Raw genomic sequence first — 138,449 nt, 5'->3', positions numbered from 1 at the left:
GGTCCTTCATTTCCATTTCAGCAAGATCATTAGCAGAGTTTGTTCAGCCAATGTCATCCTATAATGTGCCAGGCCTGCTGTATCAGAAGTGTGGCTTTCTGCACACAGCACAGAGAACACTAAAAGGACAATTACTGGTCTTTGGTCACCCAGCATGCTTTCCCACTTCACATGGTATAGGCAACTTAGTAATTTGAACTTCCTTTGGCGAACCAGCCTTTTCTCTGTCTCAGTTCATGTGGTTTGGGTGAAACTGACCCCAGCCTATCCAAAGTAGGAGTGACCTAGGCTTAAATCATCCCTGGATTCAATTTCTAGGGTCAGAGTGATTCATGAATTTAGGCCAATAAATGCCAAGTGCAGAACGTTTGTTTCTAAACATTAACAAGAGAGATGGACTCTATCACTCTGAGCATTTGTAATTCAAAAAAAAAAGATGTTAAAAGTCCCCTAGAAAGGAAGCTAAGGTGATGAATGGGTGCCTATATAGATTTAGTACATGGTGACCATGCTCTGTTATTGTCCTGTGCATCCCTCAACCACAGCCCTTCCAGAGTTGCACTCTGGTCACAGATGTTTCTTTCTCTTCCACCAGACAGTCAAGCTCTCTAAGGGAAGGAGACATGTGCAGTATGTTTGGTCATAGCATAGAGAAGAGCCTAAACTCACACCTGCTAAAGAAATCATCCTGTGGACTTAGCAGCATGGAAATGAGGCCTTGGTGGTTCAACCAATGAGGACTCAGGTTTCTGGGCTCCAGGACCTCTACTGGTCAATACCACATCCTACAGTCCCCGCCCTGTATTCTTGGGTTCCTGCTCTAGGCTGGAACAAGTGGTCTGCTCTGAGTCATCATCTGTGGGTACCCGTGTGGTCACTGCATGTTTCTCACACAACCACCCAGAGAACGTCATCAGGTAGACGGAGTGGGGGTGAGGCAGCTTTCATAGAAAGCCTTCTAGGATGAAGCGTCACAAAACCAGAGGGGAACAAGAGGTCACTGAGCCCACTTGCACCTCCTTCCTCTCCTGGGGGGGCTAAAAAGAGAACAAGGAGGAAGCGCTAGCAGCTCCGACCTGGGCAGCCTTCCTGGAAAGATGCAGCCACTCCTGCTCCTGCTCCTGTTGGCCTTTTTACTGCCTCCCAGGGCAAAGGCAGGTGAGTGACCATCCCCACCCTCAGAGGCCCAACCTCTTACCCCAGTTGGCACCGCTCACCTGCCCCTTCTGCACATCCCTGATCCATCTATCCACCGGGAACATTCTGAACACCAGCTCCCATCCCACCTCATACCCCCAAGTATGATGCTGGATATGCCACCAGCAGGAGTGACAGAGCAAAGGCTGTTCTCAAGAAAAGCCAGTGGGTACTATCCCCTCCTCCAGCCCTACCTTTGCTGTGTGGAAAGTCGAACTTTCCTAGAAGTGATGGCAGAGGGTCGGAAACTGGAAAAGAGAAAATAATCAATTCCCCTGAAGAGAGCAGAGTGGGCCTGGCTTCTGCATCTAGGATGAGACAGGTGTTCCCTTAGCAACTGCTCAGCAGACCTCGGAGTTGGTGCTGTTGCCTTTGCTCAATCCCCAGGCTCCTCAGTCCCTTTCCCCAACTCTGCTTTTGTTCCTAAGCCATTCGTGGCTCCCCTCTCTCAAGAATGAAGCCACTGTTGGGCAGATCAGAACTTCTCTCCTTTCCAGAATCCCACCAGCATTGGCCCTACCAACAACCCCCTTCCAGAGGCCCATTTTGTGCGTGTGTCGGTGGGGGGTGGACAGGGGGTGGTCATTCCTTCATGCAGCCAACAAATACTTATTGGGCACTTACTACATGTCCTGGGAAACAGGCTATGACGACATCTAGATCCCTACTCTAAAGTCCTGAGCACTGGAAAGCAAGACTATCCTAGACATCATGGGATGACAGGGCCCTTAGAAACTCATTGAAACAAAGCAGTCAGGAGAGGAATGTTCAGAAGCCTCTAGGACTTTGCTGTACCTAAGACAGGTAGGCTCACCTCCAACTATGTGTGGAAGACAGTTTCACAGACCCAGACTGCTGCTCTTCCCTTTTCTAGAAGAGGACGTTGAGGCCCCTCACACCCCCAACCTCAGGCCAGGCTGGACCTGCAGTGCCCAGCAGTTCTGAGCAACAAGCCGATGCCTGCCAGGTGCAGTCAATGGTTGCACACAGCAGAACAGTCTTTTCCTTCAGGGGAGATCATCGGGGGCCATGAGGCCAAGCGCCACTCCCGCCCCTACATGGCGTATCTTCAGATCTGGGACCAGGATGACCGCAAAAGGTGCGGTGGGTTCCTGATTCGAGAGGACTTTGTGCTGACAGCCGCTCACTGCTGGGGAAGGTGAGGAGCCGAAAGTAGCCCGCACCCTCCTGAGAACCCCTGGCAGGGAGCCCTGCCTTTCTCTCCGGAAGCAACCAGGCTCCTAGGAACACTTGAGCTGGGAGGGCTGGGTGAGAAAGAGGGCAGGGGGGAGGGGCAGGTCAGTGCCAGAGGCACTGCTGAAGTAAGAGGGACTAGAGATAGGGCATGCCTTGGTATCAGAATGCAAACTAATGCAATTTCACATGTTTTCCTGGGGCTAACTGACCCTTGGGAGCCACTGTGCCCTTACCGATGGCTCCAGAATCCGACCTTGGCTGCCAGGAAACAGAGGGCACAGGCAGCTCAGCCCCTGGGGCCCTCCTGTTGCCTGCATTTCCCCTCAGCTGCAGCCCTGCCCTGGCGTCACCTGCCCTTCATGGCTCCTGGGCTGTATCTCCTGTAACTCCACCTCCTGCTCTGCTCTCTGTGCAGCTCAGTCAACGTCACCCTGGGGGCCCACAACATCAAGGTTCGGGAGAGGACCCAGCAGGTCATCCCGGTGAGAAAAGCCATCCCCCACCCAGACTATAATAAAAAGAACTACTCCAATGACATCATGTTACTAAAGGTAAACCTCCTTGCTTCTCCTGCCCTCCTGGAAACAGATCGTTTCCCCTCCCACCGCCAGGCATCCCTTTCCTCCCTCCCACCTGGCTGCCTGACCAGTCCCTGCGGCTCAGGTGAGAGGGAAGACACTGCAGCATCATTGCCATGTCCAGGCCTGGGGACCACTGGCTGAGCTGGACTCTCTTGCCTCTTCCCATCAGCTGGAGAGAAAGGCCAAGCAGACTGCAGCTGTGAGACCCCTCAGCCTGCCCAGGGGCAAGGCCCGGGTGAAGCCAGGACAGGTGTGCAGTGTAGCCGGCTGGGGGCAGGTCGCTATGGGCACGTACTCAGACACACTGCAGGAGGTAAAGCTGACCATACAGGAGGATCAAAAGTGTGAATCCCACTTACGCAATTATTACAACAACGCCATTCAGCTGTGTGTGGGGGACCCAAAGGAAAACAAAGCTTCCTTTAGGGTGAGTATGACCACCTACCTTGCTTGGCTCTGGGGAGACGCGTGTTTGCAGAAGATCTGGGACCAGGGGACCCAAGCAGTGTGGGAACTGCCCCACCCTCTAAGCTGGGACCTTTCTCTCCAGGAAGAGAAGGGGGAACAGCCGGAGCTGGGAGTGCCTAGGGCCCCTGTACGCCTACAAAAGACCTGTGGTGAATCTAAACCTGGTGCTCCTTCAGAGAGGGAATTTGCAACACACTGAGGCACAGGTGTTAGAAAACTGGGCTTCCTGAGTGTGTGTAGTTAAAACCAGGTGCCTCCTCAGAACTGGAACCCACCTGGCTTAATGAGCTCATCCTCCCTGATGAGTGTCAGCCCACCAACCTGCTTCCATGTCCTTTAACAGCAGCTTGGAGCCAACAGTCCCACAGCGTCTTGACAGAGAAAGGATCTGAGACCTGGGGGAGGAGGGGGAGCTGCCACCTGGTGAAGTGAAGCGGTGACAATGTCCAGGGTCAGGGCTTGGCAGCCGAGGGGACCAGGGGGGCCTGCCCTGCCCTCTGATCTCCTACATGGAGGCCATGCAAGGTGGCCTCCCCCGAGCGGGGGCTTGGGACGGCAGGGGGGGCAGGACCAGGAGGAGACCTGGCTCATTCCTTCCCCTTCTCTGTCCTCAGGGGGACTCCGGGGGCCCTCTGGTGTGTAACAATGTGGCCCAGGGCATTGTCTCCTATGGACAAAAAAATGGGTCACCTCCACGGGCCTGCACCAAAGTCTCAAGTTTCCTGCCCTGGATAAAGAAAACCATGAAAACCCTCTGACTGTGGAACCAGACCTTCTTCCCTGGAGCTGATCCAGAATCACACTGGGGGGTTGGGGGTATCAGCAGCTGAATAAATGTCTCTCAGCTGAGCAGGAAGGGCTGGTTTCTTGTTTACTCATTGACCCTTCTTCATAGGCACCCACTCTATATTTCGAAAGCCAACGACAAAATTTTGCTGTTTTCTGCTTCCACCTCTTCCCCCTCCCGCCATCTCTTCCCATAAACCCCATGCAAAGCTGTTACCCAGGTCCTGCATACCCACACCTGTCTTTCAGGGCCTGCCCTCCTGCCAGGGCTGAAGCTGAGCGCCATCAGGAGAAAACATGAACCTCTCTGGTCCTGGGGCTCAGGGTGAGCTTCTTGGGTCCTTGCCCTGTGTTACATGGCGGAGAGGAGGGGATCACACCATGGGTCCTGGACACCAAGCAGGCACAGCCTGGGGCTGCAGCTCCAGGACAGAGCCCCACCACTGGGGAGGGGAGGCGCCTTCCTGAGCAGACGTTTCTGTCCCACAGCCAGGGAAACCGGCGCAGAGCAGGGGTGGGTCTCTGGAGAAGCTCCTCATTCTCACCTAGGCTGGGCGTCCTCCCAGCCCTCCTCGGAGCTCACGGACCAGCTCTGCCTCCAGGCCCCAGGCTGCCGCTTGTCCCTCCCTGCTCACCACCACGAGTTCTCAGAGCCCACCGACTCCTGTGCCCTCCAGACCACACTGATCTGAGCTGACCCCTTCCTCATCTCCTTCCCACCCAGGACACCCTGAGCACCCTGGGGTTCCAGCAGGGCATCACCATGGAGATGCCAACCCAGCTCATGACCTGGCAGAGAAGGGTATCAGAGGGACCAGGCCTGTGCTGGCACCAGGCAGGGCCCATGAGGGATGTCTCTCCAGAACCCTTGGCCCCATCTCTCTCCTGGGTAGGGCCAGCTCAATCCCCACATCCAGCCCAGTGCCCCCCATGTGTTCAGGGTCCACTGGCCACCTGGTCACTCAGTACCCTGAGTCCCTTTCAGCCTGTCCCTTTAGTCACTGCTGGCCTCCAGGCTAAGATTCCCTGCTGGTTACCTGGGACCTTTTGAGTTAGAAAGGGCTCCTGTCTTTAGTAGGACTGAAAAGCACAATGTTTTTCATCAATCAACACACGCACTGATTGAGCACCTACTAAGTGCCAGACACTGGGGTTGTACAGTGGACATAAGATAGGTGTAACAGAGAAGAGCCAAATCTGACTACATATTGGATCTGTTTCTTTTACTTTAACCTTTGCTTTCCGTTGCTTTTGTTCACTAAAAGGATACTGTCTATACACAATGGCCTGCCTCAGGGAACCCTGCCTCTCTGCCTGAATGTTAAACGAAAGTGCCTTTGTTCAGGGAAACATCCTGACCCTGTCCACCTTTGGATGGTTGCAAGAAAAAAGAAATTGGACTTCCCTGGTGGCACAGTGGTTAAGAATCCACCTGCCAATGCAGGAGACACGGGTTCGAGCCCTGGTCCAGGAAGATCCCACATGCCACGGAGCAACTAAGCCCGTGCACCACAACTACTGAGCCTGCGCTCTAGAGCCTGCAAGCCACAACTACTGAGCCCACGTGCCACAACTACTGAAGCCCGTGCACCTAGAGCCCATGCTCCACAACAAGAGAAGCCACCACAATGAGAAGCCCGTGCACCACAACGAAGAGTAGCCCCCGCTCGCCGCAACTAGAGAAAGCCTGTGTGCAGCAACGAAGACCCAACGCAGCCAAAAATGAATGAATGAATGAAAATAAATAAATAAATAAATTTATTTATTAAGAAAGAAGAAACTATCACAGCGCCTCCCCGAGGGAAGAAATTAGCACATCCCCTCCCGAAGGCTGGCCATTCCAGGGGACGTTTACCAATCTTATGGCCTTTTTACCTTACTTCCTCATCTCCTCTCCCATCTCTATTCTATAAAAGAAACTGGCATCCAAACCAAGATAAGATGGTTAGTTTTGAGACTTTAGTCAGCCATCTTCTCGGTCTGCCAGCTTTGCGAATAAAGTCCTATACCTTGCCTCAATACCTCGTCTCTGATTTATTGGCCCATCATGCAGCAAGCAGAGTGAGTTTGGACTCTGTAACACAGGTTCTATCATCTGAGCGCAGGTGGAACTGACAGTGTTGACTTTCATCTGAATCTGTTATCTCCCTTCCCACCTTCACATGATTCCACCTGAGGGGCCTAGATCTCTTTATCCCTGTGGGAAGCCCACAGGGATAAAGCATTTGTGTTTATTTTTATTGCTGGTTACACTCTGTAGAGGTGTTATTACATGTGACTCTAGAACAAGTCATTTGTTTTCTAGATGTGAAGATCCTGCTCTGCTCACCGGAGCATCCTTGTCCCCTAGGGGAGAGGGTAGCAGGGAGGGAGAAAGAAGGAACGAGGGCAACCTTATTTCTTTTACTCTAAAAGTAGCAGGTAGGAATGTCATTGCACACATTCAGATGGTAGGGAAACCCATAGGAAGTATTTGTTTGAAGGCAATCAGAATCTGAGTCTACACGCTCATCCTGTTGGATGGACCAAAAACATGATCCCTGTCATGACTGCAAGCTCCTGCCTGTGCAGATGAAACTGGAATCAGGGAGGCCCATGTGGTCTGGACAAATGGAGAAGCGTCTCTGCTCTTTAGGCCATCACGGTTACTGCTGCATCCACACAGTCCAAGACGACCTAGACTTTTCAGACTTAGGAAGGAAAGCCTTGGAGGCCACCATGTAGAGTATGTGATTTTTTACTGAGCAAGGATCTCCCTGTGCTGGGCTCACCTCGCCAGACACTCCCAGCAGCCATCCATCCAAGGTCTTGCACCGCTATGCAGCACTGCCTGGGAGGTGAGCGTCAGTTCTAGCTCTGTGATGGTGCCATCCTGCCCCCAAAACACACCATGCTCCTCTGCGGCATGGGGTCAATACTCTGGGATCACGTAACCCTCAAAAGCATGCCATTTCCCATCTTTTTGTGCACAAAACATGCAGCAACGTAATCTCCTAATGACCTGGGCACTTTTACAAAGGAAGGGCAGTGATGTCACACAGCTTCTGATTTAGAGCTGAAAAAACCCCTAAAGCATACTAAGGACCTGGCTCCTTGATTGAAAAAGACAAAAAGGAAAATGTAGAAACAAAACAAAAATAGCACTTTAAAAAGTTGCCCAGCCACATACATGTTCAGCTCAAGTATTATATTTATTTTGAGGAAATGGTTTTATGATTTAAAACAGGTTTAAGAATCTTTGTTGCTGGGGCTTCCCTGGTGGTACAGTGGTTGAGAATCTGCCTGCCAATGCAGGGGACACGGGTTCGAGCCCTGGTCTGGGAAGATCCCACATGCCGCGGAGCAACTGGGCCCATGAGCCACAACTACTGAACCTGCGCGTCTGGAGCCTGTGCTCCGCAACAAGAGAGGACGCGATAGTGAGAGACCCGTGCACCGCGATGAAGAGTGGCCCCCACTCGCCGCAACTGGAGGAAGCCCTCACACAGAAACGAAGACCCAACACAGCCAAAAATAAAAATAATAAATAAATAATAAATAAAAAAATTTAAAAAAAAAAGAATCTTTGTTGCAGACCCTCATTCTCCTTTGAGAGATGAGGGAGACAAAGTCCCAGGAGGGGGTAGTGACCGACTGGAGGCACCACAGAGTTAGGACAGAGCCTGGACTGAGCCAGGTTCCCTGACAGCCAAACCAGCAAGAGGCCTTCCATGTTTTCTAACCTCTGCCCTTGTGATGACTTCCTGGCATCCCTGGACAAGACATGAGCCTCTGCTCAGACACCTACCTCCCCGGAGAGCAAGCCTCTGGGCTCCTGTGGCAGCCATTCTCTGACAAGTATTCAAAACACCTTCCTGGTGAGCTGGTCTGTCTGCTCATGGGCACACGTGGATGGAGGCAGGTAAGTACCTGAAACATGCTGATTCCTTCAAATCTACTTGTCCTTAGAAGTATCCTCTGTCCCCCACCTTCAAGGAAACAATTCTTGCCTTGCTTAAAGATCTCTGTAATGGAAATAAAAAATGAAATGCAGTAAAACATCTCCGCAATGACCTCTAATGAAATGCCTCTACTCACCAAGACCCTGTCCCATCACGCCTCTTGCCCTCCAGACCCACAAGAAGACTCAGGTCCCAGTGTGGTTGGAGAGAGAACTGCCAAGCCAGCTCTGGGGCGAGAGACCTAAAGGGATGCAAGTTCTTGCTAATTCCTCTTGGGAATGTGCATTGGAACAGGGATGGCTCTGCCTTCCCTGCCCATGACCATACTTCTGCCAATAGCACTCACTGTAGACTTGCAGAACTTCCAGGGTTTATTTCCTGTCTTGGTATCCCACACAATACCCTTTTGGCCAACAAACACATTTCACTATGAAAGAAGTTCAGCAAAAGTTTCCTTTCTTTCCAGAGGCATATTGCTAGACTACATTTCTTATTCAGAGTCAAGAGGCTCAATGAACCTGTGTTAATCAGATAAGACAAAGAAAATCACATCTAAGCAGGTAATAGTCAAATTAATGAAAATCAAAGATAAAGAGAAACAGTTGACCGTAGGCAGAGGGGAAAAGAAGATACATTACTTGAGGGGAAACAAGAATCACAACGAGCTTCTTGTCAGAAATAATGGAAGTCAGAAGGCAGGGAAATAACATTTTTAAATGATTGAAAGAAAAAAATAGGCAATCTATTTCTGGAATTCAACCTAGAATTCTATGTCTAGAGAAAATATTGTTCAAAAATGAAGACAAAATAAAGACATTTTCAGAAAAACAAAGGTAAGAGAATTTGTTGCCATCAGACCTGCACTGCAAGAAATACTAAAAGAAGTCTTCAGGCTGAAGGGAGATGATTCCCCCATTTGCAAGCAGGAAGGGAAAAACAAAAATAAAAGTGTAAAATGTGGACTCAAGATGGTGAAGTAGGAAGACCCCGAGCTCACCTGCCCCCAAGAACACATCAAAACTACAACTAAATATAGAGCAACTCTTGCTGAGAATAACCTGAAGACTAGAAGAATAGCTCTTCTACAAGCAAGGCTATTAAAGCACACATACACACACACAGGGAGTCTGGGAAGAGGAGGAGGTGATATCTAGGCAAGACCTTTATCCCTAGTGATGACCCATAAAACGAGGGGATGTCATAGACTCAGGGATCCTCACTGTGAAGAGAGGGGGTTTGAGCTTCATATTAGGCACCCCAGCCCTGGGGTCTGACACTGAAAAGGTGAGACCCATTAGCTGGTTTAAAAATCATTGGACTTCCTGGAGGGCTCTCCCTAGACTCCACTCTTGAAGAGTGCACAGACTTGCTCCCAGTCCCTGCACCAAGGCAGCATACTGAAAACTGCCCGTGTTTTGTTTTTTTCTTTTTAAGAAAAAAAGGGAGAGAACCCAAATAAATAAAATAAGAAATGAAATAGGTGAAGCTACAACTGATACCACAGAAATACAAACAATCATAAGAGAATACTGCAAAAAAGTTATATGCCAACAAATTGGACAACCTAGAAGAAATGGATGAATTCCTAGAGACATACAATCTTCCAAGACTGAATCAGGAAGAAATAGATCATCTGAACAGGCTGATAACTAGAATTGAAATTGATTCAGAAATCAAGAATCTCCCAATAAACAGAAGTCTGGGACCAGACAGCTTGACAAGGGAATTCTACCAAACATTTAAAGAGTTAATACCTATCCTCCTCAACTATTCCAAAATAATGAAGAGGGAACACTCACAAACATTCCATGAGGATAACATTACTCTGATACTGAAACCAGACAAATACAAAAGAAGAAAGAAAGAAAGAAAGGAAGAAAGAAAGGAAGGAAGGAAGGAAGGAAGGAAGGAAGGAAGGAAGAAAGAAAGAAAGAAAGAAAGAAAGAAAGAAAGAAAGAAAGAAAGAGAAAGAAAGAGAGAGAGAGACAGAGAGAGAGGGAAGGAAGGAAGGGAGAGAGGGAGGGAGGAAGAAAGGAAGAAAAGAAGGAAGGAAGGAAGGAAGGAAGGAAATACAAAAAAAGAAAATCCCTGACCTACATAGATGCAAAAATCCTCAAAATATTAACAAACCAACTTCAACAATACATTAAAAGGATCATACACCAAGGTCAAGTGGGATTTATTCAAGGGACAGATGGATGGTTCCTTATCTGCAAATCAATCAATCCTACACCACATTAACAAAACAAAGAATAAAAATCACATGATCATCTCAATAGATGCAGATAAAGCATTTGACAAAATTCAACATCGATTCATGATAAAAACTCTCAACAAAGTTGGTATAGAGCAAACATGTCTCAACATAATAAAGGCTATTTATGACAAACCCACAGCTAACATCATATTCAACAATGAAAAGCTGAAAGCCTTTCCTCTAAGATTAGGAACAAGACAAAAAGGCCCACACTCACAATTTCTATTTAACATAGTACTGGAAGTCCTAGCCACAACAATCAGACAATAAAAAGAAATAAAAGCATCCAAATAGGAATGAAAGAAGTAAAACTGTCACTATTTGCAGATGACATAATATTATATATAGAAAACTCAAATGACTCCACCAAAAAAAAAACCAAAAAAGTGTTACAAGTAATAAATGAATTCAGCAAAGTTGCAGGATACAAGATGAATATATGGAAATCTGTTGGTTTTTTTATACACTAGTAATGAACTCTCAGAAATAGAAAGAAAAAAATCCCAATTACAACCCATCAAAATAAATAAAATACCTATGAATAAATTTACTCAAAAAGGTGAAAGATCTATACTCTAAAAACTATAAAACATTGATTGAAGGAAGTTGAATGAATAAATGGAAAGATATCACATGTTCAGGGATTGAAATAATTAATATTATTAAAATGAGATACGACCCAAAGCAATCTACAGATTTAATGCAATCCCTATAAAAATACCCATGACATTTTTCAGAACTAGAACAAATAATCCTAAAATTCATATGCAAAAACAAAGGACCCCAAATAGCCAAAGAAATGCTGAGGAAAAAGAACAAAGCTGGAGGTATCATCCTCCCTGACTTCAGACTATACCATAAAGCTACCATAATTAAAACAGTATGAAATTGGCACAAAAACAGACACAAAGATTAATGGAACAGAATAGAGAGCCCAGAAGTGAACACATGTACATAAGGTCAATAAATATACCACAAAGAAGGCAAGATAATACAATGGAGAAAAGACAGTCTCTTCAATAAGTGGTGTCAGGAAAACTGGACAGCTACATGTGAAAGAGTAAAATTGGAACATTTTCTCACACCATATACAAAAATAAACTCAAAATTTATTAAAGACCTTAAACCATTAAATTCTCAGAAGAAAACATAGGCAGTGCACTCTTTCGCATAGGTCTCAGCAATGTATTGGGGTTTTTTGGATATTTCTCCTCAGGCAAGGGAAACAAAAGCAAAAAGAAACAAATGGGACCTAATTAAACTTAAAAGCCTTTGCACAGCAAAGCAAACCATCAACAAAACCAAAAGGCAACCTACTGAATAAGAGAAAGTATTTGCAAGTGATATGTCTGATAAGCAATTAATATCTAAAATATATAAAGAACTCACACAACTCATTATCAAAAAAAAAAAACCCAATTGAAAAATAGGCAGAGCACAGGGAACTATACTCAATATCCTGTGACAAATCATAATGGAAAAGAATATGAAAAAGAATATATATAACTGAATCATTTTGATGTGCAGCAGAAATTAACACAACATTGTAAATCAACTATACTTCAATAAAAAAAAAGTTTTTTAATGGGCAGTCATCTGAATAGACATTTTTCCAAGGAAGACATGCAAATGGCCAACAGATACATGAAAAGACATTCAACATCACTAATCATCAGGTAAATGCAAATCAAAATCACAGTGAGATATCACCTCACACTTCTCAGAATGGATATTGTCAAAAAGATAAGAAATAACAAATGTTAGCAAGGATGTGTTGAAAAGAAAAAACTGGTATCCTGTTGGTGGGAATAAAAATTGGTTAAGCCAGTATAGAAAACAGTACTGAGGTTCCTCAAATACTTAGAAATAGAACTACCATGTGATTCAGCAATTCCACTCCTGGGTATATATCTGAAGAAAACAAAAAAAACTAGTTCAAAAAGTTATACCAATGGTCACAGAAGCCAAGCTATGGAATCAATCTCAGTGTCCATCAACAGATGCATGCATAGAGAAGATGTGGCATATATATATGCACAATAGAATATACTCAGCCATAAAATAAACAATGAAATTTACCATTTCCAACAACATGGATGGACCTGGAGGGTATTATGTTTAGTGAAATAAATCAGATAAAGACAAATACTGTACATTTTCACTTACACATGGAATCTAAAATATAAAACAAATGAATGAATGTAATAAAACACAAACAGACTCATAGATACAGAGAAAAAAGCTAGTGGTTACCAGAGGGGAGAGGGTAATGGGAGAAAGAAGATAGAGAAAGGAGACTAAGAGGTAAAAACCACTAGGTATAAAAATAAATAAGATACAAGGATGTAATGTACAACACAGGGAATATAGCCAATATTTTATAATAACTTTATAGTGAATATAAAAATGTAAAAATACGGACACCTGAAACTAATATAATATTGTAAATCAACTATAATCTAATTTTTAAAAAGTGACTAAGTGGAAAAGTATTTATATCAATTTCTTACATGGATTATTGACTTTAAGGCAAAAAATGCTTTAGTATTTATGGCATATAGTGGTGAAATGTATGACAAAAAGAACTCAAAGGGTCAGAAGGAAGACAAATGAAAATATATCATTACAATGTTCATATATGAAGTGGTATAGCATGAATTCAAGGTTGCCTGTAATATGTGAAGGAGGCATATTGTAATCCTAGAGTAATAGCTAAAATAATATAGAGAGATATAACTAAAAGCCAATAAAGAAGACAAAATGAGATACAACAAAATATAGCAGGAAAAGTAGGGCAAAAGAACAAAGAATAAATCACATTAATAGAAATCAAATAGCAATACGATATTCTTTAATCCAACCCTATCAGTAGCTGCATTAAATGTAACTAGATTAAATACTCCAAAGGACAGAGATTGTTAGTCTGGATAAAAATGCAAGACTCAACTTTGTGCTGTTTAATGAGAAACATCTTAAATATAAAGACATGGATAGGAGGAAAGTAAACTTATGTGGGAAAAAAAGATGTATCCTGCAACACCAATTAAAAAAAAGCCTTACCCATGGTATATGCTGTTTAACTTTAGAACTTTTGGCCATCCAAGAGATGAGATAGAGTAGAATAATTATTTTCTTTTTTTCCTTTTGTTTTTTCTATTTATCTGAATAAGAGTGAAGTTGAGACTCTTTATTATTTTTTACATATATTTTACTGTGAATGCTCAGGTCTTTTGCCCATTCTATCAGGTTTTTGGTCTGTTTCTTCTGGATTTAGAGATCTTTGAATATTAGATTAGCTCCTTAATTGTGACATAGGTTGCAATAATTCTTTACAAGTTTGCTGCATGTAATTTGAATTTTCTTACACTCTTCTTTGATATACAAACTTTAAAATTTATTTTTTCAAATCATAATTTATTTATCAGTCTTTCTTTTAAAGTGTATGAATTTAGAGTCATTGCTAGAAAGGCTTTCTCCACTCTCACTTTCTAAAGGACTTTACCCATGTTTATTTCTAGGTAATATATGGTTTTATTTTGTGTATTTCAGTATACAAATATCTTACCTATTTGGACTTTATTCTGGTGGTTTCTGTGAGATACTGCTCCAACTTAATCTCTTAACAAATGACTATCCAGTTGTTCCTAAATCATTTATTAAAAGTCCATCTTTTCCCTTATGATTTGAATTTCTACCTTATTATAAACTTCATTTCCATATATACTTGTGAATGTTTCTGAATTTTTCCATTGTGTTTCACTAGTCTCTCTCTCTGTTCATGATACAACACCACACTGTTTTTCGGAAAGAATTTTTATAGGCGTTCTTAAGATCTGATAGGCTAACCCTCTGCCATACTATTCCTTTTTCTTTTTGACAATTTCCCTAGTGATTCTTTCATGCTTATTTTCCACACAAATTTTAGAAACAATCTAGACCTTGTGTAACACCAGGTGAAAAAACTGGGTGGGTTTTTTAAAATCACATCATATATATTATTTTTATAATCCCATTTATATATTAGCTTTGGGAGAATCAGTACCTTTTTGGTGTAGATCTGTCATATGTGAGAACTAAGAATATCTTGCTGTTTCTAAAGTCTGTTTTTGTGTTTTTCAGAAGTTCTTTAACATTTTGCACAAATAGGTTTTTCACAATTCTGGTTAAGGTTTTCCTAAGCCCCTCATCTTTTTTTGCTGCTACTATAACAGATTTTCTTCCCAGTTATATCTTCAAAGTGGTTATTATTTGTATATATGAAAGGTACAGATTTCCTTTTAATTTTGAAAAAATCTCCAGCTTATAGAAAAGTTGCCACTGCAATACAAAAACTTTTGTCTTCCAGACCCATTTGCTAGTAAAGTTAGTGACGTGATGTTCCATCAACTTCCCAAATACTTTAGAGTGTAATCCCTACAAACAAGGACACTCTTACATAACCACAGTCCTACGATCAAACCCAGGGAATTAACACGGATGCCACCAATACCATCTAATCCTCACACAGTGAGAAACCTGGCTCATTAGCTTAATATGTTGACTTATTTGATTAATCCCCACAGAGATTTATATAACAGATCTCTCACTCATCTTCTCCAAGTGCCTCCCCTGCTTCCCCCAACCCAGGCTCTGGTGATCCACATCAGGCAGCCCCTTCATACCAATGCCCACCTCACCCTATTTATCCTGCTCTGACACATCCTGCCAGACTCCCCTCCCACCCCGCCCCGACTCCATGAAGGCCTTTAAATCTCCCTTGAACTCCGATACCACCTAATAGCCAGTCCCTGTTTGAACACCCTCTTCAACCCACTTGGGCATCCACTCCCTGCCTCACATGTATTCTAATTACTCATCCAGGCTGCCCAGTGCAGGGTGTCCGAGCCCATGTAGGGAGTGTGTCCACACAGGAGAGAGGCCTGGAGTGGGCACGTTCCCACCCCACGCAGGCTTGGCTTGGACACCACGCTCTCATTTACTGTGGCTCCCCTGCCAGAATCCCTACTGAGAGCGTGCTTTGTTTCTTTAAGGTTTTGTTGCTTTTTAAGAGACTTGGGATCAAGATATTTAGAACCAACAATATTTTCAATTCCATGACTCTCTCCTTCTTTTCCGTTATGGGGACATGATCAGGATAATTTGTTTAGCAAATGGTACAGGGACATCAGAATGCAATTCTCTGGTTAGTGGTGTGGGAATCCTGCTTTGGCACCCTGGCATCCATTCTCACTTCACGTGGTATCAGTAATTCATTAAAAAGAGTAACTCTGGGGCTTCCCTGGTGGCGCAGTGGTTGAGAATCTGCCTGCTAATGCAGGGGACACGGGTTCGAGGCCTGGTCTGGGAAGATCCCACATGCCGTGGAGCAACTAGGCCCGTGAGCCACAACTACTGAGCCTGCGCGTCTGGAGCCTGTGCTCCGCAACAAGAGAGGCCGCGATGGTGAGAGGTCCGCGCACCGCGATGAAGAGTGGCCCCCGCTTGCCGCAACTAGAGAAAGCCCTCGCACAGAAACGAAGACCCAACACAGCCAAAAATAAATAAATTAATTAATTAATTAATTTAAAAAAAAAAAAAAAAAAAGAGTAACTCTGGGGACAGGCAAACTTCTTCCATTCTCAGTGCACGTGGGTTGGACAGAGCAGACGCCAACCTATCCAAAGGCACTGACCGAGGCTTAGACGTATCAGTGGTTTCAGTGGCTCTGACTAACCCTCCAGACCCCTAAAGCAGTGTGGCAGATTCTGCTTTGCTGTGACTGCCGTTGTGTATCTCCCATCCCACACGCTCTCCTTACATGACTGCAACATTCCTCCTGCTGGGAGGTGGGGTCTATGACCCTTCCTTTTTAATCTGGTGGGGGCTCTTGATTGCTTCAATTAGAGGAATATGGTAGAATAGATGCTTCTGCCTGGCTCATTCTTTTTTTAGCAGATGCTCATTCTGAGGAAGCCAACCACTGTATTGTGAGGGAGCCAAACAATCCCATGAACTGAGACTACTTGAGGGGACCTGGTGAAGAGAAACCAATGAACAGCAAGCACTAACCACTGGGTAGGTGTGAGTGAGCCTTCGGTTGATTCAGCCTCCAGGATTCAAGCCTCCCTGACACCAAGGGGAACAGAGGGGTGCCATCCACACTGTATCCTGACCAAAATGCAGATTCGTGCGTAAAAGCACTGTTGCTGCTGTTCTTAAACCACTCAGTTCTTTATAACTGGAATAAGCCCTCTTCAGCATCACTCTCACACCATTCTGTCCATCCCATACCAAGGATCTCACCATCTTTGTCTGATCATGATGGCTTGTCTCCTCCACCAGAAGCAAGAGATCTTATCTCCAATGTTTCCCACAGTCTCACACAAAAAAGAGGCCTCAATACACAATCACCCTGGTGATCTAAAGAGAACCAAGAAAATTTATATATTCTTGAATCTATCATCATGAGACCCAGGTTGCTAGGGCTCAGGGACCTGCTATTGGCTGATACAACATCTCCAACTACCCTTACTTGGAGCTGCCTTTCTTGTTTTCTGCTGCTGTGGTGGTGCTGAGCCGAGAGCTACGGGTCCTTCTGTGGTGACTGATAGTTCATGCTCCACTCAGACCCCAGGACTTGATCAGACAGAGCTGTGAGACTTTCAGAGAAACCTCATTTGATAAAGGTCACAACGCCAGAGGGGACACTCAGGGTTAAAAGACCAGAAGGAAGCAGCGGCAGCTCAGATGTGGGCAGCCTTACTGGAGAGATGCTCTCGCTCCTGCTGGCCCTTCTTCTGTCCCCCACTGGGGAGGCAGGTAAGTGACCGTCCTCACCATCAGAGGCCCAGTCCCATCCTGCACTGGAGCAACCCTGGTCAGGTGCTCCACTCATACATGTCCTGGTCCATCTCCAGGAACTTTCTGAACTCTGGTCAAAATCCCTCAAAGACCAGCAAATCTGCTCCCATCTCCCCTCTCCAGCCTTTGGCTCCATGAGCACAGCGGGCAGGCTGCAATCTTTCTTCCAGGGAAAATCACTGGGGGCCATGAGGCCAAGCCTCACTCTCATCCCTACATGGTGTTTCTTGAGTACCATGTTTCAGAGAAAAGTTTCATGTGTGGGGGTCTCCTTGTGCGTGAGGACTTCATGCTGACAGCAGCTCACTGCTGGGGAAGGTGAGGAGCAGCACCTGGGCCCCCACCCCACTGTAGACCCCTCACAGGGAACCCCCTTCTCAGGGGCTGCAGACGTGGGCCGCTAAGTAACATAGGAGAGCTCTTCAGAGGACAGGTGAGCTTTGGGGAGAGAGGAACAGGTCAATGTGAGTGGCCCATGGAGAGAAGGGACTGATCAAAGGTGGGATGGAAGGAAGCTGAGGTTGCACCCTGGAGTCCAGAGTGCAGATGTGAGAAATTCCTGGTTTTCCTTAGAGACAGTCAAGCTCTGTGCAGGACTGAACACCCTAAGTGGACTCCAGGAACTTGCACCCAGCCCGGGCTGCCAGGAATCAGACAGCACAGAGATGCTCAGCCCCAGGTCCCATACCTAGAATTCTCGCCCCTCCAGTCCCGCCCTGTCCCAAGCTGTGCTCTTTCCTTACGGCTCCTGGCCTGTATTTCCTGTGACTCCACCTCCCTCTCTGCTCTCGGTGCAGCTCAATCAACGTCCCCTGAGGGACCACAACATCTACCAGCAGGAGAGGACCCAGCAGGTCATCCCAGTGAGAAGAGCCATCCCCCCCCGAGGCTATGATCATAATAAGTGGGTCAACGCTATCATGTTACTGCAGGTAGGGCACGTGGCCGCACTGGTTCTTGCACACTTTCATCCTGGGGTTTTGAATCCCCCATGACCTCATTCCTGTCCCTCCTTCCAGTACGACCCCTTCAGTTGTCCCAGGGAAGTGAGGAAGGCAACCCCACAACTGTCCCTGAGGGCTTTGTGGGCCAAAAGTAGGTTAGAATGCCTTTCCTCTGCCTTCAGCTGAGGAGGAAGGCCTACCTGACCGCTGCTGTGAGCCCCATCAGGCTGCCCTGGAGGAGGGAGCTGGTGAAGCCAGGGATGGTGTGCAGTGTGGCCGGCTGGGGGCACCTGGGCGTGAACAATCCCGTGGCGGAGAAACTGCAGGAGGTAGAGCTTGAAGTCCAAAGGGATGAGGAATGCATCTCTCACTACAAAGATTACAACACTACCACCCAGATATGTGCAGGGAACCCAAGAAAGAGGAAGGGTTCTTTTCTGGTGAGATCCCCAGTGTTATCCATGCAAAGCCCTGGGCACAGCCAAGCTGTGAGGGTCCGGGGCAGTGGGAACTAATCATATCCCTGTGTCCCCAGCCTTTTCTCCTATCCAGTCTCTGTCCTTTTTCCCTGGGGGCATGGAGACTGTCCCACCATCACATATGGGCAGAGGCTTCCTTGGGGAGGAGAAGGGGAGATTGTCAAGGCCAGGCTGAATCCTCAGGACCAACAGCCCCTGATATCAGTCAGGGCCCCCAACAGAGACCATCCACCCTGGGGCGGCACGGAGGACCACACCTGAAGAAGGTTCGGCTCAGCCCTTCCTCTCTCTGCCCACAAGGCGCCTCTGGGGGCCCCCTTGTGTGTAACGGCATGGGCCAGGGCATTGTCTCCTTTGGAGAAGAGAATGGGACGCCTCCAAATGTCTACACCAGAGTCTCGAGCTTTCTGTACTGGATCCAAAAAACAATGAGCTACTGCAAACTGCAGGGAGCAGATTGAGGTGCCCCTGGGATGGATCCCTCCATCTTCTCTGGGGTGAAGGTCAGAATGGCACTGGGCCAAAAGGGGGCAAAGGGGGGACTGCCTGGAACTTAATAAACTTTCATCTCTTGAGCAGAAATCATTGATTCCTATTTTATTTATTCAAACACATTCATTAGGCACCTACTGTGTCTGGCAACCATCCGTTCACATTTCTGATCTGTTACGGGCTTCCCCCTCCAACACACCACCCACCCTTCCAACTCTAGAATAAAAATTCCTGCTGCACTGACAGCCAGCTCCCTCCAGCCACTCGTCCCCAGTGCCAGCCTCCCCTGCCAGGCTGACCATGGGCTCCATCAGAAAAGGGAGACACCTCCTCAGGAGAACACGACCCTCTTCTCGAGGACCCTCTTATCGCATCCATATGTCCTCCTCCTAATCCACACCTACTCCCCTGCCCCACCCTATCCCAGTGCCAATGTGGCAACATAAGAGAATCCAGATTTGGAAGGAGGACCACCTGAGAAGCTCTGGGGTTGAGGGGGGCACTTCTCAACCCCAGAAACAGAAATGTGGGGAGGCTTTAGAAATGTGTAGTGCTCCCATGCAGAGTTCCCTCTCCACATCAGAGCAGCCAGAGCTCCGAAGGCTGAGAGAGTTTCAGGGGGGCCTTCAGTATTCCCAGGCTCAGCTCAAGTGCCCGTCCCAGCTCTGTCCTGGAGTCCTGAGCCCAGGACCCTGTGCAACCTCTGGTGTCCTGACGGCACATCCTCCTTCGGCCCCAAGTGGCCTTGAAGGCGCTCTTCCATCTTGGTCTGAGCCAGCGTCTCCTCAACTCCCACTCTTTTCACCTATGTGTGTTTAAATATATTTATTTCCAAAGGAAACTCACTGTAATGAAAATTATTGGTTTCAAGGGTATCCTAATGTTTCAAAGGTGTCTATAGCCCATATTTTATTGAGTAAATTTTTTCTTCTATTTTTCAATAATCTCTGAATTTTTAATATAAGAACGTATTCAGAAAAGCAACCTCATTTTTAAAACATGCAGCTTCGAGATGGCTGGGCTGAAGAGAAGAACTGGTTTGCTGAATGTTTGCATGGTGAGTGAGCTTCATCTCTGGCAAAATGTGTTTTGGGTATAAAAGTAACATATATTCATCATAACATATTCATCATAGAAAGACAATTAAATACAGAACATATAAGTAAGAAAATTAAAATTACCAAGAATTCCACCATCCCAAGATCATCATCATTCATACTTAAGCATGTTTCCTTCCCCTCTTTTTCTATAAGTCCATAGAATGCTGTTTCTTCAACTGACTTGGGGTTGGGTTGTTTAGAACTCCTCATGCCTTCTCTGCCATCACTCTTCCTTCTGTCCTCATACTGGTGAGAGTGGTGGATCATCTGCAAATGTTTAGGATTACTATGCCCAGGGCCATCAGAGACGTGGTTCTCTGGACAGAGAATACTTAGTGGGTAGTAATTATTAGGATGACCGGCATCAGTTTCACCTTCAGTGCACACCAGTAAGCAGCACTTCTATAGAGGAAGCCCCTCCCCACTCACAGGCACCCTGATTTGAGTGGGACAGCCCCCATCTCAGCTCGAGGGGTGCTAAATACCTCAGCACAACCCAATCAGTCACTCACTTCCAACGGACCCAGTGATGGTTTGTTTTGGTCAAGTGAATACCAAGTCCAGGAATTTTGTTCAAGATTGTGGGATAAGAAAAGCTCTCTTGGACTTCCCCGGTGGCACAGTGGTTAAGAATCCACCTGCCAATGTAGGGGACATGGGTTCGAGCCCTGGTCCGGGAAGATACCACATGCCACAGAGCAACTAAGCCTGTGCACCACAACTATTGAGCCTGCACTCTAGAGCCCGTGAGCCACAACTACTGAGCCCACGTGCCGCAACTACTGAAGCCCGCATGCCTAGAGCCCGTGCTCTGCAACAAGGGAAGCCACTGCAATGAGAAGCCCGCACACCCCAACGAAGAGTAGCCCCTGCTCGCCACAACTAGAGAAAGCCCGCGTGCAGCAACAAAGACCCAACGCAGCCCAAAATAAATAATTAATTAATTAATTTGAAAAAACAAACCACAAAAACAAAAAACCACCACCAAAAAAAAAAAAGCTCTCTTTGTTGCAGAATGTTTACATTTAAAGAGGCGATTCTAAACACTTCAAAAATATGAGGCTGGGATGGTGGCAACATAAGAAATGGGGTTGCTGCGTGGGGTACTTGGGTATGTCTAGGTCTATCTGCTCCTAAAGCAAGTCCAGCCTCTACCTCACAATGGCACCAAGCAGACCCCCCTCACCATAGTGCTTGCCATCTTGTTCTCTACCCACAGATTCTAGGTCTACTCCAGCTGACAGCCAGCCTCTCAAGGGCAGGAGCTGTGTCTCTCATATTACACAATAGGACCTAGCCTATTGTGTAATTATTCAGGATTTCACCAGAATCGAAAAAGAACCAAGAGTCGAAAAATGAAGATATTCTTGATTCAGTCACTGAGGGGCTTCTGGGACCCAGCCCCTGTGCTGGCTGAACCACAGCCTTCACTTTCTTGTTCTTTCTTCTTGCTTTGTGACTCAGCGGTGGGAGTACAAGTGTGGTGACAGTGTCGTTCTCACTTAACCCACGGCAGAGAACGTGGACGACCACATTGCATGCTGACACCCGGCTCGGGGGGAGCACAGGTCTGGGAGGTCTGTGTGTGCATTGAGCCTGCCCTTCTTCCTTCCACTGTGTTTTGTGTCTGGAAGAAAGAAACACCAGCAGCTCCAACCTAGGCAGAACTTTGGGGAAGATGCAGCCTCTCCTGCTCCTAATGGCCTTTCTTCTGCCCCCCGGGCTGGGACTGGTGAGTGACAATCCCCATTCTTGAGGCCAGAGCCCATCTCACTAAACCTACTGTAGTCCTGACCCTTCTGCCCAGCTCAACTTTCTCAACCCCAGCTCCCGTCCCAAACCCAGACTAACAATTTCGATGCTGCATAGACACTCAGCGAGGATGGATGGCAGAAAGGAAGGGTGGGTCTTAGCCTAAAAGCTCTCGTGGGTCTTAGCCTCTCTCTCACCAGCAGGGAAAGTGGGTTGTGTATTTGGCAGAGGATGTGAAGCTACAAAACACAGGTAATTAAAATCCCTCACTTCAACCCAGGAATAGGCAGCTCAAGTGAACCCACTATAGTATAGGAATTGTCAGTGGACCCAGCTTAAGAACCAATGAAATTTCTCAGTGCCCTCCACCCCTCACTCCTGCCCAGGAGAGGAACCCAGGGGGTGATTGATCAGAAGTGGCTAGATGACAGCACCCAAAGCTCTCCGGGTGACTTGACTCTGCCCCAGGACCCAAGCAGCTCATTTTCTGCCCCATCTCCCCCACCTCCCAGGTCCTTGGCTGTCCCACTGCCTTTGGCAGTGCTCTCCCCCAATCCCTATGGCCTTGAATCCCACCAGCACTATCCCCACCAAACCTCAGCCTAAAGCTAATTGGAGGCTATTCACTCTTGCAGCCAAAAAACATTTACTGAGATCCTAGGTTGTGTTAGGCCCAAGGACATGAGGATTTTAGAAAATCCAATTCCGTAAGCTCATAGGTAATTATTAGAAAATGGCACAAATCAAGATGTTAGCAGAGGCTTAGAGGGGTCCCGGAGACTCAGCGGGAGTGAGGGCTCATCAGGGAGTCCCGTCCACGATTCTCTGGGCCTCCACCATCCGGAAGGCAGACCCCCCCTCCTCCACACATGTGTCTGATGCAGGACCTGGAGAACAAGCACTGACCCCTTTCTCAGAGGGAAATTCTGAGGCTTGAGGTTCAGAAAAGGTTATCCTGCTGCAGTGAGAACCTGGGGGACTCTCCCCCGGTGTCTGCAAGGCGCTGTCAACCCACCTCGACTGCCACCTCCCTGAACCTCCATCCTGACCACAGCTCTCCCATCACCCCATCTTCCAGCCTTTTCTTTCAGAGGAGATCATCGGGGGCCACGAGGCCAAGCCCCACTCCCGCCCCTACATGGTGTTTGTTCAGTCTCTGGATAAGGAGAGTTGGAAGAGGTGCAGCGGTGTCCTCGTGCAAAAGGACTTTGTTCTGACGGCTGCTCACTGCAGAGGAAGGTGAGGGGCAGCGGCCAGCCTACCCCTCCTGAGACCCCGACAGGGACCCCGTCCTCTCCACAGGGGCTGAGCCCAGGGGAACCCCTCCCTCACCCTGAGATCGTGGTAAGTCAGGACCACAAGACCTCATCAAACAAGCCATCTTAAGAGCCGCACTAGGGTGACGAAAAGCTGAGAAATGGGGCAGGTAAGTTTTGAGGTCAGAGGGTCAGAGGTGAGAGCAAGAGGCAAGGTTGAGAAGCGAGGGCCCACACGGGTCAAATAAAGCATCAACGGAGGATGGAAGGGGGCACAGAGAGTGAAAATCCAAACTCAGAGTAATTTCATCATATTGCCTGAGAAAGCTCCCAGGATCCCTGCCCTCAGGTCATTGAGAAGCACAGGGCACAGAGTCCCCCCAACTCCTGCTCTGCTCTCTGTGCAGTTTAATCAACGTCACCCTGGGGGCCCACAACATCAAGAAACAGGAGAGGACCCAGCAGATGATCCCAGTGAGACGAGCCATCCCCCACCCAGACTACAGTCCTAAGAACTACTCCAATGACATCATGTTACTGCAGGCAAGGAAACCTCCCCACTCCTCCTGCCCTCCTGGGGACAGATCGTTTCCCCTCCACTACCGCCTGTCCCTTCCCTCCCTCCCATCTGGCTGCCTGACCAGTCCCAGTGGCTCAGGTGAGGGGGGTGGTCAGTGCGGCCTCATCGTGGCACCCAAGCCCAGAGACCATTGGCTGAGCTGGACTCTTGCCTCTTCCCATCAGCTGGAGAGAAAGGCCAAGAGGACTGCAGCCGTGAGACCCCTCAGCCTGCCCAGGGGCAAGGCCCGGGTGAAGCCAGGAAAGGCGTGCAGTGTGGCCGGCTGGGGGCAGGTGGCTGTGGGCACTCCAACCACCACCCTGCAGGAGGCAGAGCTGACGGTGCAGGAGGATCCAGTGTGCAAATCCCTCTTCCCCGGCTATTACAGCCAGGCCACCCAGATTTGCGTGGGGGACCCGAAGAAGGTGAAGGCTGCCTTCAAGGTCAGGTTCCTCGCATCTAAGCACACAGGCCCCGGGGAGAGGATCTTGGGGAGGTCTGGGAAGGGGACAGGCCACATCCTCATCCTCAGCTTGAGAGCTTGGGCAGCCAGGTCCACTAATCCAAAATTTAATTCTCTCCCCTGAGTGGATCAGGGTTGGGGGTGAGGAAGGATCAGTCATCCCGTAGCTGCGTTATCACCAGAGTTTCCATGAGGACTGACAGAAAGGTAGACCTGAGTCGAGCTGCAAAGAACAGTCAGAGCCAGGCTGGACCCCAGGAGCGAGGGAGGTGACCAGGCCTCCTCTGGCCCAGATCTTCCTCACAGCCCCTGACAGAGACCACCCAGGCTGGGGTGGCAGGGAAGACAGGACCGTGAGGAGGCCCACTCAGCCCTTCCTTTCTCTACCCACAGGGTGACTCCGGCGGGCCCCTCGTGTGCAAAAAAGTGGTCCAGGGTATTTTCTCCTATGGAAAAGTGAACGGGAAATCTCCAGGAGTCTTCACCAAGGTCTCACACTTCCTGTCCTGGATAAAGAGAACAATGAAGCGCCTCTAACAGCAGCTTGAGACTGACCTTTTTCTCTGCTGACCATCATTCTGCGGCAGCGGCAAGAATTCCATAAGGCTTAGCAGTGGGATCACAGGGCCACAATAAATGGATCTCTAGAGTGATTACGACTGAATTCCTATTTATTCATTGAACCACCTCAATATGCAACCACACTGCTCCAGGATGCCCTCTGCTGTCAGTTCTGGGTTTTGCTTCCCCCTTCCTCCCCAGCCCTCACTCCTCCCTAAATCCCATGCTGTCTGTATAGAGTCTCATTGATTTCTCAATCATGCCTCTTTGGTGCTTAGCCTTCTGTCAGGTCTGAGTCTAAAGTGAGGTCCATTAAAAAGGACAATCTTCTCTCCCCCAAAATGGTCCTCTCTGGGCCTTAGAAATTTCTTACCTTCTCTAAGCCAACCACTGTCACCAACCCCTCTTCAATTTGGCAGAACAAAGAACAGGTCAGAGGAAGGAAAATAACTCCAGGGACCTAGAATGTGAGGGGGTCATGCCATGGACACTCAGTTTCCTGTTTCCAGGGCCTCTCTCTCCAGTGAGGGCAGGCTTCTCCCGTAACCAGGACCGTCTAGAGCTTAGGAGGCTGAGATGTTCCCATGATGGCCCTCAGCCTCACTGGGGTCCCATCTCCCTACTCTGCCCTGGGCCCAACATGGGACTCAGTCAACCTTGCTCCCTGTCTACCGTCCCACACCAGCCCCTGTTTTCTATCTGAGTGCCCTGGCCACCAGCTCCTTTCCATTCCAGCTCACGCTGTTTTGAGCCAGCCTCCCTCTCATCTCCCTAACAGAGCTCCCAGGGCCCCATGTGAATTCTCCTCCTTTGCCTGTCCCCTCCAAACCTGACTTGCCAGCCAGTACCTGTTGCTTATCAGAGGAGCCAGTACCCATCTCCCACCTGGGTGGGGCCATCTCAGGCCCTGGATCCAACCCAGCATCCTCCAGGGGCTCAGCCACCTCCAAGGCCTGTGTAGTCACTCAGCAGCCTAAGCCCTTTTCCGCCTGGCCTGGCCTTGGACCCCTGACTCTCCCTGCTGACAACCAGGTTATGGCAGCCTCGTGAGCCAGAGGGACCCGGGGCTGCTGGGTGGGAAAGTACCACTTTGCCATCCATCAGTAGATCAAATGTTGACCTCTCTCTGTACCAGCACATAACAGGGTCTGTATCTGCCATTGGGAAACTTACAGTGATGAGAAATTTCCTCTAAATTCCGTTGGTTCCTCTCCTTCTACTAGGAAGTTCAATTTGACACAGATGGACCTGTATTTGTAATCTGGAAGAAATCTTGTCTTGAAAATAATTAAATTCTCTGTATTTTAGCTGGATTGCACATTAGAGTTTTACATGCGTGATCTTGTTTGATTCCAGAAGGGCAATGTGAAATTGGAAGAGGCTTGGTGACCCACAGGTCCTGGGGTTTCCAATCTGTGCTCTGTGGAGTCCATGTCCGGAGGAGAGGGAGGGAAGAAGGAAAGAGGCAACCAGAACAGCCTGATCTTTAGTTATATTACATGTGGAGGCATGAACCTCAGTCCACAAATCCATGAAAAGCCACATTTAAAGGGTAACACAGTTCACTGTGACCCAGATGTCCTGTATCCTTCAAACAGCACCACCAGTGCATTGGAGGTGACAGAAAACAACAAATTCACGATAACTGGACAAACACTGAATAAAGTGAGATCAACATCGTGAATGGAAGGAATTTCACTAAAAAGAAAAACAAATCGCATGAATATGAAAAGCAAAATTCAGCACATTGAAAACTAAGGTGAAAAGCAAATAAAAACTTATTTTTTACACAAGACAGTCCCTACATCCATCTGCCAAGTCTTCCCTGGAGCCGGCAGAGCACAGGTGACAAAAGAGCTGACTACATGCCTGGAGGTGAGCAAGCGAACAGTAAGATGTGCATGAGCCAAGGGACAACTTCAGGTCACAGCAGTAAACGACGACACTCTTAGGAGAAGCTGTCATACAAAAGGAATGTAGAGAGCCCAGAAAGTCAGCCATGAAGAGCTTCATGGAACCCCAAGGTGTAAGCCGGAGCCAGCAGCAGATCCACCACCACAGGCAAGGGTGTGTGGCCTTGAGGGACAGTGCCTGATGGGTCACTCTTCCCCCTTACACCTGATAGAAACACTTGACATAGTGTGTGTTTAGGGGGGTTATTCATATCGATGTTCATCACACAATTATTTAATCATAGATCTCAAATTAGAATCAGTATTAATGTCCAAAATAGGGAGATGGTAAAATATGGCACATTCACATTATATATTATGTAGCCATTAGCATCTACATTATCCACCGCTCTAGAAAACTAGGCTAAGAAAACAGAAGAACAAAAACTAAGCTGAGAAAACAAAAGAAAGTAAACTAGGCTAAGAACATTAATAGGCAAATCATAAATAAACTGAATAAACACTTGGGAAAAAGTGAAAGCTCACTAATTAATCAATGCAAATTAAAATATTAATAATTTTTGCTTATATAATTGAGAAGGATTGACAAAAATGATAATGATATGCAGAATGGACATCGAGAAAATGCACTATCATACCTTGTACACAAATATCTTTAAGAAAAAAAAAAAGGAAAAAAGGTGTCTGATGTAACCATCAACCACACGGAGAAAAGTGGAGAAGGTAATGCCTAAAAAAGTTACACAAGTCAAATCTTAGAAATACTAATTAATCCAACACTAACTGGGGTTTTGCTTTTTAGAAGTTTCATAGCTTTGAACACTATGGAAACTTTAAAGTCATGATATAGAATTACAATTGCCACATGAAAGAATGTTCATTAGATTTAAGTCAAAAGCAGGTTAAGAGCAGCATATACTGCAGTCAATTTTTGTTTATACATACATTTTCCTTTTAGGCCTTTCTTCCTGCACATCCACTTATCTAATTTTTCTACAACATTTATGTATGATTTAGATAACTTAAGTGCCTGTTTATTAAATATGAAGAGATTCTAAAATGATCTTCACTAATAGATTTTTTTTTTTTTAAATAAATTTATTTATTTTTGGCTGTGTTGGGTCTTCGTTTCTGTGCGAGGGCTTTCCCCAGCTGCGGCAAGCGGGGGCCACTCTTCATCGCAGTGCGCAGGCCTCTCACTATCGCGGCCTCTCTTGTTGCGGAGCACAGGCTCCAGACGCGCAGGCTCAGCAATTGTGGCTCACGGGCCCAGTTGCTCCGCGGCATGTGGGATCCTCCCAGACCAGGGCTCGAACCCGTGTCCCCTGCATTGGCAGGCAGACTCTCAACCACTGCGCCACCAGGGAAGCCCAGATTTTTTAATAAAATGAGGAAAATGTTTGTTGAATGAACTATAGGATCCAAAACTGAATGTACTGTAATCACATCTATAAAAAATACACATGTAAAAAATCTGGATGGAAATACATCCGTTAACAGTGGTCAGTTGGATGGTGAGATTAGGGCTGACATTTTTCTTCTTTCTGTTTTTATTCACTATTTAAAATTTATCATTAGTAAAACAATTCTATTTTTAAAAACATTCCATGTTAGAAAAAGGCTGGCTTAAGTAAGTTGGCACTTGTTAGTTAAGATAACCCTGACAATTCTAACAGATAAACTTTAGCATTTCGTGGCTAGCACAATAGAAGTATATTTCTTGCTCAGGCACAGTCTATTTCTTGCTCAGGCACAGTCCAAAGTGAGTATTCCTGCTGAGCAGTGCCCCCTTCCACTCTCAAGTGTCCCAGTTGGGTAATAAATTACATGGTCAGCCTAAGATTATGAGACACAGTCTCAGTTCCCTAAAGATGCTTCCAAGTTCCCTGTGTTCATCTGTGTCAAATCCTGGAACGGGAAGAAACTAGATGGTCAGGCATGGGAGTTTACAGCCCAGCTCTGGAAGGGGCTCACAGCGTTTCATTCACATCCCATTTCCTGCGACAGTGACAGAGTCACACCTACCCTCAAGGTAGACTGGGCAGTGCAGTTCACCTATGTCCCCTGGAAGAAGAGAAAACTGGTTTTGCTAAGCTGCCAGATCTTCTCTACCACGGCGCTTAATACTGTGTGCTGTTTAAAAGGATCATGGGCCCTAAATTTTTTTTCTGCTTATTTTTTTATAGAAAAATCAGATTTAATTAGATAAATTTTCACTTATTTGTTTTTGCTTTTAGATTTTTTTATTTATGTCTTTTTATTGAAGTATAGTTGATTTACATTATTATATTTGTTTTAGGTATACAGCATAGTGATTCAGTATTTTACAGATTATACTCCATTAAAAGTTATTACAAGGGCTTCCCTGGTGGTGCAGTGGTTGAGAATCCGCCTGCCAATGCAGGGGACACAGGTTCAAGCCCTGGTCTGGGAAGATCCCACATGCCGCGGAGCAACTGCGCTCGTGAGCCACAACTACTGAGCCTGCGCGTCTGGAGCCTATGCTCCGCAACAAGAGAGGCCGCGATAGTGAGAGGCCCTTGGACCGCGATGAAGAGTGGCCCCTGCTTGTCGCAACTAGAGAAAGCCCTCGCACAGAAACAAAGACCCAACACAGCCATAAATAAATAAATAAATAAATAAATTTTAAAAAGAAAAGATGACTACTATCTTAAAAAAAAAAAAAGTTATTACAAGATAACGGCTATAATTCCCTGTGCTGTACAGTATATCCTTGTTGCTTATCTATTTTATACACAATAGTTTGTACCTCTAAATCACATACCCCTAAATGCCACTCCCAGCTTCCCTCTCTCCTTTGGTAACCACTAGTTTGTTCTCTATATCTGTGAGTGTGTTTCCACTTTCCATATACATACATTTGTACTATTTTTTAGATTCCACATATAAATATCATATAGTATTTATCTTCTAACTTATTTCACTAATCATAATATTCTCTAGGTCCATCCACACTGCTGCAAATGGCAGAATTTCATTCTTTTTAATGGCCAAGTAATATTCCACCGTATATGTATACCATATCTTCTTTATTCATTTGTTTAATTGGCACTTGGGTTGCTTCTGTATCTTGGCACTTGTAAATAGTGCTATTATGAACACTGGCGTGCATGTATTTTTTCAATTAGTGTTTTTGTTTATTTTTCTGGATATATACCCAGGAATGGAATCACTGGATCATATGGAAGTTTTATTTTTAGCTTTTTGAGGAACCTCCATACTGTTTTCCATAGTGGCTGCACCAGCTTACATTCCCACCAGCAGTGTAGGAGAGTTCCCTTTTCTCCACATCCTTTCCAACATTTGTTATTTGTGTTCTTTTCGTTGATAGCCATTCCAACAGGTATGAGGTGATATCTCATTGTTGTTTTGATTTGCATGTTGAGCATCTTTTCATGTGCCAGTTAGCCATTTGTGTGTCTTCTTTGGAAAAAAATGTCTATTCAGGTCTTCTGCCCATTTATTGATTGGGTTGTTTGCTTTTTGATATTGAGTTGTATGAGCTGCTTATATATTTTAGATATTAACCCCATGTCAGTCATATCATTTGCAAATATTTTCTTCCATTCCATAGGTTGCCTTTTCTTTGGTTTCTTTTGTTTCCTTTGCTGTGCAAAAGCTTTTACATTTAATTAGGTACCATTTGTTTATTTTTGCTTCTATTTCCTTTGCCTTAGGAGATAAATCCAAAAAAATATTTTTACAATAGGCAGTGTTCTGGCTATGTTCTCTCCTAGGAGTTTTACGGTTTCAGGTCTTACATTTAGGTCTTTAAACCATTTTGAGTTTATTTTTGTTTATGGTGTGAGGAAGTGTCTAATCTAGTTGTTTTACATGTAGCTGTCCAGTTTTCCCAGCACCACTTGTTGAAGAGATTGTTTTTCTCCATTGTAGACTCTTGTCTCTTTTGTTGTAGATTAATGGACCATAGGTGCATGAGTTTATTTCCTAGGTTAAATGGACTGTAGGTGCATGGGTTGTATATTCTATTCCACTGTTCTATGTGCCTGTTTGTATGCCAGTACCATGCTGTTTGGATTACTGTAGCTTTGTAGTACAGCCTGAAGTCAGAGAGAGTGATAACTCCAGCTTTGTTCTTTTTTCTCAAGATTGCTTTGGCAATTTGGGGTCTCTTGTTGTTCCATATGAATTTTAGGACGGTTTTTTCTAGTTATTTGAAAAATGTCATGGGTATTTTTTTTAATGTCAATTTCTTATTAATTTATTTATTTTTATATTAATTTTTGGCTGTGTTGGGTCTTCGTTTCTGTGCGAGGGCCTCCTCTAGTTGTGGCAAGTGGGGGCCACTCTTCATCGCAGTGCGTGGGCCTCTCACTATCATGGCCTCTTTTTGTTGCAGAGCACAGGCTCCAGATGCGCAGGCTCAGTAGTTGTGGCTCACAGGCCTAGTTGCTCCGCGGCATGTGGGATCTTCCCAGACCAGGGCTCGAACCCATGTCCCCTGCATTGGCAGGCAGATTCTCAACCACTGTGCCACCAGGGAAGCCCCTGTCATGGGTATTTTGATAGGGATTGCATTAGCCTGTAGATTGCTTTGGGTAGTAAGGTCATTTTAACAATATTAATTCTTCCAGTCTAAGAGTGCCAGATATCTTTCCATTTCTTTGTATCATCTCCAATTTCCTCATCAGTGTTTTATAGTTTTCTATAGGTCTTTTACCTCCTTGGTTAAGTTTATTCCTTAATTTTATTCTTTCTGATACAACTTTATTTTTTTAATACCTTTATTGGAGTATAATTGTTTTACAATGTTGTGTTAGTTTCTGCTGTACAACAAAGTGAATCAGCTATAAGTATACATATATCCCCATATATGGGCATCCTTGACTGTGAGTTTGTCATAAATGGCCTTTATTATGCTGAGATGTGTTCTCTGTATACCCACTTTGCTAGGAGTTTTTATCATGAGTGGATGTTGAATTTTGTCAAGTGCTTTTTTTGTGTCTATTGAAATGATCATTTGATTTTTATCTGTGCTTTTTTAATGTGGTATATCACATGGATTGGTTTGTGAATGTTGAATGATCCTTGTGTCCTGGAATAAATCCAACTTGATCACATTGTATGATCCTTCTTATATATTGTTGGATTTGGTTTGCTAATATTTTGTTGAGGATTTTTACATCTATATTCTTCAAAGATATTGGCCTATAATTTTTTTGGTAGTGCCTTTGTATGGTTTTGGTATCAGGGTAATGGTGCCATCATACAATGAATTTGGGAGTGTATCTTCCTCTTTAATTTTTTGGAATAGTTTGAGAGGGATAGGTATAAGCTCTTACTTATATGTTTGGTAGAATTCCCCTGTGAAGTCATCTGGTCCTGGACTTTTGTTTGCTGGGAGTTTTGTTAATTAGACATTCAATTTCACTACTAGTGATCAGTCTGTTCAAATTATCTGTTTCTTCTTGACTCTGTCTTGGCAGGTTGTGACTTTCTAGAAATTTGTCCATTTCTTCTAGGTTGACCAGTGTGTTGGCACGTATATGTTTGTAGTATTCTCTTATGATTTTTTGTATCTCTGTGATGTCAGTTGTTATTTCTCCTCTTTCATTTCTTTTTTTTTTTTAATTAATTAATTTATTTATTTTTAGCTGTGTTGGGTCTTCGTTTCTGTGCGAGGGCTTTCTCTAGTTGTGGCAAGCGGGGGCCACTCTTCATCACGGTGCGCAGGCCTCTCACTATCGCGGCCTCTCTTTTTGCAGAGCACAGGCTCCAGACACGCAGGCTCAGTAGTTGTGGCTCACGGGCCCAGTTGCTCCGTGGCATGTGGGATCTTCCCAGACCAGGGCTCGAACCCGTGTCACCTGCATTGGCAGGCAGATTCTCAACCACTGCGTCACCAGGGAAGCCCTCATTTCTTATTTTGTTTACTTGGGGCCTCTCTCTTTTCTTCTTGGTGAACATGGCTAAAGGTTTATTAATTTTGTTTATCCCTTCAAAAAAATCAGCTCTTGGTTTCATTGATTTTTTTCCCATTATTTGTTGTCTCCATTTTATTTATTTCCTCTCTGATCTTTATTATTTCCTTCCTTCTGCTGACTTTGGGCTTTTTTTTTTTTTTTTTGAATGCCTTTAGATGATAGGTTACCTTGCTTATTTGAGATGTTTCTTGTTTCTTGAGGAATGCTTGTATTGCATTAAATTCCCTCTTAGAACTGCTTTTGCTGCATCTCATAGATTTTGGAGTGTTGTGTTTCCATTTCATTTGTCTTTCTTTACACATGCAGTGAAAAGACAATGGTGGTGGCAACACAAGCTCATCAGTAGAAGTTCCCCAAGGAGCTTCCAAAATGTCCTTCTAAGAGTGATGTTAAAACAGCCCTGATGATGTCCAGAATGCCTCAAGAGTACACTGGTCTCCTACAAAGCCAAGACCAACCATGTTGATTTTGACCAAAGAAGCAGCAAAAGAGGGAAGGGGAAGTGATCCAGCACCATCTGGCAACTGCCTGCCCAGAATATTTGGATTGTTGGTGGTGTTTGGAGCCCAGGGAAGATATGGGAAACACCCTATCTAATGTCCCAACATCCCAGAGAAGAAAAAAATTGTAACTTATGGAAATGTAATAAAACAGTCCGAAGTAGATGTAAGTAGCTATGGATATTGTGAAATGTATCACAGTCTTATTTGTTCAAATATCACACTTTCTTTCATTAAAACAGAAAATAAAAGCATATATACCTCTCTCTACTGTCATATATCCCCTCTCCACCCAAATGTTCTCTCTAATCCCTGACCTCTGGCTTTTGTTTCTCTCTATTTTAATGTCAAAGCCATCAATACTTTTATTGATGATTAATACTTTTATGTAACATATTTTAAATATTTACCTATCATGAAGATATTGTTGCATTATATTTTCAAATACTTATTCACACTTGGATCTATAATCCACCTAAAATGGATTATTGGGCATGGTGTGAAATAAGGGTCAGGTTTTTTTTCCATGTATAAATTTGTGTTCTTATAGGACACCATAGAGACATTTATTGTCCTAGCACCACTTATTGATGAGAAAAAAAGAAAATAGTCTTTCCCCCAGTCTCTGCCATAAAACCTCCATCATAAACCAAGTGTTCAATATGTGTGTATCAGTGTCCATATCTGTGTGGGATCTCTATTTCTTGTCCCTTAGTCTATGTCTCTATGCCCTCATCAATACCACACTATTGTCATTACTATGACTTCATTTGCTAAAGCAAGACCTCCCATCTTATTCTCATTCTTCAAGACTGTCCTGGCTAATGTGGGCCATTGATTTTTCCACATCTATTTAGAATCAATTAAGTTCTATGAAATACATCTTGGGTGCAATGAATCTATAGATCACTTTTTGGAGAACTGACATTTTAAAAATATTTTCTCTTCCAAACATGAACATAGAATATCTCTAAGCTTAGGTCTTCTTAATATAATTCTATCATTATCACCAAAGAGGTCTTGCACATCTTTTTTTAGATTTATATTTAGTTATTTGATAATTTTCATGATTTAAACATTAACATTTTCAAATTTCATTTTCCAACAATATTACAGTATATATCAAAATATGATTAAAGTTTAAGTTGATTTTGTATCCAGCAAATTTGTCAAACTGTCTAATTAATTGTAATAATTGATCTGCAGGTTCTTGAGCATTCTCTAGGTACACTATAATATCTCAAATATTCAAAGTTTTATTTCCTCTTTTCCTGACCTTATGCCTTTCACTTCTATTTCCTGCTTAACTGCACTGGGTAAAATCTATAGTATAATACTGAAGACAAATGGTGATTATGGCTATCCACGTGTCCTTGTATTTTTTTGCTCTCAAACAAAAACATTGTGTGTTTCAGCATATAATGATTGCTTGGGGATTTTTATGGAGACATTTAATCAAATTAAAGACATTCTTTTTTTATTTCTAGTTTGCTAGAATTTTAATTAATGAGGGTGAACTTCAGAAATTGCTTATTCTGTTTTGCTTTAATTGAATAATCATTTTATCAATCAATGTATTGTGTTATAGCAATTGGGTTTTGAATGAAATGCCACCTACTCCTAAACCCAAATTAGTCCTGAGATAATATTTTTCCTTATTGAATGATTTGACTTACCTCAATATTCAAGTGATATTAGCCTGAAATATTCCTTTCCCATACTGTCTTCACTGGGTTTGGCATCGAGGTTTTGCTAGTCCCATAAAGGAGATCAGTAGTGTCTACTCTCCAGAAGACATTATATAGTGTTCTTTGACTATTTTGTAGAGATGTTCAGTGAAGCTTTATGAGCGTGAGGGCTCTCCTTGATGGAATGTTTTTGAAAACTGAATCAATTTATTTGTTTATAGGAAAATTCAAACTTCTTGGGTACATTTCATTAACTTATATTTTTAGGGATTTGTCAATTTAATGTATATTTTCAAAATTATTGCCTTCCCAATGACATATAAGATAACATAGATATGATTTATACATATACACACATATCTCCTAGATAGAAACCCTTTCTCAGTTATTGCAAATATTTTCTCCCACCCTGTGGCTTTCCTTTTCACTATCTTAATAGTATCTTTGATAATCAGAATTTCACCTCTATTCATATTTACCCAACAAATTTTTTCTTTCTTTTTTTTTTTTTAATTTTTATTTACTTATTTATTTATTTATGGCTGTGTTGGGTCTTCGTTTCTGTGCGAGGGCTTTCTCTAGTTGTGGCAAGCAGGGGCCACTCTTCATCGCAGTGCGCGGGCCTCTCACTATCACGGCCTCTCTTGTTGCGGAGCACAGGCTCCAGATGCGCAAGCTCAGTAATTGTGGCTCATGGGCCCAGCCGCTCTGCGGCATGTGGGATCTTCCCAGACCAGGGCTCGAACCCGCATCCCCTGCATTGGCAGGCAGATTCTCAACCACTGCGCCACCAGGGAAGCCCCCAACAAATTTTTTAAATAGATCAATTTATCCATTTTTACTTTGTAATTACTGAAGTTTAGTACTTTTTATATCTTAAATTTTTTCCCAATGTCAAGTTTATAAAGAAATTCTCCTATCTTCTAAAAGTTTTTTCTTTAAATTAATTAATTTGAGGTATAAAGTTAAATGGTCATTTTATTTTTATTCATACATACTCAACAAATTTTACTACAAATTATTTTTAACATTATTAATCATTTTGAACTCGTTTTTTTCCCATTATGTTTTATATTTTGACTCATTATTGACACTTGACCATTGAGCAGTATAGGAGTTAAGAGGATCAACCCTCCACCCAGTGGAAAATTCAAGTAAAACTTAGAGTCAGCCCTCCGTTTTGCGGTTTTGCATTCACTTATACAATCAACCATGGATAGTGTAGTATGGTATTATTTACTGTTGAAAAAAACTCGTGTAGGACAAGAGACAAGACGGTGGAGTAAAAGGACTTGATCTTACCTCCTCTAAAGAAAACACCAAAATCACAACTAACTGCTGAACAATGATTGACAAAAAAGACTCGAACCTACCAAAAAAAATATTCAACACAGAAAGACAAATAAGAAGCTGCAATGAGATGGCAGGAGGGGCACTTACACAATATAATCAAATCCCATACCCACCAGGTGGGCAACCCACAAACTGGAAAATAATTATATTTCAGAGATTCTCCCACAGGAGTGAGACTTCTGAGCCCCATATCAGGATCCCCAGCCTGGGGGTCTGGCATCAGGAGGAGGAGCCCCAAGAGCAATAGACTTTGAAGGATGGGGGGCTTGAATGAAGGAATTCCACAGGACTAGGGGAAACAGAGACTTCACTCTTGGAGTATGCATGCAAGGTTGCACATGCACTAGGACCCAGGACAAAACAGTGACTCCATAAGAGCCTGGGTCAGACCTACCTGTGGGTCCCGGAAGGTCTCCTGGGGAGGCAGGGATCAACTGTGGCTCACTGTGGGGGCAAGGACACTGGTGACAGATACCCAAGGGACTCATCAGTGTGAGATCTCCCAGAGGTTGCCATTTTGGCACAGAGACCTGGCCCTACCCAACAGCCTGCAGAATCCAGTCCTGGGACACCTCAGGCCAAACAACCAAAGGGTGGAAACACAGTCCAACCCATCAGCAGACAGGTTGCCTAAAGTCGTCCTGAGCCAAGATCTGTCTATAAACACACCCCTTGACATGGCCCTGCCCACCAGAGGGAAAAAACCCAGCTCCACCCTCCAGTGGGCAGGCAACAGTCCTGCCTACCAGAAAACCTGCACAATCCTCTAGACCAACCTCACCCACCAGGCAGCAGACACCAGAACCAAAAGGAATTACCATCCTGCAGCCTGAGGAACAGAGACCACAAACACAGAAAGTTAGACAAAAAGAGATGGCGGAGAAATACGATCCAGACAAAGGAACAAGATAAAACCCAAGAAGAACAACCAAGTGAAGTGAAGATAGGTTATCTAACTTAAAAAAATTTCAGAGTAATGAGAGTAAAGATGATCCAAGATATAGGAAAAAGAATGGAGGCACAGACAGAGAGGATACAAGAAATGTTTAGTAAAGGTCTAGAAGCTTTAAAGAACAGAGATGAACAATACAATACAATACAATAACTGAAAACTACAATACAGTAACTGAAATAAAAAATACACTAGAAGGAATCAATAACAGAATAAATAAGGCAGAAGAATGAATAAGTGAGTTGGAAGACAGACTGGTGGAAATCACTGTTGCAGAACAGAATAAAGAAAGAAGAATGAAAAGAGATGAAGACAGTCTAAGAAACCAACATTCACATTATACGGGTCCCAGAAGAAGAGAGAGAAAGGAACTAAGAAAATATTTAAAGACATAATAGCCAAAAACTTCCCTAACATGGGAAAGGAAATACTCAAGCTCAGGAAGCACAGACAGTCCCATACAAGATAAGCCTAAGGCGGAATACACAAAAACACATATTAATCAAATTAACAAAAATTAAATACAAAGAGAAAATATTAAAAGCAACAAGGGAAAAGCAGCAAATAACATACAAGGGAATCCCCATAAGGTTATCTTTTGATTTTTCTGCAGAAATTCTGCAGACCAGAAGGGAGTGGCATGACATATTTAAACTGATGAAAGGGAAAAACCTACAACCAAGAATACTCTAGCCAGCAACGCTCTCATTCAGATTTAATGGAGAAATCAAAACTTTACAGACAAGCAAAAGCTAAGAGAATTCAGCACCACCAAAAACAGCTTTCCAACAAATGCTAAAGGAACTTCTCTAGATGGAAAAGAAAAGGCCACAACTAGAAACAAGAAAATTACAAATGGGAAAGCTCACCAGTAAAGGCAAACATACAGCAAAGGTAGGAAATTATCCACACACAATTATGATATCAAAACCAACAATCATGAGAAGAGGAGAGTATAAATGCAGTATATTGGAAATGCATTTGAAATTAAGAGACCAGTATATATATATACATATATACATGGCTGGCTGTATCAAAACCTCACTGGAACAACAAACCAAAAATCTACAATAGATACACACACAGAAAAGGAAAAGTAATCCAAACACAACACTAAACATAGTCATCAAAACACAAGAGAAGAGAACAAAAGAGGAAGGGAAGAAAAAAGGCCTACCAAAACAAATCCAAAACAATTAACAAGATAGCAATAAGAACATATGTATCAATACCTACCTTAAATGTAAATGGATTAAATGCTCCAACCAAAAGATATAGACTGGCTGAATGGATACAAAAACAAGATCCGTATATATGTTGTCCACAAGAGACCCACCTCAGATCTAGGAACACATACAGACTGAAAGTGAGGGGATGGAAAAAGGTATTCCACACAGATGGAAATCAAAAGAAAGATGGAGTAGCAATACTCATATCAGATAAACTAGACTTTAAAATAAAGACTGTTATAAGAGACAAAGCAGGACACTACATAAAGATCCAGGGATCAATCCAAGAAGAAGATAAAATAATTGTAAATATATATGCACCCAACATAGAAGCAACTCAATATACAAGACCAATGCTAACAGCCATAAATGGAGACATCAACAGTAACACAATAATAGTGGGGGACTTTAACACCCCACTTACATCAATGGACAGATCAACCAGACAGAAAATCAATAAGGAAATATGGACCTTAAATGACACATTAGACCAGATGGATTTGATTGATATTTATAGAACATTCCATCCAAAAGCATCAGAATACACATTCTTCTCAAGGGCACATGGAACATTCTCCAGGAGAGATCACATGCTGGGTCACAAAGCAAGCCTTGGTAACTTTAAGAAAACTGAAATCATATCAATCTTCTTCTCTGACCACAACACTATGAGATCATAAATCAACTATAAGAAAATAACTGTAAAAAACCACAAACACTTGGAGGCTAAACAATATGTTATTAAACAACCAATGGATCACTGACGAAATCAAAGAGGAACTCAAAAAATACCTAGAGACAAATGAAAACTAAAACACAATGATCCAAAACCTATGGGATGCAGCAAAAGCAGTTCTAAGAGGGAAGTTTATAGCAATACAATCTTACCTGAGGAAAAAACAAAAATCTCAAATAAACAACCTAAAGCAATTAGAGAAAGAAGAAGAACAACAACAAAAAAAACCCAAAGTTGGCAGAAGGAAAGAAATCATAGAGATCAGAGCAGAAATAAATAAAATAGAGACACAGAAAACAACAAAAAGATCAATGAAACTAAAAGCTGGTTCTTTGAAAAGATAAACTCTAGCCAGACTCATCAAGAAAAAAAGGGAGAGAACTCAAATCAATAAAATTTAAAATGAAAAAGAAGTTACAACAGACACCACAGAAACACAAAGGATCTTAAGAAACTACTACAAGCAACTATATGCTAATAAAATGGACAACCTAGAAGAAACGGACAAATTCTTAGAAAGGTACAATCTTCCAAGACTGAACCAGGAAGAAATAGAAAATATGAATAGACCAATCACAAGTACTGAAATTGAAACTATGATTTTAAAATTTCCAACAAACAAAAGTCCAGGACCATATGATTTCACAGGTGACTTCTATCAAGCATTTAGAAAAGAGTTAACACCTATCCTTTTGAAAGTATTCCAGAAAAAATTGCAAAGGAAAAAATACTCCCAAACTCATTCTATGAGGCCACCATCACCTTGATACCAAAACCAGACAAAGATACTACAAAAAAAGAAAATCAATATCACTGATGAACATAGACGCAAAAATCCTCAACAAGATGCTAGCAAACCAAATCCAACAATACTTTAAGAGACTCATACACCATGATCAAGTGGGATTTATGTCAGGGATGCAAAGATTTTTCAATATCCGCAAATAAATCTGTGTGATACACCACATCAACAAATTGAAGAATAAAAACCGTATGATCACCTCAAAAGATGCAGAAAAAGCTTTTGACAAAACTCAGCATCCATTTATGATAAAAACTCTCCAGAAAGTGGGCATAGAGGGAAACGACCGCAACATAATAAAGCCCATATATGACAAACCCACAGCAAACATCATTCTCAATGGTGGAAAATCTGAAAGCATTTCCTCTAAGATTAAGAACAGGACAAGGATGTCCACTCTCGCCACAATTATTCAACATAGTTTTGGAATTCTTAACCATGGCAATCAGAGAAGAAAAAGAAATAAAAGACATCCAAATTGGGTAAGAAGAAGTAAAACTATCACTGTTTGCAGATGACATGATCCTATACATAGACAATCCTAAAGATGCCATCAGAAAACTACTAGAGCTAATCAATGAATTTGGTAAAGTTTCAGGATACAAAATTAATACACAGAAAACTCTTGCATTTCTATACACTAACAATGAAAGATCAGAAAGAGAAATCAAGGAAACAATCCCATTTACCATCACATCCAAAAGAATAAAATACCTAGGAATAAACCTACCTAAGAAGGCAAAAGACATGCACTTGGAAAACTATAAGACACTGATGAAAGAAATCAAAGACTACTCAAACAGATCAAAAGATATACCATGTTCTTGGATTGGAAGAATCAATATTGTCAAAATGACTATACTACCCAAGCCAATCTACAGTCAATGCAATCCCTATCAAATAACCAATGGCATTTTTCACAGAACTAGAACAAAAAATACTAAAATTTATATGGAAACACAAAAGACCCCAAATAACCAAAGAAATCCTGAGAAAGAAAAAGGGAGCTGGAGGAATCAGACTCCCTGACTTCCGACTATACTACAAAGCTACAGTAATCAAGACAGTATGGTACTGGCACAAAAACAGAAATATAGATCAATGGAACAAAATAGACAGCCCAGAAATAAACTTACACACCTGTGGTCAATTAATCTATGACAAAGGAGACAAGAACAGTCTCTTCAATAAGAAGAGGTGCTGGAAAAACTGGACAGCTACATGTAAAAGAATGAAACTAGAACATTATCTAACACCATACACAAAAATAAACTCATATGGAGTAAAGAACTAAATGTAAGACTGGATACTATAAAACTCTTAGAGGAAAACATAGGAAGAACAAACTTTGACATAAATTTCAGCAATATCTTTTTGATCCACCTCCTAGAATAGTGAAAATCAAACCAAAAATAAACAAATGGGACCTAATTAAACTTAAAAGCTTTTAGACAGCAAAGGAAACCATAAACAAAATGCAACCCACGGAATGAGAGAAAATATTTGCAAACAAAGCAACCAACAAGGGATTAATCTCCAAAATATACAAACAGCTCATGCAGCTAAATATCAAAAAAACAAAAAAAAATCAAAAAATGAGCAGAAGACCTAAATAGACATTTCGCCAAAGAAGACATACAGATGGCCAAAAAGCACATGAAAAGATGTGCAACATCACTAATTATTAGAGAAATGCAAATCAAAACTACAATGAGGTATCACCTCACACCGGTCAGAATGGCCATCATCAAAAAGGCTACAAACAATAAATGCTGGAGAGGGTGTGGAGAAAAGGGAACCCTCCTACACTGTTGGTGGGAGTGTAAATTGGTACAACCACTAGGGAGAACAGTATGGGGGTTCCTTCAAGAACTAAAAATAGAATGACCATATGATCCAGCAATCCCAGCCCTGGGCGTATATCCAGAGAAAACCACAATTCAAAAAGATACATGTAACCCAATGTTCATTGCAGCACTAGTTACAACAGCCAAGACATGGAATCAACCTAAATGTCCATCAACAAAGGAATGGATAAAGAAGATGTGGTACATATATACAATGGAGTATTAGTCAGCCATAAAATAGAATGAAATAATGCCATTCGCAGCAACATGGATGGACCTAGAGATTATCATACTAAGTGAAGTAAGTCAGACAGAGAAAGACAAATATCATATGATGTCACTTATATGTGGAACCTAAAAAAAAATGATACAAATGAACTTCTTTACAAAACAGAAAAACACTCATAGGCATATAAAACAAACTTACAGTTACCAAAAGGAAAAGGAGGGGGGAGGGATAAATTAGGAGTTTGTGATTAACATATACACACTATTATACATAAGATAGATAATCAACAAGGACCTACTGTAAAGCACAGGGAACACTACTCAATAATCTGTAATAACCTATATGGGAAAGCATCTGATAAAGAATGGGTATATGTATATGTATAACTGAATCACTTTGCTATACACCTGAAACTAACAAAACATTGTAAATCAACTGTACTCTAATATAAAATAAAAATTAAATTTAAAGAAAAAGAAAAAGAAAAAACCTCGCGTATAAGTGGAGCCAAGCGGTTGAAACCTGCATCATTCAATTGTCAGTTGTATTTAGCAGTCTATTTCTCTAGTTTTAAAAATATAAGGATTTTCTTCTCATACTCTTTTTAAGGATTTCTAGCTTAAACTCATTGTGGCCTATAACAAATGATGTATCATTTTAATCCTTTAAACGTTTTTAGACCTAATCTATGGCCTAATCTATGGTCAACATCCATCTCTGCTTGTAAAATGTGTAGTCTGCCTTTGTTGGTTAAGATGTTCTATATGTGTTCATTTTTTTCATCAGCCATTTTAAATTCTATATCATTACTAATCAATTTATAAGATGTGTTTTTAAATCTTCCCAAATGACTATGAAAATGTCACTTTCTGGGTAGCATCCACTCACTGTGGCTGTTGAAAACTCAGCCTTGATCTGCCAGTCACTTGAACATAATCTGCCTTTCTTTCTCTAGATGCTCTTAACATTTCTGCAATATGATTTCTTGATATGGATTTCTTTTTATTATTTTGCTTGAGATTTATCTTTTTAACCTCTAATTAGATGTTTTTCTCCAGTTATTTTAAAAATCTCGGCCAATATCTGATTATATATTGCCTCTTCTCATTGTCTCTCATTCTTCTAGAACTTTAATTCAACATATGTTTAACCTTCTAATTCTACTATTTTCTATTTTTTTATCTTTATACCTGTCTGGGATCCATCCTTTACACTTCTTTCAGAACGATTTTATTTTATTTATTTATTTTTTTAACATCTTTATTGGAGTATAATTGCTTTACAATGTTGTGTTAGCTTCCACTGTACAACAAAGTGAATCAGCTGTATGTATACATACATCCCTATATCCCCTCCCTCTTGGGTCTCCCTCCCACCCTCCCTATCCCACCCCTCTAGGTGGTCACAAAGCACCAAACTGATCTCCCTGTGCTATGCAGCTTCTTCCCACTAGCTAGCTATTTTACATTTCATAGTGTATATACGTCAATTCTACTCTCACTCCGTCCCAGCTTACCCTTCCCCCTCCCCGTGTCCTCAAGTCCATTCTCTACGTCTGTGTCTTTAGTCCTGTCCTGCCCCTAAGTTCATCACAACGTTTCTTTTTTTTAAGACTCCATGTATATGTGTTAGCATACAGTATTTGTTTTTCTCTTTCTGACTCACTTCACTCTGTATGACAGACTGTCTGTAGGTCCATCCACCTTACTACAAATAGTTCAATTTCATTTATTTTTATGGCTGAGTAATATTCCACTGTGGATATGTGTCACACCTTCTGTATCCATTCATCTGTCGATGGACACTGAGGTTGCATCCATGTCCTGGCTATTATAAATAGTGCTGCAATAAATATTGTGGTACATGTCTATTTTTGAATTGCGGTTTCCTCAGGGTATAGGCCCAGGAGTGGGATGCTGGGTCGTATGGTAGTTCTATTTTTAGTTTTTTAAGGAACCTCCATACTGTTCTCCATAGTGACTGTATCAATTTACATTCCCACCAACAGTGCAAGAGGGTTCCCTTTTCTCCACACCCTCTCCAGCATTTACTGTTTGTAGATTTTTGATGATGGCCATTCTGACCGGTGTGAGGTGATACCTCATTGTAGTTTTGATTTGCATTTCTCTAATGATTAGTGATGTTGAGCATCCTTTCATGTGTTTGTTGACAATCTGTATGTCTTCTTTGGAGAAATGTCTATTTAGGTCTTCTGCCCATTTTTGGATTGGGTTGTTTGTTTTATTGATATTGAGCTGCATGAGCTGCTTGTAAATTTTGGAGATTAATCCTTTGTCTGTTGCTTCATTTGCAAATATTTTTTCCCATTCTGAGGGTTGTCTTTTCACCTTGTTTACGGTTTCCTTTGCTACGCAAAAGCTTTTAAGTTTCATTAGGTCCCATTTGTTTATTTTTGCTTTTATTTCCATTTCTCTAGGAGGTGGGTCAAAAAGGATCTTGCAGTGATTTATGTCATGGAGTGTTCTGCCTATGTTTCCCTCCAAGAGTTTTATAGTGTCCAGGCTTACATTTAGGTCTCTAATCCATTTTGACTTTATTTTGTGTATGGTATTAGGGAGTGTTCTAATTTCATTCTTTTACATGTAGCTGTTCAGTTTTGCAACACCACTTACTGAAGAGGCTGTCTTTCTCCATTGTATGTTCTTGCTTCCTTTATCAAAAATAAGGTGACCATATGTGTGTGGATTTATCTCTGGGCTTTCTATCCTGTTCCATTGATCTATATTTCTGTTTTTGTGCCACTACCATACTGTCTTGATTACTGTAGCTTTGTAGTACAGTCTGAAGTCAGGGAGCCTGAGTCCTCCAGCTCTGTTTTTCTTTCTCAAGATTGCTTTGGCTATTTGGAGTCTTCTGTGTTTCCATACAAATTGTGATATTTTTTGTTCTAGTTCTGTGAAAACTGCCATTGGTAGTTTGATAGGGATTGCTCTGAATCTGTAGATTTTTCTGGGTAGTATAGTCGTTTTCACAATGTTGATTCTTCCAATCCAAGAACATGGTATACCTCTCCATCTGTTTCTATCATCTTTAATTTCTTTTATCAGTGTCATATAGTTTTCTGTATACAGGTCTTTTGTCTACCTAGGTAGATTTATTCCTAGGTATTTTATTCTTTTTGTTGCAATGGTAAATGGGAATGTTTCCTTAATATCTCTTTCAGATTTTTCATCATTAGTGTATAGGAATGCAAGAGATTTCTGTGCATTAATTTTGTATCCTGTTACGTTACCAACTTCATTCATTAGCTCTAGTAGTTTTCTGGTAGCATCTTTAGGATTCTCTATGTATAGCATCCTGTCATCTGCAAACAGTGACATCTTTACTTCTTTTCTGATTTGGATTCATTTATTTCTTTTTCTTCTCTGATTGCTGTGGCTAAAACTTCCAAAACTATATTGAATAATAGAGGTGAGAATGGGCAACCTTGTCTTGTTCCTGATCTAAGAGGAAATGGTTTCAGTTTTTCACCATTGAGAATGAGGTTGGCTGTGGGTTTGTCATGTATGGCCTTTATTATGTTGAGGTAAGTTCATTCTATGCCTAGTTTCTGGAGAGTTTTTATCATAAATATGTGTTGAATTTTGTCAAAAGCTTTTTCTGCACCTATTGAGATGATCATATGGTTTTTATCCTTCAATTGGCTAATATGGTGTATCACCTTGATTGATTTGCATATATTGAAGAATCCTTGCATTTCTGGGATAAACCCCACTTGATCATGGTGTATGATCCTTTTAACGTGCTGTTGGATTCTGTTTGCTAGTATTTTGTTGAGGATTTTTGCATCTATGTTCATCAGTGATGTTGGTCTGTAGTTTTCTTTTTTTGTGACATTTTTGTCTGGTTTTGGTATCAGGGTGATGCTGGCCTCGTAGAATGAGTTTGAGAGTGTTCCTCCCTCTGCTATATTTTGGAAGAGTTTGAGAAGGATAGGTGTTAGCTCTTCTCTAAATATTTGATAGAATTCGCCTGTGAAGCCATCTGGTCCTGGGTTTTCTTTGTTGGAAGATTTTTAATCACAGTTTCAATTTCAGTGCTTGTGATTGGTCTGTTTATATTTTCTATTTCTTCCTGGTTCAGTCTTGGAAAGTTGTACTTTTCTAAGAATTTGTCCATTTCTTCCAAGTTGTCCATTTTATTGGCGTAGAGTTGCTTGTAGTAATCTCTCATGATCCTTTGTATTCCTGCAGTGTAAGTTGTTACTTCTCCTTTTTCATTTCTAATTCTGTTGATTTGAGTCTTCTCCCTTGTATTTTTGATGAGTCTGGCTAATGGTTTATCAATTTTGTTTATCTTCTCAAAGAACCAGCTTTTAGTTTTATTGATCTTTGCTATCATTTTCTTCATTTCCTTTTCATTTATATCTGATCTGGTCTTTATGATTTCTTTCCTTCTGCTAACTTTGGGGGTTTTGTTCTTCTTTCTCTGATTGCTTTAGGTGTAAGTTTAGGTTGTTTATTTGAGATTTTTCTTGTTTCTTGAGGTAGGATTGTATTGCTATAAACTTCCCTCTTAGAACTGGTTTTGCTGCATCCCATAGGTTTTGGGTCATCATGTTTTCATTGTCATTTGTTTCTAGGTCTTTTTTTATTTCCTCTTTGACTTCTTCAGTGACTTCTTGGTTATTTTGTAGTGTATTATTTAGCCTCCATGTGTTTGCATTTTTTACAGTTTTTTTTCGTCTAATTCATATCTAGTCTCATAGTGTTGTGGTCAGAAAAGATACTTGATATGTTTTCAATTTTCTTAAATTTACCAAGACTTTATTTGTGACCCAAGATATGATCTATCCTGGAGAATGTTCCATGAGCACTTGAGAAGAAAGTGTATTCTGTTATTTTTGGATGGAATGTCCTACAAATATCAATTAAATCCATCTTGCTTAATGTGTCTTTTAAAGCTTGTGTTTCCTTATTTTTTTCATTTTGGGTGATCTGTCCATTGGTGAAAGTGGGTACTATTATTGTGTTACTGTTGATTTCCCCTTTTATGGCTGTTGGCATTTGCCTTATGCATTGAGGTGCTCCTATGTTGGGTGCATAAATATTTATAATTGTTATATCTTCTTCTTGGATTGATCCCTTGATCATTATATAGTGTCCTTCTTTGTCTCTTGTAGTAGTCTTTATTTAGTCTATTTTCTCTTATATGAGAATTGCTACTCCAACTTTCTTTTGATTTCCATTTGCATGGAATATCCTTTTCCATCCCCTCACTTTCATTCTGTATGTGTCCCTAGGTCTGAAGTGGGTCTCTTGAAGACAGCATATATATGGGTCTTGTTTTTGTATCCATTCAGCCAGTCTATGTCTTTTGGTTGGAACATTTAATCCATTTACATTTAAGGTAACTATCAATATGTTTGTTCCTATTACCATTTTCTAAATTGTTTTGGGTTTGTTTTTGTAGGTGTTTTCCATCTCTTGTGTTTCCTGCCTAGAGAATTCCTTTAGCATTTGTTGTAAAGCTGGTTTGGTTCTGAATTCTCTTAACTTTTGCTTGTCTGTATAGGTTTTAATTTCTCCATTGAATCTGAATGAGATCCTTGCTGGGTAGAGTAATCTTGGCTGTAGGTTTTCCCTTTCATACTTTAAATATGTCCTGCCACTCCCTTCTGGCTTGCAGAGTTTCTGCTGAAAGGTCAGCTGTTAACTTTATGGGGATTCCCTTCTATGTTATTTGTTGCTTTTCCCTTGCTGCTTTTAATATTTTTTCTTTGTATTTAATTTTTCATAGTTTGATTAATATGTGTCATGGCATGTTTCTCTTTGGATTTATCCTGTATGGGACTCTCTGCACTTCCTGGACTTGACTGACTATTTCCTTTCCCATGTGAGGGAAGTTTTCAACTATAATCTCTTCAGATATTTTCTCAGACCCTTTCTTTTTCTCTTCTTCTTCTGGGACCCTTATAATTCGAATGTTGGTGCATTTAATGTTGTCGCAGAGGTCTCTTAAACTGTCCTCAATTCTTTTCATTCTTTTTTCTTTATTCTGCTCTGTGGTAGTTATTTCCACTATTTTATCTTCCAGGTCACTTATCTGTTCTTCTGCCTCAGTTATTCTGCTCTTGATTCCTTCTAGAGAATTTTTAATTTCATTTATTGTGTTGTTCATCATTGTTTGTTTGCTCTTTAGTTCTTCTAGGTCCTTGTTAAACATTTCTTGTATTTTCTCCATTCTATTTCCAAGATTTTGGATCATCTTTATTATCATTACTCTGAATTCTTTTTCAGACAGACTGCCTATTTCCTCTTCATTAGTTTGGTCTGGTGAGTTTTTACCTTGCTCTTTCATCTGCTGCATGTTTCTCTGTCTTCTCATTTTAACTTACTGTTTTTGGGGTCTCCTTTTCAAAGGCTGCAGGTTTGCAGTTCCCGTTGTTTTTGGTGTCTGCCCCCAGTGGGTGAGATTGGTTCAGTGGCTTGTGTAGGCTTCCTTGTGGAGGGGACTGGTGCCTGTGTTCTGGTGTGTGGGGCTCGATCTTGTCTTTCTGGTGGGCAGGGCCATGTCCTGGGGTGTGTTTTGGGGTGTCTGTGAACTTAGTATGATTTTAGGCAGCCTCTCTGCTAGTGGGTGGGGTTTTGTTCCTTTCTTGCTAGTTGATTGGCATGGGGCGTCCAGCACTGGAGCTTGCTGGCCGTTGGGTGGAGCTGGGTCTTAACGTTGAGACGGAAATCTCTGGGAGAGCTCTCACCGATTGATACTGTGTGGGGCCAGGAGATCTCTGGTGGTCCAATGTCCTGAACTTGGCTCTCCCACCTCAGAGGCTCAGGCCTGACACCAGGCCGGAGCACCAAGTCCCTGTTAGCCACGTGTCTTAGGCTTCTAAATATGTATCCAGCATCCACTACATAGAAGTCTGATTTTCTCCTGTTGTAATTCACTTTCCAGTCCTTGCAGATTGGCTCTATTAGATCACTCTTCTGATGCTCAATAAGGCTGCTCACCGCTCCAGTCGGCAGCTCATTTCCTTCCTTAAGCGGGAAGATCTCTGAACTACTTTAGGTTAGTAATTCTCTTTTCATCTTTGTCTAAACTGTTATTAACTCTATTCACTGAGATTTTAATTTTAGTTTTTCTTTTTTTCACTTTTGAAAGTCTTATTTAGTTCTCTTTCAAATGTTATGTCACTTTTTTTAAGGATCATGTTCCCTGGAATTCTTTTAGGGTTTGTTTTTATTTCAGCATAATTGCTTTTCAATCTGTATTTTATTATACTAACAATATTATCCCAATAATTAATGGGGTTTTTTCCCCCTCTTTTCTTATCTATTATTTCTTAGTCATGGTGTCTTATATCTTTGTTTGCTTGTTGATCTGTTTACATTTGACTATATGTTTGTCATTAAACTTGAAAAATAAATTTTTAGGTGTCAAATTCTGGAATTAAGTGAATTTCCTCTCGATTTACATTTGACTCTGCCAGGTACTTTGGGACACAAGATATAACCATATTAATGGCAGTTCAAGGTTTGATGAGGGATTTTTTTTTTTTTTTTTTTAAATAAATTTATTTATTTATTTATTTTTGGCTGTGTTGAGTCTTCGTTTCTGTGCGAGGGCTTCCTTTAATTGCGGCGAGCGGGGGCCACTCTTCATCCCCGTGCGCGGGCCTCTCACTATCGCGGCCTCTCTTGTTGCGGAGCACAGGCTCCAGACGTGCAGGCTCAGTAGTTGTGGCTCACGGGCCCAGTTGCTCCGTGGCATGTGGGATCTTCCCAGACCAGGGCTCGAACCCGTGTCCCCTGCATTGGCAGGCAGATTCTCAACCACTGCACCACCAGGGAAGCCCAGTTCAAGGTTTGAGAGACCATAAAAAGTCCAGGTAATTATAATCTTTCACGAAATTATTTGCAAGAGCTAGCCCAATACCTCTTTTTTGTTACTTTAAGCGTGTAGACTTTTAAGTTCCCAGCTTATTGTGGGGAGGGTTTGACCAGACCTACTTGTGTGGGTCTTGGTCTTTCATTTCTACACCCCTCACCTTATATGGTCATCAAAACAAAAGTGCAACTTTTGTGGGTTCAGCAAATTACCCCAGAATAATAGTAGCTACCGCTGGATTCCCATTATTCCTTCTGTTTTAACTGAATAATCTCTCTTGCTTTGGGAGTTCTTCAAGACTTCTAAGGTTTTTATACATTTTAAACAGGTTTGTTTTGGGTTGTTTTTGGTGGGAAAATTGGCATGGAATCCTAGTCACTGTTAATGAAATCCCCTATCCACATCTCTATGCAGATCATTGGAAGCATATATTTTACTCCTCTTTTTTCACATGGGCAGTCTGGTTTATACTTTCCCCTTTGTTTAAGTTAGAGTAATAATTTTAAAACAAAATTAAGAGTTAAAAATTAAAGTAACAATAAATTAAACTTACCCAAATACTAAGGCACTAATAAAGCTCTTATACTATATTTGGTTTTTTTCCATTTTCTGCATATTAGTTTTCAGATTCATGAAGAAATTTCATGAGGTTGCAATCATTGAGAGTGTAATAGAGAAGGAATTAAGATCTTTACAGCTTTAAAATTGGTGATAATCTGTGTATATTTATATATAGGGAGGAGATCCTTAACTTTCATAAGATTTTCAAGTGGGTTATCACGATCCATAAAAGACTGAGAATTGTATTAGTTTTCAATTCTGATACTTTTGCAAAAATTTTACCATACTATGTTTTTCTGTGCCAACACAGACTTCTAAGTATTTTTAAGAGTGTCTCACAGCCCCCTGTGTTGCTCTGCAGGACTCTGCCGTGCCTTTCTCTCAATGATGAATGCCTGGTCTACTTCTTCATGTGTTACAGGAAGCACAGCAGTGACATAACTCCTTCTTAGGAGCTATCACCCCTGGGGCAGAGACGGGATTAGGTTGATGGGTCTCTTATACCATGGATGAATAGGATCTGAGATATTTTTCCACCAGGGTCTGATGGTTTGCAACAAAATCAAGTCACTAGGCCTTTACTGAGTGCAGAGGAACTTCTGGGACATAAAGGCCTTTGCCTTGAGTAGAAAGCAGGAAAACAGAAGTCGTCCACACTGTCAGGATTTCACTGAGAGTTTCTTGGGGCTCAAGTGACCTGAGCGCGTAATGGTCAGTGGCAGAGCCTCATTCTTCCCTTTTCTTTCCCTGACAGTGTCCTCCACACACTCAGGAGAGAGAGCTACTCAATCTGCATGACAACTTCTAGAAAGAAGTGGGAGCAGCAAGGGTCTCAACAGGGGGCTAAGACCAAAGGGTGAAGACATGCAGGCTCCAGTCCCTGAGGGAGAGGAAGGAGGAAATAGACAGCTCCCAGCTTTGATGCTTGTAGGGATTATTGAATTAGGTGGGTTTGAGGTTCTGGGACACAGTGACCCAGTCCCCATCCCTGTTGCCCTGGGTTCCCATTTCCACGGCCAGCACTGACTCAGCAGCTGTGCGGGATATTGTGCTGAAGGCTTTCGTTACTATCTTTCCCCAGATCACTGGCAGTTGGTGGGCAAGCCTCTTGGGCAGCCTTGGGTGATGAAACCTATCACAGCAGCAGGAGAATGGGAATGCGAATTCTCAAGCCCCCACCCGCACCCTTCCTTCCTCTTTCAGGGGCTCAAAAGTCTGGCAGGAGGAAGCACCAGCAGCAACTGACTGGGCAGACTTCCCAGGAAGATGCAGCCACTCCTGCTCCTGGTGGTCCTTCTCCTGCCGCCCAGGGCTAGGGCAGGTGAGTGACCGTCCCCATCCTCAGAGGCCGACCCCAGCCCATAGACTCTGGAGCCAGACCACTCAGGCACTTCCTAACCCTGTATCATTGGGCAGCTTGTATGAGTTCAAAGTTCCTCAGCTTCATCATCTATAAAACAGGCATTATGTCAGGCCTACCTCAGAGAGTTGATATGAGAGTTAAATGACTTAGTGTACATAAAACTCTTGGAGTCGTCCTGGCACGTACTACTTGCTATATAAACATGCTCTCTGAACTCAGTCTGCAGCTCCTGTGGCAGAGCCTTGGAGATAAAGATACAGCAATAGCAGGCCCGCCAGCTCATCTTTAGAGCCCTAAATTCATGAGCTGACCGTGAGCTGGACTCACAGGGATCTGGGAGGCTCCCTGAGGAAGAAAGTACCACGGAACTGCAGGGAGAGGCTGCGCAGAGGGCTCCGGATTTGCCGTCCCCACAGCAGAGGAACCTTCCTCATTATGGGAGGCTGCAGCTGGCCTTGCCTTGTGCGGAGGTGGGAGGGAGCTGAGGCCGGGATGGGGAGCCAGCAGCATTTCCTGCAGAATCCTGGAGCCTCCCCCCAAGGCTGGTGCCCTGCAGACCCAATTCTCATGAACCACCAGCTTCTCCGGCCCCTGCAGCACCTCTCCTGCCTCGCCATCTTCTAACCTTCCTGGAGCCACCAAGCTGAAGCCCACACACCTGTCAGTGCAGAGATAAGTGCCTAATGCTTCCTTCCAGGGCAGATCATCGGAGGCCAAGAGGCCAGGCCCCATTCCCACCCTTACATGGCATATGTTCAGATCCCAACTCCACGTCCGAAAACTTGTGGGGGGTTCCTGGTGCGAGAAGACTTTGTGATGACAGCAGCTCACTGCTTGGGAAGGTGAGGCACTAAGGGGCTTCTGGGCACCAGCAAAGCAGTTCCAGAAGACTTCCTGAGAGGAGCGATTGAAAGCAGGGTTCTAGCAATAAAGGGGTGAAAAAAGAGCAGGTAGGGCTTGGGGGGCAGGGAGCAGGCCAGTGTAAATGGGGAGAAAGCAGGACCTGATCAAAAAGAGCAAGATGGGGAGATGGAAGGCACGCATTGGGGCTCAAAATATGAATTCAAGCTCCTTTTTTATTGTAGGGGAGGCCAAATATAAGGTCCCTGGGTTTCCCACCACCCCCAGCTCAAGGCTGTAGAGGCCAAGGGCATAGAGCCCAGTCCCAGAGCCCTCCTGTCCCCACGTTCCCTTGGCTGAGGTCTCACCACCCTGGGCTGTCACGTGACCTGCATCGGGGACTGCAGTTCCTGCAGCTCAGACCTGCCTCTGGGCTCCCTTTCCTTTGCAGCCAAATAAGTGTCATCCTGGGGGCCCACAACGTCCGTAGGTTGGAAAGGACTCAGCAGCGCATACCGGTGCTCAGAGCCATCCCCCACCCCAGGTACAATCCGCAGAACAACCAGAATGACATCATGTTACTGCAGGTACCGACCCTCTGGTCCTTCACCCGGGCTGCTCCCTCCCAGCTTGGGGGACCAGGGAGGGGGAAGCCGAGCAGACTCCCAGGGTGGTGGTGGGCGTGGGGTGAGCACGGCATAGACAGTCCCTGAGTGCCTGCGTGCTTCCTGCCAGCTGAGGAGCAGAGTCAGACGTAATCGAGCTGTGAGGCCGGTGGCTCTGCCTCAGACCCAGAACAGGCTGAGTCCTGGGACCCTGTGCACCGTGGCCGGCTGGGGCCTTGTCGGCCTGGACAGGAGAACAGACACTCTCCAGGATGTACGGATCAGAGTGCAGAGGGGTGAGGAGTGCAGTAGACTCTTCATGTTCTACACTGACCGAACACAGATTTGTGTGGGCGACCCAAGAGAGCGGAAATCCGCCTTCCTGGTAAGACCACGGGCATCTGCCGACACTGTCCGAGACAAAGGGACGTGGGCAGACTGGGCAGTGGGGACAGACTACATCCCCATGGCCTCAGTCTGGGGCCCAGACCAGAGTGAGGTGGGGGACTTTTCCCCATCAATCCGGTCTCTGGGGGAATAGCAGGTGCACCAGACACAGGACATACACGTGCAGCGTTTTCCTGGGGCCGGTGAAGGTACCTTGACCTGGGTTGTTCTGGAGAATAACCATAGCCAGGGCTGAAGCCCAGTGATGGAAAAATCCAGAAGCTCGACTTCTGCTCCCCCTCCCCCTCCCATCTCACACACAGCCAGCAGTGGAAGGAGCCCACCCACCCCTGTCTTCTCTGAGGGCGGGCCTTAGGGCCGCAGGAGCGGGGAGGCCTGGAGAATGGAGGCCCGGCTTAGTGTCCCTTCCTCTGGTTGCCCACAGGGGGACTCCGGGGGCCCCCTTGTGTGTAACAACGTGGCCCAGGGCATCGTCTCCTACGGAAAGAGGATTGGGACTCCTCCAGCAGTCTTCACCAGGATTTCCAGCTTCCTGCCCTGGATACGGAGAACGATGAGACGCTTCAAAGAGTGGGGGCTGGAGTGACACGCCCTGTCACTGACTCCCCTTCTCTGGGGCAGAGCCCAGATCCAGGGCGGTTCCCAGAGCCTTAATAAACATCCACATCTAGAGTGGAAATAACCGATTTCTCATTTGTTCATTAAACATGATTCAGTACACAGCAAATGTGTGCCAGGACTGAGTGTGAGCTCCTCCAGGAAAGTGGGGTCTCTTCCCCAGGACAAGTGAATCCCCATCCCCACCATCCTGGGAGTCAGGGTGAGCTTCTCTCCTCCAAGCCATCCATTCCTCCGTCTCCCCTCCACCCGCTCTGGGGAGTGATGGAAGGACCTCTCTCTCCCCAGAGTAAGGCTCCTCATTCTCCACCCTACCAGAGACTCTCCTTTAGGTATTAAAGTGTGCCCCAAAACTGTGTGCCATTGGCGTGGGTAGGACAGGCAGATCAAAGAGAGAATTGAAATTCCATACAAGGCCCAATTTAACATATGGTAAACGATTCTCAAATCACTGGGAAACAATGAACTTTTAATAGACGACATTGAAACAAAATAGAGAATCATTGGGGAAGAAAGATAAAGTTGGGTCCACACTTCTCATCATAATCCAAAATAACACTCAGATGGAATCAAAGATCTAAATGTAAAAAAATCAAACCATACAAGTACTAGAAGAAAGGAAAAAAACGGTTTACTTTCTTAAAAATATCTAACAAAACACCCATATCAAAGCTGCGCTATTCACAATGGCCAAGAGATGGGAGCAACCCAAGTGTCTATGGACAGCCAGAGTTTCTGAAACCTTTACCTATACCAGCCCTGACTGTACTATAGACCAATGTTCTCATTTTCAATGTGATGAGGGTCTCCTTCCGGTTTCGTTACTCTAAAATTATACAATATGATATGTTGGCTAAAATAACTTGAATTTATACTAAAGATTAGCTTATGACTGATACATCAATATTATATTCAAATAATAGATTTCTGAAGTCACATAGTTTAAAACCGTGCTTTTAGCATCTCAAGGTAACTGTAAAGAATCAGCTGGGAAGTTCTTCTATGTTCATCAAAATGGTAATTACTCCTCGCAGTGTGACATTTCCCACCTGAATTTTTGCAGTTTCCATAATCTTGAATAATCACTGAACACATAGCAAAGCAACTGATATGCAGAAATGCTTTGGTAAATTTGATCATTCTTTTATAGCTATTTCTTGCCAGAAAGTCATTTGCCTAACATTCAGTGTAAGTCACTTATCAACAAAATTTTAATCAATAACACATCTTTGAAATTACTCAGTCATTTTTCCTGTATTTGCTACCACCTACCCATAGGAATCCTCTCTTGCTTGTATGTTCTGGGGGAAAACAGTCTCATTGTGAAATGTTTGCATTGGCAGGTGGAAAGAATACTTGACGATGGAGGGGGGAGGAGAGAGCTGTGGAAGAGCCCTCATCCAGCCCTTCCTCTCTGTGACATTTACTTAGAGCCCCAGAGCACCGCCCAGGTCAGGACTCAGTCCCCAGGAAACTCCCAGGGCAGACCCATCTCTCCTCTAAGCCTCTCCCTGCCAGTCAGCACTTCCAAGGCAGCTCTCTGCCTCCAGCGGCCCTGCCAGAAACGTTTCTACAGACCTCACCATGCTCACCTCCAGAGGACAATTCCCTTCATGATCATCCCAGAAGCCAGTTCCACCACTTCTCACAGCTCAGCAGCCTCCCCCGATAAGTAAACCTCAGCAGCAGAGCTTTGGCAAGAAAGCATTTTGCACACCAAAAACTAGAGTAAAAGAACACAACTCCTCCCACTTTCTTTCTCCACTTTCCACCTCTGTGTCTTGGAAGCCCTACTGACTTGTCTGGAAAGTCACAAAACCATGGCAAGCTCATGGACAGAAACCCCACCGGGAACTTCTCTCCTGACCCCATAGCTCAGGCAGACTTCCGGTCCCGCAGAGGCCTGGTGCCTGTGCCCTGGGGCAGAGCATCAGAGTCAGGAGAAGCTAGCCACTGGTGATTTGTCATAACTATAGCAACATCACAGAAGTGAGGTCTGGTAACCTTGATAATGGTGGTCTGAGTTTGTCTGGGAAATGGTGGGTGCCCCAGGGGAAAGCCACCTGAACCTCGGGTTGGAGAAGAGAGGGCAGCCCAGGAGCAGTTCCAGTAGCTCAAGGGAAATGTCTTTCTTATAGAAATGCGAAAAAACTCTCAGAAGTGGATGAAATCTTCCAAATACATTATGAACCATTTCAAGATTTTAGGTGGCATGACCCCCAGAACAACTAAAAACCCCATTAGACTGATACCCATCAAGATTGCTTTTTCGCCAGCAGTCCCACTCCTGGGCATATATCCAGACAAAACTCTAATCCTAAAAGATACCTGCACCCCTATGTTCATAGTAGCACTATTCACAATAGGCAAGACATGGTAGCAACCTAAATGTCCATCAACAGATGAATGGATAAAGATGTGGTACACGTATACAATAGAATACCACTTGTTCTTTTTTATGACTGAAATAGCGCCATTTGCAGTAACATGGATGCAACTAGAGTTTATCATATTAAGTGAAGTAAGTCAGAAAATGAAAGACAAAAACCATATGATATCACTTATATGTGAAATCTAAAATATGACACAGATGAACCTATCTACGAAGGAGAAACAGACTCAAACATAGAGAACAGACTTGTGATTGCCAAGGGGGAGGGGGTTGGGGGAGGCCTGGAGTGGGAGGTTGGGCTTAGCAGATGTAAGCTATTATATATGGAATGGATGAACAGCAAGGTCCTACTGTATAGCACAGAAAACTACATGCAGTATCTTATGATTAACCATTGTGAAAAAGAATATTTTTTAAAAATAATGTATGTATAACTGAATCACTTTGCTGTACAAAAGAAATTAACACAACATTGTAAATCAGCTATACTTCAATTAAAAAAAATAAGACTGCTTTTTCAAGTTTCCACCGAATTTTCAGAAGTATAATTTTTCCAGGCTACATTATAATCCACTGTTTTGTTGTACAAAAAATTACTAAACCATTTTGACATCCGTAAATTTAACAGGCCTCTCTCCAAACATTCCTCCCCAGTATCCCACACTCACTTTGCCCTGGCCGGAGCAGATCAGATGGCTCCACTGATTAGCCATTGGCTCTGCACGCTCAGGGACCTTCCTGAGTTACAAGCCCTGGGACGGTACTACGGGTTCCCAGAAAGACAAGACTCTTTTGTGCTCCTCACCTTCTGTCCCAGTGAGCCGCAGTCAACACGAAGTTGTCTTATGCCAGGAAACCCCTACATCTGCTCCAGTCTTGTTTGTTGTCATAGAAGCATACAGAGACCATGTAGGGTGGGGCTTGTGGTCTGGTCTTTCTGCCCCATTTGATCTCCCCTGAAAGAGAAAATTTCCGTGGATCTCTCTGTTCATAGGAGACAGGACGGGCACTGCCTGGTGACCTAAAACAATGGGATGTCCAGAGGAGGATAGTCTGCAGTGGTCTTCAGGGACCCAGCACAATGAGATGGGGGCTCCAGCTTTCCCTGGGCAGCATGACCTGTTTCCTTGCTTAGCTCTTATCTCCCTGTAGAGATGAGGAGCTCAGCCCTTGTTCTGGAGCACTTCAAATACATGTGAAGGGGAAGTGATCTGTCTTCCGGATAAACCATCTAGAAGACCTGGAAATAAATCTCTCTGACCTACCCTGGTTATTTCTTTGTCCCTGAGATTTTCAGACCCCCTGTGTCCTGCTTACTTCCAGGTGAGACTGGTTTCTAAAACCTGAAAATTTGAGCTCATGGAGCGGAATTCTCTGGCTTCTTTCTCCCCCATCATGAACCAGGCACATAGTAAATGTCCCATAAATACTTGTTGGATATGCGAATGAACAGTCCCCCAAATTGCTTTTGGTCCTAATGCAGCCTGAACCTCAGCAGCGATTTATCTTTTTAAGGAATTTAACCATCAAGATAAAGAGGAACACATGTACAAGATTAGAAATCAGAGTGAGGTTGGGAAATGGGAGGAGGGGGTCTGGGTGGAAGCCAGCTTCCATTAGGGCCATGATCAGTGGTGAGGCAACACTGAGAGGCCCACTTAGGTTCTAGATATCTGCCCTGGTGGAGCAGGGTGGCTCAAGAAAGTGGGGAGAGTGAGAAGGTGACATCTAGGAAACAGTGCAAGATAGCTCTTTCATTCTTGGTCTAGACAATAGCTCTTGGGATAGAGCAACCCACTCTTAGCTTTGGAGAATGGGAAGTTATAAGCCTCATTTTCAGCTTTCCCTCCACACCAGGATCCTGTGCCATCCTAATTATAAGTAACTTTCCATGTGCCAAGCTGTGACCTATGGAGAGGAGAAGACCCACCAGGTCTCCGTGGCAGTCTTTCCTGTAATCTGTGCACTATATACCCAGCGGCAGGTCTGGGGTTTAGCAAATTTCTGGGAATGGACTGAGGCAAGGAACAATCATAGCAATAGTCTTGCTGGGGCACTGGGGAAGTGTTGCTGCTGGAATAAGCCAGGGCTCTGAGGATAGGGAGAGTCGCTTACCTCTTTCAGCCCTGGAGGTAGGAGATTGGCCACTAAGAACAGGAGAAGCAGCATATTCTCTGAAAAGCTGAGCAGGCCTGAAGTGGCATGTGATTTCTCCTTCCAGGCTTTTTCTTTTCTTTTTTTTTTTTTAAGTATAATTTCCACTTTATTGTCTTTCCAGGGAACAGTATTTCTTCAGTCTTTAAGGACTTAGCTCCTTACATGGGCTTTGGTGGAGGTCGTGGGGCAGCACCAGCAGGTCTAAATCGGGGTGGAGGTGTTCGGTCCTTCCGGGCTTCCCGAGAACGATTCCTGACTACCTTGCTGTGAATGGCACAACTCACGCAGTAATGCAGTTTCACATACAGCTTGGGAAGCACATAGGACAGTTCACGCGCCAGAAGCTCACCGTCAAAAACACTCGCTTCGGAAATGTCCCTGACGGCTGCGGCCTCTACGATGTTCCGAATGACGAACTTCTTAATAGCCTTATCCTTGGGCACGCAACGGGCACAATTGGTACAGCGAATAGGCTGCACGTGGCCACGGCCCTTTTTGGCACGACCATTGTTCCTTCTTTTCTTGATCATCTTGGAAGCGAAGAGGCGAAAAAGGGCTTCCAGGCTTTTTCAATCCTGAGTTTCAGAGGGCAAGCTCAGGGCCCACCAATTTACTCCTGGTTCTATTGATTCTCAAGACATGAGCTTTCATCAGAAATATCTGTATGGTGAGGGTGTTGCAGGAACCACATTCTTAGGCCCTTGGTAGTCAGCATGATCACGTTCACCTAGAGAAAATCCTGAACTCTGAATGGAGGAAGGGCTTTAGGGGGTTTGGGCGTTAATCAGAAATGGTGTCCCCTTCCTCTAAACTCAATCCTCCAAGACCATAAATCTGACCCCACCATGCCTTTTGTTTGTCATTAGGTAACTGTCTACTTCCTAAAAAAAAAAAAAAAAAGCATACAACTATCCAATTATACTCTTTGCAGAGCTTCAGAGTTTTTTTTAATAGCTGAAGAGTTTTTTTGCTGTTGTTCTAAATGCAAAAGTACCAAGAAAAAGTCTGTCCTAAAACACATTAGCCAAGAGCCTAGCCATTAACCAACTTCTTGGTAGTTTCAGGCAACTGCAAACTGTTGGGGATGGGGGTGAGGACCAGAGATTGAGGATGAAGTGGAGGTGGGGTATTGATGAGAGTACCAGGAAGATAAGGTGATGACAGAATAGGAGAGTTTAAGTAGAGGGGTTTGACAGACAAATGCACCTGAATTTATTGTGTGGTCCAGTCCCAGGTGGCCCTTATAAAGCCAGTATTATTCTCAACTTGTTGATATTTCAAACGTTTAAAAGACCCCAATATTAAAGTAGTTGGGAAGCATCAGGTAGAGATGGAAAGAGGATAAACACACTTTGTCATTCATTCTAAGTTTTCCAGGTCACTCCTGTCCCACCTGGCCCAGGTAATCTGGGCTCCAGGGAAGACCATGATGTGGGCAAGTGTTCTGCCCCCCAAGGCGCCTTGCTCCTGATGAGGAACCAGGCATGTTTGCTCATGCAGTTCTCTGCACACAGGTGCTTAGGGTTGTCAGACTTTAGAAGGGCAAGTTCCAAGCTACGATTCTACTTAGAATACAGGCAATCAGCCAGACAGTTTAGATTACTTCTATTTGTTCTTTTATAATTTAGTACAGACATGAGAAGACTTCTGGAATCTTATCTCAAACTGAACATAAAGTTTAAGCTGTTTTTGCATCTATTGGCTCAGTCATTACCCACAAGGTAGAACATGTATCTTCTCATTTTCATTCTCTGCCTCAAGAATGACAGTGCCTTAAAGGGGATATATTGCCTCTTATCTTTGATGATTTACCTCTCCTCCCCACCGCCAATTTGCAAACCACAAGTATGCTCAGCAATGTTGCAGTAATTTATTAAATAACTGTGTCGACACACTGGTCTTTAACGCACCTATAAAATATTATTTATGATATTTGGGAAGTATAGAAAATCAAAGATGATAGACTATAATTTTAGCCCAAAGCAGGTGTTTATCATTTTAACGAATCTTGTCACATAGAACCATGAGAGTTTTCACAGTTTCTGCAGCTGGTTTCCTGTGCATTTGGCAGTGCTATCACATCTTTCTGATGATAGGCAGTTTTCCTCTGAGCTATTTGGACTCCACCTTGGACTCCACTTCCACCCCACACATGGCTCAGGCCTCCCTTCTCCCAGGGTTCCCCGTGGACCCACATAATAGTGATCAGCTGTTGTCTCTCTCTGCTCTCCTTCCACTCCCCTCTTCCTCCTATCTCACCTGGCCCACATCTAGCTCTGCTGCACAGACCAAGGGCAAAAGGCACCGGTGTCTGAGCTTAGCGATTGTTCCAGAAGAGCAGCTGGCTGCTCTTGTGAAGTTACCACTAACAAATTTGTAATTGCTTCAGAACTTTTCAGTGAACAGAAGTAAAAAAGGAAGAGGGAAAATGAACAGGGTGTCAGATGTGTGGGACACTACATGCAACATATGTTTAGGGAGTCCCAGAAGGAGGGGAGACGGTTGAAGATTTCACAATATTGATGGGGAAAAAAACAACCCTGAAGCATTAATGTTCAAAACCAAGAAGCTCAGTGAACTCCAAGTAGGATAAAGTATCACAGAAGAATGGGCAAGATTTCCCCCATGCCTCCTTCCCTTCTATCCTAGATCTCATCATTTTATTTCCAGTCCAGCCCTCTCTTCAGATAGCACCTCTGGCTCATTCTCTCCCACAGCTGCTTCTTCTGTGTTACGTCCACATGTGAGAAGTGCTGGGATGGAGCTACTTCTGGGGTCTATGACATCATTCAGACATGGGGCCTCTTCTCCTTGATCTAGAAACCTAAGTGCTCTTAAGGGAAAAGTAGCTCCAACAGTGCTGTCCATGTGCAGAAGAGGTAGCTGACCACTTTCTCCAAATGACATCTTCTACCATTAGGGCATTTTTTAATTGAATTGCAAAAGATTCTTTTTTTTTTTTCATTACTATTTAAATTACTAATTAAATTTTGTGGTAAAATATACCTAATGGAAAATTTACCTATTAACCAATTTTAAGTGTGCAGTTCAATGGCATTAAGTACATGCACATCATTGTGCAACCTTCACCATTAACCATCTTAAGAAATTTTTCACCTTCCCAAATTGAAACTCTGAATCCACTAAACAGTAACTCCCCATTACCCTTTCCCCCTAGCCCCTGGGAATCACCATTCTACTTTGTGTCACTATGAATTTGCAAGAGATTCTTAAATAAATGCAAGAGTCTTGAGCACGGTCACATCATCAGTCTTATACCTCATTTATCACTTACACCTTAATAAGTAGTAGACAAAACCTATACAAATGGAGACTGTAAGAGAAGAGGAAGGAAAAAAAAAAAAAAAGAAAGAAAAGAGGAAGGGATGAAGGGAGAGCTGGGGAGGGGGCAAGTCATCGCAAACAAGCCTGCCTGAATTCATCCTTCTGCCCCTGACCACCAAGTTGAAGCCAAGGTTCCTCCTACCTTTTCCTGAATGTACAGGTACGCTAGAGAGGCCTAATGCTCCATGCTTTTGGTCATTTTGTAAGCTAAAGAAAGAGATGAGAAGCAAATTTCCTCATCTGGGTGGAGTATCGACGTCATCTGGGACAACTGAAAGATGCCTGAAGCCTGGGAACGGCCTCTGTTCTTGTTTTCAAGGAAAGAAGAGCCCCAGTTAAAAGTGACTGCCCCCACCTGGGCATCCTCCTCTGGCCTTTCTATAAAACTCACTGTATTGAGAAGAATGGCGGATGCAGAGGAAATGTTTGTGGAATTGCCTCCAGAAACCACATCCCTCGTCCTAACCCTCAGTGGAGCCACTCCCTTGAGTGGAGGATGGGATCTTCTCCCACTGGTCCGGTATTCTTCATTGCCTGACAGGTGAGTTCGGCATGAGGCTTGAGAACACTCAACTTGTGGCTTGGTCTAGGAGGTCCCAGCCTTAGGCTCTGAGGAGAATTTCCACAAGAGAGGATACAGAGATTCCAGAAGAAACTCAGGTTAGTCAAACACTATCAATTTACTGAGACGTACGGATGACTGGAAAGCCCCAAGGAGAGAGATTTCATTTCAAAGAAACAGATGGGATGATCACTTGGTCCCGTGATACAAATAGGTCTAAGAACAGCAGGCTGAATGGCTCTGTGGCCAGAGGGACTGGGAGAGGATAGAGTTGAAGAACAGTACATTCTGATTGAGAGAGTGCTGGCTGGGAGTTGGGAGACCAGGTCCAGTTCCTGTGGAGAACACACCACATGGCTGTGTTGGTCACTACCTGCCCTTGTAGTTTTAATGGTTAGTGTCTATCAGTGTATTTCAAAATTTTTCTTTCTACAGTCATGAATATTTTCCTTAAGTAAAATTTGGACACATGCCAAATATTTAAAACAGATGCACAGCTCTGATTAAATGGTGTGGGGTGGAGGTTTGATCTCTTTCTTTTCTTTCCCTTCTAGGCAGTTCCACAATTTGAAAACCATGAGACATGATGAAACTCGATTGACAAACAGCTGGTCTACCAGACCCATCCTGCAGACCATGGGGCACTTGCCGTTTTATCTGGTCTGGGTCTTTTGTCTCCATCAGGATGTGGGTTGTTTTTCCCCACAGGGATTTGCTGTGGATCGTTTCCTCCTCTGTGACAATTTGGGCACCATGCTTCACATCTATTTGTAGTAGAAAAGGTGAGGTGGGTGCACTCATACTGGCTTTCATTAGTCATCTGGTCTCTCCTTGCTTGGGAATTTGAAGTCTCAGTGATGACTGTCATGCCAGCAAAGGCTTTCACTCTCCAGTGTGAATACCTGGAGGTGAGGTCATTCAGGCCATATCAGGGGCTGGCTACGACTGAAACACATACTAATAGTCAGCGTTGTAATTGTACAGTCAAGCACTAACACGGCAAATTTTCTGGATTGTCGAAATGATATAGAACTTTTCTATACACAAAACAGTGAATCATACTGTAGCCAGAGAAAATTATACTTCTGGAAATTCAGTGGAAACTTGAAAACATAATCCTAATAGGGTATCAGTCTAATGGGGTTTTTAGTTGTTCTGGGGGTCATGCCACCTAAAATCTTGAAATGGTTCATAATGTATTTGGAAGATTTCATCCACTTCTGAGAGTTTTTTCGCATTTCTATAAGAAAGACATTTCCCTTGAGCTACTGGAACTGCTCCTGGGCTGCCCTCTCTTCTCCAACCCGAGGTTCAGGTGGCTTTCCCCTGGGGCACCCACCATTTCCCAGACAAACTCAGACCACCATTATCAAGGTTACCAGACCTCACTTCTGTGATGTTGCTATAGTTATGACAAATCACCAGTGGCTAGCTTCTCCTGACTCTGATGCTCTGCCCCAGGGCACAGGCACCAGGCCTCTGCGGGACCGGAAGTCTGCCTGAGCTATGGGGTCAGGAGAGAAGTTCCCGGTGGGGTTTCTGTCCATGAGCTTGCCATGGTTTTGTGACTTTCCAGACAAGTCAGTAGGGCTTCCAAGACACAGAGGTGGAAAGTGGAGAAAGAAAGTGGGAGGAGTTGTGTTCTTTTACTCTAGTTTTTGGTGTGCAAAATGCTTTCTTGCCAAAGCTCTGCTGCTGAGGTTTACTTATCGGGGGAGGTTGCTGAGCTGTGAGAAGTGGTGGAACTGGCTTCTGGGATGATCATGAAGGGAATTGTCCTCTGGAGGTGAGCATGGTGAGGTCTGTAGAAACGTTTCTGGCAGGGCCGCTGGAGGCAGAGAGCTGCCTTGGAAGTGCTGACTGGCAGGGAGAGGCTTAGAGGAGAGATGGGTCTGCCCTGGGAGTTTCCTGGGGACTGAGTCCTGACCTGGGCGGTGCTCTGGGGCTCTAAGTAAATGTCACAGAGAGGAAGGGCTGGATGAGGGCTCTTCCACAGCTCTCTCCTCCCCCCTCCATCGTCAAGTATTCTTTCCACCTGCCAATGCAAACATTTCACAATGAGACTGTTTTCCCCCAGAACATACAAGCAAGAGAGGATTCCTATGGGTAGGTGGTAGCAAATACAGGAAAAATGACTGAGTAATTTCAAAGATGTGTTATTGATTAAAATTTTATTGATAAGTGACTTACACTGAATGTTAGGCAAATGACTTTCTGGCAAGAAATAGCTATAAAAGAATGATCAAATTTACCAAAGCATTTCTGCATATCAGTTGCTTTGCTATGTGTTCAGTGATTATTCAAGATTATGGAAACTGCAAAAATTCAGGTGGGAAATGTCACACTGCGAGGAGTAATTACCATTTTGATGAACATAGAAGAACTTCCCAGCTGATTCTTTACAGTTACTTTGAGGTGCTAAAAGCACGGTTTTAAACTATGTGACTTCAGAAATCTATTATTTGAATATAATATTGATGTATCAGTCATAAGCTAATCTTTAGTATAAATTCAAGTTATTTTAGCCAACATATCGTATTGTATAATTTTAGAGTAACGAAACCGGAAGGAGACCCTCATCACATTGAAAATGAGAACATTGGTCTATAGTACAGTCAGGGCTAGTATGGGTAAAGGTTTCAGAAACTCTGGCTGTCCATAGACACTTGGGTTGCTCCCATCTCTTGGCCATTGTGAATAGCGCAGCTTTGATATGGGTGTTTTGTTAGATATTTTTAAGAAAGTAAACCGTTTTTTTCCTTTCTTCTAGTACTTGTATGGTTTGATTTTTTTACATTTAGATCTTTGATTCCATCTGAGTGTTATTTTGGATTATGATGAGAAGTGTGGACCCAACTTTATCTTTCTTCCCCAATGATTCTCTATTTTGTTTCAATGTCGTCTATTAAAAGTTCATTGTTTCCCAGTGATTTGAGAATCGTTTACCATATGTTAAATTGGGCCTTGTATGGAATTTCAATTCTCTCTTTGATCTGCCTGTCCTACCCACGCCAATGGCACACAGTTTTGGGGCACACTTTAATACCTAAAGGAGAGTCTCTGGTAGGGTGGAGAATGAGGAGCCTTACTCTGGGGAGAGAGAGGTCCTTCCATCACTCCCCAGAGCGGGTGGAGGGGAGACGGAGGAATGGATGGCTTGGAGGAGAGAAGCTCACCCTGACTCCCAGGATGGTGGGGATGGGGATTCACTTGTCCTGGGGAAGAGACCCCACTTTCCTGGAGGAGCTCACACTCAGTCCTGGCACACATTTGCTGTGTACTGAATCATGTTTAATGAACAAATGAGAAATCGGTTATTTCCACTCTAGATGTGGATGTTTATTAAGGCTCTGGGAACCGCCCTGGATCTGGGCTCTGCCCCAGAGAAGGGGAGTCAGTGACAGGGCGTGTCACTCCAGCCCCCACTCTTTGAAGCGTCTCATCGTTCTCCGTATCCAGGGCAGGAAGCTGGAAATCCTGGTGAAGACTGCTGGAGGAGTCCCAATCCTCTTTCCGTAGGAGACGATGCCCTGGGCCACGTTGTTACACACAAGGGGGCCCCCGGAGTCCCCCTGTGGGCAACCAGAGGAAGGGACACTAAGCCGGGCCTCCATTCTCCAGGCCTCCCCGCTCCTGCGGCCCTAAGGCCCGCCCTCAGAGAAGACAGGGGTGGGTGGGCTCCTTCCACTGCTGGCTGTGTGTGAGATGGGAGGGGGAGGGGGAGCAGAAGTCGAGCTTCTGGATTTTTCCATCACTGGGCTTCAGCCCTGGCTATGGTTATTCTCCAGAACAACCCAGGTCAAGGTACCTTCACCGGCCCCAGGAAAACGCTGCACGTGTATGTCCTGTGTCTGGTGCACCTGCTATTCCCCCAGAGACCGGATTGATGGGGAAAAGTCCCCCACCTCACTCTGGTCTGGGCCAGACTGAGGCCATGGGGATGTAGTCTGTCCCCACTGCCCAGTCTGCCCACGTCCCTTTGTCTCGGACAGTGTCGGCAGATGCCCGTGGTCTTACCAGGAAGGCGGATTTCCGCTCTCTTGGGTCGCCCACACAAATCTGTGTTCGGTCAGTGTAGAACATGAAGAGTCTACTGCACTCCTCACCCCTCTGCACTCTGATCCGTACATCCTGGAGAGTGTCTGTTCTCCTGTCCAGGCCGACAAGGCCCCAGCCGGCCACGGTGCACAGGGTCCCAGGACTCAGCCTGTTCTGGGTCTGAGGCAGAGCCACCGGCCTCACAGCTCGATTACGTCTGACTCTGCTCCTCAGCTGGCAGGAAGCACGCAGGCACTCAGGGACTGTCTATGCCGTGCTCACCCCACGCCCACCACCACCCTGGGAGTCTGCTCGGCTTCCCCCTCCCTGGTCCCCCAAGCTGGGAGGGAGCAGCCCAGGTGAAGGACCAGAGGGTCGGTACCTGCAGTAACATGATGTCATTCTGGTTGTTCTGCGGATTGTACCTGGGGTGGGGGATGGCTCTGAGCACCGGTATGCGCTGCTGAGTCCTTTCCAACCTACGGACGTTGTGGGCCCCCAGGATGACACTTATTTGGCTGCAAAGGAAAGGGAGCCCAGAGGTAGGTCTGAGCTGCAGGAACTGCAGTCCCCGATGCAGGTCACGTGACAGCCCAGGGTGGTGAGACCTCAGCCAAGGGAACGTGGGGACAGGAGGGCTCTGGGACTGGGCTCTATGCCCTTGGCCTCTACAGCCTTGAGCTGGGGGTGGTGGGAAACCCAGGGACCTTATATTTGGCCTCCCCTACAATAAAAAAGGAGCTTGAATTCATATTTTGAGCCCCAATGCGTGCCTTCCATCTCCCCATCTTGCTCTTTTTGATCAGGTCCTGCTTTCTCCCCATTTACACTGGCCTGCTCCCTGCCCCCCAAGCCCTACCTGCTCTTTTTTCACCCCTTTATTGCTAGAACCCTGCTTTCAATCGCTCCTCTCAGGAAGTCTTCTGGAACTGCTTTGCTGGTGCCCAGAAGCCCCTTAGTGCCTCACCTTCCCAAGCAGTGAGCTGCTGTCATCACAAAGTCTTCTCGCACCAGGAACCCCCCACAAGTTTTCGGACGTGGAGTTGGGATCTGAACATATGCCATGTAAGGGTGGGAATGGGGCCTGGCCTCTTGGCCTCCGATGATCTGCCCTGGAAGGAAGCATTAGGCACTTATCTCTGCACTGACAGGTGTGTGGGCTTCAGCTTGGTGGCTCCAGGAAGGTTAGAAGATGGCGAGGCAGGAGAGGTGCTGCAGGGGCCGGAGAAGCTGGTGGTTCATGAGAATTGGGTCTGCAGGGCACCAGCCTTGGGGGGAGGCTCCAGGATTCTGCAGGAAACGCTGCTGGCTCCCCATCCCGGCCTCAGCTCCCTCCCACCTCCGCACAAGGCAAGGCCAGCTGCAGCCTCCCATAATGAGGAAGGTTCCTCTGCTGTGGGGACGGCAAATCCGGAGCCCTCTGCGCAGCCTCTCCCTGCAGTTCCGTGGTACTTTCTTCCTCAGGGAGCCTCCCAGATCCCTGTGAGTCCAGCTCACGGTCAGCTCATGAATTTAGGGCTCTAAAGATGAGCTGGCGGGCCTGCTATTGCTGTATCTTTATCTCCAAGGCTCTGCCACAGGAGCTGCAGACTGAGTTCAGAGAGCATGTTTATATAGCAAGTAGTACGTGCCAGGACGACTCCAAGAGTTTTATGTACACTAAGTCATTTAACTCTCATATCAACTCTCTGAGGTAGGCCTGACATAATGCCTGTTTTATAGATGATGAAGCTGAGGAACTTTGAACTCATACAAGCTGCCCAGTGATACAGAGTTAGGAAGTGCCTGAGTGGTCTGGCTCCAGAGTCTATGGGCTGGGGTCGGCCTCTGAGGATGGGGACGGTCACTCACCTGCCCTAGCCCTGGGCGGCAGGAGAAGGACCACCAGGAGCAGGAGTGGCTGCATCTTCCTGGGAAGTCTGCCCAGTCAGTTGCTGCTGGTGCTTCCTCCTGCCAGACTTTGAGCCCCTGAAAGAGGAAGGAAGGGTGCGGGTGGGGGCTTGAGAATTCGCATTCCCATTCTCCTGCTGCTGTGATAGGTTTCATCACCCAAGGCTGCCCAAGAGGCTTGCCCACCAACTGCCAGTGATCTGGGGAAAGATAGTAACCCAAGCCTTCAGCACAATATCCCGCACAGCTGCTGAGTCAGTGCTGGCCGTGGAAATGGGAACCCAGGGCAACAGGGATGGGGACTGGGTCACTGTGTCCCAGAACCTCAAACCCACCTAATTCAATAATCCCTACAAGCATCAAAGCTGGGAGCTGTCTATTTCCTCCTTCCTCTCCCTCAGGGACTGGAGCCTGCATGTCTTCACCCTTTGGTCTTAGCCCCCTGTTGAGACCCTTGCTGCTCCCACTTCTTTCTAGAAGTTGTCATGCAGATTGAGTAGCTCTCTCTCCTGAGTGTGTGGAGGACAGGACACTGTCAGGGAAAGAAAAGGGAAGAATGAGGCTCTGCCACTGACCATTACGCTCTCAGGTCACTTGAGCCCCAGCAAACTCTCAGTGAAATCTTGACACTGTGGACGACTTCTGTTTTCCTGCTTCCTACTCAAGGCGAAGGCCTTTATGTTCCAGAAGGTTCTCTGCACGCAGAAAAGGCCTAGTGACTTGATTTTGTTGCCAGCCATCAGACCCTGGTGGAAAAACATCTCAGATCCTATTCATCCATGGTATAAGAGACCCATCAACCTAATCCCATCTCTGCCCCAGGGGTGATAGCTCCTAAGAAGGAGGTCCCTCACTGCTGTGCTCCCTGTAACACATGAAGAAGTGGACCCAGGCATTCATCATTGAGAGAAAGGCACGGCAGAGTCCTGCAGAGCAACACACGGGGCTGTGAGACGCTCTCAACAATACTTAGAAGATTCTCTGTTGGCACAGAAAGCACTACAATATAGTAAAATTTTTGCAAAAGTATCAGAATTGAAAGCTAATACAATTCTCAGTCTTCTATGGATTATTATAAGCCCACATGAAAATCTTATAAAAGTTAAGGATCCTCTCCCTATATATAAATATACACAGGTTATAGCTTATTTTCAGAGCTGCCAAGAACTTAATCCTTCCTCTAATGCACGGTTTATGATTGCAACCTCATGAAATTTCTTCATGCATCTGAAAGGTAATATGCAGAAAACGGGAAAAGAAACGAAAATAGTATAACAGCTTTATTAGTGCCTTAGCATCTGGGTAATTTTAATTTATTGTTAATTAAAGATTTTCAACACTTTATTTTATTTTAAAAACTTTAATGTAACTTTTTTAAAAAGTAAAGGATAAAGAGTAGCATGCGAAGAAATGGAAGTCAAATATATATGCTCCCAATGATCTGAATAGAGATGTGGATAGGGGATTTCATTAACAGTGACTAGGATTTCATGCCGATCTTCCCACCAAAAACAACCGAAAGAAACCTGTTTAAAATGGCTAAAAACCTTAAAAGCCTTGAAGAAATGCCAATGTAGGAGTGAATACCAGGCCAAAACTGAAGGAATAATGGGTGTCCAGTTAGACAGTTACTATTGTTCTGTGGAAATTTGCTGAACCCACAAAATTCGAACTTCTGTTTTAATGAGCATATAAAGTGAGAGGTATAGAAATCAAAGAGGGAGGAGATATGGGGATATATGTATATGTATAGCTGATTCACTTTGTTATAAAGCAGAAACTAACACACCATTGTAAAGCAATTATACTCCAATAAAGATGTTAAAAAAATAAATAAATTTTTTAAAATAACATAAATTAAAAAGAAATTAAAAAAAAAAACAAATCAAAGACCAAGACCCACACAAGCAGGTCTAGTCAAACCCTCCTCACAATAAGCTGGGAACTGAAAAGTTTACACACTCAAAGTAACAAAGAAGAGTTAATGGGCAAGTGCTTGCATGTAATTTCATGAAAGATGGGAATAGTACTGGACTTTCATGGAGTCCCATACCTTGAACTTCGATTAATGTTGTTATGGACTGTTTGCCAAAGTAGCTGGCAAAATCAAATGCAAATGTAGAGGAAATTCACTTAATTCCAGTGTTTGAATTACACCTGAATATTGTTTTTCAAGTACAATGACAAGCATATAGTCAAATATAAACAGATCAACAAGCAAGCAAAGATATAAGACACCATGACTAATATACAATAGATGATAAGAGAAAAAATACTTTAATTATTGGGATAATACTATTAGTAAAATAAAATATAGATTGCAAAAAAAATTATGCTGAAATAAAAACAAGCTTTAAAAGCACTCCCGTGTTATGTCATAATTCTAGTTATTACTTTAAAACGTATATCTCAGAAATAACTAAATTTCCTTGTCAATTGCATTATTATGAACTTTCATCAAATCTCTAACCGTGGTCATTTTTAAGTGTTTTGTCATTTACAGACAGTTCTGTGTGTACTCTGATGCTTTTGCAAATATGTTCCTATAAAAGGGTTTCATCTTCAAGGAATTCATGGAAAAGACTCTGACAAGTACAGGTTTCTGGTAACTGACTATACTGCTGAACTGAATGAATAAGCATTTTCAGAACTCTAATGGAAAACTGATGAATTCATAGAAGTGCTAACAAAAGATCAAGATGAAAAAAAAAACTAAGTACATGGGACTGAGTGAACTGATGAGGATGATTATAATTTTTGTGACTTTCTGTTTGAATAAAAAAAAAAATCCCACAAGGACTCAGAGGCAAAAAATATACAAATCAATTTTTACTGCAAAGTAAAGGAGCTGTTACAGTGGAGGATTACTGGACTGAATGTCAATATTATGACATAGTGTGTTTCGTGTTTGGTAATTGCAATCACTGTTGCTTTTGTTGTGGTCATCCATTTACAATGCTTGGTGTCAGTTTATTTATCTCTTGTAAAAATAAAATACAGTGTGTGTGTGTGGAAAAAAAAAAAAAAAAAAGCACTCCCGGGAACATTAACCTTAAAAAAATGACATCTGAAAAAGAGCTAAATACAACTTCTAAAAGTGAGAAATATGAAAACACCAAAATTAAAGTCACAGTGAATAAAGTTAATAACAGATTAGACAAAGATGAAAATAGAATTACTAACCTGAAATGGCTCAGAAAAATTGTCAAGAATAGAGCACAGACAGGCATAAAGATAAAAATATAGAAAATAGTAGAATTAGAAGGTTGAAACATATGTTGAATTAAAGTTCTAGAAGAAGAGAGAGAGAATGGGGGGGAAAAGTAATATATAATGAGATAGTGCTTCAGATTTTGTTAAAACTGATGACAAAAATGCAGTTAGAGGTTAAAAAAATACAAATAAATCTCAAGCAGAATACAGAAAAGAAATCTATACCTAGAAATCAATATTATATAGAAATAGCAGAAATCTTAAGGACAAGTAGAGTAAGATAGATTACACGCTTTCAAATGAATGGCAGAGCAAAGGCAGAATTTTCAACAGCAGCAGTGAGTGGATGCTACTCAGGAAGAAATGTCTTCATAGTCATTTGAGAAGATTTTAAAGCACATCTTATAAATTGATTAGTAATGTTACAGAATTTATGAATAGCTGATGAAAAAAACAAACACATATAGAACATCTTACCCAACAAAGGCAGATTACACACTTTACAAGCACATATAGATGTTGACCATAGATTAGGCCATAGATTAGGTCTCAAAAATGTTTAAAGGATTAAAATGATACATCATTTTTCATAGACCACAATGAGTTTTAAGTTAGAATTTCATAACAAGAATATGAGCAGAAAATCCTTATATTTTTAAAACTAATGAAATAGACTGCTAAATACAGAGGATCCTTGAACAACAGGTATTTGAAATGGACAGGTCCACTTACACATGGCTTTTTCTCAGTAGTAAACACTAGAGTACTACACTACCCATAGTTGGTAGCAAAACCACAGAACAGAGGACCAACTATAAGTTATACTTGGATTTTCCACTAGGTGAAGGGCCGATGCCCCTAAACTCCCACGCTGTTCAAGGGCCAAATGAATCATGAGTAAAAACATAATGGAAACAAAAAATGAGTTCAAAATGATTAATAATGATTAAAATAATTTATAGTAAAATTTGTTGGGTATATGTGAGTAAAGATGAAACTTGACTAACACTATACCTCAAATTAATTAATTTAAAGGTAAAAACTTAAAACTTTGGATATAGGAGAATTTCTTTATACACTTAACATTGGGAAAACAATTTTATACAAAATATACAAAGCACTAACCATCAATAATAATGCAAAAATTGATCTACATTAAATGTTTGTTGTGTATATATGAATAAAGATGAAATTCTGGTTACACAGGACATTTTTTGAATTTTTGAATTTTATTTTATTTATTTTTTTATACAGCAGGTTCTTATTAGTTATCCATTTTATACATATTAGGGTATATATGTCAATCCCAATCTCCCCATTCATCACACCACCACCCCCCGCCGCTTTCCCCCCTTGGTGTCCATACGTTTGTTCTCTACATCTGTGTCTCAATTTCTGTCCTGCAAACCGGTCATCTGTACCATTTTTCTAGGTTCCACATATATGTGTTAATATATCATATTTGTTTTTCTCTTCTGACTTACTTCACTCTGTATGACAGTATCTAGATTCATCCATGTCTCTGCAAATGACCCAATTTCGTTCCTTTTTATGGCTGAGTCATATTCCATTGTATATATGTACAACAACTTCTTTATGCATTCGTCTGTCGATGGGCATTTAGGTTGCTTCCGTGACCTGGCTATTGTAAATAGTGCTGCAATGAACATTGGGGTGCATGTGTCTTTTTGAATTATGGTTTTCTCTGGGTATATGCCCAGTAGTGGGATTGCTGGGTCATATGGTAATTCTATTTTTAGTTTTTTAAGGAACCTCCATACAGTTCTCCATAGTGGCTGTATCAATTTACATTCCCAACAACAGTGCAAGAGGGTTCCCTTTTGGGGCTTCCCTGGTGGCAAAGTGGTTAAGAATCTGCCTGCCAATGCAGGGGACACGGGTTCGAGCCCTGGTCTGGGAAGATCCCACATGCCGCGGAGCAACTAAGCCCGTGAGCCACAACTACTGAGCCTGCGCGTCTGGAGCCCGTGCTCCGCAACGGGAGAGGCTGCGACAGTGAGAGGCCCGCGCACCGCGATGAAGAGTGGCCCCCGCTCGCCGCAACTGGAGAAAGCCCTTGCACAGAAACGAAGACCCAACACAGCCAAAAATAAATATAAAATAAAATAAAATTAAAAAAAAAAAAAGAGGGTTCCCTTTTCTCCACACCCTCTCCAGCATTTGTTGTTTGTAGATTTTCTGATGATAGCCATTCTGACTGGTATGAGGTGATACCTTATTGTAATTTTGATTTGCATTTCCCTAATAATTAGTGATGTTGAGCAGCTTTTCATGTGCTTCTTGGCCATCTGTATGTCTTCTTTGGAGAAATGTCTATTTAGGTCTTCTGCCCATTTTTGGATTAGGTTGTTTGTTTTTTTAATATTGAGCTGCATGATCTGTTTATATATTTTGGAGATTGATCCTTTGTCCGTTGATTCGTTTGCAAATATTTTCTCCCATTCTGAGGGTTGTCTTTTCATCTTGATTGTAGTTTCCTTTGCTTTGCAAAAGCTTTTAAGTTTCATTAGGTCCCTTTTGTTTATTTTTATTTCCATTACTCTAGGAGGTGGATCAAAAAAGATCTTGCTGTGATTTATGTCAGTGTTCTTAACAAAAAAAACAAAAGAACCAGTGTTCTTCCTATGTTTTTCTCTAAGAGTTTTATAGTGTCCAGTCTTATGTTTAGGTCTCTAATCCATTTTGAGTTTATTTTTGTATATGGTGTTAGGGAGTGTTCAAATTTCATTCTTTTACATGTAGCTGTCCAGTTTTCCCAGCACCACTTATTGAAGAGACTGGGTTTTCTCCATTGTATATCCTTGCCTCCTTTGTAATAGATTAGTTGACCATAGGTGCATGGGTTTATCTCTGGGCTTTCTATCCTGTTCCATTGATCTATGTTTCTGTTTTTGTGCCAGTACCATATTGTCTTGATTACTGTAGATTTGTAGTATAGTCTGAAGTCAGGGAGTCTGATTCCTCCAGCTCCGTTTTTTTCCCTCAAGACTGCTTTGGCTATTGGGTGTCTTTTATGTCTCCATACAAATTTTAAGATTTTTGTTCTAGTTCTGTAAAAAATGCCATTGATAATTTGATAGGAATTGCATTAAATCTGTAGATTGCTTTGGGTAGTATAGTCATTTTCACAATATTGATTCTTTCAAACCAAGAACATGGTATATCTCTCCATCTGTTTGTATCATCTTTAATTTCTTTCATCAGTGTCCTATAATTTTCTGCATACAGGTCTTTTGTCTCCTTAAGTAGGTTTATTCCTAGGTATTTTATTCTTTTTGTTGCAGTGGTAAATGAGAGTGTTTCCATAATATCTCTTTCAGATTTTTCATCATTAGTGTATAGAAATGCAAGAGATTTCTGTGCATTAATTTTGTATCTTGCAACTTACCAAATTCATTGATTAGCTCTAGTAGTTTTCTGGAGGCAACTTTAGGATTCTCTATGTATAGTATCATGTGATCTACAAACAATGACAGTTTTACTTCTTGTTTCCCAATTTGTATCCCTTTTATTTCTTTTTCTTCTCTGATTGCCATGGCTAGGACTTCCAAAACTATGTTGAATAATAGTGGTGAGAGTGGACATCCTTGTCTCATTCCTGATCTTAGAGGAAATGCTTTCAGTTTTTCACCATTGAGAATGATGTTTGCTGTGGGTTTGTTGTATATGGCCTTTATTATGTTGAGGTAGGTTCCCTCTATGCCCACTTTCTGGAGAGTTTTTATCATAAAAGGGTGTTGAATTTTGTCAAAAGCTTTTTCTGCATCTATTGAGATGATCATATGGTTTTTATCCTTCAATTTGTTAACGTGGTATATCACATTGATTGATTTGCGTATATTGAAGAATCCTTGCATCCCTGGGATAAATCCCACTTGATCATGGTGTATGATCCTTTTAATGTGTTGTTGGATTCAGTTTGCTAGTACTTTGTTGAGGATTTTTACATCTATATTCATCAGTGATATTGGTCTGTAATTTTCTTTTTTTGTAGTATCTCTGTCTGGTTTTGGTATCAGGGTGATGGTGGCCTCATAGAATGAGTTTGGGAGTGTTCCTTCCTCTGCAATTTTTTGGAAGAGTTTGGGAAGGATGCGTATTAGCTCTTCTGTAAATATTTGATAGAATTCACCTGTGAAGCCATCTGGTCCTGGGCTTTTGTTTGTTGGAAGATTTTTAATCACAGTGTCAATTTCATTACTTGTGATTGGTCTGTTCATATTGTCTATGTTTTCCTGGTTCAGTCTTGGAAGGTTATACCTGTCTAAGGATTTGTCCACTTCTTCCAGGTTGTCACTTTTATTGGCATAACATTACTTGTAATAGTCTCTTAGGATGCTTTGTATTTCTGCGGTGTCTGTTGTAACTTCTCCTTTTTCATTTCTAATTTTGTTGATTTGAGTCCTCTCCCTCTTTTTCTTGATGAGTCTGGCTAATGCTTTATCAATTTTGTTTATCTTCTCAAAGAACCAGCTTTTAGTTTTATTGATCTTTGCTAGTGTTTTCTTTGTTTCTATTTCATTTATTTCTGCTCTGATTTTTATGATTTCTTTCCTTCTGCTAACTTTGGGTTTTGTTTGTTCTTCTTTCTCTAGTTCCTTTAGGTGTAAGGTTACATTGTTCATTTGAGATTTTTCTTGTTTCTTGAGGTAGGCTTGTATCACTGTAAACTTCCCTCTTAGAACTGCTTTTGCTGCATGCCATAGGTTTTGGATTGTCGTGTTTTCATTGTCATTTGTCTCTAGGTATTTGTTGATTTCCTCTTTGATTTCTTCAGTGATCTCTTGGTTACTTAGTAACGTATTGTTTAGCCTCCATGTGTTTCTGCTTGTTACTTTTTTTTTCCCCTGTAATTGATTTCTAATCTTGAAGCGTTGTGGTCAGAAAAGATGCTTGATATGATTTCAATTTTTTTTAATTTACTGAAACTTGATTTGTGACCCAAGATATGATCTATCCCGGAGAATGTTCTGTGCGCACTTGAGAAGAAAGTGTAATCTGCTGTTTTTGGATGGAATGTCCTATAAATATCAATTAAATTTATCTGGTCTATTGTGTCATTTAAAGCTTGTGTTTCCTTATGAATTTTCTGTTTGGATGATCTGTCCATTGGTGTCAGTGAGGTGTTAAAGTCCCCCACTATTATTGCATTACTGTCGATTTCCTCTTTTATAGCTGTTAGCAGTTGCCTTATGTATTGAGGTGCTCCTATGTTGCATGCATATATATTTATAATTGTTATATCTTCTTCTTCTTGGACTGATCCCTTGAACATTATGTAGTGTCTTTCGTTGTCTCTTGTAACATTCTTTATTTTAAAATCTATTTTATCTGATATGAGTATTGCTACTCTAGCTTTCTTTTTTTTTTTTTAATTAATTTATTTATTTATTTATTTTTGGCTGTGTTGGGTCTTTGTTTCTGTGCGAGGGCTTTCTCTAATTGCGGCAAGCGGGGGCCACTCTTCATCGCGGTGCGAGGGCCTCTCACTGTCGCGGCCTCTCTTGTTGCAGAGCACAGGCTCCAGACACGCAGGCTCAGTAGTTGTGGCTCACGGGCCTAGTTGCTCCACGGCATGTGGGATCTTCCCAGACCAGGGCTCGAACCCGTGTCCCCTGCATTGCCAGGCAGATTCTCAACCACTGCGCCACCAGGGAAGCCCCCCAGCTTTCTTTTGATTTCCATTTGGAGTATCTTTTTCCATCCCCTCCCTTTCAGTCTGTATGCGTCCCTAAGTCTGAAGTGGGTCTCCTGTACACAGCATATATATGGGTCTTGTTTTTGCATCCATTCAATGAGCCTGTGTCTTTTGGTTGGAGCATTTAATCCATTCACGTTTAAGGTAATTATCGATATGTATGTTCCTATTACCATTTTCTTAATTGTTTTGGGTTTGTTTTTGTAGGTACTTTTCTTCTCCGTGTTTCCCACTTAGAGGAGTTCCTTTAGCATTTGTTGTAGAGCTGGTTTGGTGGTGCGAATTCTCTTAGCTTTTGCTTGTCTGTAAAGCTTTTGATTTCTCCATCAAATCTGAATGAGATCCTTGCTGGGTAGAGTAATCTTGGTTGTAGGTTCTTCCCTTTCATCATTTTAAGTATATCATGCCACTCCCTTCTGGCTTGTAGAGTTTCTGCTGAGAAATCCACTGTTAACCTTATGGGAGTTCCCTTGTATGTTATTTGTCGTTTTTCCCTTGCTGCTTTCAATAATTTTTCTTTGTCTTTAATTTTTGCCACTTTGATTACTATGTGTCTTGGCGTGTTTCTCCTTGGGTTTATGCTGTATGGGACTCGCTGCTCTTCCTGGACTTGGGTGGCTATTTCATTTCCCATGTAAGGGAAATTTTCGACTATAATCTCTTCAAATATTTTCTCAGGTCCTTTCTCTCTCTCTTCTCCTTCTGGGACCCCTATAATGTGAATGTTTTTGCGTTTAACGTTGTCCTAGAGATCTCTTAGGCTGTCTTCATTTCTTTTCATTCTTTTTTCTTTATTCTGTTCCACAGCAGGCAATACCACCATTCTGTCTTCCAGGTCACTTATCCGTTCTTCTGCCTCAGTTATTCTGCTGTTGATTCCTTCTAGTGTATTTTTCATTTCAGTTATTGTATTGTTCATCTCTGTTTACTTGTTCTTTAATTCTTCTAGGTCTTTGTTAAACATTTCTTTCATCTTCTCGATCTTTGCCTCCATTCTTTCTCCAAGGTCCTGGATCATCTTCACTATCATTATTCTGAATTCTTTTTCTGGAAGGTTGCCTATCTCCACTTCATTTAGCTGTTTTTCTGAGGTTTTATCTTGTTTCTTCATCTGGTACATAGCCCTCTGCCTTTTCATCTTGTCTATCTTTCTGTAGATGGGGTTTTTTTCCACAGACTGCAGGATTGTAGTTCTTCTTGCTTCTGCTGTCTGCCCTCTGGTGGATGAGGCTATCCAAGACACTACTGACATAGTGAAAAGTAAAGCCACAGGGTGGGAGAATTAAGAAAGGGTTTATATCTGGTAGATATATGTTTATATATAAATCATATCTATGTTACCTTACAGGTCACTGGGAAGCCAATAATTTTGAAGTTATACATGGAATTGACAAATCTCTAGGAAATATAACTGAAAGAAACATACTCAGGAAGTTTAAATTGTCCTATAAACATTAAATAAATTGATTCCATTTTCAAAAATATTCCAGCAAGTACAGCCCCAGGCTCACATGGCTTCACTGGAAATATGTAAAAAAAAAAAAAAAATTCAAAGAATGGTATACAATTTCTTTTGGAGAGTAGATGCTACCCATCTCCCTTATGAGACTAGCAAAACTTCGATGCCAAACCCAGTGAAGACAATATCCACAAATCAATCAGTGTGATACACCACATAAACAAATTGAAGAATAAAAACCATATGATTGTCTCAATAGATGCACAATAAGCTTTCGACAAAATTCAACACCCAATTATGATAAAAACTCTCCAGAAAGTGTGCATAGAAGGAACGTACCTCATCATAATAAGGGTCATATATGACAAACCTACAACTAACATCATACTCAAAGGTGAAAAGCTGAAAGCATTTCCTCTAAGATCAGGAACAAGACAAGTATGTCCACCCTCACTATTTTTGTTCAACATAGTTTTGGAAGTCCTAGTTATGACAATCAGAGAAGAAAAAGAAATAAAAGGAATCCAAATTGGAAAAGAAGAAGTTAAACTGTCACTGTTTGCAGATGACATGATACTATACTTAGAGAATCCTAAGGATGTTACCAGAAAACTACTAGAGCTCACCAATGAATTCTGGAAAGTTGCAGGATACAAAATTAATACACAGAAATCTCTTGCATTCATATACACTAACAACAAAAGATCAAAAAGAGAAATTAAGGAAACAATCCCATTTACCATCGCATCAAAAAAAAATAAAACACCTAAGAATAAACCTACCTAGGGAGACAAAAGACCTGTACTCAGAAAACTGTAAGATATTGATGAAAGAAATCAAAGATGACACAAACAGATAGAGAGATATACCATGTTCTTGATTTGGAAGAATCAGTATTGTGGAAATGACTATGTAGACCCAAAGCAATCTACAGATTCAACGCAATCCCTATCAAACTACCAATGGCATTTTTCACAGAATTAGAACAAAAACGTTTACAATTTGTATAGAAACACAAAAGACCCCGAATAGCTTTTTCCTGAAACTCTTGATTCATTCACATGTGTGTAAGTTTATGTTCATGTACACACACATAAATATAGTATATGCATTGGGTCGTTTTGCAAAATGTATTTCCTACTGTGGGTCATGGCCGTAAAAGTGCATGCGCTTTCTGAATGTGCAGTGTAAAGACTTTCCCCCACCCATGTCTCTGATGGGGCTTTAATGAGCTTCCCTACCTGGGAAAGACATGATCCCTCCATCTCCCACCACAGATGAGGCACCAGGCTTGAGAGCTCATCCCTGAAGCCAAGACTCAGGAGTTCAGGACTCAACCTTGTCTCCAGCAAAACAGAGGGCATCTCTGGGGGAACCTCTGATTAGAAAGATAACCAGCTCAGAATGAGAGAAGAAAAGGTGACCATGCAGTTCCTGTGGTTACCAGCCCTGCCCTGCCTTCACTTGCTGGGAGTTATAAACCCAAGACTGGAAAATAGAAGAGGCACCTGTCCTGGACGGCCGCTCTGAGAAGATGCATCATCTTCCTCTCCCCCTGCTGCTCTTCCTCCTCTGCTCCAGAGGTGAAGCTGGTGAGTGTTGGGGTCATTCCATCTGGAAGCTGCAGCATCAAGACTAAATAAGATTTTAGTCTGAAAGTAGCTGACTCTTAAACAGAACCCCAGATCTCTCCCCAAGAGCCCAGAGTGAAGTTTCCACTGGGGTTGTGGCCACCCATTCTCTGCAGCCTGTGGTAGTTCCCAGGAACAAGGAACCCCACTTTGATGAGGGGAAAGCCCAGAGCAGGCAGGATGAAGGGGGTGTCATCTCTTTATATAACGTGTGACACTGTGCTTAAAGTCCTGTGTTGCCTTCACCTTCTGGCCTTGTAATTTGGCCGATCTGTGAGCACTCACGGGCTATGAAGACGGTTGAGACAGGAACCTGGAGAGCTTGTCCTGCACGGTGACAGAGGAGAGTCGAGCAGGTGCAGAATGGGAGTGGGGGAAATCCGAGGTGAAACACGACGGCATGGCATCTGAGGCCGAGCTGGCTGCCGTGCCTGGAGGAAGAAGAGCAGGTACCAGAGCCACCAGAGAGGGAGGATGGGCAGATCACAGGAGGAGGATGCATTCGAAAAAAGCCTCTCCCAACTTTAACCCAGCTTGTGCATTCTCTGTGTTCAAGCCCTGGGGTTCTCTGTTCCAGGCGACATCATCGGGGGCACAGAGAGCAAGCCACACTCCCGCCCCTACATGGCCCACCTGGCAATTGTCACTCCCCAGGATACGCTGGTGGCTTGTGGTGGTTTCCTGATAAGAAGGGACTTTGTCCTGACGGCTGCTCACTGTGCAGGAAAGTGAGACAACAGGGTCCTGTTTATCTCCAAATGGGAGGTAAACAGCCAGAGGGGCAACCAGGGACACCCCCTGGGGGGCCTGAGGGGGAGCTCCTGGGTCTGGGTCTCTTCAAGGAGAGGAAAGACTTGGGCTTAAGGAAATCGGTCTCATAATTGAATAGCTCCCCTGACACTCAGTCACTGTGAGCTCAGCTCCCCTCAAAGGAAAGGCGACCCCATCCCAGCACCCCTCTTCTAAAAGTAGCTCCCTCTCCCCGACCCCAGCACATGAGATATGGACTCACTCTTCAGGGTCCCACCCAGTTCTCTGGGCCACTTCCTCTATGTGCTTTTCAGGAACACTGGCCTTCAGTTCCCAGGGACCTGAACCCATCCTTTCCATGGGAGACAGAGAACAGCACCCACCTGAAACACCAGCACTTCCCCCTTCCCTCTGACACCTCTGGCTCCAAAGGGCTGGCCCTGATTAGGGAATGCCAATCCTGTCCCCTGGGTCCTCCATGGCCTGCTCAGTCCCCAGCAAGTCCCAAGGGTCTTGGAAATTGTCTCTGTTCCCTGGGAAAGCTCTTCCCTGAGTAAAACCTGAGCCCCTCCAATACCACAAGTGGCCCAGATAAGGGGGGCTGGGAAGAAATCATTGACCCTGGGAGAGACTCTGTCCCCTTTTCTCAGAATGGGCATATCTCAGGAGAAAATCACACTGTCACTGTTTTACCTTGTCCTTCTTCTCCCTCACAAAGGTCTATAATGGTCACCCTTGGAGCCCATAACATAAAAAAGAAAGAAGACACATGGCAGAAGCTTGAAGTCGTAAAACAGTTCCCTCATCCAAAATACAATGACTCTATTGTTCACCATGACATCATGTTACTGAAGGTGGAAATTCTTCTTCCCCTTCTCCACTTCCTGTTCTCCAGGGCTTCTCCTTCAGGTCCCATTGCCCTGACATTTCCCCAACCTGCCCCTGGACAGCGCCCCTCAACTCCCCCCTTGGAAGTGGCTGTAATGTGAAGCAACCTGCCCTGTCCCTCCCTGATTGCCTCCAGTTGCCCCCAAGCCCATTTCTAGCTCTGACAGCCCTCGTTTCCTTCACAGCTGAAGGGGAAAGCCAACCTGACCCTGGCCGTGGGGACACTCCCCCTTCCACCCCAATTCAACTTCATCCCACCCGGGAGAATGTGCCGGGTGGCTGGTTGGGGAAGAACAAATGTTCAGGAGCCGGGCTCCAACACTCTGCAAGAGGTGAAGCTGAGACTCATGGAGCCCCAGGCCTGCAGACACTTCACTACTTTTGACCACAATCTCCCACTGTGCGTGGGCAATCCCCAGAAGACAAAATCTGCATTTAAGGTGATCCTCAGACTACGGTCTTCTCCACAATCACTGTCCAGGGTCCGGACATCTCCTGGAAGGAGAAGGAGTCAGAAGAGTGTCAGCCGGTGACAAAGTTTGAGATCACAGGACTGAGGAGCTGGAAACGTCCCTGTGCTGATCATCCTGCCGCGGCCCCATGCAGTCTCTGACTATCCCTCCCAGGCTGCTACACAGGGTCATGGGGCGCCAGGAAGGAAAGCAAGAAGCAGCATCAGACAGAGACACAGAACCTCATGAGGAACCAGGGTTCCCGCCACTGATGCTATTGGGTTGGCCAAAAAGTTCATTCGGGTTTTTCCATAAGATGCTATGGAAAAATCTGAACGAACTTTTTGGCTAACCCAATAGGTCTGACCAACTCAGAGTTGGGACCATGGGGAGGAGTGGGTGGTTCCCTGGCTCACCTTTCCCCTCTCTCTCCCTTTCCCTCTCTGTCCCACAGGGAGATTCAGGGGGCCCTCTTCTCTGCGCTGGGGTAGCCCAGGGCATTGTCTCCTATGGACAGTCGGATGCAAAGCCCCCTGTCATCTTCACCCGGATCTCCCATTACCGGCCCTGGATCAATAAGGTCCTGAAAGAGAATTAACCTGGAACCTGGGTCAGCCTGAAGGGAAATCTGGAACCGGATCCAAGCAGGTTCTCTGTGCCACTCACTCTGGATCTGCCTCTGGTTCCTGCTCAAGTCCCACCACATCCCTAAACCTCAGGAAGCCTCCTCCAGATCACAGAATTCCCAATAATTCCCAATAAATGCCTGCTTCCAGACCTGAGCGTGTGTCTCCTCTCTCTGCTGCTCTCTCCTCCCAGCGTCAGGCACTCCATAAGCCTTGAAAGGGGTGGGTGTGTGATGTGTCTGTGAGAGAGACAGAGACGGAGAGGAAACGGTGAAGAAAAATGGAAAGAAAGAAGAGAAAGGGATTCCCTGGAGAGGCAGGACCCGTATTTCCAACATAAAGAAGAAATTACACCAGATCCTTCCTTGCCTTCATCGTCAACTCAACACCAACTCTGATTTATCTTTAAGGATATTCAGAATCACTACGAACATTTTGAATTGTAGGATGTTTAGAGCATCCCTGACCTCTCCACTAGATGTCAGTAGCAACAGTCTCGTCTCAACCAACTTATGAATCAAAACCATCTCCAGGCTTTGCTGTATGTCCCCTGGGGCTGTGGTTGGGGAGGGGTGAGGGAGCTGGGCAGGAATCACCCTCAGCTGAGAACCCCCAGTTTAGATGCATTTGGCACCGCATTGGGCCCTCCTCACAGTCCCCCTCGATAGGAAAAGACCTACCATCTGTGGAGCTTTGATCTGAGAGGCAGAGAAGATCATCTGTCACTCATTTCTGCAAAACAAAAACATGGAACAGATAAGAGGAGGGACAGCATCACGAGTTCTGCATGAACGACAGCCACAAACAGCTGCTCCGTAACCAGCAGGAAGATGAAGGCCTAGAGCCTGCTTGGCCTCCAACTCTTGCCAGTTGAGGGACTGGCTGGAGGAGAGAAAAAGGGCGGGACAGGGACAGACACAGCAGGAGCCTGTGGCTGATACCACTCCTCGCTTCTGAGAGCATGGTGATTCCCTTCAATTAAGTGAACTCTTCCCAGAAATTCATCTTTAATAAAGAATCAGAGATATACACAAAAGTTTATGAATAAAAATTTTAATCTCAGCATTTTCAGTAGTAGAAAAACTAGATTCCCAGCCATGGAACAAAGTTTAAATAATAAATTCATATGATTGAATATTTTGAAGTTATTAAAAATTTATTTCAAAACATTGAATCATGTAGGAAAATGCAATGTAATAGAATGCTTTTTAAAAGCAACATAAATATCTCCCTGTAGTAGAATCTCAATTTTTGTAATTATATATTGTATGTATGCACAGAAAGACAACTAGAAGAAATTAACATCAAAATAATTATGGTGGTTATTCTAGAGGCTAGGATTAATAACTATCTTTATTTCCTTTATATGCTGGCTCCAAACCCCTGGTATTCTAACTATAGCTGACTCAGTACCATACATGGACCTACCTGTGCATAAGCACATACACCCATTCATTCTCCCGTTGGTCAAGGTTTGCTCTGTGGGGGGTAAATACCCTTGCACTTCCAGATCGCATCACTCAGCCCATATCCAGGATGTGGCTAAAGAAGCTAAGCCTTCATGGGAGCCCTTGGGTCAGTGCACAGGCATGGTGGTCTCTCCTTGTCAATTAGTGCCTTGCACAGACGTTCTTTTGTCTTTAGCAAAGGTAGTGGTGGCCAGGGATTTATACCCATGGGAATGGTGTGAGCTGGGAAGTATAGCTGATTGAGCTGATCAGAGGTAGTGGATAAAATGGTCCTGACGAAGCCTTCCCTATGCCACCCAAATCCACTTGCACCTTCTTACAGTGTCTGGATCTTGCCTGAGAACAAGATGCCCATCCTTCTTTCCTGAGAGGGAAGGTACCAGTTCAAACCTTCAGTTTAATAGCCAATCACAGTCTCCTAAAAAGACCTAAAGATGGTTGGCAAATCAAGCTACAGGGTCCTGTGCTACAGCTGTTCCCGGGTCTTAATTGATATTTCTCATCTCACCCCTCTACCACCCATTCTAGATTTCCCTCCCCTTTGGCCAACACTTGAGTTGGCCTGGGTTATATGTCTGCTGGGGTTACCCAGACCTCTAACCCTGAGGGGGCTGAGTCTTTAGTTGCCTTATATTTGACAGGTTTGACTAGTTGCCCATTTGTAATGATCACTGAGCACTAAAGTACAAGGGATGTCCCCAGCAAATCCCCTGGGTTCAAGTCATGCTCTTCTCTTCGCCCTTTGTACAGCAACAACCCTAGCTTCTCATAGGCATCACGGTCAATTACTCCAGCCAGTATAGTACCTCCTTTCTTTGCCTGCTGGTCCACTGATATGAGGAGCCCAAAATGGCCAGGTGATGGTCACAACTGCCAGTTCATGGAGCCTTTACCACCTCCCTTGGTGAAGGCATTTTCTTCCTAAAAATTCGGACTCACAGCAACATGGCTTTTAACTTTACTCACTCCATGTAACTCCAGTGAAAGCTGCAGTAACTAAAAGAGCCATGCTTTATGGAAATGAGTGCCCTCTCTCTTTCTCCTTCTCCTTTTCTAACTTTTCGTCCACCTTCTCCTTTCCTTCCATCTCTTCCACCATCCCCACACCTACCCAAACCAGGCCAGGTCACAGATAAGCCAATATCGATTCATCAGAAGTGTCCCTAAAGGTGATCCTCAGTCCCATGGCTTCTGGCAGTCTCTATCCCTTGTACCCTCTTATCTACACCAAAATCATGTTTGTGACAAAAACCCAGAGAGCTCTCCTGAGCCCAAGGCCTTAGGACAAAGTGGGAAGCATCATGGGCCTGCAGGTCTCCGGAATCTCAGGTCTAATTAAGTCATCCACAGTAAATGAAAGGTATCAGGCCAATGAATGAGAGGCCAGTACAGGGTAGGATATCTCCAACCCAGGAAAGGGATGCTTAGGCTTCAGCCAAACCTGGCCCTAGAGCCAACTCTGAGTGCCCCTGAAATCCAGCCTGTCACTAACACCAGAGTGACCCCAAATTTCTAGAGAATTCTAGACAGAATTTTTGAAATTAAGCCAAGCCTCCCAACAAAAGCTTTTCTTAACATTCTTTGCCACATACTTGATGCTTATCACCACCTACCGCTGGAACCAGGACTGGGAAACCAGCCCAGAAGCCCTCCAGTCCCAGGATACCTGACTAGAGCCTACGGTGAATGCCGGGCCACAGTTCTGGGATCATCAAACAGACTTCACTCTGATTTATAGGAGACAGGAGGACAGGCCTTCCTGCCTGGCTCCTCCTTCTGAAGTAACTCTCCTGCCTCCATAGCCTCCCACACCTAGGCTCCCCACACTGAGGGACTGCCAACATCTCCCGCTTGCTCCTGCCTCAGAGCTTGGGAGTCCTAACTCCAAATCTAGTTAGAAATGCAATACAATGCGAATTGAAGAAAGCAGAATATTCAAAAATGTACATTCACTTTGACTGCAACAGTGTGGAATACTGTACGTTTTGGGAGAAAACTGGACAGAATTCTTCAGAAATGGAGATAATTGTGTCAGAATTATAATTAAATAAATGGCTTATCCATCCTCTTTAAAATTATTTCTATATTTTTTACAAATGACCAAAAAAATGGAAAATGCAGAGAAACAAAAGTGCTTTCTGAAACCGCTTAGATGCTCAGCGAATGATCTTATCCCTGTTACTCCCATACACAGCACAGTCCCCAGGGAGCAGGGAAACCACAGGACACAGTGCCATGCTGTCCAGGAAAGAAGATGGGGGAGGGTAGACTTCCTCAGGATTGTCCAGAGGCTGTGCTGGGAGGGACCAGCTATGGGAGAACTTTAAGGATGCCCTGAAAGCAGTGTCTGGGTCTGCCCCAGGCCATGAGCCCAGAAAATAAGAAGCTCTTCTTGGACACAGAGTGTGGAAAAAGCTGTTGATGCCACACTGATCTCTTCAACCAGCTCACCCAGAAAAGACAAGATCAACCATCAGTGCCGATTTGATTCGGAGATGCAGAGAAAGTCACGGCTCCAGCTGTCAGATGCTGGGGTCTGATAACAGGAAGGAAAACTTTACAACATCTGCAGGAGAATTAGCCCAAATATAAGAGGATTTCCCCATGCCATGGAAAAGAACAGCCTAGGACCTGCCCAGCACAAACACTACACAATTACAGTCCAAAGCAGACAGCTTCCCTGGGTTCTACCAAAAAGGCAGGGACAGAAGTGAGGAGGCTAGGGATTTCCCTGGTGGTCCAGTGGTTAAGACTCCACACTTCCACTGCAGGGGGCACAGGTTCAATGCCTGGTCAGGGAACTAAGATCCACATGCTGCGAGGCGCAGCCAAAAAATTAATTAATTAATTAAATTTTTAAAAAAGAAGTGAGGAGGCTAAACAGTGTACCTCCACCCAGAGCTGAGCCTTCACCTAAGGCAATGGGAGCTGTCTCCCTCCCTCTCTGCCTCCCATCATTCCCCTGGTTACCTTGGCGCCCTCGCCATCCAGCCTGATATAGAGAATTGGTGGATAAACCTAAGGAAATCTCCCAGATATTAGAGCAAAAAAAAGACTGAAAAAAAACTAGAGAAATAAAAAGAAAATTGGAGCACCAGTCTAGGAAATTCAACACCTGAATGACAGAAGTTTGCATCAGCATAAAATTAAAACATTTTCAAATAGTTTACTTCCCAGCCCCCTTTCTCAGCACTGGAGGATGTGCTCCACCAACACAAGAGCATAAACCAAGAAGTGAAGAGAGATCCCAGGATGACAGCCTTTGGTGTGGGGAAAAATCAAAAGTGGGGAATGGGGCTAGTATTTTCATAACGTTCTTGCAGAATCACCTAACGATTTAACTATCTGCATGCATATTTGATAATAATAAAGCACAGCAAAAGACAGGTGTCGAGTAGCTGATTTACTGGAGAATAGAGCATTCCAAATGCAGAGGACTGGGAAGGGGTACATGTCCGCCAGATGGCACCACTGAGCAGCAGGCAAGACAGTGTGGGAGACAACCAAAGAGCTTGTATGTTGGGTGGGTGGTGATAGAAGACAGGCATTCCAGGCACTGCAAGGTTAACTGATTCTCATTTTAGATCTGGTGGGAAGACATTTCTGTGCATCACCAGCAGAGATGCAGGTAATGATTGCTGTAGGCGGTGCGGTCAGCAGCCAATGGTCTTTGCACAGAGCTGCAAACCAAGAGCGGCTGGAAGGCTACTTTATGCCTTCCAACCTGGGAGGCATAAAGTCAACCTGGGAGGGGCGGGGGGTTGTCCCACCTTCTTCCAGGGAGGCCAGCACCACCTCGCTTGGAGAGCCAGATGTCCAAGCTCAGGGCAGAGGATGGGGAGGTGCAAGCAGGCAGGCTTTGTTTGACCTGGTCTCCTCTCCCTGCCAGGCTTCACCTCCTATGTCGTCCCAGGAGTCCCCGCCTTGCTCAACGCTCAACTTACAGTGCTTTTCCTTTCCGCCTGCTTTTTTCCTTCTGCTGCTTGGCCTTTGTCTTCACAGAACCCAATTCAAGGTGAAAAACTATGATTCGGACGCCAAACCAACCCATGAGGCTCAATAAGGGCACTTGGTCATTCACTCACAGAGGAATGTGCGATTGGCCTATCTGCCTATAAGTATTGATATTATAATATCAAATTATAATATATTATTATGATTATCATCATCATATTGAGCATCATCAATATTGTTAGTCGTCATTATTGTGGTTGTTACTGTTATTATTACTGATTGCTGTTATTGTGGTTGTTATAAAATATTGAATAAAGTTTCTCTATCCGTGACAAAAAAAAAAAATGTCAGCCCTAAGCCAAGGAAGAGCAGGCTCAGTGCCAGGCAGGGCTGGGCAGGCAGTCCTCAAGGTCCCTAGGTGCATCAGAATCCAGCCCAGGTCCCAAGGGAAGCATTGCACTCTCTCTGCAAGCCCAAGTCTGTGTGACCTCAACAATGCCCAGCACTTGTGGGGAGGCACAGAGGAGAGAGGCAGTAGAGCACTAGTAGGGCAATGTCGCCTACCCTGGCTGAGAGGGGATCAGACCCCTGATTTAGACAGGGCCTCTTCTCAAAAGCAGCCCAACCCTTCACATCCAGCCCAGCCTCCCGCTGGACTCAGAGCCCACTGGAAGTCCCGTCACTAGGCAGCCTCGGCTTCCTTCAGCCTGCCCTGGACTTGGGGCTAGGACTCGCCCAGCTGGCCACCTTTTGAGCAAAAATGTGCCTCTCTGCCATGGCCCTGCCCTCAATCCATAAACAAATCGTGCTGTGCACCTACAGTGTCCCAGGCACAGGGAGACAAGAGTAAATAAGACAGGTTCAGTGCCTGCCCTATCAGAGCTCACAGTCTATGAGGCTTTGCTTGATTTATGTAATAATCTCATTTTGAAAAAAATACAAGATGTGAAGTTGTGTCATTTGTATAGAATAATGCAAAGTTCACAAATATTATTTCATTTAACCCCAAAATCACAGTATGATTAGAGCTGGAACACTAAGACTTATCGCTGAAAAGTTGTATGGTTTAGTGGTTAAGCATGCCAGCTCTGGAACTGACTGCCTAGGTTCAAATCCCAGCTCTGCCACTTAGTAGCTATGTGCCGACCATAGGCAAAATACTTAATGTCTTTACGCCTCGGTTTCTTCATGTCTGAAATACAGGTAATTATAGTTCCCATCTCATACAGCTGTTGTTAGCATTAAATGAACCAATATTCTGCTTAAAACACAGAAGAGCTCAATATAAGTTAGCTATCATTGCTATCACCTAATCCAAAGCCCTAATTGTGTAATTAGAACCCAGAAAGGTAAAAGGACTTCTACAGTCATACAAAGTTTCTGACCCTTAACCAAGGTTCTATTCTCTCTGTCACTGATCTTCTCAGGAACTAGAAAATTCACTCAAAGGAACTTAACTTACCCACCCGCCACTCTAACCAAATGCTTAAACCCTCCTACCTCATCCTCATCTGATGATCACCAAGCAAGGTGGCTACTCCACTTTCTGAGCATTCAGATTAGAAAGTTCTCAAACTAAAATCTGCTTTTTGCAAACACGGTTCAAAAGGATACATGCACCCCAATGTTCATTGCAGTGGTGTTTACAATAGCCAAGACATGGAAGCAATGTCCATCGACAGAGGAATGGATAAAGAAGATGTGGTGCCTATATACAATGGAATATTACTCAGCCATTAAAAAGAATGAAATAATGCCATTTGCAGCAACATGGATGGATCTAGAGATTATCATACTAAGTTAAGTAAGTCAGACAGAGAAAGACAAATATCATATGATACAGCTTATATGTGGAATCTAAAAAAAAAATGATACAAATGAAGCAAAAGGTGGGTAACAGAGCAGGGAGGAGGGTGGATCTGAAGAGGTGAGTGGAGAATAGGGCCTTTTTCCTGTCTGCACCCAATCCCTGAGAGAACCTTCCATTGAGTCCTTTGGCCTGTTCCGTCTCTCACGTCTTTGGTTGACAGTCCTAAAGCCACACCCCTTCCAGGAATCACATCATAAATAAATTACTTGCACTCAAGTGTTTGTTATCAGGGTCTGTTTCTGGGAAAACCCAAACTAAGATACCCCCCGAAATCAAGATTTATTAAATCTACTATAATTAGTACAATGTGATGTTGATGCAAAGACAATCAATTAGAGCAATGAAACAGAACGGAGTCCAGAAAAAGACACATTCATCCATGGACACTTGGTTTATGGCAAAGGAGGAAGTACAGGGCAGTGGGAAAGGACACTCATTTCAGTGCATATTGCTGGGTCAAGTGAATATCCATGGGGAAAAATGAAATTTGACCCCTATCTCACACACACACAAACATCAGTTCCAGGTGTCCCACACATTAAAAATAAAATAATAAAACTTCTAGACAATATGACAGGAGTATCTTTATCACCTTGGGGTTTAGAAAGATTTCTTCAAGGCACACAAAAATCACTAACCTTAAAACAAGTTTCTCAACCTTGCACTACTGATGTTTTGAACAGGATAAATTTTTGTTGTGGGGGAATGTCCCATGCATTGTAGGATGTTTAAAAGCATCCCTGGCCTCTACCCACTGATGCCAGTAGCACCACCACCACTGCCCCGGTTATGACGATGAAAAATGTCTCCAGAACATTGCCAAATGTCCCCTGGGGGAAATGTTGCCATGTTTGGTGAGGGGGGACAGAACACACAGTTAAAATTGTATCTCAGATTCAACAACAACAACAACAAAAATAGTGTGTGTCCCAAAAATTTCCTGGGAAAAAATTAAATGTTTTCATTGTTTATCTGATATTCAGATTTAACTAGGGGTCCTGTATTTCATCTGAAATTCACCCTCAGTTGAGAATTACTGTCTTAAAGGAAAAATGATTTGATAAATTGGATTACAAGAAGGACTTCTCATCAAAAGACATCTTTAAGAGAGTGAAAAGGCAAGCCACCCAGTGGAGGAAGATCCTTACAGCACATATGCCAACAAAGGGCTCACATGCAGAATTTATAGATAATGCCTGTCAATCAATAAGAAACAAAATAAGACAACCCGAAAGAAACACTGACAGATTTGAACAGGAAATTCACAAAATAAGATATCCAGATGGCCAATAAACATATGAAAGGCACCCAACCTTATTAGTAATCAGGAAAATACAAATTAAAACTACAATGCAACTGGGACTTACCTGGTGGCACAGTGGTTAAGAATCCGCCTGCTAATGCAGGGGACACGGGTTCGAGCCCTGGTCCGGGAAGATCCCACAAGCTGTGGAGCAACTAAGCCCGTGCGCCACAACTACTGAAGCCCACGCGCCTAGAGCCCGTGCTCCACAACAAGAGAAGCCACCGCAATGAGAAGCCTGCGCACCGCAATGAAAAGTAGCCCCTGCTCACCGCAACTAGAGAAAGCCCACGCACAGCAATGAAGACCCAATGCAGCCAAAAATAAAATAAATAAAAATTAATTAAAAAAAAAAAAAAAAAGTCCATGGGTTCAAGTCCCAATCTAGGTTTTGGCCAGGTTCGAGTCCCAGCACGTGGGTTCAAGTCCCAATCTGAGTTGCTTGGTTTCACTTCTATCTCCACAAACTCTGGGGCCTAAAGAGACTATGTTAAAAAAAGGGACCAGGGCTTCCCTGGTGGCGCAGTGGTTAAGAATCCGCCTGCCAATGAAGGGCACATAGGTTCAAGCCCTGGTCCGGGAAGATCCCACATGCCGCGGAGCAACTAAGCCCGTGCGCCACAACTACTGAGCCTGCGCTCTAGAGCCCGCGCGCCTAGAGCCCGTGCTCCGCAACAAGAGAAGCCACCGCAATGAGAAACCCGTGCACCGCAACGAAGAGTAACCCCTGCTCACCGCAACCAGAGAAAGGCCGCGCACAGCAACAAAGACCAAATGCAGCCAAAAATAAATAAATAAATTTATAAAACGGGTGACCAGAGGGGCTCTAGGCTCCTTTATCTGTTGGGTCTCCATGTTAGGATCTTGGTTGATTGGTTGGTTGGTCCTGTCATACTTTAATTAGAAACTCTGTGAAATGATGATGTGAATAGCATTTAGCAAATTACATCCCAGAGCCTGAGAGAAGTTGCAAAAATCTGCCCAAGCAAGATGAAGCAGGGGGCATTCACAAAGAGCTGGCATGGGGGAAGGTGCAGAGTTGCCAGCAAACCCCTCATCCTGCCCTGCCCTAGCCCACGCTGACAGGAAGATCTCTCCCTGAGTCCTGGCTTCCTGACCCGCCCCACAGTGATGGCCTGACCACCCAGAGAGACTGTGCTCAACTCCTTTTGCTGTTTCAGGAAGCAGCTGTGGGGGAAACTGTCCCATTTCAATGAAAGAAGTCCTTGTGATTGCTACAGACTCAGGAGGGACCCTTGTCTTCCTGAAGGGCACCAGGTGCACTTGCCCCTACACCCAGATGTGCAGACAGAAATTTCTCAGGTCTTGTTGTCTGGCTCGGATTTGAACGTTTTAACTGCCAAAGTGTCAGATGGACTTTGAGATCTGCGAACGGTTTCACTTAACTAGATCAGTTGTCAAAGGAAAGGCTGAGGAGGAGGGAGAAGCTGACCCACCCATCTCCAGAACCCCAGAGTAAAAAGACTCTAAGGCATTACAAACCTGCTCTCCATCAGCCTCCCAGGGGAGGAGGAGTGGTTGCTGGGATCAGAGCGCTGTCCCTATGTATGTCCCCTCTTACAAGGGGCACAAAGCTCTGGAAGGGATTCCCACCTCACTTCCATAAGGATACTGATGGACCTCCACCCTCCTGAATCTGTGGTCTAAAGGCATCTGATTTAGCAGACTCTCCTCCCCCTCTCCCCACAGCTCCCCACCCCCGCACTGTCCCAGGTATTGTCTCCTGTCAACCAGGTCTCTAGGTTACAAAGATTGACTGACAACGCACAAGATAGCCTCAGTCCCAAAGCACACTTTGTTTTTGGTCTCTGGAGAGTTCTTTTATTTTCTAGCTAACTCGACAATGCATTTAAGTGAAGATGTGTTCAGTTCTATCCAGCATATCCATTTGTACCGGGAGTGTTTCAGGATTCATATGCCACAAAGTGTTCCTGTCACATATTTTTTTTATATATATATTTTAAAATATTTATTTATTTGGCTGCGCTGGGTCTTAGTTGCGGCATGTGGGATCTTCGTTGCTGTGTGCAGTATCTTCGTTGCGGCATGTGGGATCTTTAGTAGCAGCATGCAGATTCTTTATTTGCGGCATGCTAACTCTTAGTTGCGGCATGCATGTGGGATCTAGTTCCCTAACCAGGGATCAAACCCAGGCCCCCTGCATTGGGAGCACAGAGTCTTAACCACTGGACCACCAGGGAATTCCCCCACATACTTTTAAAAGATCATTCCACTTGCAGTGTGTGGAACAGTTTGGAGAGAAAAAAACATGCAGAAGCAGAAATCTATTAAAGAGACTATTGCAGAAAATAGACCAAAGAGGAAAGAAGAGTCATGGTGGCAGAGATAGAAATAGATGGATCTGGGAGATATTTAGTAAGTAAAATCAAAAGGGTTTTAGATATCCAAGAAGATATATCCAGTGGGAAGTTTTTATAGGATTCAGGAGCTCTGAGGCTCTCCTATAGTTCATAGGCGATTCGGGAAGTCTTCTTTGAAAAAACTGGTAACCGAATTCACCGAGGTAGATTCTTGGGAGAAAGTGCACAATGGGAAGAAAGGAAGATCCGTAGGATCCAGCTTTGAGGAATATCAACATTGTAAGACCTTAGAGGAGGTGGAGCAAGCAACACAGACTGAATAAAGCTGGGCGAAAGACCCAGAAGAGAGTGTGGCTTTCCTTGAGGCCGAGAAAAGAGCATTTCCAAAGGGAGGGAGGAGTCAGCAAGTGTCCAGTGATACAGAGGTCAAGAAAAACGACTGAAAACTAGGCATTAGTTTTGGTGACACGTGGGAAATTAGTGATATTGGCGAGAGGGGCAATGAATGATAAAGGCAAAGCCAGACGGATGTGAAGTAGAAGTAGAAAATGGACACCACTCTTTTAAGAAGTTTGGCTATGAAGTTAAAGAGAAAGATAGGACATTAGCGGAGGAAGAAGAGCGCTGGAGAAGGGTTATTTTAAGTCGAGGGGAACTTGAGAACGTTTAAATGCCGACAGGAAGGAGCCGGAACAGGGAGAAGAAAAGGTGAAATAATAGGCCGGGTAGAAAGAAATCCATTGTACCTCTGGGCGGATTCTCTTGTACTACGTATCCACCACACTGAAGAGATAGCCAGAAGCCGGATGATTGAGCAGCTTCGAACTTTAGGTCAAAGGTTTTTTCTACACTAAAACCTTCCCTCCTCCGCCTCCTCCCCTTCTTTCCCCGCCCCCTCAGTCTATTTCTCCACCCCCCGGCCTCCTTGCCAAGATCCCCGCCTCTCCTTGCAGTGAAATATACAGCCTTCACTACGAATTCTTCCGGGTCGCCAGGCAGGGCCACGCCCAGTCCTGCCCGCCCCACAAGTGGAGGGCGCTTCCCGAAAGACGCATGCGCAGAAAGGCTGCAGTCGTCCTAGAGGAGGTGGACTGTAAATCTTGCGCAGGCGCGTGAGGTCCTGGTCGCTATGAGGGTTCTTGTGGGTGAGGGAGGGCAGGAAGGGGGAGTGGGAGGAGGCCGGTTTATACAAAGAAAACATAGCCAGAAGTTGAGGGCTAGGAGGCCGTTTCTGAGAGAGGGCACCGTCTCGTGCACAGGCAACCTGGCCTTGGCCTCAGAGCCCGAGAAGCCGAATCTCCCTAAGCTCTGTGACCTGTGTCACCTCTGCATCGCGGGGAGGGGGCGAGGAGGGGAGAAGTCTGGCGTCAGATGGGAGGGCACCGGAAGAGGGGCCCACGTGGGGATGCAAGGCGCCCCCGGGAGGGTAAACACCTCTCATTTTCTGATCAGGTGGCGGGACGGGCTTCATTGGGACAGCCCTAACCCAGCTGCTGAAGGCCAGGGGGCACGAAGTGACTTTGGTCTCCCGAAAGCCAGGGCCCGGTCGGATCACGTGGGTATGTCCAAATTCTGGAAGCATGGGGGGTGGGGGGGCCTAGTTTGGTGGCGCAGGGCGAGGGCTCGCGGGCACTGTGTGCTTTCTCCAACAGGATGAGCTCGCTACGTCGGGGCTGCCCCGCTGCGATGCCGCCGTCAACCTGGCGGGAGAGAACATCCTCAACCCTCTCCGCAGGTCAGCCGGGCCCTGAAGCTGACATCCTTCAGAGCAGAGGGAGGAGAGGGCCGACTCTGAGGAGAACCTGTGAGCTGTGGAGAATGGGACTTCCAGATTGAGAACTCAACCCATATCCCGGACTGCTCATTCCCCCACCCCCACTCCTCCACACCCACTTGCCCGTCTTCCCGCCCAGCTGGTGGACCTTACTCCCCACTCAGGATGCCCAAAGTAGACATACCTTTTCCTTCTACAGAAGAGATGGACCATTTCTCTAAGCTGCAATGCAGGGTTTTATTAGAAACGGATATGGATGGGCCCCAGGGAAGGAGAGGGAAGGAAGGGTATGTGCATGTATTTAGTGGCATTTTATTTCCCCCGTTTCTCCTGCAGGTGGAATGAAGCCTTCCAAAAAGAGGTTCTCAGCAGCCGCCTGGAGACCACCCAAATGCTGGCTAGAGCCATTGCCAAGGCCCCCCAATCCCCCCAGGCCTGGGTCTTAGTCACAGGTGTAGGTATGTCCCACACCACCAACCCTTAGACTAGCCAGGGAAAGGAGGGAGCATAGTGAGGGGCAACTCAGGCCCCAGAGTGCTGGTCTTTTCCAAGCAGGGGAACTACCTAGGCCCTCATTCCATGCATATTTCTCCTGACTTTTGTGTACTGTCACTGAGAAATTGGGACCTCAGAGAAAGTGAGGGGAGTGGCACTGCTCCCAGTGCCAGGGAAAGTCCCACCTACTTCCAGGTCCCTTATTTCTTATAGCACAGTTCTTTAGGAACAGAATTCTTGATTCTTGTATTTTACCTTTGGGACCAAATAACAAATATATATATATACACACACACATTAGCCACTATTCTAAGTGATTTGCACATATTACATTTAATCCTCACGAGAAACCTATGCGGTAGGTACTATTATTCCCATTTTAAAGATGCAAAAATTCTGCACAGAGAGGTTATGTAATTTGCCTGAAGTCACAGAGTTAATAAATGGTGGAGCTGAGATTAAAACTCAAGGCAGTCTGGCACCCGTCTTTGTTCTTAGCTTCTCACTCTAGCACCTCAGCTTAGCCCCATAACGAGAAATAAGAATGACTCCAGGGCCAGAACAGGTCAGCTCATGAAGATCAAGGGGAAAATATCCATGGCTCTGAGTTCCCATGGGGAGATCCCAAGGGCCAAGGAGGGTGAGGCCAAGGGGAGCCTTGACTGCAAAGGGCCAGACAGGACCAAGGACACCCAGAGCAAACAAGTGCTGTTCCACCGGCAGCTTACTACCAGCCCAGCCTGACAGCCGAGTACGATGAAGACAGCCCAGGAGGAGATTTTGACTTCTTCTCCAACCTTGTAACCAAATGGGAAGCTGCAGCGAGGCTTCCTGGAGATTCTACACGCCAAGTGGTGGTGCGCTCCGGTGAGAACCAGGGGCCTGGGTATCAGACAGGGTTGGAATGTCTTCTCTGGGCTGGGAGGGTGGGGGGATAAGGGGAGCTGGGCTTACAGAGGATGCCTCCACTTCTAGCTAACATACAGGTGGGAGGGCGGGACATCCCAAAGAGAGCCACACCCCTTGCCTGCCACAAAGCAAAGTCAGCATGGGGAAAAGGTGAGGAAGGGGAAGCAGGGAGGAACAGTGGGACTGCCTGGAGGCTGAGGGGCCTTCCTGTACCGTCCTTCTTGCCTGCTCTAGGGGTTGTGCTGGGCCGTGGAGGCGGTGCCATTGGTCACATGCTGCTGCCCTTCCGCCTGGGCCTGGGGGGCCCCATCGGCTCAGGCCACCAGTTCTTCCCCTGGATTCACATCAGAGACTTGGCGGGAATCCTGGCCCACGCCCTTGAAGCAAGCCACGTGCAAGGGGTCCTGAACGGAGTGGCTCCAGCCTCCTCCACTACCAACGCTGAGTTTGCCCGGGCCTTGGGCACAGCCCTGGGCCGCCCAGCCTTCATCCCTCTCCCCAGCACTGTGGTACAAGCTGTCTTTGGGCGAGAACGTGCCATCATGCTGCTGGAGGGCCAGAAGGTGGTCCCAAGGCGGACACTGGCTGCTGGCTACCAGTATTCTTTCCCAGAGCTGGGGGCCGCCTTGAAGGAAGTCATAGGCTAGGTGGGGGAGGCTCAAGGAAGGGCCTGTTGCCTGTCCCTCAGCGAGGGCTTCCTAATGAGAAACTGTGAGCTCAGGTTCTGCTCTACTTGAAACCTGAGACCATCTGGTTCTTAGGGAGTCCTCTTTCTTTCTCATTGTCCTGTTGCCTCATCTTATTTAACTGAGAGACTGTCCGCTGTTTCAAGGTTGCAGTCTCATCAAGTTGGGACCTTAACCTCTTCAACTGCTCCTAAATAAATTCCCAAGTTTGGTTTCCCTGCATGTCCTGTTCCTGGCCCATTTCTCCTTTTTGCTGTGTAGAGAATGTTCCGTGGTTTAGGCAATAAAGATAAATCATCTCACTAGCTTCAGCTCATGTCTTTGGCCTAGGTTCTGAAATTTATTTCAAGAAGTGCCATCCTAGAAGACCCTTTACTTTACACGGGGTTTTGAAAGTTATAATGTGCAACATCTCCCTTCTTGGTCCCTCCACTGCCAAAAGAGCTGGCAACAAATTTGAGGCACGAGGTTATGACAAAGGTAGAGGCAAAAAGAATGGTGATCCATTTCCAGTGGGCTCTGTGGTCACCCTGCATACTTGTTTCACGCAGTGCCATTAGGATGCCAGCAGAGGAAGGGACAAGGCCCAAGTCCAGGACAGCCTTCAGTCTGTCACTGAACAGCAGTGAATTGATAAAGCAATCACACACTGGCCCCAGTTCATCAGGCTGCAGCAGGACAAAGCTGTGCAAAGCTTTAGGACTGTCAAAAGATAAGGACTTGCCTCTCATCTGACTGGGGCCACTTCAGTCAACCAGGATCCTAGCACAAGGGGACAGAAGATACCTCGAGCCCACTGCATACCCACGAGCATTGAAAGTGAAAGGTACAAGGAACCTATCAAAAGCTACAAACTCAATCCTTTCAGGGAAAAAGAGTCCCAAGTATTCATCAAGGAGCCTCTCCCTTTTTATCGACCCTGGTTTCTGCCACAGTTTGACCAGAAGCAGTTCCCCTAGCCCCCAATTCAGGCCATATTAACCAATCTCCTTTCTTCTGAGGGGACTATGGGTTGTCTTTGAATCACTGTTACCACCCCGACTAGCCTCTCCAACTCGCCTGCCCCCAGCCCAGCTCAGTGCAGTGTAGTGGTGGATCTCACCAATGGGGAGGGGCAAAGAAACTGGGACCCTAGGACCCTCTCCATCATCATTCAGCTCCACATGCTAGTTGCTGATACAAGGATCTGGGGTGATTTCAACTCCCTGTGCCACTCAGGGAACAGAAATCAGCCTAAAAAGAGGGCCATGTCCAGAGACTTGCTGCAGGGCCCAGACAGCACAGAATCCAGGGACACCTGTCTTACTTCTTTATCTGGTTTTGGACTCTTTAGGAAGTTGACTGGCTCTGTACTGTTCCTGACGGAATGACTGGCCTCAAAGGGAGAAGTAACAGAAAAGCGTATTTGGGGATGCACTAAAGGAAGGACTGACTGGTACTGTCCACGGATGGATGTGCTGCCTCGGAGGCAGTCAATTCCCTGGTACAGGAGGACTTCAAGCAGATACAGGACAATGACCTGTAGGAATCAAGGAGGAAAGAGAATGTCCTGAGGTGACAGCAGCTGGTCTGGTGGCCAGTCAAGTACCTTCTGACTCTGATTCTTCAATTTTCGTTTTCCAGATTGGTTCCTCTAGATACAAACTCTATAAACCCTCCCATCTGCATACACGCACACACAGAGCAGAAGTGGGTCTCGCTTTATGCAACATATATGTTCTGTAAAGAAGATGCTAGGGTCAGGTCACATGAACATTTTCCTCGCAGAACATGGCTTCATTGGTTTGGTGACTGCTCAACTCTCGAGCAAGTGCATTAACCGGGGACTGCGGACTTTCTGACACGTTCGTTCAACTGTAAACAAACACCTGAATTCAACAGGAGAGCTGCCATTGATAGGAAGGAACCCTGAGAGTTTTCTGGTAATGCAAACAGTCACCCCTAATTAACCGTTTTGTAAATGTGGATTTGGGGGGGGGGGGGTTGCCCAAAAGGGACGCAGCCATTATAGGGCACATTATACTGATGCAGTGTAAAAAATCTAGGGCACAGGTCCTGGGGACAGAGGACCCTCAGCTCTCTGAAAGTGAGGTTTTGGTTAGGAAGCCTGTGCAACCACAGACAGACACACCTGAGGCTTGGTCCAAGTACCTTTCTCCAAGGAGCTTTCCTCCACGTTCTCATCTCTCCTCCCAACAGGCATTTTTACCCCTGACTTGTAGGCGGAAGTAAAGACCAAGATCAATCAAGGTCACAGGCAGGCATAGCTGAGACCAGAAGCCAACTCTCCCTCTGCCTTCTCCACCAGATCCCTGCTGCCCCACTGTGACCCAGAGCCCATAACACTAGCCTTTCCAGGGCCCAGCATTCCCTTTGATGCGCCCAGGAGCCCAGCCAGGCCTGGGACTCGTCCGGTCCTCTGGCCATCAGAGCAGCAGCCAGGAGGAGAAAAGGCTTAGCTTCCTGGCCACCTGTTCTACATTCCCCTCTCACCCACCCTTGCCTCCATCCCCAGCTCAGCGTGGAGGAGGGGCCGACAGTCCCCATCTCCGTGACCCACCCTTCCCAGCAGCCCCCATTCCCTACAGAAACCCTGCATAAGGCAAGGTTAAGAAGTTAAGGCTGAGCAGAACCTCCTGAGAGCTGGTTGAGGCCCTGACTCAAGATGAGATCAGGTCACCTTACAGACCTGTCCCCAAAGTGCCCCAGGCAAGAGCATTCCCCACACACGAATGCGCTTCCTTGGTGCTTCCCTGACACAAAGCACCAACTCAGGGTGAGACTGGGTCAGGGTCTGAGCAGCAGAGGGACCCTCACAGAATGAGCTGAGCTGGATGAGGCTGGAGCTGACGGGGTGGCAGTCACCAAGACAGGTGAGGCTCAAAAGTTGAGACTGAGCAGGGCCTCGGAGAGCTGGTTGATGTCCCGGCAGTACGGCTCCCGCTGCAGGATGAAGTCCACCTTGTGATCCTGGCCCCAAAACACCTCCAGCAGTTGGCGCCGGAGCCGCTCTGTCTCCCGCGTCTTCCGAATGCCACCACTGCCTTTTTCCTCTTCTTTTCTCCCCTGCTGCTGATCACTGTGTTCTGTGAAGCCCTTGGCAGAATGCTGAGCCTTAGAAGACCCCTGTGCCCTGGGAAGCAGCAGAGGGAACAGGAAGAGCTGATAAGCATCCTTGAGGGAGGTTAGAGCCCAGTGGGCCTCCCTGCTCTCCACTCCCAGTTAACTGCCCTGCCCAGTCTGGGCTCTGGGGAGCGACCCTGAAGTTCCAGAAACTGACCACTGAGGGGCAGTATCAACCCACTTCTGAAGGGAAGATGGCCTGTTCCTTTGGAACCTGGAAGGTGAAACTGCCACTATCTAGTTCTAGTCTAATCAATTAATCACTTTATGTCCAACAGAGGGCATGCTCAATGCAGCTGGCTATAAGTAAAAGCAACCACCTTCCAAATAACTCCATCCAACACACTGATTAGGGAAAACAGGAAACAGGAGTTTCCCTCCCAGCCAGGAGGGTCTGAGTCAGGATTCCTTGGGCCAAGCCCAAGGCAACTTGAACTACTACAGAATAAAGCTGTCCCAGATTGAGGTCATTCTTCCCCCAATTCTCCAGGCCTGCAAGGCCCCTGCAGAGCAAAAGCCAGGGCTGCCTAGGAGAGTCTGAGGCATTACCTGACCGGCTTCTTCAGGAACTCATCCAGTGTAGGGCCATTTCGCCCCAATGGGTCATCAGGCACCATGAAGAGGTTTCCCACGAAGGTGAAGGGCAGCAGGCTGGATGGGCACAGAGAATGTGTGGTCACAGAGGGGCCTCTGCCCACCTCCCGGACAGTTAAGACCAACACCATCAGAAGCTGCCAGCTACCATCCTTCGCAAAGCAATGTCAGCCCCTTCCCAGAGTCCTCACCCGGTGGCACAGCAGAGCTGGTTTTAGAGAAAGGTCTGAGTCCGTGCCCTGTGCTCAGGGGAGGGCTCCCTCACCGCTCTCTAATGATTGCCATCCACTTCTCAGACTCCTCTGCCAGGTCCCGGAACTGGTCATTGGAGACAATGATCCCATCCGTCTCTTCAGCCAGCTTCACCATGAACCTGTCACGAAAGCCACGGCAGCCAGATTGGGATTCTCCAAGGTCCCAACCCCAAAGAGCGTTATCGACTCCCGGGACCCACTTCTGGTGATGGAGATCTGGCCCCCTCACCTTGATCCAGCCACCAGGTGACTGACTGCATACAGGCGCCATGGGGTAGAAAGGAAACCCATGAAAGATGAATCCATCGTGGTTCCCCAACAGCATCCCCTCAAGTCACCACCATCCTCCACTCAACACTCTGTGCCTCATTAGTGTGAGACAGAAAGATCTGGCTCTGGCTCTGTCTTCTTCCACCGTGCCCCCATGAATCAATCACAGATCCATCATGCTCCTCCTCTGAAAGCCTTTCCACTCTGCTTCCTTCCTTTCCAGTCCCACCATTACCATCTGAGCTACTTGGACATTGCAAGCGTGGTACTACTGCATAGCCTCCTGATGAGGGGCTCCCCTGCCCCCAGCCACTTACCACCCTCCAGTCTCTCCTGAACCCCCCCAAGAACATGGTCTTCCCTCCACAAAAGTCTTCCAGACATGCCCTTTATCTACCGAATATTTCCACATGCCCAGGCCTGGCAGCCAAGGCCGTCTAGAACCCAGCTCCAAGCCACGCTTACGGCCTTATCTCGCCCCATACTCCCTAATGTACTCAGCTCCTGCCAAAGTCAATGATCAGATTACACCCTGTCCTTCAAACATGCCCCATGCTGTCCAGCTTCCTTGTTTCTCAAACTATTCCCTCCATCTGGAAGGTGCTTCCCCAACCTCCCTGATGAACGGAATCACCAGGGGAACTTTAAAAAAATAGATGCCTGGGCCCCACTCTAGTAATTCTGATTCCACAGGACTGGGGTAGGACTCATGAGGTGAGTCCTTTTTAACAGGTTTAAAACCCAGAGCTCCAACGCATCCCATGTCCTTGTCAACCAATCAACAAAAACTCTCAAAGCCTTCTCTTCCCACAAAACCCCAGCCAGAAGGGGGATCCCTTTCCTCTCCATTCTGTACTGTTTGGTTTACAGTTTCTTTGGGCTCTTTGAAGTAGAGAATCAGGTCTTCCCTGATTCCCTGCATTCCTGCTTCCTTTGGCAGGCCTCGCGCCTAGTACTAAGCAGGCAGTCAGTATTTGAAAGACAGTGTGGTATAGAGAGAACTAGTAATCAGGATTCGGTGTGACAGGTGTCTGGTTCTGAGTTTCTGTCTGGGAAACAAATTAAGAAGATGACATAAAAATGTATATGGTATCATATAATGTACAAAAGGTATTTTCAAGTTAAACATATTTCAATACTATTATCACGTTACATCATACGTTGTTCCGCAGTATTCAGTAGGCCTGTGCTACGTGCCACTGTGTTTTTCACTGTAACTAGGCAAAATTCCAAATTCATATTGTGCTGTCTGCCTATCAGGACGTACACAACTGTACAGACATGTGCCTTCAAAATTTATTACAACTGACTCAACCTTCAGTTTTAACTGTGTCACTGCTGACGTGTAAAGAAGATTCCATAGTGCAGATAACCTGTGAAATCTAGACATAAAACAGAATAGCATCGGGAGAACGTGAACTTTTTGTAGAATACCATTTTCCTATTAGGGAGTAAGAGCTAAGTATTTGAAAAAACAAAATATATAATCACTTCAGTTTGGAAACTCGTTTTTAATTTAAAACCGAAAATCCTAGAGAATAAAGAACTTGTCACTAGTTTTTTTAAATTGGTTAGTTAGCTTTTAAAATCCGCCCATCTCCCACGCTGTGTGCACACTGGGGAGGGAATGTGCCCCGTGTTTTTCAGTTAAACCAGCTAGCAGCTCTAAGTTCTCATTTTCCCTTTGCTACTTCATAGCCTTTGCCAAGAAAGTTAACTACTCTGACCCTCCGTCTCCATTTCTGTACAACAGAGGTAAGACCCTCTGCCACACTTGATTGGATCCATGAAAAACTAAGGAGTATCACTGCCCTCCTGCCCAGCACCTTGAGTGAGACAAACACATACCTTAGCTTCGTTTGACATTCACAAGGAGGATGAATGAATGGAAGAGGACCTTGAGATAATGACATTAATCCACTAAGAGACTCCACAGTCAATGACTGTGCAACCTGGGACTCAAATCCAGACCTGCAAATTCTAAGACCAGTGATCTTTCACTATCTCTTATAATACCATGTTTTGTACAGTCTTATTATGCATGGAATGCATTTCTTCATTTATCGTTATTTTGAACATTTGCTCCGGTTTTTCCAGAAGGTTGAGGAATTTCTCTCTGTGTTTGGACACCTAGGTTGTAAGAGGCATTTGTCAGCTATTCATGTCATTGGCTTTCCCATCTTTCCATTAAATCAGTATTTTCTAGACAGTAAGGCACTATATAAATATGAGGCATCCTTTAGTTTGATGAGTGAAAAGTGAAGGATGAGTGGACAAACAGAGCTGTCCACCATCCATCTCATCCTGCCTGCAGGGCAGGTTTACCTCCCCAATCATAGGGGCTCACGGAGGAGAACTGACCCTTGTCCCACGACTCAGGCTTACAGACAGTGTGAAGGGTCAGGAGCTTCTGTCTCTCCCTCAGTCTCCCACTTGGCTCCTTGAATGTCGAGCCTGTGACCAAGAGAGAAGCAAGTACCTGTCGTCATAGGAAGAGATCCTCTTGCCATCCAAGACCCGGGAGGGAGTGAGGGAGAGCAGGCTGAGGGAATACAGCTTGTGCAGGAAGTGACCCTCTAGAGAAACAGAGGAGCACAATGGGGTTATCCTCAAGGTGGAAGCAGGGGCCATCCCCGGACACAAAAGACCAGGCCCAACTCACCTCTGACCTTGGAGTCCCTACTGAAACGCCACTGAGGCACAAAGACAGTTATGTCGCGGTGGCCACGGTCCCAGAAGTACTGCACAGCAATGGCAATGCCCCGGCTGGAGAAGTAGTGCTGGAGGCCGTGCCTGCAGTGGAAAGGGGTCAGCGTTCTGGCGCCCCCAGGGGGGCCTGGCAGCCTGGCTGTGCTGCCCCCCACTTCGCACATATCCCCAAGGTGAACGCAACTGCCCGTCTCGTCATCTCATCCCCCTCCCCAGGACTCTCAGCCCCACCAGGTACTCACACCATGGCCACGTTGCTGCCATCGATGACAATATGGCGCAGGTCTGGCTTGCCTGGCACGTTGGCAAGGCACAGGGTGAAAGGGTCCTGGAGGGCCTCCTGGAAACGCTGCGTGCCAGTCACCAAATTACCCCCCCGGGTGCCTCGTTTCCACGGAGACCCCCGACCTCGAGCCACGACCTGCTGCTTGTCTGCCCTGTCTCCTCTGTCCCCTCGATCTCCGCAGTGCCAAGGGGGTTCAGGCGCTGGTGGGGGGCTGGGCACTCTTGGAGGTGAGGCTTCCCCATTATGGAGCCGCTGCAGGAGGGAGGCTCCCCGGGGCTGAGCTGCCTTCTGACAGGGGCCCTGGGTGCCAGGAGGCTCGCCCTGGACCCAGAACCTTCCTCTTTCCTGAGGCACCCCCTCCTTCCCCAGGGCCTTCCCTTTCAGAGGCACTGCCTGCCCTGCCTCTCCTCCTCCTGACTGTGGCCTGAAGGCCACTTGTCTCTCCCAGGCCTCTTCCCCGGGCCACTCCTTCCACCCCAAATCCATCTCCCTGGGACCACCGTGCTTTGTCCCCTCCTTCTCCATAGCACGTCTCTCTCCCCTTGACTCTTGCCACCCTGCAGGTCCTGTGTCCAGAGACTCCCTGCTGTCACTCAGGGGACTCCTGACTCCCTGGTGCTGAGCACCCAGCAGACCTGGGCTCCCCCACTCCCAGGACGGGAATGCTTGGGGCCCCTGCCCCCTGGATGCCTCTTGCACCAGGCTCAGCAGTTCTTCCTGGACAGCAAGGGGCAGCTGCAGCAGGGCCTCTGTGTGGGCATCCCCCCGGGACTGCAGCAGAGAAGAGAATTCTCTCAGCACTCCAGCACACTGAGAGGCTCCAGGGGATGGCCCCAGCCGAAAGTCCCAGCTCAGGCGCTCCACCAGCTCCTCCACTCGGCTCTGGACCATGACAAAGGCCTCGGTCAGGCCGCTGACCATCAGCGAGCCGGGCGCCCCCGGCACCAGGTGGGCTGATGTGCTCCAAGTCAGGCAATCAAGGAAGAAGCCCTGGGCTCCCAGAAAGATGCAGTGCAGTTTGGGTGGGTAGTGAATTTCATTCTGTAGCTCTGGGCTGCAGAGACCCTTCAGGTACTCCTGGGGGAAAAGGTGGGGAGGGGAGGTAGGAAAAAAAAAGAGACTGCTGGAATCCTAAGTGGCCCAATGGCTCCTTCGGGGCCGCGGCTCTCCTCTGAGCTCCAGGATGCCTGAGCAGAGCAATGGAGCCCTACAGATCCTGAAAAACGTGGTGGTTAAGAGGGGATCAAGAAACTCACTTCTTTGCCTTTTCAGTTGACAGCCTGTGGCTGAATTTCCATTTAGAACTTGCCTCAACTAAGGAAACTGTTATAATTAATTGGTTAAAAGGCTGTCTCTTCTAAACATTTATGTGTGTGTATGTGTGTTGTATATTTCCATCATAACGATCATCATTGATAACTTTTACTGAACTCACGCTTTACATGCTTTACCTAATTCACAATGAGTTCAGTGAGGTGGATACTGTTATTATTCACATTTTATAGATAAGGAAACAAACTAGGACCACAAGGATGGTATTTGGTCGTGCCGTTCTGTAAGTCCTGACTAACTCCAAAGGAATCAGTGTGGCCTCCCACCCCACAGTGAATTCCTTGGTGGGGCCTGCTTGCCCAACCAGATTATCTCTTCTCTCCCAAAGAGTACAAACTGATTTGAACTGAGTCACTTATCTCCAAGCCCTGGCAGAATCTGGGTCATTGCAGCAGAAATGAAACCAAAACTCTTGACAAATAGAGAGTTTGGAAGTTCCTCAAAGCTCAGGGCCAGTGAGACAAGCAAAGAGTGGAGATCCTCCCCAGCCCCTCCTCTCTTCTGCCTCCTCGGGGGAGGGAGTCATTGTTTCCCCGGAAGGGTCAGGGAGAGGCGTTCACCTTGGCTCTGCTGGCGTTCTCCTTGGGGCCCTCCAGCTGCAGCCAGATGTGAGGGTTCTCAGGACAGTCCTTCGGGAGGACGCTCATCCCCACCCTGAAGATGCGCTCCACGTGGGGTTGCTGTTCCCGCACCTTGTCCTCGGCCTCCGCAGACACCGCAAAACGGTCAGGGGACGGGGAGCCAGCCCCCCAAGTAGGCATGGCTCCTTGGCCGCCCAGCCCTGGAAGGAGGGAAAGCAGCTCAGAGCCTCAATGTCCCCTCACCCCAAATTTGGTCTCCTGGCCTACACCAGCTATCAACAGGTCACACCTAGTTACCAAACTGGTAAACAACCCAAGAGATAACCAGCACTTCAGTCCATCTTGGGGATAGGGAGGGAATGTCAGATTATCTGGACACAGGGGCCTTCTCTCCGGAGACAAGTCATGGATAAACAAGGCTGTGTCTCTGGGATGGGTGTGTGGCCTTTGGAAAATGACCACAGCCCTGAGCAGGAAGCGGGGGGCGGGGCGGTGGGGGGGGGGGCAGATCCAGCTGGGTCTGGAGGCCAGAAGGAGGGAACAGGTGACGAAAGAGTCCCTCTCCTCCGGGTCTCTGCAATCTCCGGGTCCAAGACAGCCTCTTAAAGATGAATCCTCACCAGGGCTTGAACTGGGCTGTCCTCTGGGTCCCTTGTCAGCCATTTCCCAGGTTCTAGCCACTCCCACCCCTCCCCCTTCCTCCGCCGTCTGCTGCACCCCTCGGTCGCGCCACGAGCCCCACGCGGGGCCCAGGGGTCGGACCGGGCCCCGCCCATAGCCGCTGGCGGCTGCCGCCCCCCGACTGCGCTCTGCAGTGCGGCCTCTGGCTCCCGCGGCCCGGGCGCGGGGGAGAGCGCGCCTACCCGCCTCGCCGCCCGCTGCGGCCTCAGTCCCGCCGGCGCCGCTCGGTGCCCGCCGGCCCCAGCTTCGCCCGCGCCCCCGGCCCAGGGAAGAAGGGCGGGGGGCCCGAATCTGGGCGGGCCTTCCCGATTCCTCACCCAACGGGGACCTCTCTTCCCCACATCACGAACAGTTTTTTGAGTCACTTCCTGGCCGGGGGCGGAGTCAGCTGGGCCCCTCCCGGGGCTGGGCCTGCACCGAGCCCCGGCGCGCGCCCGCCCCCGCCAGCTGCAGGCGGCTCCCCGCCCGCGGCCGGAGCCTCGGCCCGGGCCCAGGCCCCAGCCGGCTCCCCGCCCCCGGCCCCGCCCTCAGCCTGCTCTCCTCCCCCCGGCCCCGCCCACTCGCCCGCTCTTGCTCCAAGCCTGCGGGGTTACGTCTTCGCGCTCTTCTGAGTTTTCAGTCGCTCCACGCCGTTGTTTCTCAGGAATGAGGAACCACTTCATGGAGAGATGGAGGTGAAGAGCGCTTTAAAGGGACTAATGCAGTCCCTTCGGATGAAGATACAGAAGACCAAGGAAAGGAAGAAACGGGCCCAGGGTCACAGGATAGTGACACTGTTGGGCCAAGCGCTTTCCACCAAAACAATTGCGGGGGAAACACAAGGACACTCCCTTTTTTCCAACGGTGGAAAAGATGCTGCTAAGAGGGCTGCTGACTTGCGAGGGATTTTGAAGAGGGGAGGAGTGAGGGGAGGAGCTGTAGGAGCTGTCTCACACATACGCACACACACACACACACACATACACATACAGGAACTCGCAGTCTCACACAGACACCCATGTTCTCTGTCGTCCCAGTTCCAGCCTTCAGTGCTCTCGGGAGGGGCTGCCCTGGGGTTCTGGCTGTAGCCCTCCTGTATGGCTGCCTCATTTCTCCTCTCCCTCCCAGAGCCCAGCTGCTGTCATTTTGTGCCCTGCCGAGGAGGCAGGAACTGCAGTGACAGCAGGAGTGAGAGGCAGGACAGAGTCGTGGGGCACAGAGAGGGATGGAGAGGGAGATGCCAAAACCAGGTGACCATGAGTCCCAGAGAGAGGGCTGAGAAGCAGGGTGAGGGGTGGTGAGAGCCTGGAGGAGAGGTGGGCAAAAGCAAGGAGCAGACAGAGAAGGCTTGTGGGTCACAGAGCCACTCAGCCATGCTGGGAGCAAAGCGACACTGGCCACCAGGTCCCTCACTCAGCCCCGGGCTGACCTTGGCCCTGACACTTCTGGCCCTGAGGACCGGGTGGGCCCAGGAGGGGACAGAGCCAGTCCTCCTGGAAGGTGAGTGCCTGGTGGTCTGTGAGCCCAGCCGAGCTGCTTCAGGGGGGCCAGGGGGAGCAGCCCTGGGAGAGGCGCCCCCTGGAAGAGTGGCATTTGCTGCAGTCCGAAGCCACCACCACGAGCCAGCAGGGGAGATCGGCAATGGCACCAGTGGAGCCATATACTTCGACCAGGTAATCCCTCTACCCTGCAAAGACCTGGAATCACTGTCCAAACCCACTCTGCTGCTAAGGAAACAGACCTGCTGCGGCCAGTTGCCCCCAAGTCCGCTGCCCGTCTCCCTTCCCTTCATTCCCACCACACCCTCCTTGCCCTTTCTCACCATTGCTTTTGAATCCGTGCATTCCTCCTGTTTGGTCTACTTGCCACCCCTTCCTTTCCTTACTCACTGCCCCTTCCCCCCAATCCTGGTTTCCCCGAGCCCCAGGCATCCCCAAGCCCCACTCAGTAGGGTCGCTTCTCACAGGTCCTGGTGAACGAGGGCGGTGGCTTTGACCGGGCCTCAGGCTCCTTCGTGGCCCCTGTCCGGGGCGTCTACAGCTTCCGGTTCCATGTGGTGAAGGTGTACAACCGCCAGACTGTCCAGGTGACCTGAACCCTAGTCCCTGTCCCATCCCCGGCTCAGGAGGGGAAGGGAAGGGGGGAATAAGTGGAGCCCAGGGGGTCCCCAGGCAGACCTCCATTGGCCTGCATCCTGGGGGGCCAGGAGCAAGGCGGGAAAGGGCCCGCCTAGCAGAGACTGTGAAGGAGGCACAGAGTCCAACACCGGCCACCTCTCAGCCCTCCCAGGAGGGTGCTCTGAGCCTCAGGTTCCCAGGTTCCAGAGTGTCCCTCTGGGGCTGCAGAGATGGAAGGAAGCCCTCAGGAAAGTGGGGGTCCTGGGACAAGGACTGGGGTGACGTGCTGACTGGGCTCCCCTCCCCAGGTGAGCCTGATGCTGAACACATGGCCTGTCATCTCGGCCTTTGCCAACGACCCAGACGTGACCCGGGAGGCAGCCACCAGCTCTGTGCTACTGCCCCTGGACCCCGGGGACCGGGTATCTCTGCGCCTGCGTCGAGGGAACCTGCTGGGTGGCTGGAAATATTCAAGCTTCTCTGGCTTCCTCATTTTCCCACTCTGAGGACTCAAGCCTTTCAAGGATGGAAATCTAGCCCCTGACCCCTGCCCTCTGCCCTCTCCTGCCCCAGAAGTAGCATCTTTAGGGCAGGAGAGAGACTCCCTCTGGCTGCCTTTATTCCACGTCCTTGCATGGGACCCTGTGCCAAACATCCAAGGTGAAGAGTAGAGCTCTGGTGTCTCGGGACCTGCCCCTCTTAACCTCCCCCTCACGGTTGCCTCTCACTGCATCTCTTTCTGCCTGCAGCCCTAGGATCAGGGCAGGGTTTGGCAGGTAGGGAGGCCTGTGCTACTTTGCAGACTCTGCTCCTCCTGTCCCCCAACTCCAACCCAGCTTCCTGCTCAGTGCTATTTGGGAACAGGTGGTACAGGTGAGCCTGACAGGCCCCTACAGGGGACCAGATGGACCAACCTCAGCATACCCAGCAGGATCCTTCCTGTGAGGAGTGCCAGCATCACAGAGCTCGGCCAGCACAGTCAGAAGCTGAGCCAGCACCTTGCGGACTAGAGGAGGAGGGAGGCTCAGCCAGCAGCAGAGCTGTGGGGGGGGAGGGCCACAGAGCAGCCCAGAGCCTGTGGCTGGTGCGGCAGGAAGGGGGCATGCACCCAGCCTGAGCACAGTATACATTTTCCATGTACATTGGGGCAGCCAGCAGACGGTGAACCGGGCGTCTATTTGTGGCAGATCCCAGATGGACTCTGGCCCTCATCTCCCCACCCAAGACATGGGTGTGTATGTTTGCTTTAGCCGAGAGTGGGTATACAGAGGTTCCTTTGGCAGCTGGAGGTGGAGGTAGGTCACATGTGGGCAATTGTAGATCTCCAGGCATGGAACACATCAATGACCGTGGCCCCCTCCTAGAACTGCTCTACCTTTGTAGTCTTAAGTTCAATCACTTCACGCTCTGACCACCACCTCCTTCCTCCCAGCTCTCTCAGGGACCTTCACTGTACCTGTCCCACACTATCCCACAACCTCTCTTCTTTCTCCTGATTTGTGCTGTCTTATCCTCCTCCTTAAAATTCCTTGGATTCCATAATGCATCCTTTCAACCACTCTCCTGCCAGTATTATAAACTCTGTCTCATCTCTCTGTCCCATTGGCCCAGCATGGATGAATCTATCAATAAAGTAATTAGAGAATGATGCTCAGTGAGACCCTACAGGATCACTAAAGAGAGAACACGACATTACAACTGGGTTCAGGGGTTACAGGATACAAGCAGGTATGCTGTAGGGAAAATAAATGTAAAACTGTATGTCAGAGTCAAATAAAAAAGGATTTGGTAGTGCCTGAGTTAAATAGGAAATACCAATGTGAATTTGTGGTTTTCAAAAGAAATAACTTTTTCAAACTTTGTCACTAAAGCGGCATAGAAACAACATCAGGAAAAAATCTGATATGCATTCTTAGCACCTGAATCTTTGCCTCAAATATTATTCACCTTTAAAAGGACCCAAGGTCCCTTGGAGAATAGCTCCATGTCATAAATAACTCTAGGCCTGGAACCTATTGATGAAGACAAAAAGCAAAGATACTTTCTTAAATGTAGGGTAGAGCTGAGAAGGCAAAGGAACCAATTTTAATAGGCTTCCACAAATTGACATTCTGTGACAATTTGATAATCAAAAGGAAAATAATATTGTTAATTGGAACAAGGTGAGTTTTTAAAATCCACAACTCTGTTGTGATTTTCAAAAAGGAAAAAGTAACTATACAATGTGCAAAAATGTAGTTAATATACTGAGCGAAGAAGTATGACTATAATAGGATATTTTTAGTTAATTTAGATAAGTAGAAGAGTATAAGTATAGCAGATATTATATCTATTCATAAGGTGCATTTATTTTTCTTTATCTGCATAAGTAGGGAGGGGTGGATCCAGAGAGCTCTCAGTAATTCCAGAAAAAGTTGGAACTGTATCAAAAATGAAAGAGAGTGATTGGCACCATCTGGTCATATATTACAACTAGGAAGAAAGAAGCTCCAACAGTGTGTTACATGAACATGAATTAGGCAAACATCCAAAAGATAACTGCTCACTGCTCAAACATGATCCTTCATTTCTTGGGAAAGGGGGCCTCTATACTACACTACTAATTATAATGAGATTACAGTAACAGTAAAACCCAAAATAATAATGGCTTAAACAAGATGGCAGATTATTTCTGTCTCACATAGAAGAATCTGCAAATAAAGAGTGCAGGGTTGGATGGCAGTTTTATGACCACCATAGCCCAGTTTCCTTTCTTGCTGTTCTACGACCTTTAGCATATCACCTCCTGACCCAAGATAGCTCCTTGAGCTCCAGCCATTACTTCACCCTTACAGTCCCAGGAAGGAGGAAGGAAGGGCAAACCCATTTCCTTTTAAAGAAGCTTTCTGAGAGGTACCTCCAACAGTTCTGTTTGCATCTCATTGGCTAGAATTTAGTCATATCTAGCCACACCAGGCAAGGGAGAGAGGCTAGGAAATAGAGTCTTTATTCCAGGCAGCTATGCCCAGCTAAAAGTCAGGAGTTATATAATAAGGAAGAAGAGGAGATTGGATATTAGGGAAAACAACAATATTGGGGATATTGGGGAAGTTTGTAAAAATGCAAATGAGCTAGATAAATTTGTAAATAATGTCAGTAAAGTTATTGTATTAGTTTCCTATTGCTGTGTAATAATTACCACAAAGTAGTGTCTTAACACAACTTTGAACTATTTATTATCTCACAGTTTCTGTAGGTCAGAAGTCCAGCAGAGCATGACTGGATTCTGGTTTCATTAGGTCAAAAGAAAGGTGTAGGCAGGGCTGCCTTCCTTACTGAAGTAGAAGAATCCACTCCCAAGCTCATTCAGAATTCAGTTCCTTATGGTTGTAGGACTGAGGTTCCTTGCCATCAATCTCTGGGCCAAAAACGTCAGGCCAAGTCCTTCTCACAGTTTGAACCTCTCTGACCTACCCTTCTGTCATGTCTCTGACTTTAAAAATTCTCTGATTTTAAGGGTTCTTGTGATTAGATTGGGCCCACACAGATAATCCAGGATAAGCTCTCTATTTTAAGGCGCGTAACTTTAATTACATAGAAAATGTCCCTTTACTGTTAAACATAAGAGGTTTGGGCATGGACATCTCTGGGACATCTGCATATCATAGTCATTAAACTTAAAGATGACATCGTTTAAAGAAAAGTCATCCAGTTACAATACACTAATTCATGCAAAAAGTGTGGACTTGAGGGCTTCCCTGGTGGCGCAGTGGTTGAGAATCTGCCTGCCAATGCAGGGCACACGGGTTCGAGCCCTGGTCTGGAAAGATCCCACATGCCGCGGAGCAACTGGGCCCGTGAGCCACAATTACTGAGCCTGCGCGTCTGGAGCCTGTGCTCCGCAACAAGAGAGGCCGCGATAGTGAGAGGCCCGCGCACCGCGATGAAGAGTGGCCCCCGCTCGCCGCAGCTAGAGAAAGCCCTCGCACAGAAACGAAGACCCAACACAGCAATAAATAAATAAATAAACAAACAAACAAACATAAAAAAAAAAATTTAAAAAAAAAAATAAAAAATAAAGTGTGGACTTGAAAAGTTCTAGTGATATATAAGATAAGCACTGGCTCAGATTTTCATCATCTTAGAAGGTAAAGTATTTCCCAGGTCCCAACCAAGAATTCATTGATTAATAATTCAAAACTTCATCTGCACTGAGATAATATTCTTCTTTTGGATATCCAAATTCAAAAATTGGTCTGAACTGAGATAGTGTCCTTCTCTTGGGTCTACAAACCCATTTTTATAATGAGTATAAGAGTAGGTGTAAAAATTTTTATAATCCTTGTAAGATGTGTGTGCTTTACCAAAATGCTTGATGCTTTTAGAGAAGCTGACATATTATACTGATGATTTGATTGAAATGTATAGGAAGATTTAAGTTTGCAATCAATGTTTAAATAATTTGATTTGTAAAATGTGTAGATTTTTACTTGGTTATATAAATAGTGTTTAAATGTTGCGACAAGTTTTGCTTAAGTAGGTTTATGAAGTAAATTAATTAAACAATAAATAAAGTACAGATGGTGGCTAGTGTTCCTCTCCAGGCACAAAAATCTCCTAGGACTCTAAGGATCCTAAGAATAGAATCCAACTGTCTGCCTTCCCTACACCCACGCCCTGGCAGCTGATTGCTACAGAGAAAAGTCCTGCTGAAGGATATGCTGTGGATCTAAGTCCATGGTCTCCAGCCACCCCTGGAGCAATTCTCCAAGCAATTCTTCTGTGGTTTCCTTTGCCAGCTTCTTTCCTCATCTTCCCTGGAATCCAACTGAAGGCTTCTGTTCTCTCCTTAAAACTTTTACTCCTCCAACTGCCCCCATTGCCAGCAGCAGATTCTTCACCTTCTACTTCACTGAGAAAGCAGGAACCCCAGGAGGAACACTTCCCACCAGCGCATCCGAAAACTCACCTTCCTCCTCATCTCTCCTTCCTGTCTGGCTCAGTAGACGTCGTGTCCTTCTTTCTGTCAAGGTGGCTATCTTCATCCACCAGTCATGGATTCCATTTCCTGGAAACATACTCTTTTCTTTTCCTCTCCTCCCTCCTGTATGTTCAATGTCTCCCTCCCTACTCACTCCTTCTGTTGAGCAGTTAAATAGACGCAAGTCTCTTAAGTCTAAAACAAAAAATGATGGATATGGAAACAGTGGTAGATATATGGTTACCCTCAGCTTTATATGCTAGTTAGCGTCACCTCTCCTCCCCTTTAGAGCCAAATATCTATGCTTACCAGTTGCTCACCCCTTAAGTCAACTGTGGCCTGTGCTGCTCCACCTAAACTGCCCTCAGCTAGTCACTCACAACTTCTGCGTCACTAATGTCACTATCATCTAGTCCTCTGTCACTCAGGCTCTCCCTAACATTTGACCCTGTTGGCCACACCCTCCTTCTAGAAGTGCTCCCGCCCCCATTTCCCTGACTGTGCATGCTCTGGGCTCTGCTTCCACCTGTCTGCTGAGCCACTTTCTTTTTCAGCCTCCTGTACCTCTGCCCATCTCATAAATGTCAGTTTCCCTCAAGGTTCTGCCCTAGGATTCCTTTCATCCTGACACACTCTCAAAAGCCTGAATCTCCATCCATATGCTGACAACTTCCACATTTTTTATCTCTATCCAGGACCTCCCTCCCAAATGTCAGACTCCTACTTTGCCTAGCCCACCTTAAAGTCAACCTGCTAAAATTAGAGTCTTTCCTCCCGAAATCTGTTTTCTCCCTTATTCTCTGTGTCTAAAAATAGAACGTCCCTGTTGCCCTAACCAAACACCAGCCATGATCCTCGATTCCTCCCTCTCCCATAACCCCCATAAATCAGTTCCATCCATTGTTTTCCATCCATCTGGCTACCAATATCTCAGAGTTCTACGAAAGCTTCCTAATTGGCCCCTTGGCCTCCAGTTTTGCTTCTCTGAGTCCATTCTCCACACGGGGGTTGCCAGAGTGGCAACTTCACTGCCTAAAGCCCTTTAGGGTATTGTGGGGAAGGGAGAGGGTCTAGGATTAAATCCATATTGCTTAACGTGGTATTTTTTTTAGGTCCTTTGCAATCCAGCTGCTGTGACCTCCCCTGATTCATTTTTCACCATCTTACAAAATAGCACTATTTATTAGCTGAGGGAAAATGGCACCCCCTTGTGTGTTGCGGGACCCATAGCTGGTGTATTAAATTAAGGATATGCAGATTATGATCTGCTGAATGCGGAAGCACAGGCCACCACATGGGGTCAGGAGGTAGCTCCCTCGGTTCCCCATCTGGGGAAGTAAAAACTCTGTAGTCATTTTAATTGAAGGTGTAGTACACTCACACAAAGGAAGTAAAGTTTAAAGATTTATTACTTACAGATCCCAGAAACCAGGAGGGGGAAAAGGGAAGCAGTGAGCCAGGAGAAGGGCAGTCCTCTGTCCCAGTTCACATGTGAGCAGGATAGCAAGAACCTATTATGTGTAAGGTAGTTGGGGTGCAGGTCACTAACTTTACCCGGGCTCAACTATAAGTGGTCATTTCAAAAGGCGCCCCAGGAAAAGCAAGCGGGAATTTGGGGCAGGAGTCCTAAACTCAGGTCCTTATCTAAATGTCCAGACTCTGGATGTGAGCAGGGTCATTATACTGTAAAATGCCTAAGTGGCAACTCAAAATAGAGATTTTCTCATTATAGCTCAGAAAACGAGGGCATGGCATTCGCGTCAAAATTTATCAGGGCCAACAGAATTGTTCTTGGACCCAACTGAGGTAAACCAGGCTCTGTTTTAGTTTGTAAATCATCTTAATCTGGACCAAACTGAAATGGAGAAATCTTAATATACAGTATACTAATGTATATTAATATCATACATTAATAAAGGATAGAGAGGCCATAGATTAGTGGGGAGAAAGTAACTCTAGCAACAAAGTGAATATACTTGCATGAGAAGCAGTGAGCATAGTGGTGAAGGTGGTGGGCACTGGAGCCTCTCACTTAGTAGCTGCATATGACCTTCGGCAAATAACTCAAACTCCCCTTGCCTCATTTTCTTCCTCTAGACAATGAAGAGAAACATGGTATATATCCCACAGCGTTGGAAAGCACAGAGCAAGTATCCACTATATGTAAGTTACTGTTACCATATGAATTAGGAAACAAGTTAAAACTGGTACATGTCCCAGGGATTCTTGGACAATCTTTAAAAAGTGGGTAGGTCTTTAATCCATTTTGAGTTTATTTTTCTGTATGGTGCTAGGAAGTGTTCTAATTTCATTCTTTTACATGCAGCTGTCCAGTTTTCCCAGCACCACTTACTGAAGAGGCTGTCTTTTCTCCACTGTACACTCTTGCCTCCTTTATCAAAGATAAAGTGACCATATGTGCATGGGTTTATCTCTGGGCTTTCTATCCTGTTCCATTGATCTATATTTCTGTTTCTGTGTCAGTACCATACTGTCTTGATTACTGTAGCTTGGTAGTATAGTCTGAAGTCTGGGAGCCTGATTCCACCAGCTCCGTTTTTCTTTCTCAAGATTGCTTTGGCTATTCGGGGTCTTTTGTGTTTCCATACAAATTGTACAATTTTTTGTTCTAGTTCTGTGAAAAATGCCATTGGTAGTTTGATAGGGATTGCATTGAATCTGTAGATTGCTTTGGGTAGTATAGTCATTTTCACAATGTTGATTCTTCCAACCCAAGAACATGGTATATCTCTCCATCTGTTTGTATCACCTCTAACTTGAGGACACGGGGAGGGGGAAGGGTAAGCTGGGACAAAGTGAGAGAGTAACATGAACATATATACACTACCAAATGTAAAATAGATAGCTAGTGGGAAGCAGCTGCATAGCACAGGGAGATCAGCTCGGTGTTTTGCAATCACCTAGAGTGGTGGGGTAGGGAGGGTGGGAGGGAGACACAAGAGGGAGGGGATATGGGGATATATATATGCATATAGCTGATTCACTTTGTTATACAGCAGTAACTAACATAACACTGCAAAGCAATTGTACTCCAATAAAGATGTTAAAAGGGGCTTCCCTGGTGGCGCAGTGGTTGAGAATCTGCCTGCCAATGCAGGGGACACGGGTTCAAGCCCTGGTCTGGGAAGATCCCACATGCCGCGGAGCGGCTAGGCCCGTGCTTCACAACTACTGAGCCTGCGCGTCTGGAGCCTGTGCTCCGCAACAAGAGAGGCCGCGACAGTGAGAGGCCCGCGCACAGCGATGAAGAGTGGCCCCCACTCGCCACAACTAGAGAAAGCCCTCGCACAGAAACGAAGACCCAACACAGCCAAAAATAAATAAATAAATAAATAAATTTATTAAAAAAAAAAAAAAGTGAGTAGGATTTTTGTTTTATTGTAGCCATTTACCTGTTATAATGCTGCTTTCTTTCAGGTGTGTTCACTTCTACCCAGAAACACAAGGACATCATAAACGGTCCCTAGGAAAACATGGTATAGCAAAGCTTAGGGGGTCCCCATCTCACCAGATAGTTAATGTACATTTTTTAAAATTTGTTATTTGAGTATAGTTGATTTACAATATTGTGTTAGTAGTTTATGTACTTTTTAACATGAGAATGAGATACACTGCAGGACGTTCTTTATATAATATTTTTGCTTATGTCTGGGACTGTCTGCCTACTGGTGACTTTGTAATTTCTCTGTTAGAGACTTGGGAAGCTCACCTGCCAGTGCCCCAAATGAGAAGGGGAAATCGTGATGGTATAAAGGAGAGAAGCAGTGACTAGTAGGCTGCACTGCCCATGGTGCTCAACTGTGGACACATCTTTATTCGCTCCGCTAAAAATATGTCAAATCAGACCTTGTAAATTGTTCAGCCGCGAAGAAGAGAAATCTCACCAACACAGGGCTCAGAAGCCAATGTGGATAAATTCTGAATATTGCTTAAAGTTCTCTTGAGTAGAAAGTAGAGGTTTTGCTAAGCCACCTTCCTGATCAATCTTTCACTTAGGAGTTCCGAACCTTTCACTTGCTGCCCTGTCCTAAGAGCATGTGCATTATTTTCAGTGAAAGGGTTCAGGAAGACAAGACCTCGCTGGATTGCACACGAGCCGAGGCTTCAGACCCCTGTGCTGTGGGTTCCTATGCCGTGTTCCTTCCCTTACCACCCTGCAGTGTATTTGCTTGTTGAATTGCCTCCCTCACCTAACGGTGGGCCCCAGAGGGGCACCATGCCATTCCCATTACCTGCCATCCACTCCACACCAGACAGGGCCTGGCACACAGTAGGTGCTCTATAAATACTAAGTGACCGTGTCCACGTGAGCCAGGGAGTTCTCAGGAAGGACATTTCCTTCCTGCCACTCCATCCCCCTGCCAATGCTGAACAGACATTCCGGCAGGTGAGAAAACAGCAAGAAGCAGACACCCGAAGTCTGGAAGCTTGGCCAGGGTTAGGAAGGTTTCTGAGCCCAGGCGGCAATAACAGCAAGCACCCCAGGGGCAGGAAGAAAAGAAACGTTAGCTAGCATGTGATTGTCTTTATCGGTTCGGGCTGCTGTAACAAGAACCCCAAAGACTGGGTGGCTTAAACAACAGAAACTTAGTTCCGGAGGCTGGGCATTCAAGATCAAGGTGCCAGCAAATCAAGTGTCTGGTAAGAGCCCACTTCCTCACTTGCAGATGGCCATCTTCTCATTGTACCCTCAAGTGGTGGAGAGAGAGGCAGCCCTAGTTTCTTTCTCTTATAAGGACACTAATCTCATCTTGGGTGCTCCACCCTCATGACCTTATCTAAACCTAATTAACCCCCCAAAGCCCCACCTCCTAATACCATCCCACTAGGGGTTAGGGTTTCAACATATGAATTTGGAAGGACACAAACATGCAGTCCATCACAGTGATGAAGGCTTACTCCATACCCGGCACCACAGTAGCCTCTTTGCACGATTACTTCATAAGATCCTTGCACCATCCATAATTTAGGAATTGTTACCCTGCACCTGATAGGTGGGGAGACCAAGGCCCCAGGAAAAGCCTTCATAGGTAGCAGCCATGGAGTCAGTATTCAAACCTAGTTCTATTGTGTTTCCGATACAGCCAAGCTGGTTCAGCACTGATGCCATTCTTACACCAGCCTTCATTCATCTTCATTCCCACCCTGCCCACTTCTAAGACGTGAACGGGAAAGAGCACTAGCATGGAAGCCCTCAGCCTGGGCTCTCCTCACAGCCCTGCCATGAACCAGTAGGGGGAGAGAGGTTGAGCTCTATCACTACCTGGGCGCTGGTCTCCTCGGTAAAATAAGAGCTCAGGTCAGATGTACTTGGAAAGTTACTATCCAGACTGTCAAATCTGCAAGTCTGCCTGGAAAACATGCAGCACCCATGCCCACAACTGCCTCCCACCCTCCTCATAATTGAGGCTAAAGCTAAAAGAAAAAAAATTTTTCTTAAATACTGGACATTAGCTCCTTTTTGATCCGTTTATTGACAAATCAAATGGGGGAAAAAAGGTCACCAAAAGGGGTATAAGGTCATAAATGTGGTTAACGGGGAATGGATACAGCACTGAGGAGGGAGAATGAGGTTGAACAGACCATCAGAGGGAGGAGGAGGAGAAGGAGAGGGGCAGGTTCAGGGCGACAAGGAGGAGGGGGAAAGAGGTATCTGCTAAAAACCCCACGGCTCACCTTTCAATTTGTCAGCTGTCACCCAATCATTCTTTCCTGGACAGAATTAACAGCTAGAAATGGTTTGAGGGCAACACCTAAGTAGTTTGTCTTCAAGATCTGGGAGATGAGGAGCTGGAGGGAAGATGGGTATAAGATTTTGAGACCTTCTCTCACTTGAACCCCATCTGTGGCGAAAAGAGAATCAGGAAGCTTAATCCTGGTCCCAGCTCGGCCACCAACTATCTCTGTGACTTCGGGCAAGTCACTTCCCCTCTCTGGGCCTCTTTCCTCGGCTGTAAAACAAGCTAATTGGACTCAGTGGCAGGCTCTACTCTGGCTCTAGCAATGGCAAGCGTTTTCGCAACTGGAGCTAGGCCAGGAGACTGGCTCAGTTTTGGAGAAATAAAACTACTTAGAGGCCCAGCCAGAGTGACCCAGTGCTGGCCTCCACCTGGACCCCCCTCTGTCGGCAGCAGCAGCCATTCGGAGGGAGAGTGAAGGCACACACACCTGTGAGAAACGCACTCTTGCAGTCAGTGATCTTTGCAGAGCGGCTCTCGGGGAGGCCGGGATTTTCTCTACCCAGAAGGCAGGGTCCAGGGGACTAGGGTGGGGGTCTGGGGAATCCAAACAGAGCAGTCGTACACTATGCAGGGTCTGGGGATGCAGGGTACAGTGGCAGTGGGAGGAGCGGGCTGCGGGCTGCGGGGTGGGATTGGGAGGTAGAGCCACACCAGCACCTCACCGTGTGCCAGACCACTCATTTCAGTCACCCTCCCCCTGAAGCCGAGGCCTGGGCCCCTTGGTCTAGTCGAAGCAGCTCTTCAGGTAGAGATGCCACACTTGGCATCGAGATCCTTGACTCCTGTGGGCTCGATATCATCGAAGCCGGGGTCAGGGAGCGTCTCCATTGGCTGGAGTCAAATGAGGTAGGCTGACTCCGTCTCGCCCTTGCCCTTCCCGTGCTGACGGGCAGGATGCACCTACAGGATGGCTGGCCGGCCGTCCTCCCACCCCAGCTCCGAGCCTCGAGGCCCAGGACTGCCAGCCTTTCCTTGACAGCTGGGCAGGCCTAGCCTGGCCTGAGAAAGCGAACCATGAGATAAGGGACGGCCTGCCTCTCCACAGCCCACATGGATTTGGGTCAGCTGTGACAGATTCAAGGGCAAAGGGTCCCCAGTCAGGGACAACAATCGGGGGAGGAGCCCACAATCGAGGTTTCTGTTTGAGAGGGGAATGTGGTTTTGATTCTGAGGTCCAGAGCCACACTGTTTCATGGTAAAGGCAGCCAGAAATAAGATTCTGGACTACGCGTGTATATGTACACTTTCACTTGGGGAGAGACACTGAACCTGGCCTGCCCCAGGAAGGGATACCTGCCAGGGTAAAATTATCAGAGGCCCACATCTGACAGCCTTCAACAGATTCTCCCAATACCCCATACTGGGCATGTTTCCATAGGGAGGCTGGTCCCCAGTTCAAGGCAGTTCAGCAAAGCTTTATGAAGTAACTTCTCTACAAAAGGCACAATGAAGGGCCCCCAGGGGCCTGTGAGAGCATTGCTGGGGACAAGGGGAGGCCTAGCAGCAGAAGCCCAGGACCCTGGGGCGGGGGGCTCCCCCACTGCTCCAGCTCACTGCTCCAAGACCTTGAAGGACAGCGGGGTGCCACTCTTGGCAAAGGTCTTCATCAGACTGCTAGGATAGATGCACCCAAGCTTCTCTGGGGTGGGGAAGCCCCAGACCCTGTAGAGGGACAGGCTCAGCCGGTCCCCGATATAGAAGGGACCCACCCACTTGGCACTGCTGCCGTTCCTGGGGAGGGACAGCAAGAGGACCTGGTCACCCACATTCCACTCCTTCTCCTGGCTCTCCCGCTTGAAACGCCTATTCTCAGCCTTTTCACTCGTCTTCTCAGACACCCTCCAGTGGAGCTCCAGCAGCTCCCCCATCAGCTGTAGCAGGAAGACATCCATCTTGAGCCCTTCGATGTTTGCACTGCTCACCTCCCACCACAGGGGCTCGGTCAGCCTCTCCTCGCCCCCCGTCAGGATCTGGAACGGCGTGGCCTGGCTGGAGGAGGCCCTAAAGGCCAGGTGCAGCAAGGGCAGGGACGCCGCCCACTTCTTGCCATGCAGGAAGATGAACTCCTTGAGGGCCCTCTTGAATTCCCAGTAGGCCCCGGAGCTCGTCAGGCAGGGGAACTGGAGGTCCCTACTCAAGGAAGCCACCTGGGCTCCCAGGGCCAGCCCACAGCTTACCAGGACATGGCGGGCAAACTGGGGGCCCTGGGCGGCCTCCAGCCTCACCGGTACACCCCACCTCGCGAACACGTGCTGAAGGAGCACCTGGGCCACGGCCATGTGCGTGTAGGGCTTCAGCGGGAATGCCTCTACCCACCTGGTGTTGGGATCAGCCACAATCAGCACATGCTTGTGGCCCTCCTCGCTGACAGTGACTGGGCCCACCACCTCGATCTGCAGGTGGGACCAGGGGGCGGTGGACCTGAGGGGCCACAGGGACTCAATAACCTTCAACTCACTGCCTATGAGATTCCGGGGGATGCAGAACAAGCAGCTCCTACAGTAATCTCTCACGTGCTCCTGCATGCCCGGCCACCATCCCAGCAACCGCAGCTTCTTGTAGGTCTCCTCGGGCCTCTGGTGGGCCCCCATGGGGAGGTCGTGCACAGCGAAAATCAGATCCCTCCGGAGCTGCCTCGGGACTACCCAGACCCGGGGCCTCTTGTCTCCCTTGAACATAAGCAGGCCGCTCTCCTTGTCTAGGCTGAGGGAGTTAAAGGCAGAACTGAAGGGTGAGGAGCTGGATAATTTCTGCCCGGCCTGCAGCTTGGCAATGATATCAGCCAGGGTGCTGTCGCTCAGCTGTAATGCCAGCAAGTTGGGCCTCTTGCCCGTGGTACGGGGAGACACTACAGGGACGGGAACATCGTTCGGCAAATTCCACCACTGGCCGCCCCCCTGGGCACCCTGCTTGGCCAGGGTGTCCACCGTCACAGCAAACAGGGAGCCCCGGTAGGAGGTTCGGTAGATAAATGGAAGGGATGAGAGGCCGGAGGTGAGCGCTATGATGTAGGAGAGCAGGCTTGGGTGAGGTAGTGGAGCCCCGTCGGAGGAGAGGAAGCCCCGAGCCCTCCAGAGGGGCAGGAGCTCCCAGAGGAGGCTGAAGATCCAGTTGCAGTGCGTGAGGAAAACCACGGGCAGGTGGGACTGGCCAAAGCGTTCCAGGCCACAGGCCACGGCCGCCAGGTGGGCATAGGTCGGGGTGTAAGGGGAGCAAGAGAAAGAAAGGGAGACAGGGGGGCTGGTGGGAGACAGAACATAGAGACCGAAGCCAGCACACCACTCATCCTCTCGGTAAAAGCAATACCCCGACATGTGGATGCAGACAAAAGTGGACAGGTCGGAAAAAGGAGGCAGAACCTGAAAAAAACGAGGCATGGAAGCCGCAGGAGTGAGCAGCCGGTTTTCCCCCAGCAGGCCCTGGAGAAGGGTCAATTCCAGTGCCCTCTTGCCCTTGTCCTGTACCAAGAGGGACCATCTGATCAACCATGCTTTGGCAACCCTGCGGCCGTCCCATGCCCCAGGGTCCACAGTGGTCCGGGAGGCATAGGAAAGGCCCAGGACCACTGGGGTGTCTCCAATGCAGCGGGAAAAGTGCTTGAGGGCCCAGGCCATGGCATAGGGGCTGTCTCCCCCTGACTGCGGGCCCTCGCTCTCCTCGTCGGGGAGGAGGGGTTTCGAGGTATAGGCTACGGGGTGCTTTCTCCCTGAGCGCTCCTGGTACACGACAGCCGTCAGGGCCACTTGGCTCACCGTCACCTCCAGGCGGAAGGGCAGCTGGGGGTTGGGGGCCGTCAGGCAGAGGGCGGACACCAGAGCTCGCTTCAGGGCCAGGAAGGCCTTCTCGTGCTCCCAGTCCCACTGCCAGCCTGGCTTCCGCTTGAGGAGGCTGTGCAGGGGCCCCACGAGGGCCTCATAGTCAGGGATGACGTCCCGGTGGGAGTCCATGAATCCCACGAAGAAGGAGAGCGCGGTGAAGTTGCTGGGGATGGTCAGCTGGGCCAGCTGGGCAAGAACTTGCTGGCAGGGAGACTTCCCATCCCAGGGGATGCCCAGGGAGGGAGAAGGTACCGCCGGCAGGAGATCGATGTCGAGGGCTTCATCCTGGGGGTCGTGCAGGCTGAGGCACCGGAGTATCTCCTCTGAGAGGGAAGAGCACTCAGCCCTGAACACGGACATCAGCGAAGAGTCCAGGTCATCCTCCTTCTCGGCCGGCTTCTGCATCTCCTGCTCCTCATCCTGCCTCTCCTCCTTCTCCTCCCTGACTTCTTCCACGTTCTGCGGACTCTCTGGGGGCCCAGGGTCAGCATCCTCACTCAGCTCAGAGACACTGGCAGAGCTGGGAGGAAGGGTCTTCCACACCTTCAGGAAGTTGCCAATGTCAGTGTCCAACCTACACCAAAACAGCAGGACAGAGGAGTCTGATGGAGGAGGTGGGGGGGACAGCCCGCCCCGAGAGGCCATCCAAGGCGAAACCACATCTGTGGAAGCCCCACAGAGCCTCACCCCATTGCTGAGTTTCCCTGAGGCTGGGCCGAGGGCCAGCCTCCAACATGGCACAGCCTCAGACAGGACCTGCCCGCAGATATTCCCTCCACTCCCAGCATCTGCCGGACGGCCATGTTAGAGATTCATCTGGGCTTTGAAGACTTACCCAATCAAAACCTCATTGACCAAGTGACATGTCCAACCAGTTTTAAGCCAATGGTTTGATAAGAATTAGATGGCTGGTACTTCCAATCAGACTCCAGGATGAGCAAGCCGGGGGAGGTCAGGAGAGGGAAGGAGGCTTGACGTGGGGCTTGGGAGCGCACAGCACGCAAACCTCGGCCACGTCACTTTTCTTCAAATTGGAGAAATGGGACTGGGGGACCTGGCCCGGGAAGCAGTGCCCTGCCCAGAAGGTCCTGACCACAGTCCCCTGCCGGGCCCAGGGAACTGGGAGGTGAGCAGCAAGGCGGCTCAGAGTGGGTGGAAGCCAGAGGAACTGAGTTATTGCAAATCAGTTCTGCCGGCAGCAGCACAACGACCTCGGGAAAGTACTTGAGTCTCAGATTCCTCATCTGTAAAACGAGGACAGCGGTCACGTATGCCTAACTCGAGCTGTGAGGATCAAAGCGGGTAATAAATGTGGAAAAAGTTCTACTTGGTATATACTCCAGACACAGCTCCCCCTGCACACAATGAAACAAGAACAAGGCGGTTCACTGCAGCACTGGTACCAACAGCATAACACGGAAACTGTCGAATGGCCCTCCACAAAAGACCCCATAAACCTGTTGGGTACTCACATAATGGAATAGAGCATGGACATTAAAGCCAGCCACATGAACTAACATGGCATACATCTGGGAAAAACAATAAAACATGGCGACAAATGCCAGTTGTGGAATGTTACATATAGTATTGAAGCATGTGTGCAAGACTGTGAAACTGTAAAACCATATTGTAAGTGGTTTATGGATGTGCACATGTGGGTGGAAGTACAAAGACCTGAAAAACTCAAATCACTCTGCTCACTATTAAGCCCTAGACAAACGTTGGCTAGCACCAAGGGGAAGCTTCCAGCCAGCCCCAGGAGCGGCTGGGAGGAGGGGTGTGGAGGGGGGTGCCTGGCCCATTACCTGTTTGGCTTCTTCAGAAACTCATCCAGAGTGGGGCCGTCACGGCCCAGAGGATCGTCGGGCACCATGAAGAGATTCCCCGCAAAAGTGAAGGGCAGCAGGCTGGACCCGGGATGGAGGAGGAAACGTCACAGAGGAGCCCTTGACCCACCCACACCCTGCTGCCACCTGGTATCTCCACAGGGGCTGAGACCCACATCTCCTCCCAGCAGGTGCTGATGGAGCACTGCTCCAAGGCCCTTCCCCCTGCCCAAACCCCTCCTGCCAGGGACTGCCCAGCCCCCGAGGGGAAGGAACAGCCCAATCCCCTGGGAGCTGCCTCACCGATCTTTGACCATAAGTTTCCTGGAATTATTCATCAGGACGTGGAGCTGCTCGTTGGTGACGATGATGCCATCTGTCTCTTCCGCCAGCTTTACCATGAACCTGCAGGGAGAGGAGAGGGGAAGTCGCTAACGACCCAGCACCCAGACCCTCACCTCCCCAGTCCTCTGAGAAAATGAACTTGCAGCCTCCTGTTGAGGTGTGTTGGACAAAAACGCTGCCCTTGATAGTCGGGGAGCCAAGACTCAAGAGCCCATCCTCGTCTATGCAGTCGACTGGGATGTCCACTCGCCCCTGGGAGGGAGAACTGGGATGCACATCCCCCAACTGTATATGCAAACATAGACCCCTATTTTACACATAGGCATTCACATACACATGCTCAGACCCGCACACAGAAAGACATGCACTTGTCCACATCCATACGTGCATTTTTACTTCTTCGGTTTCCACATCTGTCAAACTAACATAAAATACCTACCTTCTATTGCTGTGAGGATTAAACTGAATGAGACAATACACTAGACACTGAAGTGTCTAGTTCAGTGCCCGCCACACAGCATGTACCAAGTATTCCATGATTACTCTTTGCCAATGCACAACACTCAGGTACATGCCAAGACACACATACATACATATGGATATGTGTATACACGTATAAAAACACATACCTGAATAAACAAATCCATTTTTCCAAGGATCACTTCTCCTCGAAAGAGGGCTGTGACCAGGAAAGAAAGCAAAGGCCACCCACTTCTCGACATTCCCTGCAGAGTGCCATTCTGGCGGCCACGAGCATGCAATTCCACAAGTGACCAGCAGAGGGGCCTCCTGCAGGAAAGCTACCTTCCCTCAAACCCAGGCCTGAATTTAAAGGCACTTAAAGACCTTACCCAGGGTGGGGGGCCAGCTCTTGAAGGAAGGATGCCTGAGCTGCCCTGCCCAGCCCTTCCCAGGCTTGAAGGCTGAGTGGGCGCCAGGTCTTGGGGAGGAACAGAACTTCTCCCTGCCTGGCATGGGAGGTGCCTAAGTGGAGCCAAGACCTGGCCTGCTGGGCATCGAGTCCAGCCCAGGGTCAGTGACCTGGACAGGGCCTTCTCGGTCCCATCAGAGGCAGCATCACAGGCACCCCTATGCACACGGGTCCTGCAGCCACGCTGGGGAGTGGGTGCTGAGGACTGGCAAGTAGGGAGGCATTCAGGCTTTAGCTAGGAGACAGGGCCAATCTGACTCCATTTTCAGAGCCCAGCCAGGGCTCCCGTCACATACCTCCTCCCAGGGCGAGGGCTGGTGGGAGGAAAAGACTGCAGCAATTCCTTGAGAAAACCCAAACTGGCACCCAAATCAGCTGCTGGGGGAAGCAGCTCTCTTGAAGAACCAGGAGTCACCTGGGCTAGTACCACCCAAAGAAAGCAGAGGGTTTCACCCCATACTTCATGGGGGAGAAAGCCTCTTAACTCAGGGAAATTGGGCTGCAGAGTCCCAAATTCAGGAACACCTCTTGGGTTTGAATAGAGCCGACCTTGGAGCCCTCTCCTCTCTGTGTCTCTCCCTCTGCCTACAGAGGGACGGTGCACCACACCACCCTCTTAGACATGACCCTCTGACATATTTGCTTCCATCTCCCCAGAGCAAATGAGGCAAGACTCCACCTGACACACCACCCCAGCCCAAGCCCCGGGGCCCCACAAGAGAAGGCCTGCAGACCAGCACACCTATAATCGTAGGTAGTGATCTTCTTGCCGTTCTCGAGCTGAGAGGGGGTGATTGAAAGCATCTTGAGGGAGTGTAGCTTCGTCAGAAAGTGGCTCTCTGGAGGTGAAAGGCAAAAGACAGTGATGGTCAGAGGAAGGGCTAAGTGGAAAAGGCCGTGGTGGGGACAGAAAGGCAAGGAAAAGTACGGCATAGAGAGTAAGCCCACTGGAGGGGCTGGGCAGCTGGGGACAGCTCACCTCTCACCCTCCGGTTCTTCTTAAGCTGCCAGGTGGGTACAAACACAGTGACCTCTCGGTGTCCCCGGTTCCAGAAGTACTGCACTGCCATGGCAATGCCCCGGCAAGAGAAGAAGTGCTGGAGGCCGTGTCTGGGGTTGGGGGGTAGGGGGGGAGATGGGGGGAATTAGTGAGGTAGCAATTTTCTGCCCTAGGAATGGCCCTGCCTCTCCACCCCTCCCTCAGAGCCAGCCTAGGGCAGCACATCTGGCAATGCCAGGGCATCAGCACCACGGGCACCAACAATGCCCCCTCCCCTCTCTCCATCATCAAACAGTGAGCACCTACTGGGTCCACTCACCTGCTGTGTGTGTGTGTGTGTGTGTGTGTGTGTGTGTAGGGGCCTCCAGGGCAAAAGGAAGGAAAAGGCAACCTCTACATCCAAAGAGCTCAGTTTAGGACTGGAAGCAAACAAACATTTGCTGACCAACTGTGTGCTGGGAGTGTGCTCAGCACAGATACCTATTCTACTGTGTGGGCAAATGAAAACATCCTGCATGTATTTATGCTAGCACGTATACAGCAGTAAGTGCTGTGCAGAGAGGGTGATCTCTGAGAGTTGGCATGGTTGGGAAAAGCTTCACAGGGGAGATCAGTGCTGGACCTTAAGGGCTGGGCTAAACATTTGAAAACTGGCCTGGGGTTGACAGATCCCATGCTATGTGAGGCAGGCTGAAATGGGAAGAGCATGGGCCTGGGCAGTGGGCAGATCTGAACCCAAAGGCCAGCTGGGCCCCTTACTGGCTCTGGGACCTTGGTCAAGATTAATCGCTTCTCTGAGCCTGTTGCTGCTTCTATGAGGGAAGGAGAACAGAAACCTACTTTTGAAGGCTGCTGTGATGATTCCATGAACACCACCCAGCATGCCGTAGCCCCTCAACATGTACCACTTCCCTCCCATCTTTCCCCCATTTGAACCCCATGTCACCCGTATACAGAGGTCAAGAAAGGATGCCCACAGTCTATCACCCCAGGGACGCCCCGCCCGAGCTCCCCAGCAACCCCAGCCCGCCCCAGGTCCGTGGCTACTCACACCATGGCCACGCTGCTGCCGTCAATGACCACACGCCTCAACCCCTGGTTCCCCGGTTCTTCTGACAGGTTCAGCTCAAAGGGTGTATTCAGGGCCTCGTGGTACCTCTGGAAGCTGGTTACTGTGCTGTTCGCCTGTGGGTGGCGAGGCGGCTGCCTCGGAACCCCCTCCCACGCCCCTAGGAGCCCCTCCACCTGAGGTTGGCGCTTACTACTGGGAGCCAAAGTGCCACTGGACTGGGGCCCCTGCCTTCCAGCTTCCCCCTGGCCCTTCAGGAAGGAAGCACTGCCCCTTGACGAAGGCTGGCCCTCACTTGGGAATTTGGCTGCATCCAGGGTTGGCCCTGGATCTGTAGGTGCCTTCTGAGCTGCAGGCATTTTCAGAGCTCTGGAAGTTTTGGGAGCTGCAGGTGCTTTGGGGGCTGCAGGGGCTTTAGGAGTTGCAGGTGCTTTGGGAGCTGCAGACCCTGTTTTAGCTGTAGTCCCAGTCTGGGCTCTGGGTGTTTGGGGACCTGCAGGTGATGTTTTCGCTGCATGCCTTTTCTGAGTTGTGGGAGTTTTGGGGGCTGCAGGCACCATTTGAGCTGCTGGTGCCAGTTCACCCACAGCTGCCTTTTGTGCCGTGGGCACCACTTGAGCTGCTGGCTTTGTCGGAGCCAAAGGCACTTTGGGGGCTGCAGGTTCTTCATGGACTGCCGGCATAGTCTGGGTTTCAGGCACTTTGGGGGCTTCAGGCAGCACGGGATTTGTGGGTGGGGTTTGAGCTGTGGGCACTGCTGCAGCCATGGGCACTTTGAGAGTTTCAGGCACTGTTTGAGGTTCAGGTCCTGAAGGAGCTGTCAGCCCCCCTTGAGTGGCAGGCCTCCCCTGAGCAGTAGGCACCCCTTGCCCTGTGGAAGGCCCTGGAAACGGCCTCTCTTCGGGCTCCTTACAATCCCACTGCATATTTCCTCGATCCCCCGGCTCACTTCCAGCTTGGAGTTGGGGTGTAGAGGTCAAAGGTGGCCCTATCTGTGGAAGTCCTGGGCTAGCCTTGTCCTTTGCCCCTGAGCCTCCTGAGACCACCAATAAACTCATTACTTTTTTAGGGGTCTCTGGCCTTGGGCAATTCTGAAGGGCTGCCTCTCCTCCTGGCCCCCCATCTGGTCTACAGTCTGGGCTTTCCACACTGGGCAAAGGAACCAGCTCCTTCTGTTTCCATCCCAGATTTAAGGGCAAAGGATTCTGCCCTGGCAGCTTGAACTGAATGGGGCCCAGTGGCCTCTGCCAGAAAGGGAAACTGAAGCAAGCCTGGGACAGGAGCCAGGCCAGGTGGAGAGAATGCAGTTCATTGATCCTCCAGAAGGTTGCAGCAATAGTCCCCGGCCACAAGGGCCCAAAGGCTGGCCCCGGGGTCCAGGACTTCCAGGGCGAGCACACACTCAGGGCTGATACTGGAGGCTGGAGAGGGAGCTTGTCTTCCCCCCTCCGGGCCTGCCGCTGCTGGGACGAGGCTTGTGTGCGGTCCGCGGGGTCCTGGCTGCTGCTGGCTTGTACTGACCCTTCCTCACAAGCACTGTCCGTACCACCTTGGTTGTTGGAACCAACCCTGGAGGAAACCCAAGTTTGTTGGAAAGGTGGTAAGGCCAGTTAGGTCCCAAACTATTTCCCGGGGGTTGGGGAGCAGGAGCAAGGGCAGAGAAGCCAAACTGATTCTCCAGAACTTACCGTACCAGCTGGTTTGCTGTCTCCAGCTGAGTGTTCTGGCCTGGGATTAGCGCCCCCATGGCTCCTAGGCTGGTTAACCTCTTTGAATTTTCTGGGCTCCCCATCTCCAGAAAAGGCCCAGGACCGTCTCCCATGGACACCATGGCTGGACCTTCCTTCTGCTGGTGGGTTGGGCAGATCAGGAGCTCGGGGTCCGAGCGGGACTCGGAGGCGCCAATGCAGCCGAGCCACTGGATGATGTCCTCCTTGCCCGCAGCATCCCGCACCAGGCTCAGCAGCAGTTCCTGGACTGCTGCGGGCAGCTGCAGCAGGTCCCCTGCATACTGGTCACCACGGATCCAGACCAGAGCCCCAAAAGCCCGGGTCACCTCGGCTTCCCAGATGCCCCGGGGGGTGAGCAGAGGGGCAGGGCCCCAGCGCAGCCGCCCTACCAGCTCCTCCAGCCAGTTCTGGGTCATGATGAAAGACTCGGTCAGCCCGCCCACCATCAGGGAGCCCGGCGGGCCAGGCACCAGGTAGGCCAGCGTGCTCCAGCACAGGCAGTCCAAGAAGAGGCCCTGGGCCCCAAGGAAGGCGCAGTGCAGGGCCGCCGGGTAGCGGACCTCCTTCCACAGCTCCGGGCTGCACAGGCCCTTCAGATACTCCTGAAGCCAGTGGGGAGAGCACAAAGGAAGCCAGCCGTTATGGGCCTGCCACTGGCACTCACTCCCCTCACAAGCACATGCCCTGCCCCTGCCCGCCATAAGCCAAATGACAACCCCCACCCCCACCCCCCGGCCCAACACTCTCTCCCTGGTCCTGACTCCTCACACACTCATCTCTTTCCAGGGAGCTCTGACAGATGGGGGAGGCCGGAGGGGCGGGGGAGCACCTGGGCTTGGAGTCAGGGGCCCTGGTTCTAGTTCCAACCTGACCTCAGTGGGTTAAGGTTACCGTGGGAAATTTGTCATCTTCTCAGGGCCTCAGTCTCCTCACCTATAAAATGATGGATTAAATTAGATACTCCTAAGGTCCAGTCCTACCCTGGCGTTCTAGAATTGTGAAATAGCTGGGGGGAGGGGGATGGTACATTACTGAGTACCCTCCATGTGCCAGGAACTTATGTGACCTGGAGTAAGTTATCTACTATCCTTATGCCTACGTTTCCTCATCTGTAAAATGGGGATAATGGTTCCCACCTTATTAGGCTATTATGAAGCTTCAGTGAGATAATACAAAAGAAGTGCTTAGCTTATGCCTGGCACAGCCTATTCCCATTTTGCAGGCTCAGAAAGGCTCTATCGCTTACCCAAGGACACAGAGCTAGTGGGTGACTGGGTAAGGACCACAGCCCACATCCATCTGACTCTGAAACCAGAGCTCTTTCCATGTCCTTAGGCTGACTACACAGTGACTACAGGGTAATCCACTGAGATTCTGGTTAATCCCCCTGCAGAAGGTCTCCGGCACAACCTGTACCTGTAACCATGGTAACTCTGTTATCCAGAGGGGACAGAGGAGAAGGTAAGTTGCTGGGCCAGTATCCAGGGGATCCCCACAGATACGCACAATGGCTGAACCAGAAGGGAAACCTCTGGCCATCTGGGCACCAGGTCCTTGTGTTTCCAGGGCTCACACACTCAGTCTTTAGCAGTCACTGGGACAGGAGAGGTTGGGTTCCTCCACTATATGGCTGAGTTCCACCAGCATGACCCCATGAGCTCCAAAGAACCATGAGCACTCCCTCTTAATCAGCCAACCCTTGATGACTGCATTAGCCCTCAAGTCCCTCCTCATGCCTGTGTCAGTGACAGTCATCCCTCTTCCCGCTTTCCCATGACAGTTCCATTATGGAACGAATGCTCCATTTTGGATCTCCAGCAGCCATCCCAAAGACCACTCTGGCCCCTCTGCTCAGTACCCAGACCATCCTTCCCTGCTCAGGCCTAAGCTTATCTCTGCCACATGGCCAGGCTATGGACCTCCAACACCTTCCCCAAAGGGCCTAAGGTACACCCAGGCACTTAGGCCCATGTCTAACGCCTTTTCAGTCAGTCTAAAATCAGCTCAAAATCTGATAGACATCCCAAGCCAACCCCTCCCACCCAGAACCTCAGCTGGTCCACACTGCCTGGCAAGGGTGAATCTGACCAGGTGGAATAACTCTCATAGACCTGAACAAACTCCCCCACCCCATGCACCCCACATTCTAACTACATGAAAACAATATGTAAAAATGAAGAGATGTGCTCGGGAAGAAGATGGTGGGTGGTTTCTTTCTCCTTCTGCAAAGACCTTAAAATATTTATTGTTCCATTAACCATCAATATTTTTAAACAAAAAGATATATTGGAAATGAGATAATTTTCAAAATAATACATCTGAACTGATATTTACTGAATACTTACTATGTGCCAGGCTCTTTACATACATCAGCTCATTGATTCCTCTCTCAGCCCTATAAAGAAATTACTATTATCCCCATTTTAGGTGAGCAAGGAAGGACACATGTCCGAGGTCACACAGGTAGTAGGCTGGGACACTTAGGCACTCTGACTCCAAAGTCTGGGGTCTTAACCATGATGCTGTCTATAACTTAGAGCTAAAACAGATATGGAAACAACAGGCATTTACATCCAGAAAATATCTGGAGCAATTTTCCTGCTTAAAGCCCACCCAGACCTTTTTCTCCAAGAGGATAAAAAATAGAGAAGAGGCAGGAACAAAATAAGCACAGAAAAATGTGCATTTGTTAAAATATGTTGCCCAATGTCCCGCAAGTCATTTGTCAACTTGTAAGTTAAATAAAAACAATACCACCAGGTAGTTTTCTACTGCTCTATACTTGATCAATCCTGTCTTAGGATTCTCCTTTCTCATAAGTCAGTTGCCATACACTGTCTGCTTTCCAGAACCACCCCAAATTACACCGCAGAATACTCAAAAAGCTCAAAAAAATGGCAGCACCAAGAAACTCTGGAATTGGGAATGAAAGAGAACATTGTTTAAAAGGTGGACTAAGGTAAAGTTGTTTGAGGAGCAGTTAGATCTGGGAGTCCACCCACCCCTCTACACAAAGGCTGAGCAAGTACCTCCCTACCCACTGGAGTTCGTTCTGTGGAAAGTAAAAGACAAGGTCTTAGGATCAGAGGTTGATCAGCATGCTTGAGGGTGTGGGTACCATAAAAATCATGAAGGAAGAGAGGAAGGCCAGTAGTGAGGTCTACGGTGAGTGCTGAGTGCAGAGAAACTCATTCTTCCCATATAGAGACTCCGCAATAGTAACTGATGATGGATGAAGACAGATACTCACACAGAGGGGTCTCACTGGGGCACCTCAGAACAGTGTGGGAAACTACAGACTTCCAGAGAGAAAAAAAACTTCACATACAAAGGACCAGGGACCAAGAATAGCTTCAGATATCCCTAAAGCAAGAAGTCAATGGATTAATGCCTTCTCATTTCTGAAGGAAAATAATTTTCCATGTATAATTTGATACCAGCCAAATTGTCAATCAAGTGGCCATCAGATATGCAATGTAGATATGCATATATGCAACCCCAAGAGTTTACCTCCTATAAAACCTTTCTCAGGAAGCTACTAGAGAGCATTTTCCAGCAAATCAAGAAAAGAAACCAAGAAAGGAGACCCAACATAAAAAAAAAAAGCAAAGACAATCTCCAGGAAGATTGTGGAGAGAAATCTCAGAATGTACTCATCCATTCAATAAACACTACTGAGCACCTACTACGTGTCAGGCACTGTTCTAGGAGGCATAGAGGACGACTAGTTCAGACTGGAGAGTGGGACTGCAGAAACAACATTCTTGTTTCGGCACCATCTTTCTAACTTGATGACGCTACTGAAGGACGTGCTCCACCAACTCAAGACAAAGACACAGCGTCCAGGAAACGAGGTATCTAACAAGGAAAGAAGGCAAGAGGATGCCAAGAATGACAGCAAACGGGAGTCTCAGGATGACAGCTGTGCAGTCCTGACCAGACAGAAAGAAGGATGCCCCCAGGAAAAAATCTGGAACTGACAGACCACCTTGAATCGATAGATTGTCCTTGTAGAAAATTGTAGTGAGAAGCTACTGAAAGTTATAAGAATTAGCAATGGGTACAAAGGAAAACAAGCAAACTAGAAAGGAGTTGAGTTCTTTACCTCAGGGAAATCGAAAAGTAAGAGAGAAAACCTAATCATAGTACACTTCAACACTTAGATGTAAATGATATTTGCAAGGGCATAATGTTGCAAACACTAAATACAGATTTAACAGAAAAATGAAATATAACTATACTGGGAAGAAAGAAGGGATGGCAATATAAGGAAGCTAAATCCTCATCTATAATAATAGGAAGTAAAAAGATATCTAAAATTGTTTAATCAAAAGATATAGTAGCTACATATTTTTTTAGGAATGTGGAGATGTAGAAATGCCAGAGAGGATATTTTCTACAGGGAAGAGCACTGAAGAGGCAGTTGGCAGGGACAAAGCAAGGAATCACTGCGTTATACTGTGAGCTTTTTAAAAATCATTGGACTTTTAAATTATGTATTATTTTGATAAAAGAAAAATTAAGTTTAAAATAAAGGGAGAAGGATTAGGTGCCCACAACACAATTAGATGTGCTGGTAAGTGTCTAACAATCATGCAGTTATGGGGGAAATAGTCCCAATTTGTAGCATTTGCCAATTTCTGTGGTGTAAATACTCCCTCCATGGTTGACTTCAAACTACCAACAGGACTCCATTGGCTCAAAAACTTCCTGAATTTTCAACGATGGGTCAGCAGGAGTTGGTTCCAGCACACACCTGGCCACTACCAGCTTCCGTGGTACTTTTCACAGTCAGTGTGGGCCAGGGACAGATCAACTTCCTCCTGACAGCAAAGCCCAAAGTCAGCAAACCACACCCTGTCCCACAGCTCCCCACCCCAACCTCTGGCTCCCCATCACCTCCCTCCCTCCATCGTGTCCAAAAAGGGGAGAATCAAGCTGTCACCTGTCCTCTCTGTGCCCGAACCTTCTTTACATCGTTGCCAAGGAGGACAGAAGAGCCGAGCAGGGCTTGTCTCTGGGCGACTTTGATCATTAGTAAAAACCCTCCTTTCCACGCTGAGGTGAGGCTGATTTCACCTCAGAAAGGCCAGACCTCCCCAGTGTTTCTTTTTGCTGCCTAGGAATGGGATTTCCAGCAATGTCTTCATTATTTTTTAAATCCCACCACAAGAAAACTACTTAAAGGCACTTCTGGGTTCTACAGAGTTTTTCCTGGAAAAACAGTGCATATAATGTAGAAAACACCCGGGCTCTTCTCCAGAGAAGCCTGTATCCTTCTTGACCCCTCCTCCCCTCACAGACAAGACACCCCCATCCATCACCCCTTCCCCATCCTACAACCTCCAGTCTCACTGAGCCCTCTCTGCCAGCTGGCCTGTGTATATTAGGCCATTATCCAGGTGCGTGATTCTGCGCCCCTACAGCTGGGATTGGGGTCAGCCACAGCTCCTCCACATGGAAACCGCAAGACATCCTTATACGTGGGAAATTTTCCTGTATCAGATCGCTGGGCCTTAGAAAGCATTTGATCCAAGGTTCTCACTTTGCAAACAAGGAGACCGAGACTCAAGAGAGGGAAAAGAACTCATTCAAAGTTATACAGCTAGTTACAAAAACAGTAACTGATATCTCTACTCTGTAACTCTCCACATTTGCAGAAGTCCATAAGAACGCCTTATTTCAATTGACTCTTACAACTCTGCCATGAAGTGGGTATTATTATATGGATTTATAGATGAGGAAATAGGCTCAAGAGAAGGTCAATGATTTGACCGAGGTCAGCCAGTTAGAAGGTAGCAAACCCCAACCTCCAACTCTCTCCACCACACCCCTCTGTCCCAGCAGTAACTTGGTGACAGCAAATTGAACCCAGATCTCCTAACTTCTGGAACAAAACCTTATCCTCCCCACCTTCCCTGCTCTCCTGCTCCAAAGCTCCAAAAATCTCTTCTTTCTGCTCATTCTGTGCAATAAGGGAGGGAGTTACCCAAAACCCCTCATGTTGTTTCCATCTTAAATCATGCTTTTCCGCGGGGGAAGACAGAGGGGAAAGAGATGATAGGATGGGGGGAATGGAGAAAGCCACTGGTTACACTAGCAGGGCCTGAGGTGTGAGGGAAAGTCGGTGGGCCCAGGAACTCTGAGGCAGCAGTGGGAGCAGGAGTAGCCAAGCCTGGAGAAGCTGATGGAAGATGTAAGCAGGGGACAGGTGAGCTAGACACTTCAGAAAGCACCAGTCCCATAAAAGGGTGAGCAGGTGTATTTCAAATTAACAAAAAGATTAAGAACCCGGGACTTCCCTGGTGGCGCAGTGGTTAAGAATCCGCCTGCCAATGCAGGGCACACGGGTTCAATCCCTGGTCCGGGAAGATCCCACATGCCGCGGAGCAACTAAGCCCGTGCGCCACAACTACTGAGTCTGCGCTCTAGAGCCCATGAGTCACAACTACTGAGCCTGCGTGCCACAACTACTGAAGCCCGCGTGCCTAGAGCCCATGCTCCGCAACAAGAGAAGCCACTGCAATGAGAAGTGCGTGCGCCACAATGAAGAGTAGCCCCCGCTCGCCGCAACTAGACAAAGCCTGCGCACAGCAATGAAGATCCAACGCAGACAAAAATAAATAAATAAATAAATAAATAAATAAATAAATAATAAACAAAACCACTCTTACTTAAAAAAAAAAAAAATTAAGAACCCAAAACAATCCAAAGGCTCCTCTTGTTAACCTACCCTATGCCAGCTACTGAAAAGTCTCCATCTCAGGGGTTCCTGCACATCTGCTCTCCAGGCAGGAACCCCTCCCCTCCCCCAGTACCTCTGT

The 138,449-nt window shown here is 46.2% G+C and overlaps 11 protein-coding genes across 34 annotated transcripts in view; 7 read left to right on the top strand and 4 right to left on the bottom strand.

The window, feature by feature from the left end:
* The first annotated feature begins 1,038 nt into the window (after positions 1-1,038).
* On the top strand, positions 1,039-4,209 carry LOC132360565 (granzyme B-like). The gene is made up of 5 exons (XM_059915650.1): positions 1,039-1,158; positions 2,209-2,356; positions 2,810-2,945; positions 3,145-3,402; positions 4,058-4,209. The coding sequence occupies exons 1-5, from the start codon at positions 1,098-1,100 to the stop codon at positions 4,199-4,201; spliced, it is 747 nt and encodes a 248-aa protein (XP_059771633.1). The 5' UTR covers positions 1,039-1,097; the 3' UTR covers positions 4,202-4,209.
* A 12,967-nt stretch (positions 4,210-17,176) lies between these two features.
* On the top strand, positions 17,177-19,151 carry LOC132360132 (mast cell protease 3-like). Its single transcript, XM_059915219.1, has 6 exons — positions 17,177-17,225; positions 17,438-17,585; positions 17,977-18,199; positions 18,287-18,313; positions 18,394-18,540; positions 19,032-19,151. The coding sequence occupies exons 1-6, from the start codon at positions 17,177-17,179 to the stop codon at positions 19,149-19,151; spliced, it is 714 nt and encodes a 237-aa protein (XP_059771202.1).
* A 2,767-nt stretch (positions 19,152-21,918) lies between these two features.
* Positions 21,919-24,944, top strand: LOC132360564 (granzyme H-like). 2 transcript variants are annotated; one of them, XM_059915649.1, is made up of 5 exons: positions 21,919-22,014; positions 23,113-23,273; positions 23,698-23,833; positions 24,035-24,274; positions 24,706-24,944. In XM_059915649.1, exons 1-5 carry the CDS (start codon positions 21,961-21,963, stop codon positions 24,847-24,849), a joined length of 735 nt encoding a protein of 244 aa, XP_059771632.1. In that variant the 5' UTR covers positions 21,919-21,960; the 3' UTR covers positions 24,850-24,944. The 2 variants fall into 2 exon arrangements, with proteins under 2 accessions (XP_059771632.1, XP_059771631.1); XM_059915648.1 differs by having other exon boundaries at positions 24,035-24,292.
* A 26,775-nt stretch (positions 24,945-51,719) lies between these two features.
* On the top strand, positions 51,720-54,994 carry LOC132360563 (cathepsin G-like). The gene is made up of 5 exons (XM_059915647.1): positions 51,720-51,821; positions 52,561-52,705; positions 53,155-53,290; positions 53,439-53,693; positions 54,141-54,994. Exons 1-5 carry the CDS (start codon positions 51,767-51,769, stop codon positions 54,300-54,302), a joined length of 753 nt encoding a protein of 250 aa, XP_059771630.1. The 5' UTR covers positions 51,720-51,766; the 3' UTR covers positions 54,303-54,994.
* Positions 54,995-58,958: 3,964 nt separating this feature from the next.
* Positions 58,959-59,431, bottom strand: LOC132360562 (small ribosomal subunit protein eS26-like). The gene has a single exon (XM_059915645.1). The coding sequence runs from the start codon at positions 59,411-59,413 to the stop codon at positions 59,042-59,044; it is 372 nt and encodes a 123-aa protein (XP_059771628.1). The 5' UTR covers positions 59,414-59,431; the 3' UTR covers positions 58,959-59,041.
* Positions 59,432-65,319: 5,888 nt separating this feature from the next.
* Positions 65,320-95,277, bottom strand: LOC132359641 (cathepsin G-like). 13 transcript variants are annotated; one of them, XM_059914002.1, is made up of 13 exons: positions 95,141-95,277; positions 84,137-84,188; positions 83,609-83,695; positions 81,374-82,873; positions 81,026-81,171; positions 80,618-80,730; positions 80,351-80,487; positions 69,294-69,464; positions 68,680-68,796; positions 67,796-67,940; positions 67,211-67,346; positions 66,808-67,062; positions 65,320-66,362 (listed from the first exon to the last, which is right to left on the bottom strand). In XM_059914002.1, the coding sequence occupies exons 9-13, from the start codon at positions 68,732-68,734 to the stop codon at positions 66,201-66,203; spliced, it is 753 nt and encodes a 250-aa protein (XP_059769985.1). In that variant the 5' UTR covers positions 68,735-68,796; positions 69,294-69,464; positions 80,351-80,487; positions 80,618-80,730; positions 81,026-81,171; positions 81,374-82,873; positions 83,609-83,695; positions 84,137-84,188; positions 95,141-95,277; the 3' UTR covers positions 65,320-66,200. The 13 variants fall into 13 exon arrangements, with proteins under 13 accessions (XP_059769985.1, XP_059769996.1, XP_059769986.1 ...); XM_059914013.1 differs by having other exon boundaries at positions 81,026-81,067; XM_059914003.1 differs by having other exon boundaries at positions 81,026-81,456; positions 81,753-82,873.
* On the top strand, positions 80,623-83,428 carry CMA1 (chymase 1). The gene is made up of 5 exons (XM_059914015.1): positions 80,623-80,701; positions 81,318-81,468; positions 82,209-82,344; positions 82,564-82,818; positions 83,285-83,428. The coding sequence occupies exons 1-5, from the start codon at positions 80,644-80,646 to the stop codon at positions 83,426-83,428; spliced, it is 744 nt and encodes a 247-aa protein (XP_059769998.1). The 5' UTR covers positions 80,623-80,643.
* A 145-nt stretch (positions 95,278-95,422) lies between the features above and the next one.
* SDR39U1 (short chain dehydrogenase/reductase family 39U member 1) lies at positions 95,423-98,563 on the top strand. Of its 4 annotated transcripts, none has more exons than XM_059913994.1 (6): positions 95,423-95,502; positions 95,847-95,953; positions 96,047-96,129; positions 96,505-96,626; positions 97,387-97,530; positions 97,807-98,563. In XM_059913994.1, the coding sequence occupies exons 1-6, from the start codon at positions 95,448-95,450 to the stop codon at positions 98,217-98,219; spliced, it is 924 nt and encodes a 307-aa protein (XP_059769977.1). In that variant the 5' UTR covers positions 95,423-95,447; the 3' UTR covers positions 98,220-98,563. The 4 variants fall into 4 exon arrangements, with proteins under 4 accessions (XP_059769977.1, XP_059769978.1, XP_059769981.1 ...); XM_059913995.1 differs by having other exon boundaries at positions 95,483-95,539; XM_059913996.1 differs by lacking the exons at positions 95,423-95,502; positions 95,847-95,953 and having other exon boundaries at positions 96,111-96,198.
* A 1,379-nt stretch (positions 98,564-99,942) lies between these two features.
* KHNYN (KH and NYN domain containing) lies at positions 99,943-108,529 on the bottom strand. 7 transcript variants are annotated; one of them, XM_059913988.1, is made up of 9 exons: positions 108,271-108,527; positions 107,387-107,607; positions 105,451-106,571; positions 105,162-105,292; positions 104,861-104,953; positions 102,459-102,483; positions 102,241-102,348; positions 101,931-102,032; positions 99,943-101,391 (listed from the first exon to the last, which is right to left on the bottom strand). In XM_059913988.1, exons 2-9 carry the CDS (start codon positions 107,585-107,587, stop codon positions 101,139-101,141), a joined length of 2,034 nt encoding a protein of 677 aa, XP_059769971.1. In that variant the 5' UTR covers positions 107,588-107,607; positions 108,271-108,527; the 3' UTR covers positions 99,943-101,138. The 7 variants fall into 7 exon arrangements, 6 of the variants coding, with proteins under 6 accessions (XP_059769971.1, XP_059769972.1, XP_059769974.1 ...); XM_059913989.1 differs by having other exon boundaries at positions 108,406-108,527; XM_059913991.1 differs by having other exon boundaries at positions 104,885-104,953; positions 108,271-108,526.
* Positions 108,530-108,663: 134 nt separating this feature from the next.
* CBLN3 (cerebellin 3 precursor) lies at positions 108,664-118,465 on the top strand. 2 transcript variants are annotated; one of them, XM_059913999.1, is made up of 5 exons: positions 108,664-109,740; positions 110,034-110,153; positions 110,493-110,606; positions 117,242-117,307; positions 118,263-118,465. In XM_059913999.1, the coding sequence occupies exons 1-5, from the start codon at positions 109,441-109,443 to the stop codon at positions 118,338-118,340; spliced, it is 678 nt and encodes a 225-aa protein (XP_059769982.1). In that variant the 5' UTR covers positions 108,664-109,440; the 3' UTR covers positions 118,341-118,465. The 2 variants fall into 2 exon arrangements, with proteins under 2 accessions (XP_059769982.1, XP_059769983.1); XM_059914000.1 differs by lacking the exons at positions 117,242-117,307; positions 118,263-118,465 and having other exon boundaries at positions 110,493-112,406.
* Positions 118,466-121,806: 3,341 nt separating this feature from the next.
* NYNRIN (NYN domain and retroviral integrase containing) overlaps positions 121,807-138,449 on the bottom strand; it is an 18,319-nt gene continuing 1,676 nt past the window's right edge. The window contains exons 2-8 of the mRNA XM_059913987.1: positions 131,584-132,227; positions 129,878-131,464; positions 128,806-128,936; positions 128,569-128,665; positions 126,854-126,955; positions 126,530-126,631; positions 121,807-125,298 (exon numbers count right to left, since the gene is read on the bottom strand). Of these exons, the coding sequence (XP_059769970.1) occupies positions 122,457-125,298; positions 126,530-126,631; positions 126,854-126,955; positions 128,569-128,665; positions 128,806-128,936; positions 129,878-131,464; positions 131,584-132,227 (5,505 nt within the window). The 3' untranslated portion in view covers positions 121,807-122,456. The remainder of the gene's footprint in view (positions 125,299-126,529; positions 126,632-126,853; positions 126,956-128,568; positions 128,666-128,805; positions 128,937-129,877; positions 131,465-131,583; positions 132,228-138,449) is intronic.

The sequence above is a fragment of the Balaenoptera ricei genome, chromosome 2, assembly GCF_028023285.1.
Source record: "Balaenoptera ricei isolate mBalRic1 chromosome 2, mBalRic1.hap2, whole genome shotgun sequence".
NCBI lineage: Eukaryota > Metazoa > Chordata > Mammalia > Artiodactyla > Balaenopteridae > Balaenoptera > Balaenoptera ricei.
Note: the sequence above shows the minus strand (reverse complement) of the source record. Positions and strands in the feature narration are given on the sequence as shown.

Coding starts and splice junctions, on each gene's coding strand:
- LOC132360565 (XM_059915650.1), top strand. CDS start 1,098: ATGCAGCCACTCCTGCTCCTGCTCCTGTTGGCCTTTTTACTGCCTCCC. Junction 2,357..2,809: donor GCCGCTCACTGCTGGGGAAG/GTGAGGAGCCGA, acceptor CTCTCTGTGCAG/CTCAGTCAACGTCACCCTGG. Junction 3,403..4,057: donor AAAACAAAGCTTCCTTTAGG/GTGAGTATGACC, acceptor CTCTGTCCTCAG/GGGGACTCCGGGGGCCCTCT.
- LOC132360132 (XM_059915219.1), top strand. CDS start 17,177: ATGCTCTCGCTCCTGCTGGCCCTTCTTCTGTCCCCCACTGGGGAGGCA. Junction 17,226..17,437: donor GTCCCCCACTGGGGAGGCAG/GTAAGTGACCGT, acceptor TCTTTCTTCCAG/GGAAAATCACTGGGGGCCAT. Junction 18,541..19,031: donor TGGCGGAGAAACTGCAGGAG/GTAGAGCTTGAA, acceptor GGCATGGGCCAG/GGCATTGTCTCCTTTGGAGA.
- LOC132360564 (XM_059915648.1), top strand. CDS start 21,961: ATGCAGCCTCTCCTGCTCCTAATGGCCTTTCTTCTGCCCCCCGGGCTG. Junction 23,274..23,697: donor GCTGCTCACTGCAGAGGAAG/GTGAGGGGCAGC, acceptor CTCTCTGTGCAG/TTTAATCAACGTCACCCTGG. Junction 23,834..24,034: donor ATGACATCATGTTACTGCAG/GCAAGGAAACCT, acceptor TCTTCCCATCAG/CTGGAGAGAAAGGCCAAGAG.
- LOC132360563 (XM_059915647.1), top strand. CDS start 51,767: ATGCAGCCACTCCTGCTCCTGGTGGTCCTTCTCCTGCCGCCCAGGGCT. Junction 52,706..53,154: donor GCAGCTCACTGCTTGGGAAG/GTGAGGCACTAA, acceptor TTTCCTTTGCAG/CCAAATAAGTGTCATCCTGG. Junction 53,694..54,140: donor AGCGGAAATCCGCCTTCCTG/GTAAGACCACGG, acceptor GGTTGCCCACAG/GGGGACTCCGGGGGCCCCCT.
- LOC132360562 (XM_059915645.1), bottom strand. CDS start 59,413: ATGATCAAGAAAAGAAGGAACAATGGTCGTGCCAAAAAGGGCCGTGGC.
- LOC132359641 (XM_059914009.1), bottom strand. CDS start 68,734: ATGCAGCCACTCCTGCTCCTGGTGGTCCTTCTCCTGCCGCCCAGGGCT. Junction 67,063..67,210: donor ATGACATCATGTTACTGCAG/GTACCGACCCTC, acceptor GCTTCCTGCCAG/CTGAGGAGCAGAGTCAGACG. Junction 66,363..66,807: donor AGCGGAAATCCGCCTTCCTG/GTAAGACCACGG, acceptor GGTTGCCCACAG/GGGGACTCCGGGGGCCCCCT.
- CMA1 (XM_059914015.1), top strand. CDS start 80,644: ATGCATCATCTTCCTCTCCCCCTGCTGCTCTTCCTCCTCTGCTCCAGA. Junction 80,702..81,317: donor CTGCTCCAGAGGTGAAGCTG/GTGAGTGTTGGG, acceptor TCTCTGTTCCAG/GCGACATCATCGGGGGCACA. Junction 82,819..83,284: donor AGACAAAATCTGCATTTAAG/GTGATCCTCAGA, acceptor TCTGTCCCACAG/GGAGATTCAGGGGGCCCTCT.
- SDR39U1 (XM_059913994.1), top strand. CDS start 95,448: ATGCGCAGAAAGGCTGCAGTCGTCCTAGAGGAGGTGGACTGTAAATCT. Junction 95,503..95,846: donor GGACTGTAAATCTTGCGCAG/GCGCGTGAGGTC, acceptor TTTTCTGATCAG/GTGGCGGGACGGGCTTCATT. Junction 95,954..96,046: donor GGCCCGGTCGGATCACGTGG/GTATGTCCAAAT, acceptor TTTCTCCAACAG/GATGAGCTCGCTACGTCGGG.
- KHNYN (XM_059913988.1), bottom strand. CDS start 107,587: ATGCCTACTTGGGGGGCTGGCTCCCCGTCCCCTGACCGTTTTGCGGTG. Junction 105,293..105,450: donor GGCAGCAACGTGGCCATGGT/GTGAGTACCTGG, acceptor TTTCCACTGCAG/GCACGGCCTCCAGCACTACT. Junction 104,954..105,161: donor TAGGGACTCCAAGGTCAGAG/GTGAGTTGGGCC, acceptor TCTTGGTCACAG/GCTCGACATTCAAGGAGCCA.
- CBLN3 (XM_059913999.1), top strand. CDS start 109,441: ATGCTGGGAGCAAAGCGACACTGGCCACCAGGTCCCTCACTCAGCCCC. Junction 110,607..117,241: donor CCCTGGACCCCGGGGACCGG/GTATCTCTGCGC, acceptor TTCTTCCTCTAG/ACAATGAAGAGAAACATGGT. Junction 117,308..118,262: donor AGAGCAAGTATCCACTATAT/GTAAGTTACTGT, acceptor CTGCCAATGCAG/GGGACACGGGTTCAAGCCCT.